This window comes from Aquarana catesbeiana, linkage group LG01, assembly GCF_042186555.1.
Source record: "Aquarana catesbeiana isolate 2022-GZ linkage group LG01, ASM4218655v1, whole genome shotgun sequence".
Lineage (NCBI taxonomy): Eukaryota > Metazoa > Chordata > Amphibia > Anura > Ranidae > Aquarana > Aquarana catesbeiana.
In genome coordinates, this window is record NC_133324.1 from 111,245,165 (window position 1) to 111,389,343 (window position 144,179).

Genomic DNA, 144,179 nt, shown 5'->3' on the forward strand with positions numbered 1-144,179 from the left:
TTTTTAGCCGGCATTTTTTTTTTACATTGAGCGGGAAGCCAGCTGACAGCTGATGACTCCAGCTATTTACAGTGTAAACAAAAGAAGTTTAAAAAAACCCGCAAAACACAAATCGCGCTAAAATCGCAGTAAAAACACGGTACTTGCATTTTGGATGCGGGTCCATTGAATTCTATTACATGCAAAATGCTGCATTTTGTGGGAAAAAAGTCCCTGACCCTTTCCAAAAATGCAGAAGCACAAAAATGCATTGATGTTAACATGTTCCATAGGAACCCATGTTAAAAAATTTCTGCATTTCTGCATCAAAAAACGCATTAGTGTGAATCGAGCCTTACTGTCTCTAAGCCACTAGTGTGAACAAGTGCGAACAAGCCCTATAGCAGTCCATTTAAATAAAAGGGTTAACACACCAGAATGGGCGAGAAAAACTGACATGCAGCATTTTTCTAGATGCAGCGGATCACAGTGCATATTAGTGTGTTATCATACGTTGTAGTGTGCTGCTGTGCATGCATGTACATTGGGGATATGCACTTAGCGGACCTCCAGCTGTTGCAGAACTACAATGAGGCATAGCAAGACTCTGACAGCCACAAGCATGACACCCAGAGGCATGCTGGGACTTGTAGTTTTGCAACAGCTGGAGGTCCACTAATTGCATATCCCTAATGTACATAAAAGAATGTCAGCGCAACGCATGCACAATGCAATCTGTCCCATACTGAACAACGTTTAGTTTGCTGAAGCACTGTCTATCATGAAGAACTTGGGTGGCACTTGCTGTATGCCTTGTAGAACTGGGGTCCTTGGTTTCAAATCTCAGCCAGGATACTATCTAGATGAAGTTTGCATATTTGCATGGGTTCATTTTGGGTATCTCATTCTTCTCCCTCATGATAAAGAAATGCTGGCAGGTTAATTGGCTACTGCCTCATGGCCCAAAATAGTAGGGCCATGCACAATTGCTATCACATTCCGTATGCTGGATTCAAGGTCAAGTGTTTGGTGAGGGTTGAGGAAAGACCTGGAAACCTACCTCATAGAAAATCCCCCCTAAAAAATGTCATGGAAAAGGCTTTCAAGCATGTCAGTCATAGGGCCCAGACAGCTGAGAATCGGATACAACTAAACAGACATATACATACATCAATCAAAAGAATCACCATGTATTAACAAATGCAGCCTTCACCTTTTTTTAATTCATTGTTGTATCCCAGTGCTGCCTTGATTGGCTCCTTTCACACTGAGGCGCTTTGCAGGCGCTAAAGTGCTAAAAATAGCACCTGCAAAGCGCCCCGAAAGAGCCGCTCAATGCACTCCAGTGTGAAACCCCCGAGGGCTTTCACACTGGAGCGGTGCGCTTGCAGGGCAGTCAAAAAAGTCCTGCAAGCCGCATCTTTGGAGCGCTGTATTTACCGCTACTAAAGCACCCCTTCCCATTGAAAACAATGGAGCAGCACTGCAAACCCGCCCGCAAAGCGCCGCTGCAGTGGCACTTTGCGGGCGGTTTTAACCCTTTTTCGGCCGCAAGTGGGGGGTTCTGTTAGGAACTCCATAGAGGCAAGGAAAGGCGAATTTTAATGAGCAACAGTGGCCACTGTTCAGCTGCTAGGCAACTATCGCCAAACAAAAAGCATTTGCAGGACGAAGCAGAGGGAGGGAATTTGTATGTGGCTTGGAGGGTGACATGGCAAAGGCACAAATCAGGTTTAGGTAATGCCTTTGAGTGGAAGATGAAACTAACCCTAACTTTTCTTAAAAATCCTCCCCTACCTATCCTGCATACCCTGTATATAAAAAAAATACCTGTGTACTTACCTATTTTTTAATCTGCTCCGGTCCCGTGATCCAGCAGCCCTGTGTCAGACAGCGGCTGCTGCAGGGAAGAGGAGGAAGTTCTGACAACGGATGGGTCATGGGAGCCTATGGGTGATGTGACAGCTCCAGGAATACACAGCTGCTGGATCACATGACCACAGTGAGAGGCTAGCAGACTCAGCTTAACCACTTAAGGACCGGAAGGATTTACCCCCTTAAGGACCAGGCCATTTTTTGCAATACGACACTGCGTCGCTTTAACTGACAATTGCGCTGTCGTGCAGCATGGTATCCAAACAAAATTTACGTCTTCTTTTAACCCCAACAAATAGAGCTTTCTTTTGGTGTTATTTGATCACCTCTGCGGTTTTCATTTTTTCCACTATAAATGAAAAAAGAGCAACAATTTTGAAATAAAAACAATACTTTACTGCGACCCCTACTAGAGGTCTCTGGTTAAGACTAGTTAATGAATCTCTACCACTGTATAAGCTAACCTTTGATATCCGAAAGAGGAAAAAAACATTTCACAAGATCTGGGACAGATGGCTGTCTAGCCCACTAATCCTCTCACCTACACTGCCATAGTAGTGGGGTATTATTTAGGGTAGTTTGCCTAACACAGTGAATGCCTTTTGCCATGATAGTACTATCCATGTCTGTGATACTCGTCTATACAAACTTTAATGTCGAGTTAGGGCCCTTTCACACTGGGGCGGGGGCGGCGTCGGCGGTAAAGCGACGCTTTCATTTTACCGTCGGTATTCGGCTGCTAGCGGGACGGTTTTACCCCCTGCTAGCAGCCAAGAAAGGGTTAAAAACCACTGCAAAGCGCCTCTGCAGAGGCGCTTTGCCAGGCGGTATAGCTGCGCTGTCCCATTGCTGTCCCATTGATACACTCCGCTCCTTCACTGCTCCGAAGATGCTGCTAGCAGGACTTTTTTCCTGTCCTGCTAGCGCACCGCTCCAGTGTGAAAGCCCCGAGGGCTTTCACACTGGATACAAAGCAGCGGCACTTTCGGGTCGGTTTGCAAGCGCTATTATTAGCGCAATAGCGCCTGCAAACCGCCCCAGTGTGAAAGGGCCCTTAAATGTTATCCATTCTGAATACCATAGTAAATGTATGATGCACAATTTTCTTCTGTTCTAAGATGACATAGGAGCATTCTGTATTTTATGTTTGGATTTAGTTGTTTTTATTTGTACGTCTGTATGTTGAAAAAAATGCAATAAAAATATCTTTAAAAAAAAAACAACAATACTTTATAAGTATTGTTTTTCAAATTTTGAAATAAAAACAATAAATTATTTTTTTTTTTACTACTAATGGCGCTGATCTGCGATTTTTAGCGGGACTGCGACATTGCGGCGGACAGATCGGACACTATTTTGGGACCACTGACATTTATACAGCGATCAGAGCTAAAAATATCCAGTGATCACTTTATAAATGTCACTGGCAGGGAAGGGGTTAACACTAGGGGGCGATCAATGGGTTAAGGCTTAATGTACACGGGACATTTTTACAACCTCTCCTGAACGATTTAACTTGACAGATAAAAACCCACGCTTAATACATCTGTTTTGCCTCGTTTACATGCTGCGTTTAGTGGTGTTTTGCCGCGTTTGCGTTTAGAAGCGTTTGAAACAAATTATTTTTTTAAATAGCCAAAAGATGAAAAATGCCTGCAAACAAAAGGCGGCTAAACGCCGGTGCCACGTTTAGTCGCGCTTAGCGGCATTTGGCATCTGCAACAATGAAAACGTTGGCGTCTGAACTCATTTTTTGCCTTCATAGAAAAGCCTATAAGCGCAACTGCCTAAAAACGACATTAAACGAACCTGTGTACATGTACACATAAGATAACATTGGATGAGTTCAGGGGCAGCTGAAAAAAGCAGCCAACTGCCTCTGAACGTCCGTCTCACTAGCAGCGGTGTACATGAGGCCTAAATGTTCCCTGGGAGGTGTTTCTAACTGTGGGGGGAGGGGACTCACTGGGAGTAGAGAGAGATTGCTGTTCCTGATTACTAGAAACAGCAGATCTCTCTCTACTTCCCTGACAGAACAGGGATCTGTCTGTTTACATTGACCGATGTTTACATTGACTGTCTCAGTGAGGAGCGATCGCGGGTGGCCGGCGGACCTCACGACCGCGGACCACATGCATCGGCTCCGGCACCACGGGCGTGCATGCCCCCTACAGCTCTTAAAGAGGCCGACGTACACCTATGGCGATTCGCTCAGGAGAGCCAACCTGCCGCTGTATAACGACGGCGGCTGGTCGAAAAGGGTTAGTTCACATTTACCAAAAAACTGCCCATACAGATAAGAGGTGATTGGAGATAAAAGAAAACTGTGCAGCTTTGACCAAAGTTGAATAATGTCCTTGCCACAGGTGTAGGTCATTTACGTACCTCATAAAACCTGACTGAAAAACTTCCAAGACGTTGTTATAGATGTTACTTGGTTGTTAAATTAGAACCATAAGCAAAACTTTTTTTTTTTCATTTTGGATAGAGTAAGGGAGGGTTAAAACTCCTGTCAGATTTATATTTGCCCCTTGGGGAGATTTACCTTTACTTTCTGCCCCATGGCCAAACAGGAAGTGAGAAGCAATCCCTGTTAATTTGTAGTAATCTCTTGGGGACTCCAAAGTCACCAGAACTAGTGTCCCCATTGGAAGATTCCCCTCTATTACTTTTCTGGGGAAAACCCAAAATGTGGGATTTTCTTTGCCGACCGGCTCACGCCGATATACGTCGACAGAAGGGCACGTACAGGCATATTAACGTACCTGTACGTTGCCCCTTAAGAATTGGCTTGCGGGCTCGTGCGTGCCTGCCGCAAGCTCCATGAGTGTGATCGCGGGTCCCGTGGACTCGATGTCCGCGGGGATACCCGCGATCGTCTCACGGAGAGGATGAATGAGGAAATGCTGATGTAAACAAGCATTTCCCCGTTCTGCCTAGTGACAGGACACTGATCACTGCTCCCTGTAATCGGGAGCGGTGTTCAGTGTCGTGTCACACATAGCCCATCCCCCCACAGTTAGAATCACTCCCTAGGACACACTTAACCCCTACAGCGCCCCCTAGTGGTTAACCCCTTCACTGCCAGTCACATTTACACAGTAATCAGTCCATTTTTAATCGCACTGATCGATGTATAAATGCGAATGATCCCAAAATAGCGCCAAAAGTGTCTGATCTGTTCGCCATAATGTCGCAGTCATGATAAAAATTGCTGATCGCCGCCGTTACTAGTACAAAAAAAATTATTAATAAAAATGCCAAAAAACTAACCACTAAAAATTTTGTGCAAACCAATCAATAAACGCTTATTGCGATTTTTTTTTAACACAAATATGTAGAAGAATATGTATCGGCCTAAACTGAGGAAAAAAAATGTTCTTTCATATATTTTTTGGGGATATTTATTATAGCAAAAAGTAAAAAATACTGCGTTTTTTTTCAAAATTGTCGCTATTTTTTTGTTTATAGTGCAAAAAAAAAACGCAGAGGTGATCAAATACCACCAAAAGAAAGCTCTATTTGTGGGGAAAAAAGGACAATTTTGTTTGAGAGCCACGTCGAACGATCACGTAATTGTCAGTTAAAGCGACGCAGTGCCGAATAGCAAAAAGTGCTCTGGTCTTTTACCAGCCAAATGGTCTGGGGCTGAAGTGGTTAACTTTCTCTATGGCCCCAATGCATATGGAAATGTAGTTACACTCTCCTGCTCGCAATGCACATGACCTCAACTAACCAAACTGAAGTGATGGGGAAAAGGACACCCCTGGCTGGGTGATATGTGGCAGCATAGTTTGCCGCAACAGAAATAGGAATACCTACACTGTGCTAATTATCCAGTGCAGCTTAAAGGGATATGGTTATGTTGGATATACAGCACATATACTTTTTGCCGTTCTCAAAAAATACACTTTAAAGCTGATCTCCAGGTGTAATTTCACTTTAAATAGTTTGCTTGGACCAAGCTGGTCTAAACAAACTGTTTACTTCACTAACAGTTGCACTAACAGTTCAGCTACGCTGTGTTCCGACAGCGGGACGAGAACTTCCTGTCCATCTCCCGGAACAAAATCAAGTCGGGCTAAGCGCTTCTCAGCTATTTAGGAGAAGGTTTTTCTATGAATAAATACAAAGCTGTTGGTGAGATGGGATTCAATGAACACCCTCCTTCCACCGCCACCCCCCTCATTTATGTCAGTGGAATTTTATATCCCATCTCCACCAGCCGAGTATTGGTTGTCGGTGGGCCTTAAGCCCTGTACATACGGGCAGAATGTCGGAAGACATCGGCCAGTTAAAAAAATAAAAAATGGCCGACATTCGGGCCGTGTATATGTCGGTCTCTCGGACGAGCATATTGGAAAAGTCGACCGACTCCCGACCAATGCTCTCAGCCAATGGCAGAAAACTCTGATAGGAGTGTTCTGGTGGGGGAGATCGCTGTACTCACTTCTCATAGTGAGTACAGCGGCTCCACCTGGAGCTGCCAGTTTTTTTCCATTCAACCCGGCAGGTTGAACTAAAAAAAAAAAACTTGTAGTGTGTACCAGGCTTTATACATGCACAAGGGGTGCAGGCTCTATGTTGTCAGTGTTGGAACTCTGACACTACTGTCGGGCAAGAGATCACTCACCTGATAGTAATTGCCATGAGTCTTGGAATGAGTCCCTTCATGGGTGGGATTTGTCCTAGACAATTTTGTTAAAATCATGGGATAGTTCTGCGGGATCTGGGATCAATTAGGAGGTGTGCATGCAAAAACTTTTAAAAAGACCTTACCGCAGCCATACTGCTGTTAAAAATAAGATATGCCAATATGCTTAGTGCTCAAGAACTGACAGGAAATGTTCCCCCAGACCGAGAAGCACCCTGGTAGTGTCACTGGCTACAACAAAGGAAGGAACCACAACACAGGTAAGGTGGAGAGAGCCCTTTGTAGAGACACTGTCATTGTGCCCTTATGTCCAGGTGACAGTGTCTCTGTAAAGCTTCTATGAGATTATAGTGATTGGGCTTACAGCTACTTTAATGGGTCCATCTTGCTTTATCCGATCGAGGGTTCTGCCATAGGTCAGAAAAGCATCACCATATGTCTGTGTGTGGCCTTCCCAATATAAACACCTATAATCCGTAAATAGTCTAAAGATCTACACATTAGAGGATTGTAAATCTCTTAACTGTTCCTCGTCTTGGCCCATGTTTCCTACTCAGCAGTGGCAGGTGGTGGTTTTTTTTTTTGGGGGGGGCAAACAACCCCCCTCCGGCAGCGCAGCACTAACAACCACCCCACGTGTCTGGTGTCTGCCGGTTGGTCCAGCACTTACCTGGATAGAAAAATACAGATAGATGGGGGGTGTCATCCAGCATGGTGGGGGTGCGGGCAGCGGCTCCAGGCCAGCCGGTGCGGGATATGGGCAGTGGCTCCAGGCTAGTGGGTGCGGGGCCCTGGCAGCGGCTCCAGGCTAGCAGGTGCGGAGTCCGGGCAGCGGCTCCAGGCTAGCGGGCCCGGGGTCCAGGCAGCGGCTCCAGGCTAGCAGGTGCGGGTTCCGGGCAGCAGCTCCAGGGTCGCGGGCTTCCTCTCTGGCTCCAGTGGCACCCCCCCCCCCGTTTTGGCCAATCGGCAAACTGGGCTCACACCTGCTTCCTGATTGGCGGGGAGAAGATTTAGTGTGAAAATAGTGAGAATTCATTCGCTATTGTCACATAAATGGGCAGTGCTCTGCGCCCCGAACTCACCCTTTTTTGAAGCCTATTAGAGCCTCTGGGTCTAATCGTGTGCTTCAAACCCCCCCCCCCCCCAGGAATTAATGCGTCCTGAAAGGGGCCGGGCACATGGATAGGGAGGGCGGCGGCAGTGTTGGGGGGGCGGCACCCGTGTGCCCACAATGTGAATGCACAGGCCACCACTGCTACTCAGTCATCCTTCTTTTTGGTTTTAAGTTTAGACATTTATAAAAAAAAGACTAAAAGTGTACTACTTAATTACAAAAAGTGTTAAAGAAAAGACTGCTACAAAGGTAAGTCTGATCTATTTTAAATATTGGCGCAGAAACATTTTCCCATGTAATTATCAGGGGGACTAACAAGGTCTGGCGCATGGAGATACAGTGCCTTGAAAAAGTATTCACACCCCTTTAACTTTTCCACATTTTGTCATGTTACAACCAAAAACGTAAATGTATTTTATTGGTATTTTATGTGTTAGACCAACACAAAGTGGCACATAATTGTGAAGTGGAAGGAAAATGATAAATGGTTTTCAACATTTTTTACAAATAAATATGTGAAAAGTGTGGCGTGCATTTGTATTCAGCCCCCTTTACTCTGATACCCCTAACTAAAATCTAGTGGAACCAATTGCCTTCAGAAGTCACCTAATTAGTAAATAGAGTCCACCTGTGTGCAATTTAATCTCAGTATAAATACAGCAGTTCTGTGAAGCCCTCAGAGGTTTGTTAGAGAACCTTAGTAAACAAACAGCATCATGAAGCCCAGGGAACACACCAGACAGGTCAGGGATAAAGTTGTGGAGAAGTTTAAAGCATGGTTAGGTTATTAAAAAATATCCTAAGCTTTAAACACCTCACGGAGCACTGTTCAATCCATCATCCGAAAACGGAAAGAGTATGGCACAACTGCAAACCTACCAAGACATGGCCTTCCACCTAAACTGACAGGCTGGGAAAGGAGAGCATTAATCAGAGAAACAGCCAAGAGGCCCATAGTAACTCTGGAGGAGCTGCAGAGATCCACAGCTCAGGTGAGAGAATCTGTCCACAGGACAACTATTAGTCGTGCATTCCACAAATCTGGCCTTTATGAAGGAGTGAAAATGAAGGAGGAGCCATTGTTTAAAAGAAAGCCATAAGAAGTCAGTTTGCAGTTTGTGAGAAGCCATGTGGGGGACACAGCAAACATGTGGAAGAAGGTGCTGGTCAGATTAAGCGGGGGCTTGCCCTTCCTGACATTCAGGCATGGCACGTGTATCTCTTGCCCAGACATGGGAAGGCCTGTAAAAAGAAATTGAATAACTGGGGGGAAAAAAAAAGTTTTTTTTCCATTTTTCTTTTAACCGGTTCCTGACCGGCTCACGCAGATATACTGCGGCAGAATGGTTCCCCTGGGCGAAATCCCGTATGGGCACGTCCATTCCTTTAGCAACCACCAGAGGGCGCGTGCCTGCTACATGGCGTGGGACCTGTTGCGCGTGGCCAGCGGGCACGATCGACAGCGGCCACACACGATCGCATGCACGAGCACCAACACAGGCATTTCTGTGAGTAAACACATAAATCCCTGTGTTGTCAGGGAAGAGGAGCCATATCGTTTATTCCTACTAAGTAGGAAAAACGAAATGTCTCCTCTCCTAGTCAATCCTATCCCCCCAGAGTTACAACACACTGAGGGAACACACAATTAACCACTTGATCGCCCCCTAGTGTTAACCCCTTCCCTGCCAGTGACATTTACACAGTAATCAGTGCATTTTTAAAACACTGATCGCTGTATAAATGCCAATGGTCCCAAAAAAGTGTCAAAAGTCTCCGCAATGTCGCAGTACTGCTAAAAATAGCAGATCACCACCATTACTAGTGAATAAAAAAAAAATGCCATAAAAATGCCATAAATCTTTCCCATAGTTTGTAGACACTATAACTTTTGCGCAAACAAATCAATATATGCTTATTGCGATTTTTTTTAACAAAAATATGTAGAAGAATATATATTGGCCTAAACTGATGAAGAAATGTAAAAAGAGAGAAAGAGGCTGGACTTTGCATGAGGCACACGGGAGCAAATGAGTAAATTGGGTAAAAGATCTCTAATAGATTCAAATGGTCATATATTTACATATTTAATGATAATGCATTTTGCTATATATCAATTTTGTATATTTCATTAGAACCTAATATTGCACAGTATTATACATTCCAGCAAGGAAATATTTACAAATACATAGAACATTTGATACATATAATACACATTAGTACTAAGTGCCTATACAGAGTTGGTGACTCACTGAAGTGTCACTGGATGGGGATAAATAAAAAAAAAAAAAGATCTAGATGGAACATCTATACACAGTAGATAATTGTATATACACGTCAGTAGTTGTAAGCTCTACATGTTTCGGGACCTTATGGCCAGGAACAAAACCGTAATTATTACCTATGAATAGGGAAGACAGCCATATTTTAAATAGTCTAAAGAAACAAGGGGTTAAATGTGAAATATGAAAGACCCACACATATACACATTTGGCCCACAAACTTTTTCTAATGCTCCCCTTTCTGTCTCACACCTAACCTCTCCTCGCTGTTTTACAATTCTTACGGACACATTCTTTAGTTGACTTACACAATTGTTTTTTCATATTTTTCATAGAGGCTCCTCAACCGGGGCTACTCCTTTTGGCTCACATTTGTGACACTTCATATAAATCGACCCACTCGGGGCGTTGTTTGTGGGCAAAATGTGTACATGTGTGGGTCTTTCATATTTCACATTTAACCACTTGTTTCTTTAGACTATTTAAAATATGGTCGTCTTCCCTATTCATAGGTAATCACTATGGTTTTGCTCCTGATGAGTGGCTATAAGGTCCCGAAACACGTAGAGCTTACAACTACTGACGTGTATATACAATTATCTACTGTGTATAGACGTTCCATCTAGATCTTTTTCTTTTTTTATTTATCCCCATCCAGTGACACTTCAGTGGGTCACCAACTCTGTATAGGCACTTAGTACTATATGTGTATTATATGTATATATCATTATCATTAAATATGTAAATATATGACCATTTGAATCTATTAAAGATCTTTTACCCAATTTACTCATTTGCTCCCGTGTGCCTCATGCAAAGTCCAGCCTCTTGCTCTCTTTTTAAATTTCAGATATTGAACCGGGATGGAGGAGGGGACTTGAACGGTCCCTAATACCTCACTTAAAGTCCCAAAAATTCTTTTTCTTTTTCCTGATGAAGAAATTTGTTTTTTCAATTTTTGGGGGATATTTATTATAGCAAAAAGTAAAAAATATTGTTTTTTTTTTCTCAAAATTGTCGCTCTTTTTTTGTTTATAGCGCAAAAAATAAAAACCGCAGAGGTGATCAAATACCATCAAATAAAAGCTCTATTTGTGGGAAGAAAGAACGCAAATTTTGTTTGGGTACACCGTCGAATGACCGTATAATAGTCAGTTAAAGGGACACAGTGCCAAATTGTAAAAAATGCTCTGGTCAGGAAGGGGGTAAAATCTTCCGGGGCTGTAGTGGTTAAAGCTTAATTTGTTTTTTTTCCCTGGAAAAATTAAACAAAAAAAAAAAAAAAGAAGTGTGGAATATGTTCTTTTACAATGATAAATAATATATCTATGACATGGTATTCAAACTATATAACATGAAAACCTTAATGAAAGATTTCTGAGACTTTATGTAAAGTCTTAAACTATTGCAAGTTCTTTTAGCTGAAGACAAGCAAATCCTGGAATACAGTTCAAGTAACACTGTACTTCTCAATGCATTTCTCCAACAAGAGAAATATGCATTTCTGTGACTAGGGGGCACTGCGAGGGAAAGGCTCCAGGTTAGTTTGCTTGTGGGCTCCATCTTGTACCTCTTATAGTTGTGTGATTTTTGGGATACAGTGGATGATAGTTTCTGTCCTCTCGGGCCTTAATTGACAGGTAAGAGGATACATTTGTCTGACTATTAATGTTCTCCACCATCACAACATAATGTGTCCCTATAGTCTGCTCAGTAAATTGTTTTTCTTTTCCTCCTCTCAGTAGAATAGTGAGACCAACTTCTAGAGTTTGGAAACATTTCCACAGTGCAATTTCTGCTGGGAGCAAAGCTGCAGTTTGCAAATATTGTGAGAAGAAATATTCTTTTCCAAATGCTACAAGGGTGACAAAACACATCCTGGCATACCAGAGGTGCCCTACTGACAAAATACTTTATGGAATGAAATGATGAGGACCATAATGAAATCTCCAGAGATTTCATTGCAGAAACACTCCTTCTGCTGCTTCTGAATCATCACAAAGTGTTTCTTCACCAGCAGCATTTTCAAGTAAAGAAGCGTTACAAACCCCGACCTTCCAAAAAATACACAATCCCTTCATTTATAGATAAATGGCAACTGAAAATCAGGAGAACATTCATCAAGCTCTTCATAGAGCAATATATGCTTCTGGGTCAGCATTGTCAAAAACTGAAAATGAATATTGGCAAGAAGCATTGAAATTATTATGAGAGAAAGAGGGATGGTTATTCCATTTATAATAAAAAATAAAAATGTAAAAAGCAAGTTTAATTTATTTATTGAATAAGCTGTACTTTTATTTCAAGCATAATCCTTTTATATACACTGCATTACACCTTTCCAGTGTAACAAAATGACTTTCAATTTGTAAAACTTTTTTTTTGCAATCGTCTCAAAATTTAAATTTTTCCAGAAAAGACAGGGCTTCAAAATTTCCAGAAATTTTACATCTCTACTCCTATTACGCCTATCCCTTGCCTATTTTGTACATAAAGTGAACCTTTACCCTCTCTAAATTCTTCCTGGAATACCCACATCACCTTACCCAGGAGGCCTCTGGGTATTTTACTGCACATACTGTATGCCATGGCATGTCATTGGGGGGGGGGGGGGGGGGTGGCTGTATCCTCTTGGTTTTTGCATCCAGCCCCCTGATGGCAAGCTGCAGCACATGAATGTCATCAGAAGTCTGGCTGAAAGAACCAAGAACCCAGCAGATAAGATACAGCGGGCTCCCAATGACATCAGAGAAGAAGATGGCCGTGAGGGACAGAGTGTAAAGCAGTGGAGTGTCCTAACCGCCACATGGCTGGAGGATTAAGGTGAGTATATTCTGGAGTTTAGTCCCACTTTAACTACTTGCAGACCTCCCACCGTATATTTACTGCGGCAGGGCGGCCACTCTGCAACAGATCACGTACCTAGCACATGATCTGACCAGTGGCGGTGCGCGTCCATAAGGGCGCACGGGTGCCGCCCCCTCTCTCCTGCCACCCCCCTCTATCACCAATAGATAGATTCATGCATTGCATGAATCTATCTATGGCCGCCCCTTTTCGCAGGCCGGGCGCCTGAATTACAGCGGCGGGACATTTTTTTTTGAAGCACCTGATTAGAGCCATAGGTTCTAATAGGTGTCAAAAAAGGTAAACAGCAAGCACCATACTTGGTGCTCACAGTTCACCCAGCTGTGTTAGAAAAGCAAATGAATATTCGCTTTCCTAACACTGAACCGCCTCTCCGCCAATCAGGTGCTTGGGTCTGTTATCAGGTGTCCAATCATAGCAGAGGATGGGAAGAGAGGATGGGAGAAGACATCGAGGAGCATGGAGGACACCGCCGTCACCCGCTGCCCCGAGTCAGGGTGCCGGGCAGATGGCAGGCGGGGGGGCACACTGGCAGCATTTGATGGGCACAGTGGGAGCATTTGATATGGCACAGAGGGAGCATTTGATGGCACAGTGGGAGCATTTGATGGGCACAGTGGGAGCATTTAATGGACACAGTGGGAGCATTTGATGGGGCAAAGTGGGAGCATTTGATGGGGCACAGTGGGAGCATTTGATATGGCACAGTGGCTGTGTTTGATGGGCATAGTGGCTGCATTTGATGGCACAGTGGCTGCGTTTGATGGGCACAGTGAGGCTGTAATTGATGGGGTTTTTTCAGAGTTTTTCAGTTTGTTTGCGCCTCCCCAAAAATTTTGAACACTAGCCGCCACTGGATCTAACACTTCCGGGTCTGAGGGGAGCTCACGCACGAACCCCCGGCAACCCGCTTCTTCTGTGATTATACACAGTGGGAGCACGGCAGTGGGTACCGATGGGGTATCGATTTCCGCTGCACCCCCTGATTATGCAGGGCACAGGCAGAACGACAATCTGCCTATGTAAACAAGGCAGATTGTCATTCTGTCAGAAGGGAAGGCACTGATCCTGTGTTTCTGATAAGCAGGAACACGGAAATTTTGAGACAATTGCAAAAAAAAAAATTCAGTGTGGAGTAGTTTTACAAATTGAAAGTAATTTTGTTACACTGAAATAAAAGAATTTGTTGCGCTAGATACGAATAACAATAAAAACTAACAATAAAAGCTGCTGACACTAAATTGCTGGATACAATTAGAAGAAATGGAAATGAAGGTGTAGCGCTTAAATAAATATAACAACACAAATGTTTATCAAAACTAAAATAAAACTTTCGATCGATCAGCCCAAAGTCCATTCAATGTGTCTTCATATATGGAGGGAAAGTAAGACCATCACCGTCAGTGTATAGGGTATACACTTTTAAATGCACTGCATAGCGGCACCACTAATCCTTCCTGCATAAGCCGATCCACTCCACATATGGTTAAGCTGATCCTCCTCATATAAGACCATTAAAGGTAAGGTTATCCCTCCACTCTCAAAAAGACCTACTGCAGGCAAGCTCCAGCATCCACATAGATGTAAAGATAAAAAGGAACGCTCATTGCGAAATAATCGATACAAAACGATTTATTGAAAATAAAAGAATCCACTCACATTTGGTACAGCTCAAATAAGCATGTAGAAACATCCAGCGTTTCAAACCGGTCTCTTTGAGAGTGGAGGGATATCCTTACCTTTAGTGGTCTTATATGAGGAGGATCAGCTTAATCATTTGTGGAGTGGATCGGCTTATGCAGGAAGGATTGGTGGTGTCGCTATCTAGTGCATTTAAAAGTGTATAGCCTATACACTGATGGTAAGGGTCAGTATTATTGGGTGATGGTGATGGTCTTACTTTCCCTCCATATATGAAGACACCTTGAATGGACTTTAGGCTGATGGATCAAACGTTTTATTTTAGTTTTGATGAACTTTTGTATTGTTATATTTATTTAAGCGCTACACCTTCATTTCCATTTTGATACACTAGAAAGGTGTAATGCAGTGTATATAAAAGGATTTTGCCTTCCCCTAGTCATGAGTACAGTGACAGCCCCGCTATAAGTCGCTGATTGCCACCATTACAAGTAAAAAAAAAAAAAAATTGAAAAAATAAATAAATAAAAATATCCCATAGTTTGTAGATGCTATAACTTTTGCGCAAACCAGTAAATATTATTTATTGAGATTTTTTTTACCAAAAATATGAAATAAGAAATGAAAAAAAAATTTAGAGGCTAATATTAATGCCGTTAAGGCTAAATTAGCACCTTTGGAAGGTTCAGCGGAATTTAAAGAAAAAATGAAACATTTACATGATTTTGTTGGTAAAGTCAACAAAGAAACCCAAAAGAAAAAGATGAAAAAATATGTGAGGGACACTAATGATTACAAAGCTAATAAGGTTTATAAATGGCAGGATGCCATATTAACCGAAGAAGCCACATCTCTGACCCCAGTGGATGATAGAGATATTATCCCTGTAACACCGTATACCTTATCGAATGGGCCAACCCCACAGTCATTTCCACAGGGTAATAGCAATGCTAGATCCCAGGTTGATCCAAATGCCTATGGTTTTCCATATGTAATTGATATGAACCCCTACAACAGGAAGAATATTATGCTTCCGATGGTTACAATCAGCAGGATTATAGTAATAATCGGTGTTGGAACAGCCCAGTTGGGCTCCGCCTCAGTCCAGAGGTGGTCCACCTTCGAGAGCACAGAGAGGACACCCTGGTGCTAATTATAGGGGGGATTTTCAAAAAAGGGGGTATGGTGGCCCCCATGGAGGGGGAGAGGCTAATATCCTCAGGCGAATGGAGGAGGGGAGTGGAAACCTTGGTACCCCATGGCACCCCCAGACAGTATGGGGTAGAACCAGGCATGTTAAGCACAGAGGCTGCAGAGGAGGCAAAAGGAAAAAGAAAGAGAGGACGTAATTTCCGGCATTATTGACGTCACTTCCGATCTTGTGGAACGCACACCGGGAGCGGCGTTTTTTGCATTCTTCCCAGCTCCATGTTTGTGTCTGTTTTTATCTTAACTTTTGTACGTATCCATTCCCATGTGCAATAAAGACTTTTTTAATGGTGCTTCACTATCAGTCCAATCCTTTTTTGTCTGTCCTGTTGTGAACCTTCACAAAGAAGTTTTGATCTGATAACCTGACACCAAATCCGCCATTCCTAGATATTATTATCAAGTCTAAAGTGACCCCTAGACTAAAAAGCTGGGGGTCATCCGGATCTGGTGAGTGGGGACACATGAGGGGGTGTTGTTGTACACCTGAATATCTCTGAAGCATTTTGCCTTTTCTTTACTTTAGATTGGAGCACTTTATTCACCTTATTTGGACTTTTATGTTCATTATATATATATATATATATATATATATATATATATATATATATATATATATATATATATACACATTTGTTTTTTTCACTATATTGTGTCTGCGGGCACTATAATTATATCTTTGCATTTTATCAAGTGATTAGCACTTTGTGTATAGCAGCACGCACTTATTTTCATTCTTGCACACCATTAGCGCAAGTATATATTTAGAATATATTTTCACATTTTTCTCAGATTTGAGCGCACTCAGCAGTTATGGATCTATGCAATTTTGTCACTAGTAGAGTTATTAATACTGATGAATTTTTCTCATGTACTAATGTCAGTTCAGATCTTAACCATGATTTCAAAGATCTAAAAAATGCTTTTGATAAGCAAATTAGAACCTGGTGGGATGTGTTCACTTTAACCAAATATGTTAAGGATAGTATCACCCCCAGGAGACTTAGATGGGATGTAGCACCCAATGACAGTATGATTGGCAAAGCATTAGAGGACGAGTGGTTTTCTTTTTTCAATCATACTGAACGAAAATTATTAGAACTTATGATTTCACGGAAAGATAAGAAATTACAAAATTTAGAGGTTAATATTAATGCTATTAAGGCTAAATTAGCACCTTTGGAAGGTTCAGCAGAATTTAAAGAAAAAATGAAACATTTACATGATTTTGTTGGTAAAGTCGACAAAGAAACCCAAAAGAAAAAGATGAGAAAATATGTGAGGGACACTAATGATTACAAAGCTAATAAGGTTTATAAATGGCAGGATGCCATATTAACTGAAGAAGCCACATCTCTGACCCCAGCGGATGATAGAGACATTATCCCTGTAACACTGTATACCTTATTGAATGGGCCAACCCCACAGTCATTTCCACAGGGTAATAGCAATGTTAGATCCCAGGTTGATCCAAATGCCTATGGTTTTCCCATATATAATTGATATGAACCCCTACAACAGGAAGAATATTATGCTTCCGGTGGTGACAATCAGCAGGATTATGGTAATAACCGGTGTTGGAACAGCCCAAGTTGGGCTCCGCCTCAGTCCAGAGGTGGTCCACCTTCGAGAGCACAGAGAGGACACCCTGGTGCTAATTATAGGGGGGATTTTCAAAAAAGGGGGTATGGTGGCCCCCCATGGAGGGGGAGGGGATCCACATATCCCAGAGGGAGGGGGAGATGCCAATATCCTCAGGCAAATGGAGGAGGGGGAGTGGAAACCTTGGTACCCCATGGCACCCCCCTGACCATACGGGGTAGAACCAGGCATGTTAAACGGAGAGGCTGCAGAGGAGGCAAAAGGAAAAAGAAAGAGAGGACGTAATTTCCGCCATTATTGACGTCACTTCCGGTCTCGTGGAACGCACGCCTGGAGCGGCGTTTTTTTCCATTCCCAGCTCCATGTTTGTGCCTGTTTTTATATTACCTTTTGTACGTATCCATTCCCATGTGCAATAAAGAACTTTTTTTAATGGGGCTTCACTATCAGTCCAATCCTTTTTCATTTTTGGGTACCTGTATATCCGGCTGAGAACCTTCACAAAGTTTTGATCTGATGACCTGACACCAAATACGCCATAAGCGCTACGTAAACTGTTGGCGCTATATAAATATTGTATAATAATAATAATTATTATCAAGTCTAAAGTGACCCCTAGACTGAAAAGCTGGGGGTCGTCTGGATCTGGTGAGTGGGGACACATGAGGGGGTGTTGTTGTACACCTGAATATCTCTGAAGCATTTTGCTTTTTTTGCACTTTGGATTGGAGCACTTTATTCACCTTATTTGGACTTTTACGTTCATTATATATATAAAAAAAAAATATATATATATAAAATATATATATATATACACATTTGTTTTTTTCACTATATTGTGTTTGCGAGCGCTATAATCATATATTTGCATAATTTCCCAGGAGTCACTAGGCAGCGCCGAGGGCTAGAATCCCGGTATTTGATAGGCTTATCATGGTTGCCATCACAACAGGGCGGGCACTTTCGACGACGCCGTCCATTGTGATGGCAACCTGAGAAGTTTCCTGCGCTGCTAAATAAGCTTACTGCACATGCGCGAGAATGGGCGGTGCATGCTGGTTATTCAGCAGCACCAAAACCTGGAAGTTTATGCTTGTGGGCTTCGTCTGCTCACAAGCAAGATGGGAACGCCCGATCATAAGGAATATAAGGTGAGTTTTTTAATTTAAACAGTAACTAAAGCGGCGCTATTTACAACACAAGCCAATGCAAAAACAATATCATATGATAGTAACAGATATATTAAAAAAAGAAAAGAAATATGTGGTTGGAACTCCGCTTTAAGTACCTAGAAAGGGGTTCTAACGCAAGATTAAAAAGCAGTGGGGATAGGGGGCAGCCTTGTCTCATGCCTTTGTGGAGGTGGAATTAATCCGAGAGGAGGCCAGCCATCACCAGTCTGGCCGCGGGGGATGTGTACATAGCGTTTACGAGATGTTTGAAGGGGCCAGTAAACCCCATTTTTGACATGGCCATTAAAAGCCACTCAAAGCTAACGTTATCGAAGGCTTTCTCCAGAGTGATGATGGCGTAGTCCCCCCCACGGGTTGCATTTAGCATGTTCTAGGACCATCATTACTTTTTGGATATTTAACGTGGCTGTTCTCCCTTTCACAAAACCTGACTGAGCAGGGTGTATCAGAGAGGGAATGAAGGTGGCTAGTCTGGTTGCTAAATTTAGAGAGGAATTTAATGTACAGGTTTAAAAGTGATATGGGTCGACAGGAGCTCGGTTCTAGGGGGTCTTTTCCCTTCTTCAAAAGAAATTTGATGATGGTCTGATTCTAGGGTTAAAAATATAAAATATAAAATAATCTTTTCACTGATTCTAGGGTTGCCACCTGTTCGGGATTCACCCGGACAGTTCGGGTTTTGAATCATGCGTCCAGGTTTCAGACGGTCTGAGACCCAGAAACATTATTCAGACTGGACTAAGGGGGGGTCTCCCCCCTTCTCTCTCCTGCCTCTAAGTGAGTACGCTAAGGTAAATCAGGGTTCTCCGCGCACTCATTACATCAGAGCTCCCCCTTACATCAGAGTCCTCTTTGTACACCAGAGCATCCCTTATGTTAGAGTCCCCAGAGTTCTCCCTTACATCAGAGTCTGCAGAGTCCCCCCTTACAGTGAAAGGGAACTCTGCGAGTTCACATGTAAACGGGAAACTCTGTGGACTATGATGTAAAGGGGGAACTCTGTGGACTCTGATGTAAAGGGGGAACTCTGTGGACTCTGATGTAAAGGGGGAATTCTGTGGACTATGATGTAAAGGGGGAACTCTGTGGACTCTGATGTAAAGGGGGAACTCCGTGGACGCTGATGCAAAGGGAGACTCTTGTGATTAACTTCATATGATTAGAAATGTTATTTAATAGCAACATCTATGCATAGTTTATCTATGCATACTATGAAAAAAAAATACTGTGCAATGCTGAAGTGTTCGGGTTTGGCTTGAAGAAAAGGTGGCAACCTTACCTGATTCCCCGTTGGTAAGTATGGGCCATCTGACCATATACCCCGTAAACATTGAGGAGGGTGGGTTCTGCTATTTTTTGTAGGGTTTTATAGAATTCCCCTGTAAACCCATCAGGGCCTGGAGCTTTAGAGGGAGCTAGATTTCGAATGGTTGTAGATATTTTGGATAGGGAAATGGGTGCATTTAGGGCCTCAAGTTGGGAAGGGACCACGGGTAGGGATATTTTGTCAAGGAAAGATTGTGCAACTTTTTTTGTCTATGGGGTCAGTGGCATATAGTGATGAATAGTATTGTAGCATGACTTTATTGATTTCCTGTTGCGAGGATTTAATGGTGCCTAAGGTGTCTCGTAAAGAGGTGATATGTGTAGGGTGGAAAGGGCCTTTGCAAAGCCTTGCCAGCAGTTTGCCTGCTTTGTTGCCAAATTTGTGGAGAGTGGCGTCCATGTGGGCCCTTTTTGTCAGTTCGAGTGTGTCTGCCCAGGTGTCAAAAGCACTTTTTGCTGCCTGCCACTCAGTTCTGTTTTCAGGGGAGTCCAGGGTATATAGAGAGTGTTGTGCCAGTCGGAGTCTGGTACTAGGTGTCCTATAATTTGCTAGGGTGTTTTTTTTGTATGAAGCGACATAGGAAATGATCCGGCCTCTAAGGAAAGCCTTGCCAGCTTCCCAGAAAAGGTTTGGGTTGTCAGTGTGTGATGAGTTGGCTGTTGAAAATTCTTTCCATGCTTTCTCCATGTATTGTTGGAATTCAGAGTTGTTTTGAAGCTAGGATGAAAAGCGCCATATTTTTTTTTTGATATGGCTATGTCATGAATATCTTCTCTGGAGATCATTGGGACAAGGCTCTCAGTACAGAAAAGGTAATCGATTCTGGTGAAGACGTTGTGTGTATTAGAGTAACAAGTGAATTTCCTTGTCCGCTGAGTGTAAGAGTCGCCAGATGTTGGGGAAGTGGAGAGAGTCCATAGTGGATGCGAAGTGCGTTAAACCAGAAGTTTTGGGTAGTTTGCGAGGACGTTTGGGTGTGGATCTGTCATCTGTCGAGTGTAGAATGGTGTTGAAGTCCCCCCAACTATATGGGGGATGTGCGGGTTGTGTAGTAGCCAAGTGGAGATCTCGCCAAAGAATTGTTTACAAGGGCTATTGGAGGCATATATAGTGGATATCACAAGATCTCTGTTTCCTAAGTGAATATGTGCAGAGAGGAAGAAACCCTGACTGTCGGTGTCTACGGACTTGACTTCACAGGGGAGGTTTTTGTGAATTAAGATGAGAACCCCGGCTTTGCGTCCAACTGCACTGGAGCCCAGGACAGTGCCTACCCAGAGTTTTTTCGTGCGATGAATATCGGGGGATGATAGGTGGGTCTCCTGGAGCAGGGCACAGTCAGTTTTAAGTCTCTTAAGATGGCGAAGGATTTTAAATCTCTTGATGGGGGATCTAAGCCCTTTCACGTTCCAAGAGGTGATTTTCATAGGGGGAAAGTTGTTTGGAGGATTTAGGCTGGTATTATGGTTGTAATGGGTTTTGACCTGAAGAGAGGAGCTGTTACTTTAGTGTGGAGCAAAGTGGTATTCATATGGTAGATAGGTGGTGTTTAACTATTAATATAGGGTAGAGGTGAATGAATTGGGGAGGGATTTGGAGGGGTGAAGGCATGAAATAAACATATTACTAAATGTTGAGAGAACTTCTGCATGGATTGTATAGGCCAGCTCCCAGTACTGACCTGAGTGTTGCAGCGGAGGTATGCCCATAACTCGATGATATAATTTGCAGCAAGTTCAGGTTGTGTATGAAGGAGGAAAGTGGCTGTATGCAGTAAGGCCATAGGGGGTGTTTCAGAGCAAAGGAGATAGAGTAAGGTTAAAGACAACAAAAAACAATACATAGTACCAAGGCCTGCCAGTTAGTTGGAGGCTATAACAAAGGAGAACGTTAGTGTAGGTGGAGACCAACCTGAGAAAACTTATAAGGGAGCTTACATGTGCCCGTTGGTGATCAGAACGGGTTTTGCGTTTTGCCGGATCAATGAGTAGAGCGATGGTCGGGTCCAGAGTATCTGAAACGCTTTGGAGAGTTTTTCTGTGGACTTCTTTGGTCCAGAGGGAGATTATTTGAGGTAACCCTGGACAAGGGATTGGAGTGCGAATCAGCGTGTAGTGTACGCAGGAAGGCTTCTGCTTCAGAAGGATCTTGGAAGGAGAGCCGGTCACCGTTGGGGGCCTTAAGGCGGAGAATTGCAGGAAAAGCTAAAGTGAATTTCGCTGGTGGAGGTCCATGCAGATGTGTCGGAAAGCTTTCCTTTTTTTGGAGACTTTGATGGAGTAGTCCGCAAAAATCAGAACTTTGATTCCGTCTGTCTATCTGAAGGGATCTGAACTTTTGCAGGATGATGGCTTTGTCCGAGTAGTTTAAGTATTTAGCGATGATCGGGCGGGGAGTCTTGCGGACGGTGGCAAAAGCTCCCATGCAGTGGGCACGTTCTACTGTGCAGGGGCCTGGAAGGCCTAAGGCTTCTGGGATGCTTCTGGTGCAGAATTTAGAGAGGGCTGATGCTCGTAGGGATTCTGGGATACCCACAAATTGCAGATTGCTCCTTCTGGATCTATTTTCCAAATCTGGTTTGTTTTGTCCTGTGCCTGCTCCGTGGCTTGTGCTTGGTATAGTTCTTCTTCCACATTGGAGAGGCGGTGTTCTACCTCATTTAGTGTAAGAGAACTGTCAGGATGCGCCCAGTACGCACACGTGCGCATGCGCGCATTCACGGGCATTGGCAGATTTCCTTGCGCAGGAACACACATCTGGCCACAATTGGCACCTGACAGCCTATTTAAGGGTTGCTCTGATTTCTGACAGGTGCTGCTTGATCTTCAGCTGTGTCCTGAGATTCTGAAACCCTGTTTGTTTGACTTGACTTCCTGTTGCTGAAACCCTGGCCTTCCTGACCCTGTTTCTGGACTCTGATTACTCTGATTACCGGTTCCTGATCCTGGCTTCCTGTTTGACCTTGCTCCTGTTTATACCTTGGTACCTCGCTGCCCGCCCGTTACAGAACCCGGCTTACCTGATGACCTCGCTCCTGTCACCTGTTTGGCTCCACGCTGTTTCCAAGTACCGGTGCTGGCCGTCCATCCTCTCAGCTTTGCTGGTTCCAGCTCCTCACCAGAGACCCTGCCTGCACTTCCCAGTCTGCATATTATATATATATATCTACTATATTTTTCCCTGTTACCCCGGACCTTCATGTCTGAAAACATCAAGGTGGGGTTTATCATTACGTTACTATTGGATGAACCACTTTCCTGGGCTCATCATCTCCGGGAACAACATGACCCTGTCCTGACAACTACGGATTCTTTCTTCTCAGCCATGGCTCAGCTTTATGCAGACCCCTTCTACCAGCAGACTGCCGAATTCATGCTTGGCAAGGTCCAAGGCCTGCTGAGGAATATGTAACTGACTTCCGTGTATGGAGTGCAGATACCCAATGGAATCATTCAGCACTTCGCCACCAGTTTCGACTAGGACTGTCTGACACCTCAAAGGATGAGCTTGCCAGAGTGGGAGTTCCAGCATCCCTGGAAAACTTGATGGATCTAACCATTCAGATCGATTGCCGATTACGTGAAAGGCAATCCGAAAGGTCCAAAGGAACCTTTTCTGTGGCTTCAAGGTCTGACATTCCTGCATCCTCATCCGTTGCATCCCCCAGAAGGAGGGAACTGCATAAGACTCCTCAAAGAAGTTTTTGAAGACCACCCCTTTCTCCTGATGAACGCCTTCATCGATTACAGGACAATCTATGTCTCTATTGCGGGGAGGCGGGTCACTTTATACAGACTTGCCCGGCAAAGACCCACAGGTCTTTCTCCCGTCAGCCTCACATGATGCATCTCTCAGGGAGGTACCAGTCTCATGTCTCTCTTTCCATTGTGCTCCAGTTTTCTGACAAAGACTGGTCCTGTACTTGCAATCATAGACTCTGGGGCCTGTAGTTGTTTTATGGACTCTGCATTTGCTTCTTTCCACCAGCTGCCTGTATGTGCCAAGAAGCAGGAATTCCATGTTCATCTGGCTGATGGTTCCGGCATTAAATCAGGCCCAGTTACCCGAGAGACTTTACCTATTTCCTGCCGTACTGCTTCCAGCCACCACGAATTCCTCCGTTTGGATATCATAGCTTCTCCCATGTTCCCGGTCATAATTGGCATTCCATGGTTGAAGGCACATAATCCTCACATCAACTGGCTTAGCGGAGACATCTCCTTCTCCTCTGACTACTGCCAAATTCACTGCCTACCTGAAAAGACTTTCAATACCACACCCCTCCTGGGTATCCTCCCTGACCATGAAACCTCTAATCTGGTCCCTGCTGCCTACCAAGAGTATCTGGATGTATTTAACAAGAAAGGAGCGGACACTCTTCCTCCCCATAGAACATATAATTGTCCTATTGAACTTTTACCAGATCCCATTTGGGCGAATTTATCCTCTCTCTGAGCCTGAACTAGAAGCCCTGCGGATTTATATTGATGAAAGCCTTGAAAAACAGTTCATCCGGCCCTCCACTTCACCAGCAGGGGCTGGTATTTACTTTGTGGAAAAGAAAGACCATACCCTTAGGCCCTGTGTGGACTATCGTGACCTTAACAAGGTCACTGTTAAAAACCAGTACCCTCTGCCTCAGATCCCTGAACTTTTTCAAAGGCTTCGTGGGGCACAAGTGTTCTCCAAATTGGATCTGAGAGGTGCTTTTAATCTTGTCAGAATCAGGGAGGGAGATGAATGGAAGATGGCCTTCCGAACACGCTTCGGTCATTTTGAATATCAAGTCATGCCATTCGGACTCTGCAACGCCCCTGCCACATTCCAACATCTGGTTAATGACGTTTTTCGGGACTTCCTTGATTTATTCGTCATCGTGTATATGGATGACATCCTTATATTCTCTGAAACTCTAGAATCCCATAGGACTCATGTAAAGAAAGTACTGGGTCGGCTGAGGGAACACCGCCTTTATGCAAAGGCTGAGAAATGTGACTTTGAAAAACCAACCATACATTTCCTGGGACTTGTCACCTCTGCTGACGGTATCTCCATGGACCCACAGAAAATCACTTCCGTCCTGGAATGGCCTGCCCCTGTCGACAGGAAAGCTGTTCAGAGATTTGTGGGATTCGCCAACTTTTACAGAAAATTTATCAAGAACTTTTCTGGCATCATCACTCCCATCACTCCGTTAACAAAGCAGCATGTTCCTTTCCGATGGACCCCTGAAGCTCAAACAGCTTTTGAACAGTTAAAAACTTTATTCACGTCAGCTCCTATCTTGAAACATCCTGATCCATCCTTAGCCTACGTTTTGGAGGTGGATGCCTCTGAGAGTGCACTTGGCGCAATTTGTCTCAACGCCAAGGTCCCAAATCTTTGCTCCATCCTGTGGCCTTTTTCTCTAAGAAATTAAATCCTTCTGAAAGGAACTATGATGTTGGAGACCGAGAATTGCTGGCTATCAAGGCTGCACTTGAAGAATGGAAGGAGCAGCTCACCCCATCCTCATCTTCACGGACCATAAAAATCTTGAATACTTGAGGACGGCTAGACGATTAAGACCCCGGCAGGCAAGGTGGGCACTTTTCTTCTCTCATTTTATGTTCCATATAACTAACATCCTGGCTCAAAGAATGGTAAACCGGATGCCTTGTCCCGCATGTTCAGCCACCCAGTGGTATCCTCAGAACCTGATACTATTCTACCAGCCAAAAATGTTTTGCTTCTTCAGGCGGATTTGACGTCTCAGATAAAGCAGATGTGATAAACCAACCACCTTCCAAAGATCTGGCTCTTCAATTGAGGGATGGTCTGTACTTTCATAAGGAGCAAATCTTTATCCCTGAGCAATTCAGAGTTGCTGTCATGAGGTGATGTCATGACCACCCATTAGCGGGCCACTTTGGAATTCGCAAAACGGCTGATCTGATCTCTCGTACATTCTGGTGGCCAGACTTGATGCAAGACTGCAAAACATATGTTAACTCTTGTGTGACATGCCTTTGCAATAAGACGGACAGAGCCAAAACTTGGGGCCTACTTGAGCCACTTCCTGTACCTGAGAAACCATGGAGCACGATCTCCATGGATTTCATTGTGGAACTCCCCCCATCCGAACACTTCACCGCCCTGTTTGTTGTGGTGGATCGCCTGACCAAGATGGCCCATTTTGTACCCTTACAAGGAACTCCTTCGGCCACAGAGACCGCCTCAGCTTTCATCAAGGAGATTGTAAGATTACATGGTGTCCCTAATAGCATCATCTCTGATCGTGGGGTGCAGTTTTCATCTAGATTTTGGAGGGCATTATGCCAAGCACTGAACATTGAACTCCGCCTCTCCTCAGCCTACCATCCACAAACTAATGGACAAACTGAAAGAACCAATCAAACCCTCGAGCAGTACTTACGGTGTTTTTCCTCTTTTGCACAAGATGACTGGTTATCACTTCTCCCACTGGCAGAATTTTCATACAATAATTCCATCCACTCTGCAACCAAGCAATCACCCTTTTTTGCCAATTATGGGTACCACCCCTCTTTCTTACCTGAGCTGGCCATTGAATCATCTGTACCTGCTGTACAAAGCAGATTAAACTTCCTCAGTACTAATAACCAATTACTGCAAGATACAATCTCCAAGACTCAAGCAAGCAATAAAAAGTTCTTCGACAAGAAGAAGAGAGGTAATCTGAACCTTAAACCTGGAGACAAGGTCTGGCTTTCCACAACAAACTTGAAACTGAGCTGTCCTTCAAGAAAACTTGGCCCAAAACTTTTGGGACCCTTCCCAGTCAAGAGGAAAATTAATGCAGTAGCATTTGAGTAGGTGTTACCCAAGAATCTAAAGATCCACCCTGTATTCCATGTCTCTTTGTTGAAACCAGCTGTGCCAAATCCATTTCCAGATCGGGTTTCTGAAATTCCTCCTCCGCTGCTCATCGAAGGGAATGAGGAATTTGAGGTGGAAGCCGTGTTGGACTGTAGAAGAAGGCATAACCAAACACAGTTCCTCATTAAATGGAAAGGCTATGGGTTGGAAGAAAATTCCTGGGAACCAGCTTCAGATGTGCATGCTCCCAAACTAGTGCAAGCCTTTTTTCAACGCCACACAGAGAAAAGACACTTGAAGGGCATCCGGAGGCTGCCCTTAAGGAGGGGGCAATGTAAGAAAACTGTCAGGATGCGCCCAGCACGCACACGTGCGCATGCGCGCATTCACAGGTATCGCCAGATTTCCTTGCGCAGGAACACACATCTGGCCACAATTGGCACCTGACAGCCTATTTAAGGGTTGCTTTGATTTCTGACAGGTGCTGCTTGATCTTCAGCTGTGTCCTGAGATTCTTAAACCCTGTTTGTTTGACTTGACTTCCTGTTGCTGAAACCCTGGCCTTCCCGACCCTGTTTCTGGACTCTGATTACTCTGATTACCGGTTCCTGATCCTGGCTTCCTGTTTGACCTTGCTCCTGTTTATACCTTGGTACCTCGCTGCCCGCCCGTTACTGAACCCAGCTTACCTGATGACCTCGCTCCTGTCTCCTGTTTGGCTCCACGCTGTTTCCGAGTACCTGTGCTGGCCGTCCATCCTCTCAGCTTTGCTGGTTCCAGCTCTTCACCAGAAACCCTGCCTGCACTTCCCAGTCTGCAACACTTCCGGCAAGTTCTGCAGCATTCACAGGCATTTGTGTTCCTCCTGATCCTTGACACCATCTGTTCCATCTCCAGTGGGGCTTGGATTGGAGATACAAGAGAGGCTGACCTCGTCATTTCAGACTCCTACCAGGTACGTGACATTTAGCCTGGTTGCGTGTTCCCCCAGTTGTGTCTTAATCTGTTTCATGCCTGCATTCACTGCCTTCTCCACTGAGGCAGCTATCATGGGGGTCAAAAGTGCTGCCACTGCCTGAGCTATGTGCTCTGTGCTGTTGTCCCTTTGGTATGAGGAGGGGGAGGCATGATGTGAGGAGTGAGCTTACCTCCATGTCTGGCGCGTCCGCCACATGATGCGGCAAGGCCGAGACCGGGGCCTCGAAATGCGGCTGGGCCGTCAGGGCCATCCGCATTTGCGGCCCAGTTTTTCCCACAAATCGATCTATGGGTGTGCAGGGGGTCACCCGAGGGGGCTGCGGGCAGCAGTGGAGGGTTGGGCTGTTTTTTTAGGCCGATTTGAGGGTCGTGCAGCGGGAGCTGATGAGGGAGACAGCTACTCCATGCGGCGCGGGAACCGAAGTTTAATTTTATTGAAAGGTCTTTCTTAAGATAATGCACTAAGTCGTTTTTTTTATTTCAGACAGTGTATCCACTAACTTCCCTAGTCATAAAGGAGCATCAAGGCGAGGCATGTCCAGTGAAGCCAGCAGGGAAAAATGTAGGCAACAGTCTGGGGCTCACTTCCAAGCACCGGAGATTGTGGAGTTGATTTACTAAAATTGGAGAGGTTGAAAATTAGCCAAGTATATTAGCCAATAAGCTTCAAAGTTCTTTCAGCTTGTTCAAAGCTTTGACAAAACACGCACCAGTTTTAGTAAATCAATCAGCCTCTGTGTGTTTTCCTATTCCGTTTCATATACCTTTAAAGTGGTTGTAAACCCAATAAAAAAAAAGCTAATTGGGGGGAGATTTACTAAAACTGGAGCACTCAGAATCTGGTGCAGCTGTGCATAGTAACAGAATAAGTGTAGCGCTAATATGACAAAATCAAATAACCATATGTTATGTAGTATGAAGACCATTAGGTTCCTCAAATCAGCACATCCAAAATGTACAGGGGGGGACATAAAAAAGTGTATCAAAAGATAATAAAAGTCCTCAAAGAATGTATCATGCAAAATATTAGGACAATAGTCCTCAATATATGTGTAACTTCATATTTAAAACATGTCAATATGCAGAAAACATCTGGACTGAAAAAACACCACCACCAACAATAGGGAGGTCTACCGAAACGTTTAAACCCAATAAAACCTACGTTCAATTGGGTCAAGCAAGCTTGAGTCATAAACAGCTGATGGAGTTCCGTGGGAGATGGAAGAAGATCCTAGGATGATCTGTGGAATGGTGTAAGCCTCGGGGGTGATGTCCGCAGTGAATGGTGGTTACATTGGACAAGGAGAAACAAAAAAATGCCACATAGTGTAATCTCGTATAAAAAATGTGTACCAAATTTATTTAAAAAGAAGGAAATACACTCACATGAAAATGGATAAAAAAACAGCGCTGTGCAAGTAAAATGGACCCCACTGCCGCCATTTTACTTGCACAGCGCTGTTTTTTATCCATTTCCATGTGAGTGTATTTCCTTCTTATTAAATAAATTTGGTACACATTTTCTATACGGGATTACACTATGTGGCCTTGTTTGACCCAATTGAACGTAGGTTTTATTGGGTTCAAACTTTCCGGTAAGCCTCCCTATTGTTGGTGGTGGTGTTTTTTCAGTCCAGATGTTTTCTGCATATTGACATGTTTTAATATGAAGTTACACATATATTGAGGACTATTATCCTAATATTTTGCATGATACATTCTTTGAGGACTTTTATTATCTTTTGATACACTTTTTTATGTCCCCTCCCTGTACATTTTGGATGTGCTGATTTGAGGAACGTAATGGTCTTCATACTACATAACATATGGTTATTTTATTTTGTCATATTAGCGCTACACTTATTCTGTTATTTGGTTTATGCTTATATCCTACTGGCCGTGTTAGCTGCTTGTTATTTGGGTAGCGCAGAATTACTTGTTATGCTCAGCTGTGCATGGTAGCCAATCAGCTTCTAACTTCAGCTTGTTCAATTAAGCTTTGACAATAAAACCTGGAAACTGATTGGCTACCATGCACACCAGATTTTGCACTCTCCAGTTTTAGTAAATCCCCCCCTTATGTAATACTCACCTGAGATCGACGCCCCCGCTGCAGTGCCCGTACACGGCACCGGCCGGCGACATTTCTCCCTAGAGTTACTTCTGGGTATCGCGGCTCCGGCACTGTGATTGGCCAGAGCCGCGATGACGTCACTCCCGCGCATGCGCACAGGAGCCACCGGTAACGGCACTCTCACTGAAGCAAACGGCATGTACGTGCCATTGCTTCAGTGCGCATGTGCCAATGACGTCGACACGTGCAGATACAGGGGATACCTCCTAAACCATGCAGGTTTAGGAGATATCCATGATAGCTACAGGTAAGCCTTAGTATAGGCTTTCCTGTAGTCAAAAGTGGTCTGTAATGCCCCGTACACACGGTCGGATTTTCCGATGGAAAATGTCCGATCGGAGCGTGTTGTCGGAAATTCCGACCGTGTGTGGGCTCCATCGGACATTTTCCATCGGATTTTCCGACACACAAAGTTGGAGAGCAGGAGATAAAATTTTCCGACAACAAAATCCGTTGTCGGAAATTCCGATCGTGTGTACACAAATCCAACGGACAAAGTGCCACGCATGCTCAGAATAAATAAAGAGATGAAAGCTATTGGCCACTGCCCCGTTTATAGTCCCGACGTACATGTTTTACGTCACTGCATTTAAAACGATCAGATTTTCCGACAACTTTGTGTGACCGTGTGTATGCAAGACAAGTTTGAGCCAACATCCGTCGGAAAAGATCCTAGGATTTTGTTGTCGGAATGTCCGAACAAAGTCCGACCATGTGTACGGGGCATAAGGGTTTACAACCACTTTAATTGCAAAGTTACTGTGCAAAACAAACTGTTATAAAATTAAAGAACAACTAACCATAACAGAATTATGGCAGAAGGCCGTTTTTCTGTTTCACAGTTTTTCTGTAAACATAACAAATGATAATAAAAAAATATATATTTTATTTTCAACTTAAATGAGAACTAATTTCCCTAAGTTCTCTCCCTAAGGTGTCAGTGCACTGCATGTGCGATAAAAACTGTATGTATGTAGCTGTGGCTACATACATAGTCCTACAGTATACTGCACTGTGTTCCGGGTATGGGTGGAGACTTCCCGGAACACAGACTAGTCTACAGTCTGGTCTACAGCAGCAGCCAATCACAGCAAGCAATTTCATTAGACGAATACATTGCTTGCTGTGATTGACTAAGCGCCGCTGTTGTAGACCAGACTGTAAACTAGTCTGTGTTCCTGGAAGTCTCCGTCCATACCCGGAACACAGTGTGGTATACTGTATGTATGTAGCCAGCCACAGATACATACAGTTTTGCACATGCAGTGGGCTGACAGCTTAGGGAGAGACATACAACCCCTGGCAAAAATTATGGAATCACCAGTCCCTGAGGATGTTCCTTCAGTTGTTTATTGTTGTAGAAAAAAAGCAGATCACAGACATGGCCAAAAACTAAAGGCATTTCAAATGGCAACTTTCTGGCTTTAAGAAAAACACTAAAAGAAATCAAGAAAAATAATTGTGGTGGCCAGTAACAGTTAGATTTATAGAACAAGCACAGGGAATAAATTATGGAATCACTCAATTCTGAGGAAAAAATTATGGAATCATGAAAAACAAACAAAATAACACTCCAACACATCACTAGTACTTTGTTGCACCACCTCTGGCTTTTATAACTGCTTGCAGTCTCTGAGGCATTGACTTACAGTTTTTCTCCATTGTTTTGGCTCATTTCTTGAAACAGAAATGACATTCTCAAAACTCTAAGTTCATTTGGCAAAACAGTCTTACAGTTCAGCACAACACTTTAACTCACGTGCAAAAGCTCATATCTCTCCCAAAACTGTTCACTCATGTTTCAAAACCATATTCCTTTCCCATATAAAGAGTCAGTGCTACCAAAATGGCAAAGATTCTTCTCAATTGCTTTGGCTCATTTCTTGAAACAGATCAGACGTTCTCCACTCTCTTGGTGCTTTTGCCAAAATAACCTGGATGGTTCAGCACAACACCATGGTTCACCTTCAAAAGCTCATATCTTTCCCAAAACAGTTCACTCATGTGTCAAAAATAAATTTCTTTCTCATTCAAATAGTCAGTGCCCCCAAAATGCTTCGTCCCTTTGGCATTGTGTAAGCACTGCAAGTCAAAATGTTTAGATGATTTGTCTCTAAGGCTGGGTTCACACTGCTGCGGTGGCAGACATCGTATGTGATTTGCAGTGCACTGCTGTTCACATCACATGCGATGTCTGTGCTGTGCGATATCAGCCATACAGATAGTATGGCTGATATCGCACCGCATTCAGTCCAAACTCGCACAGGACCCTTTTTTTTGTTCGGACCAGAATCGGATCGCATGGGTGTTCACACCTATGCGATCCGATACATGTCCGAATTGTCAGTTCGCAGTGCGATATGCGAGCTGAACTGGGGGTGTCGTTAACATTGTATGACACTCCCCAGCAGTTCGCATATGGCAGTGTAAACTGCCGTGCGAGTTGGTGCGATGCGGGAACCTGCAGTAAATTCGCTGCGTTCCCGCAGTGTGAACCTAGCCTAAGGCAGAGGACCATTGAAATATCCCTCATCCCTCAATATCCCTCAATATTCCTCATGTCCACCTTTCAGTCTTAGCCCAGTCCTTCATTGACAATGATTACAGTTTTTGTCTAGCTAACTGAATACAATTGTGTATAAAACTGAAAAAAAAGAAAAGATTTTAGGCTAAGAGTAGCCTCCAAGGTTTGACATCACAGATTGCACTCATACTGCCAAGGAAAAATCACTTTACAGTATTGTAACCATTATCATTTACACACAAAGTTACAGTAAGTCCATACATTAGAGTAAAAAGAAAATTTATTATACAGTAATATACAAAAATATAAACACACAAACAAAAAACAAGGAAAATTACATTTAGCCTACAATGCTGTAAATAAAGCTGGAGTTTCACAACTACTGTAACATCTCTTCACTGGCCACCGTCCTCACCCTCCTGCCCATCCACACGCTGCTGTCTGTCTGGCCACAGATTCTCGTCAACATCGCAGCGTATATCCTCCCTTGTGATGCAACGAGGGAAGAAATGGCGTGCATGTCGCAACCATCCCCTACACTGATCTCCTGTAATATCCTCACAGGCAGCATCCATTGCATGGAGCAGGGACCTCTGATTTTGAGCCCGATGCTCATACACTCTCCACCTCCAAGCAGAGAAAAACTCCTCAATAGGATTGAGGAAAGGAGAGTAAGGTGGTAGGAACACCATATCCATCCTTGGATGAGCAGTGAACCAGGCCCTGATAAGCGGGCCACGGTGGAAATTCACATTGTCCCATACAATTATATATTGTGGTAGGTGAGGCCCTATGAGACCTCTCTCATTTTCAGGGATCAAATCCAAATGAAGGCGGTCCAAGAAGATGAGGAGCTTCTGTGTATTGTATGGGCCAAGACTGGGGATGTGAGTGGCCACACCATTCTCAGAAATGGCAGCACACATAGTTATATTGCCCCCTCGCTGGCCTGGGACATCCACCGTGGCCCGGTGGCCAATAAAATTACGGCCACGTCTTCGGCCCTTGGCCAGGTTGAAGCCAGCCTCATCCACATATACGAGTATGTGAGAGGTCTCGTTTCCTTCCAATGCCATTATTCTCTACAATAGAGTAAAAAAAGAAAACATCAAATCAGTCATACAGAAGAGTCGTATACTACAGTTACATAGGAATTAGGGTTGTCCCGATACCGATACTAGTACAAGTACTTGTACTCGGGCAAATGCTCCAGATGCTTCCGCCGATACCTGGAAGTCAGCTGTGATCGGCGCCTGGGGGAGTTACAAGATTCTCCCCCAGCGGCTTTCAGCGGCTTTAGTGACATACAGCGGTGATCGGTCACCTCTGACTGTCACTGCATCCTCCTCCATGTCCCCTCCGTTCCTCTGTCCCCCTCCGCTGTCCCCAGGTGCGTTGCTAGGTGGCAAAAAGACCAGGGGCTTCAGCCCGAAGTCCAAAAACCGGGGGGGGGGGGGGGGTGGCGCGGCTTTTTTTTGGGCTGCGTGGTGGGGTTGTGTGACTTACCAGTGCCTATCAATGCTGACCAGTAAACACACCTGCCTGACACTGACCTACATACACTGACCTACATACACTGACCTACATACACTGACCTACATACACTGACCTACATACACTGACCTATATACACTGACCTGCCTGACCTATATACACAGACCTATATACACTGACCTACATACACTGACCTGTATACACTGACCTGTATACACTGACCTGTATACACTGACCTGTATACACTGACCTATATACTCTGACCTACATACACTGACCTGCCTGACCTGTATACACTGACCTATATACACTGACCTGCCTGACCTATATACACTGACCACTATACACACATTGCGTGTCTGACCTACCTCAGCTGTGGTGTGCGGTCACAGCAGGCAGTCAGTCACTTGTCACCGTCAGAGAGGAGCCGAGGAGGAGAGGAAAGCCTCCCGCCCGAGCGGGAATGTAGCGTTCCCGCCTTCTGGAGCCTGCAGGCTAAGATGGACGTCACGTCACACGTCCCGCTCCAGAAGGCGGGAGCTGCGGCACTCTGCCACTTTCGGCCGCACTCGGCCGCTATGGCACTCGGGGACTTACTCGGCTACTTTTGGCCGCTATGGCACTCGGGGACTCGGCTACTTTCGGCCACTTTCGGCCCGCACTCACAATCAGATCGGTCCCGGCGCCGGCGCTCGGGGCTGACAATGGAATGCAGCATTCCATAGACTCTGGCTTTTTCGGGTCTTGTTTGGGGCTTCAGCCCCCCCTAGCCACCCCCTCCATATGCCCCTGGCTGTCCCCCTCCGTTCCGCCGTTCCCCTCTCCTTCTCTGTCCCTCTCCGCCGTCCCCTCCGTTCTGCTGTGCCTCTTCGCTGTCCCCTCCGTTCCCCTCTCCTTCTCTGTCCCCCTCCGTTCCGCCGTCCCCCTCCTCCTTCCTTTGTGAATGGACAGAGTCAGCTGACTCTGTCCATTCACATAGATGAAACATTGTAATCTCCTGTGATTACGATGTGTCAGTTTATGAATGGAGAGGAGCCGCTGTCTTCTCTCCTTTCATTCTCAGTGCAGCTGAGGCTGCAGAGAAAGGGACTGGGGAATCTCTATCCTCGGTCTCTTTCTCTGTCTCAAGGGGGAGATATCAGAGGTCTGTTACGTAAGACCCATGATATCTCACCAAAGCCCCCCAACAGGGCTGATAAAAAAAAAAAAAAAAAAAACACATATTGCAATAAAGAATAAAAAAAAAGTATAGGTATCAGGGAGTACTTGAAAAAAGTATCGGTACTTGTACTCGGTCCTAAAAGAGTGGTATCAGGACAACCCTAATAGGAATGTTCTATGTTCTACACAAGTTCAATATACTACTGGCCAGTATTCCAGTGGTTCCAAACCTGGGGTACATGTACCCTAAGAAGAGGTACTACAGGGGGTATTTAACAGAAAGGGAAGGGTAAAAATTATCAACGAGTAGACTTACTGAAATGTCACAGTAAAACCCACAGTATTAGATAGATTTGCATGGGAGGCACTACTGTAATTGCAGCTCTTTGACCCTTTTTCTTACTGTATTATATGTTATATTCTTCAAAATAAGGATTATAATGATAATTGCATCATACAGTAAGCTGCAGTTTTTAGGCAAAATGTTTATAAATCAGATACGTAAATCAAATACTTTCATACCTGGATTACCTGGATTCAGAAATCAGGTAAAGTGGGTACTGAAACCAATACATTTCGGGAACCACTGCTTACGGTAATTGTAAAAAGGTTATCTTGATGGACAACCAGTGACTGACTTACATGTACATACTGGTACCGCAGCTCTTTCACTCTGTCAGAGTTCCTCTCAAACGGTACCCTGTAAATTTGCTTCATTGTCATCTGATGCTTCTTCAATATGCGGGCTATTGTGGAGATGCTTATAGAGTTGACATTTTGGAATATGGCATTGTCTTGTAGGATTTTAGTGCGGATCTGTCTCAATGTGATGGCATTATTTGCAAGCACCATGTTACAGATCTCTTGTTCATGTTGTTCATTGAGAAGTTTTCTTCGGCCACCCGTGCCAGGTTGTCGTCCAATCCTAGACATAGAATTCAAAGGACAACACTTCATTCGTAATTTATACCTTATGTATTCCATACAGAATGAGTTACCAATGTAATCGTATTGTTGTTTTACTTACAGTAACTTTACCACAATTCTAATGCATCACTGCACAGTGACTGGAATACTACTGTAAACTGTATCATCAATATTGTAGAAAATAAACTATTCCATACTATTCCATAGTTTATTTTCTACAATATTTTTCTTGTCATTGTTAGTATCATACGTAACATCCCGCTAGGTAATATACTGTAATACTGTAGGCCTATCACACACACACACACACACACTAAATGAATACATAAATGAGTAAATAAACATATTTGTTGCTCTATGCACAGTGTCCTGTCCTATACATTATATAATTCCATCATTGACTGACTACATACCTGTTTTCCCTGCGAAAGGTTTGGATGATAGAGGAGACTGTAGAGCGAGGCACATTAGGCTGCACTCGGCGACCTGCCTCCGCCATTGTGAGGCCATGGTTGATGACATGGTCTATAATTGTGGCCCGAATTTCATCAGGGACAGCATGGTGTCTTCGTGCTCCTCGGCCTCTTCCCCCTATTCCACCACCACGCAGCCTTACTCCTCCTCCTCTTCTTCTTCCTCTTCCTCGAGCAGGCAGTTGCCCTTGTTCATCTACTTGGCCAGGTGCCTCCATGTTCAGAAATTGTACTGGTCCTGCATGGTCAAGCTCTATATATACATGTTTGGCAGCATTCGCAATCATGGACAGCACCTGTCAGGTAACTAAACATACTGTCTGATTGGTCACCTGAGACTAACTACAACTCATCCTTCGTTAGTCAAGTTCTAGTTGCACCCGACTGTCAATTGCTGTAATCATTTTATCAAATGTTCCAAGAGATTCATATATGGTATTCATGGTATTATGTTCCTGAATAATTTTGACAATTGAACAGACTATTGTGCATGTGATGACTTAAACAATGAAATGATGCTGACATGTTTTGGAGAGAACAACCATTAGACTGAGAATTGACAATCAGTTTAGATCAACAAGATCTATTCACTTGGAAATTGTGCTAAATGTAGGCTACTTGTACTTAATCATTTGAAAGATGTACTGAGACATTGAGACATGTACTAAGACATTTGCAATTTTGATGAAATGAATGAGAAATTCAATTCAGTTGTGAACAATTGCCAAGTGGTTTGGAGATTTGTCCATGTTGTTTTGAGAATGTCATTTCTGTTTCAAGAAATGAGCCAAAACAATGGAGAAAAACTGTAATGAGTGATAAACAGTACTCTTCATCAATCTGGCTCCAGCCTTCTCTGATTGCTGTTGCCAAATCATCTTTGCAGGTTGGAGCCTTGTCATGGACCATTTTCTTTAACTTCCACCACAGATTTTCAATTGGAATGAGATCCAGACTGTTTGCAGGCCGTGACATTGACCTTATGTGTCTTTCTTCAAGGAATTTTTCACAGTTTTTGCTCTATGGCAAGATGCATTATCATCTTAATAAATGATTTCATCATCCCCAAACATCCTTTCCATAGATGGGATAAGAAAAGTGTCCAAAATTTCAATGTAAACCTGTGCATTTATTGAAGATTTAATGACAGCCATCTCCCCAGTGCCTTTACCTGACATGCAGCCCCATATCATAATTGACTGTGGAAATTTGCTTGTTTTCTTCAGACAGTCGTCTGCATAAATCTCCTTGGAACGACACCAAACAAAAGTTCCAGCATCATCGCCTTGCCCAATGCAGATTTGAGATTCATCACTGAATATGACTTTCATCTAATCATCCACAGTACACGATTGCCTTTCCTTAGCCCAATGTAACCTTGTTTTTTTGTGTTTAGGTGTTAGAGATGGCTTTCTTTTAGCTTTTCTGTATGTAAATCCCATTTCCTTTAGGCGGTTTCTTACAGTTCGTTCACAGATGTTGACTCCAGTTTCCTCCCATTTGTTCCTCATTTGTTTTGTTGTACATTTTCTGTTTTCAAGGCATATTGCTTTAAGTTTTCTGTCTTGACGCTTTGATGTCTTCCTTGGTCTACCAGTATTGCCTGCTTGCCTTTAACCACCTTCCCATGTTGTTTGTATTTGGTCCATGTTTTACACACAGCTGACCGTGAACAACCAACATCTTGTGCAACACTGCCTGATGATTTACCCTCTTTAAAGAGTTTGATAATCCTCTCCTTTTTTTCAATTGACATCTCTGGCGTTGGAGCCATGCTTCATGTCAGTCCACTTGTTGCAACAGCTCTCCAAGGTGTGATCACTCCTTTTTACCTACATACTAACAAGCAGATTTAATCTGATGCAGGTGTTAGTGTTTGTAATGAAAATTTACAGGGTGATTCCATAATTTTTTCCTCAGAATTGAATGATTCCATAATTTATTACCTGTGCTTGTTCTATAAATCTTATGCCGCGTACACACGGTCGGACTTTCCGGCATACTTGGTCCGGCGGACCAGAGTGTGCCGGACAATCCGCCCGTGTGTAGGCGCCGGCGGACTTTTTAAAACTTTCTTCAAATCTAAGATTTAAAACTTTCTTCAAATCTAGGTCCGGCAGGCTTTTGGGAAAAAGTCCGCCGGACCTAGATTTGAAGAAAGTTTTAAATCTTTCCGCCGGACTCAGTTTCGGGCGGAAAGTCCGCTCGTGTGTGTGCTGGTCCGACGGAAAGCCCGCTCGTGTGTATGCTGGTCCGACGGACCAGATACGACACGAGGGCAGGGTATTGCATCTCGCGCTCGCTGCAATAGGAAAAACACATTTTCCTATTGCGGCGAGCGCGGGGCATACCAGGCCCTTAGGTCTGGTATGGATTATAAAGGGAACCCCCTACGCCGAAAAAACGGCGTGGGGTCCCCCCTAAAATCCATACCAGACCCCGATCCGAGCACGCAGCCTGGCCGGTCAGGAAAGGGGGTGGGGACGAGCGAGCGCCCCCCCTCCTGAACCATACCAGGCCGCATGCCCTCAACATGGGGGGTGGGTGCTTTGGGGGAGGGGGGCGCCCTGCGGGGCCCCCCACCCCAAAGCACCTTGTCCCCATGTTGATGAGGACAAGGGCCTCTTCCCGACAACCCTGGCCGTTGGTTGTCGGGGTCTGCGGGCGGGGGCTTATCGGAATCTGGGAGCCCCTTTAATAAGGGGGCCCCCAGATCCCGGCCCCCCACCCTATGTGAATGAGTATGGGGTACATGGTACCCCTACCCATTCACCTAGGGAAAAAGTGTAAGTAATAAAACACACTACACAGGTTTTTAAAATATTTTATTAAACAGCTCCGGGGGGGATCTTCCTCCGGCTTCGGGGGTCCCTCCGCTTCATCTTCTCCCGGCGTCCGGTTGGTTCTTCTCCCGGTGTTCCAGTTCTTCGGCCGGCTCCTCTGCTGTCTTCAGGTAGCTCTCTTGCCAGCAGAGGTCCGGACTCCTGGGCTTCTGGGCTTCTTCTCTTCTCTTCTCTTCTTTAATAAAATATTTTAAAAACCTGTGTAGTGTGTTTTATTACTTACACTTTTTCCCTAGGTGAATGGGTAGGGGTACCATGTACCCCATACTCATTCACATAGGGTGGGGGGCCGGGATCTGGGGGCCCCCTTATTAAAGGGGCTCCCAGATTCCGATAAGCCCCCGCCCGCAGACCCCGACAACCAACGGCCAGGGTTGTCGGGAAGAGGCCCTTGTCCTCATCAACATGGGGACAAGGTGCTTTGGGGTGGGGGGCCCCGCAGGGCGCCCCCCTCCCCCAAAGCACCCACCCCCCATGTTGAGGGCATGCAGCCTGGTACGGTTCAGGAGGGGGGGGCGCTCGCTCGTCCCCACCCCCTTTCCTGACCGGCCAGGCTGCGTGCTCGGATCGGGGTCTGGTATGGATTTTAGGGGGGACCCCACGCCGTTTTTTCGGCGTAGGGGGTTCCCTTTATAATCCATACCAGACCTAAGGGCCTGGTATGCCCCGCGAAGGGGCTCGCAAGGTGTCAATCTCGCCGATAAAAGCGGCAAGATTGACATCCTTTTCTAGTCCCGTCGCACCTGAGTCACGTTCAAAATGAACGGACTTGTCCGTGTGTGGGCAAGTCCGTTCATTCTGAAAGTCCGCCGTAACTCCGGCGAAAGTCCGTCGGAAAGACGGGCGGACTTAGCCCGCCGGAAAGTCCGGTCGTGTGTGGGCAAGTCCGTCCGTTTTAAAGTCCGGCGCACCTGGCGGACAAAGTCCGTCGGAAAGTGTGCCGGACCAAGTAGGATAGAAAGTCCGACCGTGTGTACGCGGCATAACTGTTACCGGCCACCACAATTATTTTTCTTAATTTCTTTTAGTGTTTCTTAAAGCCAGAAAGTTGCCATTTGAAATGCCTTTAGTTTTTGGCCATGTCTGTGATCTGCTTTTTTTCTACAACAATAACCAACTGAAGGAACATCCTCAGGGACTGGTGATTCCATAATTTTTGCCAGGGGTTGTAGTTTGGCCCAACAACAAACTATGTAGTTCAAAAGCTGGAGTTTAAATTGAAAAAAAAAAAAAAAAAACCTGTAGAAGAACTACAATGAACAACCAACAAAATAACAAAGGGCCTGCCCTACCCTTTCTATTCTGTAAGTACTAGTAGTAAACTATAAAACTACTAAACTTATTTCAAGTTTTGAAGTCTCAACTTTACAGTCCATTGTAATTGGTAGGTAATTAGTGCAAAAGTGGCACAACTAGACAATTGGAACATAGTAAATTAATTGGACTGTGATACTGTTTTCTAATATATTTCAGTAAAAGTGGCAGATTTCACTTGAAGAACAAAAGCTGTTCAGCTTTCTCACAGGAGAGACGATTCCTCTTCTCATCAAGAAAATGAGATGCTAGACTGAATAGTCTCTCACTCTCTGTACTGGTGTTTGGGGCAGATAAATATCTGTGTGCAATCTGTGCAAGCAAAGGAAAACGCTATTTGTTGATGCGCCAGTACACTAGGGGATTGCCGCTTCTGGCGATAGGCTGCTCAGCTAAATAAATCTCCAGCTGTTGGGTAGCTGCAGTTGTTGTGACACTGCTATGGACTGGGGTGCATTCATGTAAAATTTCTTCAAACATATTAGATATCGACGGAGTGTGTTCCTCTTCATTTGTATGCGACCATTTCTCTGGTATACTTTCCTCTGTGCTACACTTTGAAACTCCTTTACCAGATACTTCCATCACCTCCATTTGTACCTGTATCATTTCCCGTGCACATTGCTTTTTCTTCACATTAAAATAATGCTGTTTAAATCGAGGATCTAGAACTGTTGCAATGCAGTACAGAGGGTTGGACTCTGTGTCTTGAAACCGGTTGTTAACGGCCTCCAGTAGAGTGGTTTTAGCTGTTTTTACGCCATGGTCTGTTTCTGCCTCTTTTCCTAGCAGACGCTTTAGTGCAGCAATCAAAGGAATAACTTCAGCAATGAAAGCATTAGCTGAGCTTTCTTTCTTTTGTTAACTGTTCAAATTGAGATAGAAGAGACAAACTATTTTCAACTAACATCCACTGATGTGCGCTCAGTGTTGTCAGCAGCTTGTAATCTGCAATGTATGCAGCTAAAACACACTTTTGTTTCAAAAGACTTTGCAGCATATAGTAGGTGCTGTTCCAACGAGTGGCTACATATTGCTGCAGTCTTTTTGGTGGCATTCCAAACTGCATCTGCAAAGCTTGTAATCTGGAATAAGCAAGCGGAGAATGCTTAAAGTGACCCACAATTTTTCTTCCTTTTGATACGATATCAGATATGGTGCGCTGACTCAGCAATCCCTCATTCACAGCCAAATTGTAGCGTGTGTGCCACACACGGTATGCTTTTAAGTTCACTGTCCTCCGTTGCCTTTGCCATGTTCCGCGCATTATCTCAGGCAATCAAATGCACTTTAGACGTCTCAATGTGCCAAGTGTCAAGCATGGTTTTTAAAGCGTCAGATATTGCTGCTGCAGTATGTGATCCAACAAACTCACGTGCGTTAGGTAGGATGTTTTGCAATTGAAATTTGGCATCTATCCACTGCGCTGTCAGGCTAAGCGTGCTCGTTGGAGTGATGTCTGAACTCCAAATTTCGGTAGTAAAACTGATTGCTATGATGTCGGTAGTCATGAGCTCCTGAACGTGTTTTCTAACACTGCTAAACATATCAGGTAGACCAGTATCTGAAAAGTAGCGTCTGCTTGGTAGTGTGTAACGCGGCTCAATATTTTGCATGAGCTGAGCCTACGGAATCCAATCCTCCACAACAGAGAATGGCTGGTCATCTAATGCAAAACATTCCATAATTTTATCTGTAATGCCGCGAGCTTTGGGACTGTCACTTGTAAATTTGTTAAACTTTTTTGAAGACTGTGGCCACGATGGTGTTGAGCCTAAGGCACTTTTTGGAAGTGATACTGTTTTCTTGTATTCTGCATGCTGAACTGGATGGCGTGTTTTCAGGTGGTGTATCAAACCTGTTGTTGAAAAATGCCTTGGCACTGTACCCCCTCTTGAAATGTCTGCTGAGCAAAGACTGCATTTTGCAAATTTGGGGTATTTATCAGAAACTTTAAAATATTTCCACACTGCATACATGGTCCACCTTTGCTGGTAGTGCAGAATAATGGCATAGAATGATCTATAGTAGTGGGAGTGAAATCTGAGGGGGGGGGGGGGGCAATCAATTAAGAAACTAAACCCCAGGCAGCTATAAAAAAATACAATAAATAAAAAATAAACCTGACCAATCTTTTTTTTAACAGTGCAGCTCTCTTGCCATGCAAGGTATTTACAGTATCTCACAAAAGTGAGTACACCCCTCAAATTTTTGTAAATATTTTATTCTATCTTTTTATGTGACGACACTGAAGAAATTACACTTTGCTACAATGTAAAGTAGTGAGTGTACAGCTTGTATAACAGTGTAAATTTGCTGTCCCCTCAAAATAACTCAACACACAGCCATTAATATCTAAATCACTGGCAACAAAAGTGAGCACACCTCTAAGTGAAAATGTCCAAATTGGGCCCAGTTAGCCATTTTCTCGCCCTGGTGTCATGTGACTAGTTAGCGTTACAAGGTCTCAGGTGTGAATGGGGAGCAGGTGTGGTAAACGTGGTGTTATCGCTCTCACTTTCTCATACTGGTCACTGGAAGTTCAACATGGCACCTCATGGCAAAGAACTCTCTGAGGATCTGAAAAAAAGAATTGTTGCTCTACATAAAGATGACCTAGGCTATAAGAAGATTGCCAAGACCCTGAAACTGAGCTGCAGCACGGTGGCCAAGACCATACATGGGTTTAACAGGTCAGGTTCCACTCAGAACCGGCCTCGCCATGGTCGACCAAAGAAGTTGAGTGCACGTGCTCAGCTTCATATACAGAGATTTTCTTTGGGAAATAGACGTATGAGTGCTGCCAGCATTGCTGCAGAGGTTGAAGGGGTAGGAGGTCAGCCTGTCAGTGCTCAGACCATACGCCGCACACTGCATCAAATTGGTCTGCATGGCTGTCGTCTCAGAAGGAAGCCTCTACTAAAGATGATGCACAAGAAAGCCCATAAACAGTTTGCTGAAGACAAGCAGACTAAGGACATGGATTACTGTAACCATGTCCTGTGGTCTGATGAGACCAAGATAAACTTATTTGGTTCAGATGATGTCAAGCGTGTGTGCCGACAACCAGGTGAGGAGTACAAAGACAAGTGTGTCTTACCTACAGTCAAGCATGGTGGTGGGAGTGTCATGGTCTGGGGCTGCATTAACGCTGCCAGCAATGGAGAGCTACAGTTCATTGAGGGAACCATAAATGTCAACATGTACTATGACATACTGAAGCAGAGCATGATCCCCTCCCTTCGAAGACTGGGCTGCAGGGCAGTATTCCAACATGATAACGACCCCAAACACACCTCCAAGATGACCACTGCCTTGCTAAAGAAGCTGAGGATAAAGGTGATGGACTGGCCAAGCATGTCTCCAGACTTAAACCCTATTGAGCATCTGTGGGGCATCTTCAAACAGAAGGTGGAGGAGCACAAGGTCTCTAACATCCACCAGATCTGTGATGTCATCATGGAGGAGTGGACGAGGACTCCAGTGGCAACCTGTGAAGCTCTGGTGAACTCCATGGCCAAGAGGGTTAAGGCAGTGCTGGAAAATAATGGTGGCCACAAAAAATATTGACACTTTGGGCCCAATTTTTACATTTTCACTTAGGGGTGTACTCACTTTTGTTGCCAGCGGTTTAGACATTAATGGCTGCGTGTTGAGTTATTTTGAAGGGACAGCAAATTTACACTGTTACACAAGCTGTACACTCACTACTTTACATTGTAGCAAAGTTCCATTTCTTCAGTGTTGTCACATAAAAAGATAGAATAAAATAGTTACAAAAATGTGAGGTGTGTACTTACTTTTGTGAGATACTGTATGTCTGCACTGCAGTACATCTTGTACCAAAGAATATATTGATTGATTGCATGCTATTAGTTTTAGATATTCAGTAGTATATTCCATACTGTCATGTTTAAAAAATGTATGCACTTATCAGTGTAGTATAACATACTGATATATTATCTCTTTCTTTCTAAATAGCAGTTTAAACATGCATTACCTGGCCTGTTAGTTTAGTAGTAGTAGAATTAGTAGAACTAACTATACACTACATACAACTCAATTTCTCTTTCTAAATAGCATGCAATCAATGTTTTTTATTTATAGTACTAGTTGGATTGTCAGTTGAGGAAAGCGGCAATGCTCACCGGCTAATAGTAGTAATAGTAGCCATCCAGGAGGGACGGTGCCCGCTCTCCAATGCAGCCCTGTATGCTCCCGTCTCTGGAGTCCCAACTGCGTCTCAACCCACGAGGAATGTCCGCGGGGAAAGTCACCCCAACTCCAGCGTCTCAACCGCAGGGAACATGCTCACGAGTCCAGAGTCTTAACCACGAGGAACGTGCACACCGTCCACACGAGTGACGTCACACGTCGGTGCGCCCACCGGCTGCTGCGCATGTGCAATCTTCAGCGCCATTATCTGCAATTTTTTTTCTTTCGGCAATGTGCTGAAAACACAATTTTTGGCAGCCAAAAATTCGGTGCATCCCTACTCTAGACGATTGTAGATTATAAGCTCTCATGAGCAGGGCCCTCCTAAACCACTTGTATTGGAATGTGTGAAAAACTCACACGTTGCGCTTGCAATGCAGACCAAATGCGCTTAGTAAGCACCAGTTTTGTCACGCACCAAAAATGCATGGTGAAAATAACGCACAAAACTCACCAAACTTGGCGCATTTGTTGCTCATTGAATTGAATGGACTGACCTAAGCTGACACGTGTAAAAACAATGGGGGTTATTTACTAAAGGCAAATCCACTTTGCACTGAAAGTGCACTTGAAAGTGCAGTCGCTGTAGATCTGAGGGGGACATGCAAGGAAAATAAAAAACAGCATTTTAGCTTGTACATGATTGGATGATAAAATCAGCAGAGCTTCCACTCATTTCAGATCTTCCCCTCAGATTTACAGTGACTGCACTTCCAAGTGCACTTTTAGTGCAATTTCAAGTGCATTTTGCACTTGTAGTGCAAAGTGGATTTGCCTTTCGTAAATAACCCCCTATGTGTGGTAGCATGACGAGATTTCCTCTCACTTCCTGTTCCTGTCCTTAGGACAGGAAATGGAGGTAAATTTCTCCAAGGGTACAAAACCACTAAAAAGAGACCTGCTAGGGGTTTCCTTATGCCGTGTACACACGAGCGGACTTCCCGTCGGACTGAACTCCGAAGGACTTCTCAATGGAGTTCCGATGGAGTCCTGACGAAACGGACTTGCCTACACATGATCCCACCACAGTCCGATCGTTTCTAACGAAATGACGTACGACCGGACTAGAAAAGGAAGTTCGATAGCTAGTAGCCAATGGCTGCCCTTGCATCATTTTCGGTCCGTTGGACTAGCACACAGACGACCGTTTTTTTCGATAGTAATCGAGTCCGTCGGAAAGATTTGAAACATGTTCTATTTCTAGGCCCGTCAGATTTTTCCTCAGATAAAGGTTCGATGAAGCCCACACACGATTGGAATGTCCGACAGATTCGTTCCGTCGGACCTTTTCTGCCGCAAAGTCCGCTCGTCTGTACACGGCATAACTCTATCCAAAAAGTAAAATAAAGTGTAGACTTTAATGATGTCTAATGTTTATTAGCTATGAAAGGTGTGCTGTATATGTAACCATGGAGGACAGCTGGGCCCATACAGTATAATCCTATGGAATGACCTCTCCCCGGGTCTATATAGTGATCTCATTACCGCCCACAGAAAGCTTCTATAGTAAACCATCAGTATCCATAACAGCACAGCCAGCCCCGCCCCCGTCATGTGATAGGCCGCGTCATCCACGCCATGTTGTTTGGTTTGCGGAACTACATGACGTCACGCCGTGGGAAGTCCCGGTGCCCCCTCATTGACTGGCTCCGAACGCATTTTAACCTCTTCGCCCCCAAATGGCGCCGCCCGATGGCTCCAAGCAGTACGATTTTGCTCGCAGCTCGTGATCGGGTGGCCGCCGCCGGCGCACAATCAGGTGAACTGGACGGGAAGAGCCGGAAGGCTTCGGCTCGGTTGCCTGAAACTCTTTGAGGCCCCGTTAGTCATGTGAAGTCCACTGTGTGGTGCAAACCAAAACAGGCACCTGTAAGGGCAGCTAAAGGTTTGGGTCCTTTGCGTTGAATTCTGTGGGGAAGACCAGGGGGCCTTTACGCCTGGAAAGACCCCGAATTTAGGAGTCCGCAGAGGCGCCTGCAAGGATCTTCTGCATGTGTCTTGTGGTGTTTCGGGTCGTTTGAGCGTCCACCGATGAGGAGAGTGTGTCCCCCTGTGAGCTGGGACTGCAGCCCCCCTTCTCACTAGTCCATAAGCTTCCTAGTTGGAGCAATGTGTGAGTACAACTCACTTTTCCTATCCTCATTGCACACTGAGGGGGGAGACTGGCAGCCACATGTGTCCCCTAGAGGCCCCTGGCTGCTCACTGAGAACCTGGAGATGGGGGCTTACGGTCACATGGGGAGCACCAGCAACATTCTCTTTCCAAAGCTGTCTGATTGGATGTGCAATTTTATAGTAGAACTAAAGGGAAAACTTATTTTTTTCTTTTTGGATAAAGCAAGGCAATGTTTGTCAGGTTTTTTTGGCATGTGCCCCATAGTGGAGATTCTCCTTCACTTCCTGGCTAATAGCCAAACAGGAAGTCTCCCCAATGAGATACAAATAGGGAGATATCCCTTCACTTCCTGCCCCAGAGCCAAAACAGGAAGTAAAAGGAAACTTCCTCAAGGGGACACAGATGGGGCGATTTCCCTTCCTGTCCCAAAGCCAAAACAGGAAGTAGAAGGAAATTTCCTCCAGGGGACACAGATGGGGAGATTTCTTTTCCTGTCCCAAAGCCAAAACAGGAAGTAGAAGGAAATTTCCTCAAGGGGACACAGATGGGGGGGGGGGGGAATCCTTCCAAAGCAAGCAAAGCAATCCTGTTGTGGGGACAACTCAAAATTTGCAGTTTTCTTTCAATTATAATGGAAAACAGGAGAAATAGAGAGGGTGAATCTCCCTAATGGGGACACAGGCGGCAATAAAACCTGGCAGGGGTTCTACTCCCTCTCTACTCTGTCTAAAACTATAAAAAAAGTTTTTGTTTTAGTTCCACCTCACGGGCTGTGCTGAGGGTCTGCCAGACTCCATAGAACACCCATGGAGGGTTTAGCGAGGCCTCACACGATATGGTTCATCTGTATGTAAACACAATAAACTTAGGTTTTGGATAGACTAGAGAAGGATTAGAGCCCCTGTCAGGTGGTGTTCGCTGTCTGTGTCCCTGCTGGGGACATGTCAGGGTAACCGCTCAGACAAAAGGTAATGGGCAGTTGTCACTGGAACAGGAAGTGAGGGGACATCTGCCTGGGGACACCTGTTTTGATTAATAAAACTGTCCATACACGCACAGATTTCTTTTTTTGTTTTTCTGTTATTCTTACAGGTGGCTGTCAAAATACTCAATCAGCGCTTGCATCTGATTGGTTGAAGTCATTGTTCGGCTGACCATTTTACATCTGGCTCCTTCAACAAAAGACAGTTGAGCAATGGACTTTTGTTGAGTTGGATGGTGCCAAAAGGGACTCCCACGGCTCAACTTTCATTCATCCTGCAAACTGATGAAAGAAATCTGTGCATGGCCAGCTTCAGTCATTGAAACAGGTGTCCCCATTGGAAGACTTCCCCCTCACTTCCTGTTCCAGTGACAACTTCCTATCGCTTAATTTCTCATTTGGTCACAGGAGGAATTATCTGGGAGGTATAGACATACTTTATGCTTCCCAGAGGTATTTTTGTGAGATTTCCTTACACTTTCACTTTCAGGTTTGTCTCTGGGACAGGAAGTAAAGGTAAACCAAGAAACAAGGGACAAGAAAAAAAAAAAAAATTCCGATTGGGTCATAACCATTCCATATTCTATCCTCCTGTACTCGTGCACTTCCCTGTTCCCAAGCCTGGGGACTAGTAGTCCTATAGTCAGCCACACACAGTCCAATATTGACCTGTGATGTTGGATTGGATAGATTGTAGGCAGGGGGATTAAAAAAAGTGTAGCACACACAAGTTTGCACCACTCTTCTAAACATAAGAAATAGTGCAGATGCTGCTCCTAATTAACAAAAGGGGTAATGGGTTCTCTGTGGTTGTTTTATCAAAACTGGAGAGTGCAAAATGTGGTGCAGCTCTGTATAGAAACCAATCGGCTTCCAGTTTTTTTTTGTTAAAGCTTTATTGAACAAGCTGAAGTTAGAAGCTGACTACCATTCACAGCTGCACCAGATTCTGCACTTCCCAGTTATAGACTGGCCTTACATTATACAATTTTCTTGTTCAATTTTCTTTAGCTTTACCTTTTTAGAGCCGGTTCACACTGGTGCGTTGCGAGAACCCCTGCAAATCCAGTACAGGTTCCCGAATCGCATGTCACCCGCAGGCGGTTCACACTGCCCTACGCGAACTGCTGCGGGTGTCAATAGAAAGTTAATAACACCCCCAGATCGGGGTGTGAACTGTCAATTCAGACAGGAATTGGATCGCATTGGTGTGGACACCCATGCGATCCGATTCTGGTGCGGACCTAAAAAAGGGTCATGCAGGATTTTGGTCCGAATGCGATGCAAATCCAGCCATACAGACTATATGGTTGAATTTGCATCGTAGGTGATTTTCACAGCAGTGGCGGTACGAATCACATATGATGTCTGACATCGCAGCAGTGTGAACCCGCCCTAAACTATGTAGTAGAAGGGACTGCCCAATTGTATACAAATTGGAAAGTGTTTAGGTTTGACCTCATATATTATATAGTTTTGGTAAATCCAAAGGAAAAAAAAATCTAAAGAAAATTGTATTATGTATGGCCTGGCTTAGTAAGGCTAGGTTTCCACTAGTGTGACTTTTCATGCGATTTGGGACTGAAAAGTCGCATAACAAGTCGTACCCCATGATTTCCAATGAGTACCGTTCATATCTGTGCTAATTCAAGATGCAGTGACTTCAAAGTAGTCCCTGTACTACTTTGGTCCCACTTTGATGCGACTTGAGGTCCATAGACCTCAAGAATACACAGGCATTGCTTCAAGTTGCGTGACTTTGGGGATGCAATAGTGGAAGCCTAGCCTAAATGAACCCTTGTGTTCTACTGTGACTGGCTGCACACGCCAATCTCTCTGCCATCTTTAATATTCTCTTTGATAAGTGAACAGCCTCTACTTTTTTTTTTTTTTTTTTGTAAATTTACCCCACAGTGGTGAGTGTTTTTTCTGCACCGATTGAAAGAGTTTGTTCATACAAATTGTAACACAAAGTGCATTTCAGACATGCATAGAAAAACATTAAAAATCCTTCTACATAAAGATCCCAATGATTATTCTCCATAGAGATGATATAAGGTGCTTGTAGTAAAATAAGGGACCCTGCTGTCTCCTCCCTTAGAAAAATTGGCGGTGGAGGAATAGAATCATTCCTAATGTTCTCCCAACTAGAACTGTAATATATATCACTACTCTGCTAATAAATATTACACTGGGATTTACATTATAGAGTTCATTTTTTTTTTTTTTCAATCTTTTCCTTTTTTCTTAAAAATTTTTTTTTGGCCTTTTTGATTTGAACATCAAACTACACATACCTGTATCTCTTATATGTGAAATAAAATATATATATTTAACAATGCACCAAAATTTCAGCGGCTGATAATGGTGCTGAAAACGCACTCAATTTTGCCACGATTTTACTGTGCTTATGTGGGTTGATTTACTAAAGGCAAATCCACGCTGCACTACAAGTGCACTTGGAAGTGCAATCGCTTTAGATATGAGGGGAAGATCTGAAATGAGGGGAAGCTCTGCTGATTTTATTGTACAAGTACAAGCAAAAATGCTGTTTTTTACTTTCCTTACATGTCCCCCTCGGATCTACAGCGACTGCACTTCCAAGTGTACTTGCAGTGCAAAGTGGATTTTCCTTTAGTAAATAAACCCCATGGTGTGTTTTTCATAGGTCATGAGACTCAAAAACCACAGCAAAAATATAACATGGGTACTTTATTGATGCTTTCTTGCTGCGTTTTCAATGCACTTCAATGTGGTGGGTGCGTTTTTTGTTGTGTTTTTTTTTTTAATGGACCGAAAATGCAGCAAGCAAGATTTTTAACACCACAATGGAAGCGCAACTGGACCAGTGTGAAGACATACATAGAATTTTAAAGAGATTTTGTTGCGCTAAAGGTGACAATAATGGCAGCTAAAAAATATATATTTATTTAAATTCATTATATTAATTAAAAGTTCAATATAATATATATATATATATTTTTATATATAATTGTATTTTTTAAAAATGAAATGCGCCAGTGCTACATCAATGTATATCAAATCCACAATAAAATAATACAGTGAAGTAAGAGTCCAATAATAAAGTGATGATAATACTACTAGTTTCACACATGGCTTCATCTGGAGTCATTCCTCCGGATGAAGCCACGTGTGAGGTGGTGAAACTAGTAGAGGTGGATTCTTATCACAAACGAGTGAGATCTTATGATTTATCATATATGCTTTTAACCTTTTAAATAAATGTGAGTTGTATACTAGCTGGGGTGGAGAGGTTAATTTTATAATCCCTAGTATACTGCACTTTCTTTCTTTCCATGTACTGTTGAAATTATCGATGGCCACTGTGGATCGAATTGGATCTAAGTTGGAACTAGTACAGTGGAAGGAATTTCTATCAGTTCTGCAAAATTATCTGGGTTTTCGACATTCTAAATAGAAATCATCAAGGAGCAGTGGAGTTTTTCCTGAAAGGATTATTGCGCATTGCACATAGTGCAAGGTGTGTTTGACCCTCTCAGGGTCTTGCAAGGAGGTGAGCGACTACTGCATGCTGTGGCGGGAGCACTATACACAATAGAGCTTGTGTGAACTAAAGAAATACTTTGCATCTCTCTGCATGATAACAGAGGAAATCATCATTTTATTATTGGACTCTTATGCTGGCCATACACTATACGAAAAATCGGCCGAACCCATTTTCGAAAAACGAACGTTCGGCCGTGACCGCAAACGATTGTGCCATCATGTAATGACCGATAAATCGTTCAGTGGACATAAATAAATAATTTTTTTGTTCGTTTTTTTTACATATACCTAGTGCAGACAGTTCGGACGGGAAACACATTAACCTTTCAGTTTATCGTTTGTTCGGCATAAAATTTCCAACCTTGTCCTTAGTTTTTTCGGCTCAAAAACGTCCCAGCGATTATCGATTTTGTGCCCATTAACTGGCCGAAAAAACGAACGAACGGTCCAAATGACCGATTTCCAGCCGATTTTTCGTATAGTGTATGGCCAGCATTACTTTAGCACAATACGTTTTGCACAGTATTATTTATTGTGGATTTGATATACATTGATGCAGCGCTGTCGCATTTAGATCTTAATTACTGTTTTTCTATGTGGGAGCACTTTTAGCGACAGCAGCAGCATTTTTGGTTGTGTTTATTTACATTTTCTTGGCACTGCATAATAGCACGCAACTACTTTACTTTTACATTTTTTAAAAACTGTCACCTTCAGCCAAGTGCATCCTGAACAACAAAATTTCCATCCGGTGCACCTCCTTTTTATATTCTCATATATATATATATATATATATATATATATATATATATATATATATATATAATATATATATAATATATATATTTTTTTTTTATATTATTTTACAGCTTATACATTTACATATTTTTTTTCTTGGCCCCCCTGCAGAGTCCCACCAATACCTGTTGATCCTGCCAGTGAAGTCCACCTAATGCAGTCTCCTGTGATTGGGGTGGCAATGATGCTGCACTGCTCCTGAGTTCAGAGCAGACTTGCCATTTTCATCTATGCTGCACCTGCTTGTAATACAGTGGGATGAGGATATGTTGCAGGGGTACATGGCTATCAGCATTGCTACTGCTGATTTAAGGCGTGTAGCTTGTCTGTCATCACCTAGTCCTTATACAACGCTTTCTAGAGTGACAGCACAGCCTCTATTGCTGAGACCCTCCCATTGTTCCCTGCAGTGCCTGAGAAGTGCAGCGAGTGAGACGCAAATGAAGGCAGATCTGGCTCAGTCAGGGGAGGTGAAGGAAGTTTTTTGTTTTTGTTTTTATTACTTCGAGTTTTGTGCATCACATAGTAACTGGATTTGTTTAGACTGTTCTACAGTAAGTAGCCTGTAGTTGTACTTCATCAGCATGCTGCACCTATCTTCTGCCTCTCATTGGGTATAGTGGAAAATACAGGCTTCTCTGTGCCCACATCCAAAGTGTAGGGAAGTATTGTTTTCAACCTGATCTCTTGTATGCTGTGCCCACTTTTATGTGCCCTAGTATTTTATGTGAGTGTATGTATGTACCTGCTTGCCTATCCCTAATATTTCCCCATGTCTTGGGACCTAGAGGCATGTAATGCATACTCCCTATCACATTCTGTCCAATCTGTCTCCATCTAATGGTCTTTTGATCCTCCAATCTAGTGGTTTAGGTCCACTCACTGACTCTTCCAGTATACAGTGATCCTAGCACATTTAGTTTGCCTTCCTTGTCTGATATGGACTTCTCTCTAGCACAAGTCCTTTTGTATTAATGAAAATTGCTCTTTCACATGTAGAAGCTGGGTTCTTTAATGTAAAATAGGAAATATAAGCATGGGGTCATTTTGCGGGCAGAAATGTCTGGCATGGGTGCTCTCTTGGTTGTTCAGCCCTAGATTAGGGCAGCATTGGATGGACACTTTTATACTGAGAATACAGTGCATGCATAAAGTATTCAGACCCCCTTCACTTCTTAAAATTTTGTTTAACCACGTGATGACCAAGAACGTGCTCATACGTTGCCCCACTTCAAGTGGTTATAACGGTATGATGCCTGCAGTCGTCTCTTTTGTAAAAGCAATCTTGGGGGCTAACTAGCTGCTGGATTGCTTTTACAAGCAGCTGGAAGGGACGGCCCCTCTCCCGCCGCTTTCTGTGGCTTTACTGGGACTTCCTGTCCCTTCGGTAGTCCCAATCGACCAGCCGGGACTTCTGACTGCTAATCGGAGAGACAAACAAAGATCGGCTTTGTTTGGCTCTTGGCTATGGTACCCCGGAAGCGATGACCTGACATTGAAACACACCCCAGATCTCTCCATAAAGAGTACCTGTCACATGCCTATTGCTGTCACTGCTGTATTGACAGCAATAAAAATGAACAAAAAACAAAATTGAAGCAACAGTGTAAAAAAATTAAAAAAATGTTAAGTGCTCCTGCGCAAAGGTGGGGTATCGGCGCGAGCGTCAGATCATGATCATGTAAATGTAAAGTGGAAACCTGTAAAGGCTTTTAAAGTATCACCTATGGATAGTAAAATTTACGTAGTTTGTCCCCCGTTGCACGGGCGTGCACAATTTTAAAGCATGACATGTTTGGTATCTATTTACTCGGCGTAACTTTATATTTTACCAAACAATTGGTTTATGTATTGTGTTTTTTTTTTTTTTTTTTTTTTAAATTGCGTTTGAAAAAACGCTGCACAAATACCGTGTGACATAAAAAATGCAAAACCCACCATTTTATTCTCTAGGGCCTTTGCTTTTAAAAAATATATAATGTTTAGGGGTTCTAACTAATTTTCTAGCAATAAATACAGTAAACAAAAGTGTCAAAAAAAGGCTTGGAATTCAAGTTGTTTAAATTCATTTTTTTTCTCAATCTACACTCAGTACACTTAAAAATGCCTGTAAATATATTAAAAATAAAAACTGAAATATCACATTGGCATAAGTATTCAGACCCGTTTGCAACAACACTTGAAATTTATATCGGGTGCCTCCCATTTCTCTTGCTCATTGCTGAGATGTTTTTACACCTTGATTGAAGTCCACCTGTCGTAAATAAATTGATTGGACATGATTTGGAAAGGCAAACACTTTTCTGTAAGGCCTCATGCACACTGTACGTTTTTACAGCAGCTGTTTTTGGCTACAGACGTTTTTTTGTACAGTCATTAAACTCTCCATCATGTTATCCTATGTGTCCATGCACACATAGGCTGTTATCAGCAGTTTTTGGCTGGGACGTTTTTTGGCTTTAAAAAACCCTGAATCTAGAGGGTTCTGAGAGGAGTTTTTCAGATGTTTTCAGCTGTAAAAACGCTCTAACGCCAAATGCTCAAAAACACGGCTCATCAGCGGTTTTTAACGTTTTTGATCCATTGAAAAAAAAAAAAAAAACGCTATTGCAAAAAATGTTGAAACACTAACTGCAAAGCTACTGACGTTTTTATAACGTTATTTTAACGTCCAGTGTGCAAGAGGCCTAAAAGTCCTCACAGCTGACAATGCATGCTGTATCAGAGCAAAAGCCATGAGGTCAAAGGAACTGCCTGCAGAGCTCAGAGACAGAATTATTGCAAGGCACAGATCTAGGGAAGGCTACACTAAGGCCCCTTTCACACGGGCTTTCTAAACTGGTCCGCCTGTCAGTTTTTCAGGCAGACCTGATCGGGAAGCTCCATTCACCTCTATGGAGTGGCGGTGACGTGTCCGCTGACACCTGCTGCTATGCAATCCGATCCTGTCCGTGAAATCCAGATGGGTGGTGACCCTATTTTCCATCTGCCTGTCTGTCCGTTTTCATCTGATCTCCCCATAGAAAAGATCTGGACTCTGACAGGTCCATTTCTGCACAGTGAGCGGAGATGGACCTGTCATCTGTCTGCTCAGTGGGGATCAGTGCAGCGATCCCCCGCTGAGCAAAACAGTCCACCGGGTGGACCTCCCATGTGAATGGACCCTCAAGGTTCCCAAGATCACATGGGCGGCGACCAACCCTTGGAAGAAGTTTGGCTTAATCAGTACTCTTTCATTTGAGAATTATGGGCTGTGCTCTTGGGAACCTTCAAGGCAGTATACATTTTTTTATTTTTTTTTTGTAGCCTTCCCCAGATCTATGCCTTGCAATAATCCTGTCTCTGAGCTCTACAGGCGGTGTAACCTGTTGCGAAAGATTGTTATCCTTTTTAATGAGAAAAAAATGAATTTAAACAACTGTATTATAAGGCTGCAACATAACTTTGAAAAAAGTAAAGGGGGTCTGAATACGGTATGAATGCACTGTATATAGAGGCTGCCATTGCTTACCTCCTGACCTGTTCTGAATGATCAAACTGAAACAAGTGTGCAAACAATGAAAATGTTGGCTTGATGCTTTTGACAGCCTGTGGTCTCCTTTCAGCTTCTTTGGAGTATGTAAAAAAAATGCTTTAAAGTGTTACTAAACCCAGAACCCTACATTCACTATATCTGTTCTCCCACATTACACAGAACATGGAAATGTAATTATTTTATTAAATATAAACGGCTAAATACCTTTTTTCTGCAGTCATCTTCCAGGACAGCTTAATGAGAGAAAGGTTCCTCCCACCTAGCATAGGAAACACAATCCACATTAGTTTAAATACAGGTGCGAGTCCAGAGTCCCTCCAGTATTTTGTGTTTCCTCGGTCAGACAGGATGGGTACAAGATTGCTGATATGCTATGCTGTCTAGTCCTCTGTGCTAGGTGGCATGAAACTCCCGACCCTGGCCACTCTAATGTCTAGCTGGGGGGGGGGGGGTATGCGCCTTAGGCCCGGGAAAATCGGAGCCACTTCTTTTCTGGTCTAGAGTCTTCCGGCGGAAGTCTTCAGTAGCTATCTTGTTTGTGGGCCGCTGGTTTTCAAGGGAAACCCGTCGGGATGGAGGAGAGTGGCAAACGCTGCAGCAAAGGACCAGATCCCCAATCCACAGGGTCCGGTCCGGGGCCTGCAGTTACAGACGGTGGCAGTGCCAACCAGGGGTTCTGGGGCACTTGAGGACGCTGAAAACTGTTTCATTCTCCTCTGACTGTCCTATGAGGCTGCGGGACCCCTGACTCTCTGTCTGGACAGTGCTGATTGGCCCCGTGCTGATCACATGCACTCTCCCAAGAAAAAAAAATTTCTAGCAATACACACCAAACTGAGCATGTGCAGCTTGTCCCTTAGCCTCTGTTCTTCTAGTGACAGTAGAAGGGGGGGATCAGAGAAGACATGATCAAACAGCCTTTTTACACATCGCAGAGGATTAACCCCTTAGGTTCCACAGTGAGTATAACAAGCATGCTTTACTGCATATACAGACTGATTTTACTGTCGTGGGTTTAGTAACACATTAGAATGTAAGTTCACCTTATCAAAAAAGTTGAATGAATACTCTACCCAATCCTTCCCTCCCGGTCCTCTCTATACTTGTGCTTCTCCCCTTTTTTCTGTAGGGCTTCAGAGCTCTGGCACAGAGAATCATTGTGATCCATCCTGGAAGCCCCAGGGTAAGAACAGCGGGGACTGGGGTGCAGAAATGGTGAAGAGTGTTCACTTTTTATTTTTTTTATTATACAAATATACACTTTCAGAAAGGTAGATCTTCGTATGACATTTTTGCACTGGCTGCAGCATGAGTTAAGGCAGATAAGAGTCTTGATAGAATTGGGGGATGGTTGGTATGTAGTAGTGAGGAGGGGGTTAATTCTGTATTGTATTAGCTGATGACAGGTATGGTTTGATTCACTCACTGCCTTTATTTTACAGGGACTTGCAATGAGGTGCTAGAGCCTTGTTTCACTTTAGCCGAGTGACTTGACCTAAATGGCGCAGCATGACTTTGCTCCAGCCTGGCTTAATTTCCCTCCACCGCCAGCCTCCACAAAGGTAAAACTCGTTCTCTTCATGTAACCTGTTGTAAGTTTCCTCTTGTCTTGTATTTTAAAGCAGACATTTGGTAATGTCAGCACACTGTCAGAAGAGGCCTGTACATTGTATGATGCGGTAGAAACCACGAAAACACAAGGTGCACTCACCAGAGGAAAGACCAAGGGTCTCAGTCGGGAAATACTAATCAGCAGTCTATAACCGTTTCTCAACCTTTTTTCAGTCAGGGCGCCCTTTAAAATTCTAAACAATCTCAGAGCACCCCATTCTAATATGTAAGAAATGAAACAAATAGTTTTACATAATGCAGCAGCATCCACACACGTAGGACACCCAACATTAAGGCTGGGTTCACACTAGGGCGATGCCAGACATCGCATGCAATTTCTGTGCAATGCAAATTCAGCTCTACTAACTGGCTGAAATCCCATCACATTCGCACCAAAATGGTGCAGGACCTTTTACGATCCGATTCCTGTAGCATTTCACCGTTTGTATATGTGATCTGCGAACAGATTTGGGGGTGTCATTACATAGTTACATAGTAGGTGAGGTTGAAAAAAGACACAAGTCCAACCTATGTGTGTGTGATTATATGTCAGTATTACATTGTATATCCCTGTATGTTGTGGTCATTCAGGTGCTTATCTAATAGTTTCTTGAAGCTATCGATGCCCCCCGCTGAGACCACCGCCTGTGGAAGGGAATTCCACATCCTTGCCGCTCTTACAGTAAAGAACCCTCTACGTAGTTTAAGGTTAAACCTCTTTTCTTCTAATTTTAATGAGTGGCCACAAGTTTTGTTAAACTCTCTTCTGCGAAAAAGTTTTATTTCTATTGTAGGGTCACCAGTACGGTATTTGTATGTTGAAATCGTATCCCCTCTCAAGCGCCTCTTCTCCAGAGAGAATAAGTTCAGTGCTCGCAACCTTTCCTCATAACTAAGATCCTCCAGACCCTTTATTAGCTTTGTTGCCCTTCTTTGTACTCGCTCCATTTCCAGTACATCCTTCCTGAGGACTGGTGCCCAGAACTGGACAGCATACTCTAGGTGAGGCCAGACCAGAGTCTTGTAGAGCGGGAGAATTATTGTTTTATCTCTGGAGTTGATCCCCTTTTTAATGCATGCCAATATTCTGTCTGCTTTGTTAGCAGCAGCTTGGCATTGCCTGCCATTGCTGAGCCTATCATCTACTAGGACCCCCAGGTCCTTTTCCATCCTAGATTCCCCCAGAGGTTCTCCCTCAATGTATAGATTGCATTCATATTTTTGCCACCCAAATGCATTATTTTACATTTTTCTACATTGATCCTCATTTGCCATGTAGTTGCCCACCCCATTAATTTAAGATCTTTTCTCCCTTCGTCTTTCAGGACAGCACCTGGAGAGCGCAGCTCCACCCACTTTCCCAGGAAACACTGCAGTCAGTTTCTTTAAAGACCGGACACTTCCACCATGGCCTCAGTTGTAGTGTTTCCTCCGCCATGGTGGAAGCGCTGCAGGGAACCAGGGGTGTGCTGCGCTTTCTCCAGGTGGTGAAAGTTAGGGCATACCGGATCGTTTTTCTTCTTTTCCAAGACAGCCCAGCATCCTCCCTGACGTGTGGGGGATTCTCCGGTGCCTCCTCCTCTTCATGCTCGGCGAGAGCCAGGCTGCGAGGGTCCCGCTCCTACAGACCGGTGGCAGGGCTGTGGAGTAGAGCGGCGTCTATTCCACGGGCCGCACGCCTTCCGGGTTCGGATGGCAAGCGCGTCATTTCCGACCAGGGGCGGGGCCTCGAGCGGCGCGACGCGGCTTCCGGTTCCGGCCGCTGGAACGCAGGAGGGGGGGGCGGTCTCCATGGCTGATTTCATTTCCGGCCCTCACAGCGGTGAGCGGCCCGGGAAAATCAAATAAAAGAGCACAAACGCCGCTGTGTGTCCTGTCAATAATGGAGGACGATCAGACGGCGGTGGCAGGAGCAGGAGCCACAACAATCAGCCAGGCTCAGGTAAGCAGGGATACTGGTCTCTGTCTTTACTCTATGGGCATTTATAATGTTTATATATTATCCCTTCCCTAAAAAAAAAAAAAAAAAAAAGTGGGGAGCCTGCAGATCACTTGGTCCTGAGTACTAAAGGAGGGATAAGTGATTAATTATGTTTTAAGGTGGATCTGTGGGGTGATTCACCGGCTGTGGAACAGATCATGGGTGTTAAGGGGTTAACTTCCTTGGTGGTGTTTTTTTCTGTGTTCCTTATACAGCATGTATGCTGTTGTTTGTGAAATATGGTTCAGCTATTGTCTTTTTTCCCTTGGGATATTGCAGAAGGCTAAAGAAAAGACCAAGCATGTCTCCCCTATTGTTAAAAGGAAGTGTCCCTCTTGTAAGGGGTTACTGAGGGATTCCTGGCCCAAAGTATTATGCAAATCTTGCATTACGGACATAGTTAAGGAGGAGACAGCTCCTGCTAGTCCTGCAGCTCAACAAAGCGAATTGCTAAGCTCTTTCAGGAAGGAACTGGCAGACACCTTTGAGTCCTTCAGGTCCTACCTAGATAGGCGTCCAACGGCGCATAGCAGTGTGGTGCCACATTCTCTATCCTCTGTTTCAGCATCCAGAGGGGGCAGCGACTCAGAGGAGGAGGAAAGTAACATTTTACTAAATTCGAAGGAGGAAGCAGAAGAAGTAAATGAAGCTTCTTCTCCTTCTTCTAGGTACAAGTTATCCCTTGAGGAGGTAGATGATTTACTAAGAACAATTCATACTACCCTTAACATCACAGAGGATAAGGCTCAGCTATCCCTACACGATAAGATGTTCCAAGGCCTCGGGGAGGAAAAACATAGGGTTTTTCCTGTACATAAATTCTTATCAGAGACCATTAAGAGGGAGTGGAAGGATCCAGAGAGAGCCCCCTTCTTTTCTAAATCCCTCAAGCGAAGGTTTCCGTTTGATGAGGATAGCTCGCATATTTGGAATAAAAAGCCAAGACTAGACGCAGCCTTTTCCCAGGTATCTAGGAATACTGACCTGGCCTTTGAGGACATGGGTATCCTTAAAGATACCATGGACAAAAAGGCAGACTCCCTATTAAGGAAGGCATGGGATTCTTCTTTAGCAAATTTGAAGCCTGCCATGGCCTCAACTGTGGTAGCCAGAAATCTGGAACACTGGCTGGAGCAGCTGAAAATCCACATTGAGGCAGGGACGCCTCGTAAGGATCTGCTTGATACGCTACCGGTGTTATCAAAAGCGGTAGGGTATATAGCAGATGCCTCAGCGGAGTCAATCAGGATGTCAGCCAGATCCACAGCTCTGATAAACTCAGCTCGCAGGGCGTTATGGGTCAAGACATGGACAGGGGATACTGCTTCAAAGACAAAATTATGCGGTTTACCCTTTGAAGGTGATCTAGTGTTTGGCCCTGGGCTGGAAGCTATTCTTGACAGAACAGCTGACAAAAAGAAGGCTTTCCCTATAAAGAAGAAGGTACTTCCGCAAGGCAACAAAAATTTTCGTGCTTTTCGAAAGACCCCAGATACCAAAGAGGCAGGCTACAAAAGGCCTTGGAAGTCTCAAAGAGGGAGGGGTAAGTCAGGAGTACTTTTTCGCACCCCAACCACAAGCCCAAAAACCCAGTGACGGTCACCCAACTGTGGGAGCAAGGTTACAGACCTTCTTTTTACAGTGGAAGACTATAACAAGCAGCCAGTTTATCCTAAAGACCATCTTGGAGGGTTACAGGCTGGAATTTTCTCAACCTCCTCCTGTGCGTTTTTACATAACACAGGCTCCCCGAGACTCAGAAAAGTCACTAGCAATGACAGCTATCCTGAAGGACTTGATGCTACAAAAGGTGATAGTGAACGTACCCCCTGGGGAATTAGAACAGGGGTGCTATTCACACATATTTCTTGTGAAGAAACCGTCGGGAAAATTCAGGCTCATCCTGAACCTGAAGATTCTAAACAAGACTATCAGGTACAAGAAGTTCAGGATGGATACAATATTCTCAGTGAAGAATCTCCTGACCCCGGGTTGTTTTATGGCTTCCATAGACCTGAGAGATGCATACTTGCATGTACCAGTAGCGTCAACATCTCAGAAACACCTAAGGTTTGCGATAAAACTGGGAGAATCTACCCTTCATCTCCAGTTCAGAGCTCTCCCTTTCGGGCTGTCATCTTCTCCGAGGATTTTTACAAAGGTCCTGGCGGAGGCCTTGGCCCCACTCAGAGTAGAGGGGGTATCAGTCCTGCCCTATCTGGACGATCTACTAATTTTTGCCAAAACAAGGGACCTGTTAGTGAGAGATCTGGAAAAGACAATGAGACACCTGGTAGGTCTAGGATGGATAATCAACGAGGAGAAATCAAACTTGATTCCATCTCAGACCATACTATTCTTGGGTTACACAATAGATTCCATCCAGGAGAAAATTTTTCTCCCCGAAGGGAAGAGGGAGAAGCTTCAGGAGGCAGTGAAGAAGACGCAGACAAATATGCCAATCTCCATAAGAGCAGCTATGTCGGTCTTAGGGCTACTCACTGCGACTATTCCAGCGGTGCAGTGGGCACGTCTACATGGAAGGGAGCTCCAGCAGACAATTTTAACGAGTTGGTCCTATGGAGAGTCCCTAGAAAAATTAATAAGGATACCTGCGCGGGTTCAGAGGAAGCTTTGGTGGTGGAGAAATCACTCAAACCTGAACAGGGGTCTGCTCTGGAGTTTTCCTTTGCAGAAAAGATTAACAACAGACGCAAGTTCCTGGGGTTGGGGCGCCCACCTGGACGAGCAGATGGCTCAGGGGAGTTGGACAGACTGGGAAGCCAGAAAGTCCTCCAATTGGAGAGAGCTGAGGGCTATTCTCTTGGGTCTATGGGCCTTCGAAAGAACAGTCCGGGGCCATCATGTTCAGGTCCTATCGGACAATGCCACAGCGGTGGCCTATATATCAAGGCAGGGAGGAACAAGGAGCAGGGCTCTGCTATCCTTGGCACTCCAGATTCTAGCCTGGGCAGAAGACAGGCTAAACTCCATAACAGCGATACATCTGAAGGGAGATTTAAACCTTATGGCAGACTTTCTGAGCAGAGAAAGAGTACTGGAAGCAGAATGGAGTCTGAATGTAGAGACTTTCCAACAACTAACAGAAAGATGGGGAATGCCCCAAATAGATCTTTTCGCATCCCAAAAGAATGCAAAAGTAGAGGCCTTCTTCTCACTGAACAGGCAGGATCAGGCAGAGGGATTGGATGCATTAGCGCAGCCATGGAAATTCCAGTTGTGCTACGCCTTTCCCCCCTTTCAGATGATCCCCTTGGTCTTAAGAAAGCTACAGAAAGAGAACACGACTATGATTCTGGTGGCTCCTTTCTGGCCCAAACGGGCTTGGTTCGCAACAATACAGGGGATGGCGGTGGAACCTTATTGGGAGCTTCCGCTTCGGAAGGACCTCCTAACGCAGGGCCCCCTTCATCACCCAAATACCCAGCATCTCAGGTTGACAGGTTGGTTACTGAGGAGCAGATGTTAAAAAATAAGGGCCTTTCAGATAAACTGGTCTCTACCCTGCTGAACAGTCGTAAGGAGGTTACCAGGGCCATCTACTTCAAAACGTGGAAACGATTTAATAGCTGGTGTGCGATTAGGATACTTTCGCCACAGGAAATCGCTCCAGTGCTAGAGTTTCTCCATGAGGGAATGGAGATGGGGTTGGCAGCTAGCACCCTAAAAGTGCAGGTAGCTGCATTATCGGTTTTTCTTGAGAGGCAGTTATCAAGGGAGCCGCTTATTATTAGGTTTTTCAAGGCATTGGCCAGAGCTAGGCCAATACCTTTTAAGTTTTTTCCTAGATGGGACCTGTCTGTGGTTCTGCGGGGTCTAATCAAAGGACCTTTTGAACCTCCAGAGGAAGCGTCAATCAGGCTATGGTCGTTAAAAATAGTCCTGTTAGTAGCAGTAACTTCAGCTAGGAGAGTAAGCGAGTTACAAGCTCTTTCCATAAGAGAACCCTTTTGTTATATTTTTCCAGACCGGGTAGTGCTAAAAACTGACCCGGGTTTCTTGCCAAAGGTGGCATCAGCATTTCATAGGGAACAAGAGATAATTCTCCCTACCTTTTGTCCTAACCCGTCCAGTGCTAAGGAGAGGTCTTTCCATTCCCTGGACGTGAGAAGGTGTTTATTACATTATATAGAGATAACGAAAGATTTTAGAAGATCAGATTCGCTCTTTGTTCTCTTCTCTGGTCCACGGAAGGGGTATAGAGCATCCAAAAGCACCATAGGTAGATGGCTCAGAATGGCCATCAGCGAAGCTTATAAAGCTTCAGGAGCAGAGCCCCCTAAGGGGGTAGTAGCCCATTCAACAAGGGCAGTAGCAACGTCCTGGGCAGAGAGGGCAGGGGCTTCCCCGGGTCGGATCTGTAAAGCGGCCACGTGGACAAGTTTCTCCACCTTCACCCGCCACTACAGGTTGGACTTGCTATCAGCAGCGGAACAGTCGTTTGGCAGGAAGGTCCTGCAGGCGGTGGTCCCACCCTAGAGTAAGTACTCTTTTATCATCTCCAGGTGCTGTCCTGAAAGACGAAGGGAGAAAACCCTAGTTAGACTTACCGGTAACGGTATTTCTACGAGTCTTTCAGGACAGCGCCGATGACCCGCCCTAAGTTTTGAGGTTGTAAGATGTGTTATTGCTGTGTTCTGCTTATCTAATTTCAGCATGGCTGGAGGTACTCTATGAACAACTGAGGCCATGGTGGAAGTGTCCGGTCTTTAAAGAAACTGACTGCAGTGTTTCCTGGGAAAGTGGGTGGAGCTGCGCTCTCCAGGTGCTGTCCTGAAAGACTCGTAGAAATACCGTTACCGGTAAGTCTAACTAGGGTTTTTGCAAGGTTTCCACATCCTGCGGAGAAGTTATTGCCCTGCTTAGCTTAGTATCGTCTGAAAATACAGAGATTGAACTGTTTATCCCATCCTCCAGGTCATTTATGAACAAATTGACTGTCTGTAAAAATTAGGAACAACGGTCTGGAAATCACTTGACTGAGTTCCCTAAGTACCCTCGGATGCAAGCCATCTGGTCCCGGTGATTTATTAATGTTAAGTTTCTCAAGTTTAATTTTAATTCTGTCCTCTCTTAACCATGGAGGTGCTTCCTGTGTTGTGTCATGAGGATAAACACTGCAGTTTTGGTTACTGAAGCCCCTCGATTCATTCGTGAAGACTGAGGAGAAGAATAAATTCAATACCTTCGCCATCTCCCCATCCTTTGTAACCAGATGTCCTTCCTGATTCTTTATGGGGCCAATATGGTCTGTCCTCCCTTTTTTACTGTTTACATACTTAAAGAATTTCTTGGGATTTTGTTTGCTCTCCTCCACTATGTGTCTTTCATGTTCTATCTTAACCGTCCTAATTGCACCCTTACATTTCTTGTTGCATTCTTTATAAAGTCTGAATGTTGATGAAGATCCCTCAACCTTGTATTTTTTGAAGGCCTTCCCCTTTGCTTTTATATGCATTTTTACATTGGAGTTAAGCCATCCAGGACTTTTGTTCGCTCTTTTAAATTTATTACCCAATGGGATGCATTGGCTAATGCCCTTATTTAATATGCTCTTAAAGCAAACCCATCTCTCCTCCGTGTTCTTTGTTCCTAATATTTTATCCCAATTTATGCCTTTTAGCAAGGTTTGTAGTTTAGGGAAGTTGGCTCTTTTGAAATTCAGTGTCTTTGTATTCCCTTTATGTTTCCTATTTGTGTGATTTATACTGAAACTAATTGACCTGTGATTGCTGTTTCCTAAATTGCCCCGTATTTCCACATCCGTGATCAGGTCTGTATTGTTGGTATCAGTAGATCCAGTAACGCTTTTTATTTCTAGTTGGTGCGTCTACCATCTGACCCATAAAATTGTCCTGCAAGACATTAAGGAACTGGCGAGCCTTAAATGAATGCGCGATTCCCTCCTTTCAGTCTATGTCTGGATAGTTAAAATCCCCCATTATGATAACACTTCCCATCCTTGCTGCTAATCCAAATTGTGATAGGAGATCTATCTCCACTTCCTCCCTCAGGTTAGGGGGCCTATAGCATACTCCCAGTATTATTTCCCCCCTAGCTTCATCCCTTTGGCACTCTACCCATAAGGATTCTACCTCCTCCCTAGCTCCCTCAGTGATTTAATCTCTCACATTCACTTATACATTATTCTTGGTATATAGGCATACCCCTCCCCCTTTTTTACGCTCTCTATCCTTGCGGTAAGGGGTATACCCTTGAATGTTTGCCAGCCAATCATGAGAGCTATTGAACCAGGTCTCTGAAATTCCCACAAAATCCAAATCCTCCTTGTACAACAGTATCTCTAGTTCACCCATCTTGTCCGCCATGCTCCTGGCATTGGTGAACATGCCACGTAGTTTAGACCGGTCCCACATTATCCTCTTATTGGGTGTTTCGCGATTGCAACTAGGACTTGCTACTATACTTACCTTGTGTTTTTGTGCTTTGCAGGCATTAACTTTACATTGACACCCGCGGTGGTTCGCAGATATCAGTGTGAACCGCCTGCGATTCAGGTGCACAGGGTTTCCCGTATTGCATGAGTGCGAACTGATCCTTTTTTCATCTTTCCATTTATTAAATCTTCTGCCCTTGTTTTATCTTTGGATAGTAACTTTATACAGCCCACTTCCTATTTCTTCTCTGGTCATTAGTCTGGGCTTATGACATTGTGCACAGCGCTCTCTCTCTCTTTTGAGAGTTTGCCAGGAAGGGAGGAGGAATGAGTCATAAGAGGTCCAATGAAAGCTGCAGAGCTAGAGGTGTGTGTCTGTGTAAATCCAGGAAGTGAACAGGCAGTAGCTTCAGCTGCCCACAGTTAAAATAGCTGCAGCCAGACTCAGTGGAAGGAGATTTCTGCAGCATATTTTGGCAAGTACAAAATCACAGAATATATATAAAATAATATGCAAAGTAGTTGGAGGGAAGCTTCAGAATGGCAAAGATGTTTTTATTCCAAATTATGTGAGCAGACTGCAGTTTCTCTTTAACCAGTTGCCGACCAGCCGCTGCAGGTATACTGCGGCAAGTTGGCTTGGCTGCGCGAATCGACGTACTGGTACGTCCATTCGTGCACTGGTTTTTGCGGGCAGGACCCGGATCTGTCAATGTAAACAAACAGATCACTGTTCTGACAGGGGAGGAGAGAGAGATCTGCTGTTCCTAGAGAAGAGAGCGATCTCTCTCTTCTCCCAGGCAGCCCATCCCCCATACAGTTAGAAACACCTCCCAGGGAACATAGTTAACCCCTTGATCACCCCCTAGTGTTAACCCCTTCCCTGTCAGGGCCATTTATACAGTGAACAGTGCATTTTTATAGCACTGGTCCCCAAAAAGTGTCACTTGGAGTCAGATTTGTCCGCCGCAATTTCGCATGTCCTTCTAAAAATCACAGATCGCTGCCACTACCAGTAAAAACAATAAAAAAAAAGTCCCTAAATCTTTCCCATAGTTTGTAGACGCTATAACTTTTGTGCAAACCAATCAATGTGCGCTTATTGCAATATTTTTTTACCAAAAATATGTAGCAGAATACATATCGGCCTAAACTGATGAATAAATTCATTTTTTATATTTTTTTTTTTTTTTGGGGTATGTATTATAGCAGAAAGTAAAAAATATTGTTTATTTTTTTCAAAATTGTCACTTTTTTGTTTATAGCGCAAAAAATGAAAACTGCAGAGGTGATTAAATACCACCAAAAGAAAGCTCTATTTGTAGGAAAAAAAAAAGGACATCAAATTTGTTTGTGTACAACGTTGCGCGACCATGCAATTGTCAGTTGAAGCGACGCAGTGCTATCACAAAAAATGGCCTGGTCAGGAATCCTTCCGAGGCTGAAGTGGTTAAGGTGATTTATTCTTACAAAGCAAATACACCTTTCCACACTGGTACTGACTAGTATTCAAATGTTCCCCTTCTCCCTCCGTTTCTCTCCCTAAGGCTGGGTTCACAATGCTGCAACTTCGAATCTGACATCCTTGTGTGACTTCATTGCGGCTTACATACGACTTCTTTAACAGAAGTCAATGCAAGTTGTATTGAAGTCACAGCAAAAGTCGTGCAGGAACCTTTTTCTAAGAGCGACTTGAGTCGCACTGATTAGAACAGTTCTATGGCCGTTAAAGAGGATGTAAACCCTGATGGGTTTTACTTCCTCTTTTGTTCCCTGCAAAGCCTGCAAATTAAAAGCATAATGGGCTAGTATGCATCACATACTAGCCCATTATGTGACACTTACCTGCAAGCGAATCCATCGATGTCCCCTGTGCAGGCCGCGTCCATCTTCGCCCCTCTTCCTTCTGGGGGAGGCGGACTCCGGCTCTGTGACTGGCCTCAATAACGGCACACGCTGGGGAAGCAACGTCACAGAGGTCCGTTTCTTCACAGCGCATGCGCCGATTACATCATCGGCCCACTACAAGTGAAATATCTCCGAAACGGCGCACGTTTAGGAGATATTTCCACTACCTATAAGTGAGCCTTAATCTAGGCTTACTTATAGTTAAAAGTCAGGAGGGAGGGTTTACAACCACTTTAATGGGGTGCGACTTATCATGCGACTTTGCAATCTTAAATTGTGGCAGTGTGAACCGCGGGGTCACTCAGCTAATGTGACTCCAATGCTGATGGAGAGGAACAAACAAGGATGCTGTGCAGACGCCGTGCTTATCAACCAATGTCATTGGTTGTTAGGGAGCCAGTTTGAAAAAGGCTGGTCTTTTGGGATATGGGGGTTAAAGAAAAGTCACAATTCAAAGTGTCTTGTGCAATTACATGGATCTGCAGTTTAGTACCCCATGAAAATACTCGGCTTTAAAGACTCCGATCCAGATAGTATTCCCTCAAGGTTTAAAAGAAGGGCCTCAAAACAGGTTCTTTGCCTGACACATTGGGGTTGATTTACTAAAACTGGAGAGTGCAAAATCTGCTTCAGCTCTGCATAGAAACCAATCTGATTTCAGTTTTTTTTTGTCAAAGCTACTTTGAAGAAGCTAAAGCTAGAAGCTGATTGGCTACCATGCACAGCTGCACCAGATTTTGCGCACTTCAGTTTTAGTAAATCAACCCCCTGATAAGGATCTCACTTGTGATCCTGGATTATAAAATAATTCCAAGACCCTAGCCAGAGTTGGGTGTTCCTTTCAGGCCTGTGGAGGGGGAGGGGGTGTAGGTGAGCACTACAATATATTCAAAAACAGTGTACAAAGTGCCCTCGCTAGTTGTCAATTCCAGTTTTTATCTTTATTGCCATCTGCAGGTGAATGGTGGTATTGCTGATTCGCCATAAAATATGGAGGTTAACTACATTACACAGAAAAGTGCAAAACAGGAGTATGTTTATTACATCTAAAACAGATCTAAGAAAACATTATAGCTTGAATTATAACACCTCCCCCCACCCCCAGTTAGCACCGCTCCATTTAAAGTATGTCTGACAACTTGTTTAAAGTGACCCTGTCAGGAGGTCAGCAAAGTTACAAAGGTACAAACCTGGGTAGAAATCAGCATTTTGCATACCTGTCTGTTGGCCTGTTTGCTATCATTTCAGGGCTTAGGGGTTAGAACCACTTTCAGATTGTTTTATTGCTCTTTGTGCTCCCGCCGGGAATTTGCCTTCTTTGTCCACTGTCCTTGGTGACCATTGTCCCTGGGAAAAAAAGTGATGAGAAATACAAAATTTTTCGGTTGTCATCAGAACAGGAGGTGAGGTACATTACAAAAGCCGGTTTAAACAGTTTCACACCTTTAGGTTAAGAACAAGGTTTTTGTTGCCTACATTGCAAATCGTCATGAACCCACAATGCCCCTTCAAGGCATCTCTGCAGCGTGTGGTCCTTAACTTAGCTATTTGATCTGCTAACTTGGGATATATGCACTCACTGGCCACTTTAATGGGTACACCTGTTCAGTTACTTGGTAACACAAATTTCTAATCGGCCAATCACGTGGCAATAACTCCATGCATTTAAGAATCTAGACGTGGTGAAGATGACTTACTGAAGTTCCAATCGAGTATCAGAATGTGGAAGAAAGGGGATTTAAGTGACTTTTGAAAGTGGCATGGTTGTTGGTGCCAGATGGGCTGATCTGAGTATTTAAAAAACTGCTGATCTACTGGGATTTTCACCCACAACCATCTCTAGTAAAATGTCCAGTGAGCGGCAGTTGTGTGGAGGAAAATGCCTTGTTGATGTCAGAGGAGAATGGGCAGACTGGTTCCAGATGATAGAAAGGCAACAGCAACTAAAAAAAAAACAACACACGGTATGCAGCATACCATCTCTGAACGCAGAACAGAACATGTCGAACTTTGAAGCAGATGGGCTAAAGAAGCAGAAGACCACACCGGGTAAGCTAAGAACAGGAAACTGAGGCTACAATTCACACAGGCTCACAGTGTACACATCTTCTGATGGCTCCTTCCAGCAGGATAATGCACCATGTCACAAAGCTCAAATCATCTCACCACTGTTTTCTTGAACATGACAAAGAGGTCACTGTACTCCAATGGCCTCCACAGTCACCAGATCTCAGTCCAATAGAGCACCTTTGGGATGTGAGATTCGCATCATGTATATGCAGCTGACAAATCTGCAGCAACTGCGTGATGCTATCATGTCAATATGGACCAAAATCTATGAGGGATGTTTCCTACACCTTGTTGAATCTATGCCACAAAGAATGAAGGCAGTTCTGAAGGCAAAAGGGGGTCCAACCCGGTACTAGCAAGGTGTACCTAATAAAGTGGCCGGTGAGTGTATATAGCAATGCATAATTTGAAAGCTGGTATACCTTGGAGTTGGCCACACACCAGAAGCCCAGACTCAAGACAGGTGAAAGACCCCCAGTCTACCAAATCCAACAAAGCAAAGATGTCAGCTGCTCAGACTAAGTTAAAACTGTCAAAATGAAAGGTGTTCTTCCAAGAGCAATACACAGAATACAAAAAAACCAACATACTCTCCAGCTAGTCAGAAAAAAAGAATTATTTAAACAAAGGGAAATTTTGTTTTGGTGACAACCTGTCTCTTACTTTGGAAATTTCCTTTCACTCTCTATTCCGTGGAATAGGAAGTGAGGGGGATTTTTCCAAATGGGTCATAGATGGGAGAAAATGACAGTGCTTCCCTAATCTATTTTAAATGTAAAAAAACACATTGGCCTTTAGATCAGATCTCAACTTGACACACTCTCGTGTCACTGGATTTAATTGACAGCAGAGGACAGAGACCATGGCTGGAGCTGCTGGGCTCATGCTCGTCGCTGGAACACTACAGGTTCGGGCAAGAAAAAAGGGGGGGGGGGGGCACAGCGCAAGGGCAGCTGCAGCACAGGTATCGCCTAGATCATTTTGGTCAAGATTGACAAGTCATTTCTGGGTAGATGCCAACTGGCTTTCCAGTTAGCTCCTTAAATCTTTTAGTAAGATCACTGACCTGCATTTCAGGTCTAACTATACATCCGTTACATGTAATAATGTGCTAGTTTGCACATTATTATTCCTTAAAACAAAGCCCTCCAGCAGCACATCGTCACCGCTGACAGGGCTTCCATCTTCACCCGGACTTCCTTCCAGGTTTGTGGACTCCGGCCGCCTGATTGGCTGAGCTGCGATGACGGCACTCCTGCACAAGCACACAGGAGAGGAGTCCCTGTTTATGGCACAGACCTCTAAAGGAACGGCACGGTATGCCGTGCCTTCATTGTGCATGCACTGGTGATGTCACTGGCTGCTGCTCCATGGACACAGTGTGGCCCCGATCTTGGTAAAGAGCCGCAGCTCTTTACCCATGTGATCAGCTGTGTCCAATCACAGCTGATCACGTGTAAACCCAGAGATGCCATTTATCGGCTTTCCTCACCTCACACGGAGAGGAGAGCCGATCAGCAGCATCTCCTCACAGGGGAGACCTGTATAGGTAATCGGGGCACTGATCATCAGTGCAGCCCCAACATTGCCCATCAATGATGCCACTCTGTGCCCATCTCTGATGCCAAACTGTACTCATCAGTGACACCAGTCTGTGCCCATCAGTGGGGCCAATCTGTGCCTATCAGTGCCCATCAGCATATTAGTGCCTCCTCATCAATCAGCACACATCAATGAAGGAGAAAAATTACTTCTTTACAACATTTTCTGACAGAAACGAAGAAATTTTTATTTTTTTCAAAATTTTCGGTCTGTTTTTTTCACTCTTTTTAGCAAAAAATAAACCCAGCAGTGATTAAATATCAACAAAAGAAAGCTCTATTTGTGGGAAGAAAATGATAAAAAATTCATTTGGGTACAGCGTTGCATGACTACGCAATTGTCATTCAAAATGTGACAGCACTAAAAGCTGAAAATTGGCCTAGGCAGGAAATGGGTGAAATTGCCCTGTGTTGAGGTGGTTAATAAGTCCATTTACCAGTTATCTTGTTCAGCTGCCCTGTCAGATAAAAGCCACACTCGATCAGCGCTGCAATCAATAGGCTGCAGTGTTGATCTGTGTCAGAATTGCACAGCAGGAAGGATTCCACCGTCCACCTTGAATGTGTGGATGGTGGGAATTGGTTGAGTTTTTTTTTTTTTCATTCAGCCCGCTGGGTGAACAAAAAAAAAACTGAACAATGTATGGGCAGCTTTACAGTTTAGAGATGGCAGCAATATACGTTTAAACTCCTTGGGTATTGCAGAATTGTTTGTTTTTAATTTCACCTGCTTCAGATTTTTTTTTCTTGCCCTTTTCTGCTTGACTAGAGCTGGTAGATCACTGACCTCCCAGTCATAATTACATTTACCTGTCTAGGGATCCAGCACCGCCCTCACCCGGTCTAGTTCTTCATTAATCTCTGGATTCCTGGTGGCAGTATCTTTAGTGTTGGAAGCTGGCTGTTAGAGCTTGCGGCTTCCCTGCCGGCTTCCTACTGCGCATGCGTAGTATGTGCCTTGTAAATGGTCCCATAGCATTCTGCGACATGTGACATGTCTGTTAAACATGTGCCCGTTTAACTGCTTGCCGACCAGCCGCCGCAGTTGTACTACGGCAACATGGCTCGGCTGCGTGAAACGCTGTCATGTTACTTTTTTTGTCCACTAGTGGCGCGCGTGCCCCCTGCTTGCCCACGGAGCCGATACGAGTGCCCGCCGTGCTCCCGGAATCACGCGGGGCTCATGGAGGACCGGGATCTGTGTGTGTCCGCCATAATGTCGCAGTCCCGATAAAAATCGCAGATCACCGCCATTACTATTAAAAAATAAAATTAATAATAAAAATGCCATAAAACTATCTCCTATTTTGTAAACGCTATAACTTTTGCGCAAACCAATCAATATATGCTTATTGCAATTTTTGGTTTTTTTTTTCACAAAAATTTGTAGAATACATATTAGCCTAAACTGAGGAAAAAAGTTTTCTTATATATTATTGGGGGATATTTATTATAGCAAAAAATTGTCGCTCTTTTTTTGTTTATAGCGCAAAAAATGCACAGGTGTTCAAATACCACCAACAGAAAGCTCTATTCGTGGGGGAAAAAAAAGGACGTCAATTTTGTTTGGGTACAAAGTCGCATGACCGCGCAATTGTCAGTTAAAGCGACGCAGTGCTGAATCGCAAAAAGTGCTCTGGTCAGGAAGGGGGTAAAATCCTCCAGGGCTGAAGTGGTTAAAGTAAAACGTCCCTTTTTATTTATTTATTTTTTTTATGGCATTGTCCCTTCTTGTGATTTGAGGGTTAATATTTAGATGTTTTGTTTACTTCCTCTTCATTATATGCCTGACTGGAAGTATTTTATGTTTCTTCACACAGACCTCTTTAAGCAGTGACAAACCTTCTGAGAATGTTGTGCGTCCAGACAGCCGCTACAGTGTAACGCGTAGACGTCACAATTCATCCGATGCATTTGATGCTTCTCTTGGTCGTTCAAATGGAGGTATATTTGATATTCCAGTCTAACTTTCTACAGGAACCTTTTGGGAAAGAAATATGGAAGCCGCTGTTGGGGTCAGAAGTCACCAGAAGTTTGACAGTTTCTGACCTGTCACCTGCCTGTCGTCACTCAGTGTCTCCTGTCTTCAGAGTGCAGTGTGTGAGGACAGGAAGTGACCCCCATCCTCCTGACACTAAAAGTAACGTTCATTTACTACGCTTTGTGCATAATACCTCTTTGGGCTGCATGAGACACATGTGGGCTGCATTTTTGACCTTTCAGTCGAGGAAGAAAAACGTTTTATCCCGGCTGTCATGTCATGTTGGTGTAATTGCTTTTTGAGCCAGTGACTAAGTCAGTGCAAAGATAAAATTCTGACTCATTTTATGCATGGCTTTTATAGGCTTGTAAAGCACTGAAAGCAGACACAGGCAGGCGATTGCCGATTTTCAGGAGACCAGCAGGTGGCACTTCCCATATTTCTTTCATGACAGGTGTACTTAAAGTGTTACTAAACCCACAACACTAAAATGAGTCTGTATATACAGTAAAACATGCTTGCTATACTCACTCTGGAACCTGAGGAGTTAAGCCTCTGCATTGTGTAAAAAGGCTGTTTGAACCTGGCTTCTCCGATCCTCCCCTTCTTCCACAGTCCCCAATCTATCTCCTGATAGAACAGAGCCTTGGGGCAAACTGCACATGCTCAGTTTGGTGTGTATTGCTAATTTTTTCAAGTCGACTGCTAAATATTGCTGATGAGAAAAGGTATTAGTTTATATTTACAAAAAAAATGCATTTCTGTGTTCTGTGTACTCTGGGAGAGCAGATATAGTGAATGCAGGGTCCTGGGTTTAGTAACACTTAAAAAAAAAAAAAAAAAAAAAAAAAAAAGAATAAATAAATTACAAAATGTAAATATATCCATTTCTAGTGGTACAGGAAGTCCCCGAGTTACGAACATCTGACTTGCAAAGGACTCCTACTTACGAACGGGACGGCGGGCACATTTGACGGAACATCATAAAACAACATATCTGCCATTCTGCCCATGCTGTTCCAACTTACGAACATATTCGAATTCACAACAAACCTACAGTCCCTAGCCCGTTCGTAACTCGGGGACTGCCTGTACATGTACATCCAATGATACTTTTTAATAGAATTAATGTTCATGTTAAAGTGATTGTAAAGGTTAGTTTTTTTTTTTTGTTAGTTTGTCATGTTAAAGAAAGGGAAAAAAAAAAACATGTCATACTTGCCTCCTCTGTGCAATGGTTTTGCACAGAGCGGCTCGATCCTTCTCCCCTGGTGGTGCTCCTGGCCCCTCCTCCTATGCATCGAGTGCCCCCACAGAAAGCTGCATTCCATGGGGGCACCCATGCGGGCTCACTCCCGAATCCGGCTGCTGCGTCTATCGACACAGACAGCAGGACTCTGACCCGTGCCCTGGCTCCTGTGTCACTGGATTTGATTAACCACAGCGGGGGCTCTGGGGGGGCAGCTGCACCACAAAAGGTTTTTCACCTTAATGCAAAGAATACATTGAGGTGAAAAACCTCGAGACTTTACAACTCCTTTAATTGCTGTTTCATTTATTTTTGAAAACAAAATCTAAAACTCACTTTTAATTACCTAAATCAGTGGTCATGTAATGCTCCTCGGTCATCTGTCTCTTTTCTTGCATAAGAGAGTTTTTCTCTGTGTGGGTGATGTGGGCTCTACCTATTGGCTGCCCATGGGCTCTTCTGTGGCTAAACAGCATGATCACGGCACCAACAAGTGATTGGCTGACTGCAGTGTTGGCAGTCTAGTGCTTCAGAAGAGTATAACGATGGCAGATCAACCCTAGGAAATGGAGAAAATCACATCTATATAAAAAAAAAAAAAAAAAAAATTATAAATGTTTTTCAGTTGTACCTTCTGATTTTATTCTTTACTAAGAATTATGATGAGAGAAGAGTAAAATGATTAACATTAAAGTGACATTAAAGGATAACCACTTTCATAGGAAAAAAGCAAAAAGCCCTATTGTATTTGAATGTTCTTTTAGATTGTAAGCTCTAACAAGCAAGACCTTCTGATTCCTGTTCTATTAAATTGTATTGTAACTGTACTGTCTGCCCTCATGTTGTAAATCGCTGCGCAAACTGTTGGTGCTATATAAATCCTGTATAATAATAATTAAAAATTTGTTTACCTTTTCAATCTGCAGCGCTGTAATATTCTGTAAAATGCAATATGACAACCTGGAAGTGTTCTATACACAGATGGTGTACAGAAAGCCCCCCAGAAATGTCATTTCCGGTTTGTGTGATTGGCTCACTGATTTTCCCAGAAGTCTGCAGTAAAATTCAAGTCAAATTTTAGGCATCCCCTGCAACAAATGATGTCATTTTTACTCCCAAAGGGAAATCACGGCTAAAGGGTTGCAGTCCCTGCAGCTTTCCTCATTAGAGCCCTGTAAAACCACCCCCATTCACATTCATTTTGCGCATGGACACAGATAAACAGGTATTTCTTCAGAATAAAAAAATTGTAGTAATCTGCAACGTGTTAAAATCCCTATACAAAGCGAGAAGAGTCCTATAAGCTCCCTATGATTAAGCCCTGTGGATGGGGCAAAACACGTTGGGGGTGGCCTGGATGGAGCTCGGGCTGAGGCTGTTTTCACTTTTCACATACAGGGTCCTGTAGTGATGTGCAGTTTAAAGGACTCTTCTTTCTTTGTATTGTTATCCACGGAGCTGGGACAAGCTTTGTCCTTGCCAGCACTCCCAGAGGATCTCTATATAAGAGAACCCATTGGAGCCTCGAGCAGCACCTGTAGTTTGGCATTGGTTAAAATCCCTGCACTGTACATAGATCGCACTGTACATAGATCACCCAGAGGGGAACCTTTTTTTTTTCTCTCAACAAACTTGGAGTTAATCTTTAATGCTAAATAAATATATATATTAGGAATGCCACCTGCTTTATGCACAAAAATGTTGCTTGCATCATCTTCAAGCAGTGCTCCCTGGCACTGTAGGTTCCTTCTTTTCTTCTAGCTGCCCCCGTAGCAAGCCAAGCTGGGTGCTAAGGGGCACCTGTGCTTGCATGCTCTCGTCGGGTCCAGTGCTGAGCTGCGTGCTTCTAGTAACAGGACGGGTTGGGTCAGGTAATGCATTAAAATTATACTAAAGGCTCTGTTTTAAAAAAAAAAAAATGTTAAACTTACCTGCTCTGTAAAAATACTTTTGCACAAAGTAGCCCCGATCCTCCTCTTCTCCGGTCCCCCGCTCCTCCCCCCAAGTTCCTCTTCTATGGGGGCACTTGTGCATGCTCACTCTTGAGCCTCGCTCCCTCCTTACTGGCTGTGATTGACAGCAGCGGGAGCCAATAGCTCCTGCTGCTGTCTATGAGCCAATGAGGAGGCAGAGAGTCAGGATGGCAGCTGCTTTCGTGCACATCGCTGGAACGAAATCAGACTCAGGTAAGTATTGGGGGTAGGGGGCTGAATACTGAAGGATTTTTACCTTTGTGCATAGAATGCATGAAGGTAAAAAAAACCTTTACAACCAATTTAAGGTTAAAAATCATTTAGATTTTAGTACTATTTTATCTGTCTTGAATCAGAATCATCTTTCCACGAACTGTTCCTCACTAACCTGTGAGGCCGCTAGATGTGCGGTATAAACTCTATGTAGCTGAAGCTACATACAGCATACCGCACTGGTTCCTGTCTCATACACAGAAGAGCCACTCAGAGCATGCAATGTATTCTTGTACAAAGAGTTTTATTGAAGATATATATCAACAGAATAGTACAAAACAGTGATGGATACATCTAGAATTAACAGGTATAAGACTGCCGGTATCTGGCAAGTAGAACTGACATTCAAAGCTTTAAGCCAGGTCTCAGGCAGCTCAAGGCCGAGGCCAGGCGATATACTAAGGAGAGTCTTCATCTCGTGTTTACTAGCCTAGCGGTAAACTGCAAACACAGAATATTATGTCTGCAAACACTCTTGAACATTTAAAGTATGCCTAGCGAGATGTTATTGTAATACGTAACATTGCATTAATAATAAAAAAAGAAGAAAAAAAACAAATAATATCAGATTAAATTGATTAACCTCAAGAAAGATAACATATCTTTGTATGGAGTAACTTTTTTTTTTTTTTTTTTTTTCTTTCTCTTGCTTTTCTTTCTTTTCATTACCGTAAAAATATCCAGTCTCTGTAGACTTAAGCCCAAGGACCTGAATAAGAAGAAGGAAAGAGGAATGGAGAGTGGGGGTAGAGGGGGATAGGAAAAAAAAGGGGGGGGGGGACCCTGGAGTGGGGGGGATGGAGGCTCATTATAGGGAAAGAATCTTAGGTCAAATCTTGATGGACGATGGGTCACCCAGGGTTGCCATATCCTGAGGAATTTATCATGCGTGTCCAATAATATGGCTGTAAGCTTCTCGTTTTCCATGATATCATTCAGACAATTTTTAACTGCCTCAAAACTGAGGTTCGGATTTTTCCAGGCCCTTGCTATGGTTAATTTAGTTGCAGTAAAAATATGTGCTGCTAATTGGCGTTCAGGACGAAGAAGTTCTGCAATCTGTTTCCATAAAAGGGCTTCAAAAGGGTCCCCGTTTTATAGTGGTACAGGGGGTCCCCGGGTTACAAACAAGATAGGGACTGTAGGTTTGTTCTTAAGTTGAATCTGTTTGTAAGTCGGAACATGTACATTTTTTAAGTGTAGCTCCAGCCAAAAAAAATATTTTTAAGCTTTTTGGATAGCATAGGGAAGGGTTAACACCCCTGTAATGTTTGTTTTGCTGTGTGTGCCCCTGTTCAGAAGATTTCACCTCACTTTCTGTTCCAATGACAATTGGATTTTGAAAATTTTGGGTTGTTGTGGAAACAAGCCTTGGTGGTAAAGCATCAGTGGAGGTACCTTTTCCCCATAATAACTCTTACAGGAATTAATTTCCCTTCCTAGGGGTAGATTTCCTCTCACTTCCTGTTGTCTCCCTCCGTTTGTAAGTAGGAGTCGTTTGTAAGTCGGATGTTTGTAACTAGGGGACCCCCTGTATTACAAAGATTGCGCAGTAGTGCGTATACCCTGACCCATAATCTGCAAAACCTGGGACAGGTCCACCAGATATGTGCCATCGTGCCCTCCTGTGAGCACCCACGAAAATAGAGGGGGGAATAAGATGGGATGAAGCTTGCTAATCTAGCCGGGGTATAGTACCATCTATAGAAGACTTTGTAAGCGTTCTCCAAAAAGAGAACATTCTTAGAGCATTTGGATAGCATAATAGTCATACCTTGCCAATCTTCCGGGTCTAATTGTTTTCCGAGTTCGGCCTCCCATTGAAGATGATAGGGTCTCAATGGTGGTGTCTTGGAATTAATTATAGCACTATAAATGAGGGAAATCAGACCCGAGGATTGGGGGCGAGATCTACAAAGGCTTTCAAATGGGGTCATGATAAAAAGGGCCGAATGGGATTTTGTAAACTGTTGGAGAAAACGCCTAATTTGCAGGTAACTGTAATGTTCCTTAAGGGGGATATCGTGTGAGGAACGTAAAGCCGCGAAAGGGATGATCTTGGTTGGGGTGAATAGCTAATGGACATCTGTGAAGCCATTATCAGACCACCATTTAAACTGCAATGGATTATCACAACCTGGTTGAAATAAAGGGCAGTGGAGGAGACGAAGTAATGGGAGATGAGGAGAAATTAGGCCTGCTGAGTACTTAACCGCATCCCACAGTTTAAGGGAGTGAGCCAGACAGTGACCTATGGTAGCGGGGCGATGTGCTTTAGGAAGCCAAGGAAGAGAAGCTAGAGGTGTTGGGTGTGCGTCAACTAAATCCATGGTGGCCCATAGTGGCATTTGTTGTTTCTCATGGAGGTGAGATACTGGGGTGATACCCGCAGCCGTATAATATGCTTGCAGATTAGGAACTGATAGGCCACCATTGATTTTGCGCGCGTAAAGTACCTGTCTCTTGATCCTGGGTTTTTTGGGGCCCCATATAAACTGCATAATTTTACTTTGATGTATTCGAATGATATGGAGGGGTACATGGACTGGTAGAACTCTAAAATAATAGAGCAGTTTAGGGAGGTACGTCATGCATACTGTCGCTATTCTGCCGAACCAAGAAATCGGGAGTGTGGACCAAGAGGCAAGCGCAAGCAATGTATTCTGTCAATGAATACAAAGCTTCCTCTGATTGTCAACAGAGGTTATGACATCATCAGCCCACCACTCTGAATTGGCCAATCAGAGGAAGCTTTGTAATCATTGATGGAATACATTGCTTGCTCTGAGAGCTGCTCTGCGGTAGACTCTCCTGTGTTCCGGGTATGAGACAGGAAGTCTTGGCTCCCATCCAGAACACAGTGAGAGGTGCTCTCTTGTTCTGGGACAACGTCATATGACATTGCCCAATCTCACCTCGCTTGCGCGCCCGCGGCTCTTCACCTATGTGATCAGCTGTGTCCAGTCACAGTTGATCACATGTAAACAAGGAAATGATGGTTATTGACTTTCCTCTCCTCACACTGACAAGAGAAGAGCCGATCAGGGGCATTTCCTCACAGGGGAGACCTGTACAGATAATCAGGGCACTGATCAGTGCAGCCCTGACAGTGACCTTCAGTGATGCCAGTCAGTGCCCATTAGTGATGCCAATATATTCAAATCGGTGCCGTTAGGTGCTGCATATTAGTGCCTCCTCATCAGTGCCCATCAGTGCAGCCTCATCAGCACAAATCGGTGAAGGAGAAAAATTACTTATTTACAAAGTTTTCTGACAGAAACTAAGAAACGTTTTTTTATTTTTTGCTAAAAAAAAAAAAAAACAAACAAAAAAAAAACCCAGTGGTGATCAAATACCACCAATAGAAAGCTATTTGTGTGAAAAAAAAAAGATTAAAAATTTAATTTGGGTACGGTGTTGCATGACCGTGCAATTTTCATTCAAAGTGTGACTGCGCTGAAAGCTGAAAATTTGCCCTGGACAGGAAGTGCCTGGTAAAAGTGCCCGGTATTGAAGTGGTTCATTTTAAAGTTTAAAACATTTCATGACTCATCAATCCAATCACTGCTTTGGGTTTGTGGTTGATCCGTCAGAATTTAACCACAAATTGTGCTTGGCCTTGGTGAAGGTTTGCTTGATTTTCCTGGAGGAACAGAAATAATTTTGTAGAACGGCAAACATATTGGCTTTATTATTCTATGAAAATTGTCCTCTTTGTTATTAAAAAACGGATGTCTCAACACAAATTCCCAATGCAATATTCTTTTCTGTTTAAAGGTAATTTTGGAAGAAAAGAAAAGAATGGGTGGCGCTCCCAGAGCAGGAACGGATCGGAAAATGTAAATCTCAGTGGTACATTTAATGGTACGGGCTCCCGCTCTCGAAGTAGCACATTCCATGGAGGTAAAACCCATGGGCATCGTGAAGGCAGCTCTTTAGAGAATGAAACAACACGAAAAGAAGATCGTGAAAAACGCAAGCAGTTTGAAGCTGAAGATTTTGTGAGTAGACAGTGAGGAAACATTAATCTTGGTGTTGACAGTGTCTCGTGTGAACAAAAACGCCACCTGTTGGCAGTATAGAAGAGTGCACACTATTAAGCAATATTTAAGTGATCTGACTAAAACATATTTTTTCTTTCTTCTCCATTGGGAGAAGTGTTTAGCTTATAGGTTATATTGCCACCTATAGAAGGATTAGACACTGGCAAACAAAACTGTAGGCTAGCCCTGGGTAACCCTCCTATTACACAGTTGGGCTGCTGGAGCATTGATGGCCGCTATCTGGCATGGTCAGCCTTGGCCTGTTTTTTTGGGGTTTTTTTTTGCGTCCAGACATGACTGGATGTTGTGGGGATAGCCTGGGGTGTTTTCCAGGTCCAGCATTTGCCCTGTCCCTGAAAAGTCACTTGGCTCCCAATGCTTAGCCCACTCACTATCTAAATTTACATACTGTAGGTTGCTGGGCACTTTTATTACTGTTCCCTGGTTTTTGTTTTTTTTTTTCCATGAAAGGGGTTAATGCTGAGTGCTGATGTCATTTGCTGGGGGGTGTCGTGTGCTCTTTTCTCACCTCACCTTCCAGGACGGCAACACATGAGATGATAGGCTCCTCCCTACAGGAAACACAATTAGTTCACAGCTGTTAAAAGGCCCCACCTTCCCCCTTGTCCCTCAGTATTGATTGTGTTTCTTCTACAACGAAACGTTTATTATTTTTCTCTGACCAGAAGACTAAAAAAAAGTCAGATGGTACCCCTGTGAGCTAGGGGTGCGCATCTTCACTGGTCTCACGATTCGATTACAATTATCTGGTCAACGATTCGATTCGGCGATGCATCACGATTACCGACGAGCTCCCACTTCCACTTGGGCCACCTAGGCAGCCCTTCCACCTTGTAATCTTCTGGGACACATCACAGTTCCCAAAAGATTGCCCGGCTATGCAGGACAGCGCAGTGAGACATGCGCACCCGGCTGTGAAGCTGCAAGCTGTCACAGCCAGATGCCCACAGTAGTATTGCCAGCGCCGTGAACAGGCGGGTGAGAGAAGGGAGGGTTTGGGTTGCCACGTCGCTGGATTGTGGGACAGGTGAGTGTCTTTTTATTAAAAGTCAGAAGATGCACTTTTTTTGTAGCTGCTGACTTTTAATAAACAAAAAATTGACTGGAACTCTGCTTTGAATTAAAAATAACCTCACTCCCTTTAAAAAGTGCACTAATCCGGTGTACTACAGGGTACAGAGATTCACACACACAGGGCTGCTGGGAGGTCAGAAGGGATAGAATCCACAGATGACAAACAGCCCTGTGAAGTTCCCTGTACTGTCTCTGTGCTGACCTGTGGCAGCTGGTGCTCAAAATATTTTTGGGTTGTGCAAACAAACTGAAAAATACTGAACCTCCCCCATCAAATGCAGCCTCTCTGTGCCCATCAAACGCAGCCTTCTGTGCCCATTAAATGCACCCATCACTAACCAACTAACGAATAATTTCAGCACCCCTACTGTGAGCCAGGTTCAGGAATGCTGGTGAGGGCTGCACTAACCTGCCGCTTCAAGCTTCTCACAGGTCGCTCCAGGGTGTGGTGCAGGCAGGCTCGGTGTTTTTAAGGTTCCCCCACCGTTGCACGCCACTCAGCAGCTTGGGTCTCCTCCTATCCTCCGCTGTGTGCAGCGGGTGCCATTTTCATAGAGCCCAGAGGAAGTAAGACACTAGGGGAGTACCTTGTGCACTCCAAGCCTCGCTCTGAAACCGGGATGGCAAGGCAGCATAGGTGGCTGCAGACAAGAGCAAGTCGGGGCCCGGTAAGTGTGTTTTGCTTATTATGCAGAGTAACACCAGCCTTTAGCGGTCCCTGAGAAACCCCTAGGCTCTCACCTCTGGGGAATGGGGCCTGCAGCCATCTCTGAAGGGGGCCAGGCGAGTGTTTCTCCTCTTCTCTTGCAGACTCCCTGGGCGGATCTCGGGAGATCACTGACAAACCACCTACTAGCACTAGTGCCAGTAAAAAGTGCGGTAACTGCGGAGAAAGAATTTCCGTTGTATTAACAAACTGGCTGGAAAACAGGCCTCAGGTCTAATGAAAGATTTTCTGAAATCGGTTCAGAGATGCTGGCCACTATACAATCTTTTCGCACCTCTCCAGGTGGCAGATGCAGAGGAGATTCCCCCCAAAGAGGGTCCCTCCTCTCAGAAGAGCATTCTCTCCAGACCTGGGCCAAGTGCTTTTTTACCAAACTCTCAGGGCCTTCCCCCAGCTCAGGCTAGGGAAGAGGATGAGATAGAAGAAGCAGAAAGCCAGGCAAAATGTGAGCCCAGTTCAGAGGAGGAGACTGATATGGGCCTGGATAGTGACGTGGAAGGCGTCAAACTAAACAGACATCTCTTTGGTCTAGAGGACTTAGAGGGACTCCTTCAAGCGCTTTATGCCACTGAAGAAATCCCTGAACCAACCAAGGAAACCTCGGCATGAGATAAGATGTATAAGGGGGTTGGTTAAAAACCAATCAAAGGTGTTTCCCATACACCAGTCCCTGAAGGATTTAGTGCTTCAGGATGGCAGTCTCCTGGGAGGAGCCTGGTCAAACCTAAAACTTGGAAGAGAAGATTCCCCTTCAAAGAGGAAGAAGCAGAAAAATTCCTAAAGGTCCCAAAATTGGATGCTGCTCTCTCCCAGGTGACAAAAAAGTCTGACCTCTCCTTTGAGGACACAGGGAACATCTGAGATGCTATAGATCACAAATCGGAATCCCTGTTGAAAAAGGCTTGGGAGGCCAATTCCTCCGCTATTACCCCAGCATTAGCAGCCACCTGCGTTGCTAGGAATGCGCGCTTCTGTATAGGGAGGCTTAAAAAGCACCTCTCACAGGGTAATAAGTCCCAATAAGTTCTGGATTCCCTCTCAGTAATAGGGAAGGCCGTAGCCTTCCTGGCAGATGCAGCCGTGGATGCAATAAAAGCGTCAGCCAAGCCAGGCGCTCTTATTAACTCGGCTAGGAGAGCCATTTGATTCCATTGCTTAGACGTAAGGAGATGCCTCCTCTTATCTAGAAAGTGTTAAGGATTTTAGGAGATCCAATCATCTCCTCCTAATCCTTTTTTTCTGGACCAAGGAAGGGATTTCAGGCCTCAAAATCCTCAGTCTCTAGGTGGAAAAGGCAAGCCATTTCTGTAGCATACGGAAACTCAGGTATTCCTGCACCAGCAAAGTTGAAATCACACTCAACTAGAGCCCTGGCAACCTCCTGGGCCGAAAAAGCAAGAGCCCCCACCTGGTCCAGCCAAGACACCTTCCTGAAGCACTACAGAGTGGAGGTCCTATCGCAGCAAGACCTAGCCTTCGGTCGAAAGGTGCTACAGGCAGTGGTCCCACCCTAAGGTAGGCCTGCGGATTACTTGATTATCCTCTCATGTGTTGCTGGAAGGTGAGGTGAGAAAACCGATGGTTACTTACCGATAACGATATTTCTACAAACCTTCCAGGATGGCAGGCCTACTTCCCACCCTGTTATGGGTGGAGTAAAGAGTGTATGCAATAGGTGGTATGTGCCTAAGTGTCTAAAGACCCCTTCTGAAACGGTTGGAAAATTTCTTTACAACAACTGAGGGACAAAAGGGGGAAGGTGGGGCCTTTTAACAGCTGTGAACTGATAGTGTCTCCTGTAGGGAGGAGCCTATCATCTCTCATGTGTTGCCGTCCTGGAAGGTTCGTAGAAATACTGTTATCGGTAAGTAACCATCGTTTTTCTGCCATACAGCATTGAGGAAGCATCTCTTTGCTTCTTCAACTGCTTGCAACGAGCCTCCTGAAACTTCGATCCTTGATTGTTTCCTGGTGGTATCTTCCCACTATGGATCTTGTCCAGGGATGTCAATCTAGTGGCCCCCCAGCTGTTGCGAAGCTACAAGTCCCATCATGCCTTTGCTTTTGGGAGTTATGCTTGTAACTGTCACCCTTGCAATGCCTCATGAGACTTGTAGTTGTGCAATAGCTGGAGGGCCGCCAGTTGGACACCTGTGATCTGGTCGATCCCATCTTAACAAGGTGCATACTTTACTGGTGGAGGATGCATGCACCAGTTTTCTAGGACCCAATCGTTGGTGTTTGTTAACCTCAAAAAAATAAATAAAGATCCTGTTCCTTTAAAGCATTATATACAGCACAGTGCTTGTGCTGTGTAATTTGGCCCCCCATATCACATGATATACCTGACTGATACTGCCAGTTTCTCCCCTCCTCTCTGTACACTGACCATGATATATCAGGGCTGCCGAGCCCTGACACCGTTGTCACCGTACGTGCCTCCGTCAGCCGCAGCCCTGCTCTGTGTCTCCTGTGTCCTCTTCTCCATCCTCTTCCCCCTTCCCCTGTCTGACTGCTCCATGTCCACGCTGCCCCCTTCCGTCCTGTTTCTCAAATTAGGGTTAATGTTATCCTCTTTGTTGATTCATCTAATGTACCCTTGTGACTGTGATTTATTAAAAATGCAGCTATATACCTTGTTTACTGAGGGCAGATCGGCAATCGTGTGACAAGCCGCCTCTTCTGTTGCATAACAGCTGCAGGTGGCCAGGCGGGGCCACCTTGCTCCTTCTCTCCTCCTCCCCTCCTGGCTGATGTCAGCAGGGGATACTCGGCTCCTGTTTTTCCTGTACATGAAGTGACTGCATTTGGATTTTACTTTTTCATATCAATAAAGATGCCTTCTGTGGTGTGCGGCCGTCCAGGATCCTCTTTTTTTTTTTTTTTTTTTTTTTCCTTCCTGCCCGCTGCATCTGTCGGGCCGAAAGGAGAGAGAAGGCGGTATGTAACGTGATCGCCGATCTGCGATCAGTAAACAAGCTATATAGCTGTATTTTTAATAAAGCACAGTCACAGGGAGACATTAGATGAATCAACAAAGAGGATAATGTAAAGTTAACCCTGTGTTGTAGGAAGCCCCTTATAGAGTGCTGTTCTCTCTGGCAGGTCCTGCTTTTCACCCAAATTCTGGCTGTGTCTAGCCACGTCTAGTTGTTCAAAATCTCTTAAGTGATCTAATCACTGCTACAGTTTATCCCTTGCTTATTGACTTGATAGTTATTATGTTAAAAGTCAGTTGTGAAGCTTTGCAGGAAGCATCTCTTCTCATTTCTGTGTTTTAAGTCCGTACATACCTGTAGGGCGATCTGACTAAAGCGCTGGACTGCAGAACCTTTTTAGAAGAAGTGTTTTGAGCCATGTGGCCTTCAAGCAATGTCACTTTAGACAGGCTTTTGATAACGTTAAAGGCGGGTGCAATGCTAGGCTTCTGTCTGTCCGTCTGTGTGCACCTCTGATACGGGCAGGCAGTACTACCCTGTTTCCCCGAAAATAAGACCTAGCGTGATTGTCGGTGATGGCTGCAATATAAGCCCTACCCCCCAAATAAGCCCTACCCTCTTTCCCCGAAAATAAGCCCTACCCTGAAAACAAGACCTACAAGGACTTTAACTAGGGCTTATTTGGGGGGTAGGGCTTATATTGCAGCCATCACCGACAATCACGCTAGGTCTTATTTTCGGGGAAACAGGGTAAAGTCCAGAAAGATCAATGAACTACAAGCTATCTGCCCCAATGGCTGGTGGTAGTTGCAGTTCATAAAATTCACAGAACTCTGTGAATGCAAGACGTGGCCTGGTGGGTGGAGCCCCGCACTACCGCACTGTTTTTGAATTGTGACAGTGGGTACGGGGAGAGGGCCCCCCACCTGCTGTCACAATGGGGGATCGGACTGGTGGCAGGTGATTTAGTAACATGTTACACCTTAAATATGGGCAAAACCTAACATGTTACTAAAGGTGAACTTGTCTTTCCCTTTTCTGACTGTTAAGAAATGTCTCAGCTCCCCCACAAGGTTTGTCCTTTTTAAATCTGACTAAAATCTGTGGCTGAACGGTTTCAGGGCCTTTACTGCAACCTGTTCACTGTTCCCTATTATAAGGGGGGCATCTGTCTTGGATCTCAGAGTTCTGAATGACTTCATTCTGGTCCAGAAACATTCCGAATGACTTTGTATGGTTCAGAAATTCTGTATATGATTCACCAGATCTGTCAAACTTTGAAAATCTCCTGTTGAGGGAACAGTTGGCGCGGGCTTTTTCAGACATGTCTTTAACTGTCCAGATGTTACAGCCCTGGTGTCAAACCTGTGACCCATTGGTATGTGATGTGTGGCCCTCAGCAGTCTGTAATGGGAACATTGATTTGGGTAATTACATTGATTTCTACTAGCATTGTGTAACCTCTTCCCAGTTTGTTATTGTCTTCTATAGCGTATACCCAGCCAAAAATGTAGCATGTTCACACGCTCTGACCCACAATTCCTTTATTAGGTTTGGAATTTCTGATAGTCCTCTCTAGCATTAAATATGTTGAACTTTATGTGCGGCCCTTTGATATCAAGGGCCGCATTTGAGACCTCCTTTTTAGCTCATAAGTTGACAACCACTGTTACAGCAATTCGGATGACTCCTGAATCTTCAGAAATCGTTGCTTGAAATTACTCCCTGCTTGAAGTTTCTGGGTCCAAAAATTAGCGTATGTCAATAGTTGGCTCTTTTACCCCAGTTTTACTCCAGACCTCCTACAATGCAATATTCTGTCATGGTAGAACAAATTGATCTGGTCTCTCAACAGACCGATTCGTCTGTCACCAAGGACCAGGTTGCCCCTGGCTTGGTGACTCAGGAATAAAGCTCTGGAGTTAAAGAAGGCCTTGTCTCTGTGGAATCTGGGTCTTTTATCTTTCTGTACTTCAGAAACAACTGCTTAAACCCATTAAGAGACAATCCTTTCTCTCTGCTCTCAGCCACAAGGTATTTTCCTTTGTGGCCATCACCTTTTTATGAGGCAAGTGTCTGAACTGGCACTTACCTTGAAAGCACTACCGATCGACTTCTGTACAACCGTCCTGTTGGATTTTGGCCACTCGGAAGTCTCTCTGTTGTCAGAATACAATAACTCAGTGGGAGAATTCTCCCGTGGCTTATCGAGTAATTTCTTTAGTTCAATCCATTAGTTAGGCCCTCATTCACATTGATTGCGCCTTTGAAATCATGCAACTTCATCTGAAATCGTATGATTTCAAAGCTGCATGTCAGTGTGACTTAGACATTTGTGTGGCTTCATGCACCGATGTCTATTCAAGTTGCACCCAAAATCGCCAAAAGTAGTGCAGGAACTACTTTTGCAAATTGGTGCAGTGCCGCAAAATCGGCATTGCACCGTTTTGAACAATGCCATCGCCGGGAATAGGCTGCGACTTGTCATGCGATTTGACCTGTCGCATGACAAGTCGCTCCAATGTGAACGAGGCTAAACGAAAAAAATGAATAGTGTATAGACTGCTTTACATTGAGCCTCCTTATGATAGATGAGGCATGTTTGCCTTGACTCTAATTTTGATTGAAACTATCATTTTTCTTATTGTGTAATAGGGCGAAATCGCAGTAAAAGCAGCCTAGAGTGTATTTTATTTCTATCCATTATAAATAACATACATATAAAACCATTATCCATTCTCTAAATACGTACAACTAGTTTACTTTTAGGCCCCATATACACTTGAGCTTAAAAATGCCTGTTTTACGTGTAAACACAGGGTCTGCAGGTGAGTCATCTGTACACAACAATAAGGCAGAGCTGGGCAGCATTAGTAGCAGCACTTCACACTGAGATATTGGGACACAGCACAGGACTAAAACTTCAAGGGAATTTAAACTGGGATAGTTGGCAAGTATGAGGCAGCTGCTTTGGGCCCCACAACAATGACAGGGCCCAGGGCAGCTGCCCCTTTTGCCCTTCCCTTAAAGACGGCCCTATATGTGTCCATGCACACACAGATGTTTAAAGGCTGTTTTTGTGTCAATGGATGCATTAGCAAGGCTCAGGAGCGAGCACGCATGAGTCCCCCCATGGAAAGTGGCTTCCCATGGGGGCACTGGACAGAGAGGAGGGGCCCAGGAGTGCCGACGGGGGACCCGAGAAGAGGTTTGTGGCAGTGCTGTACATTTCCGTAGCAGGTAGGTATTGACATGTTTGATGGTGTTGTTTTTTTGTTTTTTTTTAAACTTTACAATCGCTTTAATGTCTAATATGGATGTGCAGTGTGTTATTTTGATTGATTATATTTTTCCATCAATGTGTGTTTTACAGCCTTCTCTAAATCCTGAGCATGACAAAGAAGTGAACCAAAACAAGTCTCTCTCTGCTGGAGTGTGGGGTGAGTCTGTGCTTACATTTTTGAATGGGACCTGAAATATGTTCATTAGTAGTTTGATGAAAGTTTCCAATGTGGATTGGTTATGATTGTATTTTTGTTCCACGATCTGCTCCTGTCTTGGGACTTGCCTCTTTATCAACACTGAGGCCTGGATCACACTGATGCGATTTCAGATGAGACTTGGGTCACACTGAATCGCATGGCAATGAAAATGACATTGCTTCTATTGGTGCTTGTTCATATCAGTGCAGCAGCTGTGATGCTATTTTGGGAAAGGGTCCTGTGCTACTTTGATGCGATTTCCAGTGCAATTTGGCCCCATGGAATGTGCAAACCACATCCAAAACACAACCAAAGCTGCATCAGTCGCACTACATAATCGTGTCAAAACATCATTGCAGTAGTGTTAACCGAGACCAAAAGGGTTTTTTCTTTTTTGTGGTAAATTTGCTGTTTTATTAAACACAAGTTCCATTTTATGTATGATCAGAAATTGTAGGCGCAAGTTTCATATTTTAGAATGTAAGCCCTGTGGCCACACACAAAAGCAGCTTGCTTTTGATGTCACAAAAAATCCGCTTCCTTCTAAATCATTTCTAAACAAGTAATTGTTCTGAAAGGTTTCTGCTGCCATGTGTATATTGTGGATTCCACTAGCAATCATGTATTTGATGTTTTCAATGTTCTTGACATCAGTAGAACCCATCCTTGCTTTCAGTGCTGTTTGTTCTTTGTGCATCTACAGCACTCTTCCTCAAGCCCTTCAGACACTGATGTAATTTTTCCATTACACATCCATGGAAATGTTCTTGATAGGACAATTATGCATGTAATATTCTCTCTAGTGATGATGCCGCGGCCTAGAAGCCAATTACTAGACCTGAGCAATGTCACATGACCAGGGAAGGGAATGTCAACACTCTTCCAGTTCAGCAGCACCGATTGCAGCGGAACAATGTGCTACGAGGGAACCTATGTAAGGTGAGTTATCGGGAGGTCGGGGTGCACTTTAAAAGGCACAAATGGTCAAGGGAACAGTATCTCTAATTTTACAGAAAGCTTATTCTGATTTAAAAATGTATATGTTATTTCCTTGAATAATTTAGTAGAGCCAAAGGCAAAGCTTTATTTTCTCTGCTTTGGTTATAACACCTGTCAGTTTATTCTTCTTTTATCATTAGTGCTCCATTGGGAAATTTCCCTTTACTTCTTGCCCCATTGCCAAAATAGAAAGGGAGAGGAAATTCCTCTAAAGTGAGGGAATTCCTAGTTATTACCAGGATCACCAGACCTGGCTCCCACACTGGGCAACGATGAGCCACATATAACACATCTGAAGAAGTTTCAAATGTGATCAATTTGCCAATTAAGGGAGGACAGCAGACGCTTGCTAATGTACCATAAGAGCACTATGTGTGATAAGGACGTTCCCTCCCTGTGAGTTTTCCAGTTGTATTTGTACTTGATGCTTACCATATAAGCCACCACTTCACTCTCATTTTCAAGCTGGATACATAAGGACTGATCCTACATAGGATACACTTATGGCGTTCAAAGGGCACTAGCTACACACAGTGGCCCATTGCATCACCCTCAGGTGGGTAGATCTCACTTTGCGGTCCAAACAGTGTTGGCCACACGGGGGCGACATTGTCCACTTGTGGTTTGGATGTTTTTACATATCCAGGAGAAAGTCTTTTGACGGACTTTGTATAACATTTAATTCTAACTAGCTGTGGAATATAATTCACCGTAGAATTCCTCTTTAAGGAATTTTCTGCAACATTCAGCCAGGAGCTATAGATGATCTTATAATCGGAGGAGGCACTCGTACATAACTATTGATTTTGCTGACACACATTTTGTACCCCTCATTGGGGCACATACATTCAAATATATATGTGCTAAAATATTTTTTCTTCTCCCCCTTTTTCTTTTGAGAGAGGAGGTTGTTTATACAACTTCCCTGCTGCTGCTATGGTTGTGTGTATTTTTTAATAATTGCCAATTATGCTTTTATGAGATAGATAGTGGGCTTTGTATTGTCTAGATAGTTGTGTTTTAATAAAGCTGATTTCTATATATGTGTCAGATCGCTGGGTCCTGTTACTTATCTATAGAAACAACATACAGATTGTATAATTGAGGTTGAGCCTGATCAGTCAGGCTTTTATGCTTCCTTTTTTTTCTCAACCAAAGGGGTTAATCCTCCACATTGTGTAAAAAAGCTGTTAGATACGTCTTCTCTGATCCTCCCCTTCTTTTACTCTCCCCAAGCTATCTCCTGATAGAACATAGCCTTGGGGACACTTTGCACATGCTCAGTTTGGTGTGTATTGCTATAGGGTGTTTTTTTTTTTCTTTTTTGGGAGGGTGCATGTGATCAGCACAGTACCAATCGGCACTGTCCAGACAAAGTCAGGGGTCATGCAGCCTCATAGGACAGTCAGAGGAGAATGAAAACTCCTCCTACAAGCTTTAACCAGACACTGATAGTAGTCACAAGACTGCTATATACTGCTGATGAGAAAAGGCATTTAGCAGTTTATATTTACTAAAATAATTGCATTTCCATGTTCTGTAGGAGACCAGATATATTGATTGCAGGTGTCTGGGTTTAGTAACACTTTAGTTTAAGGTAAATGTCAACATGGGGGAAAAAAAAAGATTACTTTTCAATGCATTTTATATCTTTCTGTGTAAACCTTAACACGTTGAGTATTTTTAAACTGTATTTTGGGGCAATTTTATTTCATGCAGAATACCCTTTGAACTCTAAATCTAGAAGTTCTCGAATGCTGGTCATTAGAAAAGGGATGAAAGATGATTTCTCATGGTCTGGGTATCCGATTACAACAAGTAGTAACCGCGTACCACCCGCAAAGAATGGGATGGACATCTCTAAGGATCTAGAACCTAAGGATTCCAGTCCTACAAAGGTAGTGTAAAGAACTGCATTGTTCTGTGAGGGGATAAGGTTTACAGAATTGACTTATATTTGTTAAATGCAAACATAGTTGTACGTGTGGGCAGGGCAACCCCAGGAGTCGGGTATCTTAAAGAAAAAAAAAAAAGAAAAGAAACTTTATACCCCCTCCCCTATATTTATTTTTCACACTGGGCCAGTTTTCTGATTTGAGATACACGCATGTGCAACACAGATGCATAGCTGTGAGAAATATTTTCCTGTGCGTCTTTTCACAGAGGGCATGGGGTTTGCAAAAGCGATGAGGATGTCAGTCAGGGGTATAAAGTAAGCATGTTCCCAACCAATTGAAATCACGCATATGATGAAAAAAACATGAGCAGAGATTACCTTCAGTGAAAACTACTTTTCAGATAACTAGATCGTATAGGCATCTGCCTTTCTATAGGAAAACAAAAAGTGTAGCGCTATAACTGTGATAAAAATCCACATAAGGGGTGTAGAATCCCACTAGTGAAAATGATATCAGAAAATTCACAAGTGTGTAGATCACCTCTTCATTTGTGTACTAAAAATAAAGAGTGAGTATTTTCAGAGATTCACGTATAGATAAATGTCTATAGACAGTGCAAGTGTATCTCATTAGGAAAAACATCCAAAAAAGCAGGAAATAAAAACAACAATAATATATAACCTATAAAAAAGGCTAAACCCAAGTGAATGGGAAATCTGGGATATTATAACAACATATCTATGCAGACATATAGAGGCAAATCCACATGTATAACGTGGATATAAGCACCAGGGATTGTAAACACAGGAATATGATGCAATGGCTAATGGACATATATAAAATAAAGTCTATAAAAGTTGACAGTTCTTGAAGGTGCAAGATGTTCAGAACTTATGTAAATGTCCTCCACAGCCAGGTATACGGCATACCAGCATCCAGGGCCAAATCTTATAAAACACACACTTTCAACTGGAAGAAATGAAATGCCCTTACCAGAAATGTTGGACTCACTGGCCGTTGGCGGTGAGTCGTATAGTCTTGTACCGTCTGAGCGGTAGAGTTAAAGTTGATTCCAATCCTGGAGAGGTGCCGAATAGGCAGGAAGATCCTCACGGCTTCAACACTCCTAGAAGGGATAATGGTGGGCCCGATGCTCCTGTGCTTGTTTTTCATGTTTCTTATCAAGATATGGGCTGGGGTCTTCCACCGGATTCGCTCAGCGGCAACCCCCCACATATAATTCGGAAGAAACAAAGCTTCCACATGGTGTAAATCTGGTAGTACAAGGAAGGATTTGTTGATAAAAAATATTTCGAACAAATGATAAAATGAATGGTAAAAATTTGGTTCAATTGAACTGAATTAGCGCAGTAAAAGGTAGCTATGATAGCGTAAAGCACCCGACGTGTTTCGTCTGCTAAGACTTCAGCTGGGGTATGAAGGTAAGGTAACAAGAAGGTAACAGCTTTTGCTGATTATAATCAAAAGGTGATGTTTAGGACATCATACTGGATTGGACATTTATTGTCAGCTAGAGGGTTTGGCACTTTCATTTTGGTCCCTACTTTCCTCTACAACGCTAGGCTGAGAAGGCCAATGTGGACTGACATTTGCTTGTGTCTAAGCTGCTTCTCTGTCCCTACAAGTCATTGGGAATGCAGAAGCGGCTCAATGCAGGTTGATGCAGCTTAGAAGGAAGTCAAATGCAGATCAGAAGGAGGCAGCATGCACCTATCAGTGACTTGTGAAAGATCTCCGAATCAATTCAAGCTAATCTCAAAGGCAAGCAGAGCATGCCTAAAAGGCAGCTGTTTTTGCTTGTCAACACAGGCCCATAGAAAGGCTTGGGAGGAAGGAAAAGGTGCACACAGCTTGACTTTTGCTGGGAAAGTTAAGAAGTACATTTCAATTCAGTTACCTTTTAACTCCAGACCTAGTTATCCTATTGCGATTTTCACAAACACTACAGCTGTTTGAGCAATTTTTCATTACATGCCCAGTTTGATTGAACAGGTATGAGACTAGCTTACTATGTGTTTTGTTTTTTTTTTTAAATGTTTGTGCATTAGAGATTGGGCTGTGTTGGGAAATTACTTTGCATAATAATATTTCTGTGAGCTGTACTATGGCGAAAATATTTTTTGGAGCAAGGTTGGTCTAAAGTGTTTGTAAAGGAATACATTAAAAAAAAAAGTTTTCTTTCTCGAACATCACGGGACACAGAGCCACAGTAATTACTGATGGGTTATATAGGTATCACTGGTGATTGGACACTGGCACACCCTATCAGGAAGTTCAACCCCCTATATAATCCCTCCCCCTTGCAGGGATACCTCAGTTTTTACGCCAGTGTCTTAGGTGATGGACGTGTAAAGATGTCCTGTGCTGAGCTCCAAAGGGAATATCCTAAGATCCTATACTGGGGCAAGCCAGGCGAACCGGATCCATTCAAAGTGTCTTTTCATGGCCGAATTGAATGGTACCCGGGCCTCGTGTCCGAAGAAACGAGGTTTTACCCGTAATGCTTCTCTTTTTAGAGAGCTGGACCCCGCAGATCAGAAAATGGCTTTAAACTTCCTAATTTCTGGCGAGGTGCTTTACGGTCCCAGAACTGTTGGATCCCCCTACTGATGGGGGCCCCAGTCTCTGACGGTTTTTTTTCAAACGGAGCCCACCGTGAGAGGTGAAGATTGGGTCTGTGTAAACAGCACCCTGCGGCTGGATAAGGTAAGAGGAGATTCCACAGAATTTTTGAGTTCTAGTGGCTTTTCTCCTTTAAGGTAAATGCATGCTATGCCTATTGTGACCACCGGGGGCTGCTAAGAGCACAAACCTACACATGCTGAATGTCAGTCTCAGGTGTTGTAATCGCTGTGTGTGTCCCAGCGTATCAAGCAGGCTGCAAGCAGGTAAGGTGGATGGGGGGATTTCTCATGTTTGAATGTTCCCCCCCAGGCTAGAGAGGGGCCACAGGGGTCTAGAAAGTGGTTATACCACCCGGGCTCTGTGGCCTAATGGCCACCATCTCTGAAGATAGCCGTTCAGGCAAATCTTGTTACCAGTCTCCCTCCTTCCCCCCCCCCCCCATCCCCAGCCTTTTCTCCAGAGCATGACAGGAGAGTCGGCAGTGTGGGAAGCGCTCGTTTTTTTCAAAACTCGAGGGGGGGGGGGCGGTAGAGGAGGGGGCGGGATGTCAGCACAGAGTGTTTAGACTCCCACTCAGGCCAGCTGCAGGCTATTAGAGGCACTCTGTACAGGTGCACTCAGCCTTCTGAGAGACACAGAGCTGACGGTCGCATGTAAGGTGGGACACAGGCATTCTCCTAGGCAGCATTTACTGAAGTAACACCAGACTGAGCATTGGGTAGCAAGGCTTTTAGCCAGACTACATCGCTCAGCGGACAGTGTTCATTTGTATACCTCACACCTTGTTGCTTTGCACTATGGGTAGAAGAGGTTCAAGCACCCCAGGAACCAGAGACACTAGGGGATCTCGTTCAGGTTCTGAGGGCCCCCTGTCGGCAGCATCCTTCCCCCCCTAAAGATGGGCCAGGGACGGCTAGCCAGGGAGAGCCATTGGGGTCAGGGGCTACACCTGCTTCTGGCACTTCAGCCCCTGTATATATTACACAAGAGGTTTTTTCCTCAACCATTAGTGGTCTAGAGGAAAGATTAATGGCCGTGATTACGTCTTCACTCAGTGGAAGAAAACGCACTAGGCTTTCCTCTGTTCCCCAAGACCCTCAGACAGAGGAGCTCTGGGATAAAGGAGATGAATCCCTTTCAGAGGATCGGGATGGGATGGATGATTCCTCTTCGGAGGATTCAGGTGGAGAGGGACCCTCTGCGACTTCCCAAGAGGAGAAAGTCTTAGTGCAGATCCTCACTGGATTGGTCCGCTCCACATTTAAGTTGCCCATACCTGAAACTGCTAAAGAATCCTCTTCTGCTTTGGGGTCACTGAAACCTTTCCAAGCAGCACATGCTTTTCCTGTTCATACTTTACTTGAAAAGCTTATTTATTCTGAGTGGGATCACCCAGACAAACGTTTTTTTCCGCCGAGAAAGTTTTCAACACTTTATCCGATGGAAGAAAAGTTTATTAAAATGTGGGGAATTCCGGCTATTGATGCCGCCATTTCCTCAATAAATAATAGCCTGACTTGTCCTGTAGACAATGCTCAGATGCTCAGGGATCCTGTAGATAAAAGGATGGAATCCCTATTGAAGGATGTTTTCTCCTTAGCAGGATCAGTGGCCCAACCTGCAATAGCAGCGATTGGAGTCTGTCAATACTTAAGAGACCATGTTAAGCAGGTCATCAAAGTATTACCTGAACAGCAGGCCCAGGGGTTTGCTAACCTTCCAGCGGCCTTATGCTTTGTGGTTGACGCCATTAGAGATTCTATCGTGCAAACCTCCCGTCTTTCACTGGGGTTGGTGCATATACGTAGAATCCTATGGTTGAAAGATTGGTCAGCCGAAGCACCATGTAAGAAGCTACTGGCTGGGTTTCCATTTCGTGGTGCAAGGTTGTTTGGAGAGGACTTGGATAACTATATCAAGAGAATCTCTTGTGGGAAAAGCACTCTTACCTGTCAAGAAGAAGAGTAAGCGTCCCTCTTTCAAACGGACTCTTTCCCCAGCACCGGGGGCTTCAGCCTCCAGGCAGTCTCGACGGCCGCCTCCATCGGGGTCCAGAGACAAGAGTCAACCCCAGGGACAAAAGAAGTCCTGGGGAAAGAAGCCTACTAGGCAAAACACTAAGACCTCTGCATGAGGGGGCGCCCCCGCTCACTCGAGTGGGGGGAAGACTGCGACAATTCTCAGAGCTCTGGCAGGAGGACTTCCAGGACAGATGGGTAGTCTCCACGGTAACCTTAGGGTACAAGCTGGAGTTTCAGGAATTCCCTTCTCCTCGGTTCCTCAGATCAAATGTTCCCAGAGACCCAGAGAAGAAGCAGTCGCTCCTTCTAGCGTTAGAGCGACTTTTGTCGCAGGAGGTCATTATGATAGTTCCCGCAAAGGACCAGGGATTGGGCTTCTATTCCAACCTTTTTACGGTCCAAAAGCCAAATGGGGATGTCAGGCCCATTTTGGACTTAAGGGATCTGAACCGATTCCTAAGGATTCAATCCTTCCGCATGGAATCAATTCGAACAGTAGTTCCCACCCTGCAGGGAGGAGAATTTCTGGCATCAATAGACATCAGAGATGCATATCTGCATGTGCCCATTTTTCCTGCTCATCAGAAGTTTCTGCGCTTCGAGGTAGGAGGGCGCCATTTCCAGTTTATGGCTCTGCCCTTTGGGATAGCCACTGCACCTCGAGTGTTCACAAAGATCTTGGCTCCTCCTCTGGCCAGATTAAGGGCTCAGGGTATAGCTGTCATAGCATACCTAGACGACCTGCTCTTGATAGACCGGTCGGTAGCCTCTTTGAATGGAAACTTGAGGACCACGGTCAGGTATCTAGAACACCTGGGTTGGATCCTCAACTTAGAAAAGTCTTTCCTAAAACCAGTAAGAAGACTGGAATATTTAGGTCTGATTATACATACAAGCCAGGAGAAAATATTTCTACCCCAGGCAAAGATCACTGCTTTGAGAGAGCTGATTCTGACAGTAAGGACCAAGAAGGGTCCCTCAGTCCGCCTTTGTATGAGGCTACTAGGGAAGATGGTGTCTTCATTCGAAGCAGTTCCCTATGCTCAGTTTCACTCAAGAATGCTGCAACACAGTATTCTGTCGACCTGGAACAAGAAGGTTCAGGCATTAGACTTTCCGATGCACCTGTCGCATGCGGTGCGTCAGAGCCTCAATTGGTGGCTCATACCCGAAAACCTGCAGAAGGGGAAATCCTTTCTACCGGTTACCTGGACGGTGGTAACAACAGATGCCAGTCTGTCAGGTTGTGGAGCAGTTCTGGAACAGGCTGCGGTCCAAGGGGTATGGTCCAAGACAGAGAGGACCTTACCCATCAACATTCTGGAGATCCGGGCGATGCATCTAGCTCTAAAAGCCTGGACTATCAGGCTACAGGGTTGTCCGGTCAGGATCCAGTCCGACAATGCCACAGCAGTGGCTTATGTCAATCATCAGGGAGGCACCCGGAGCCGAGCTGCTCAAAAAGAGGTGAACCAGATCTTAGTCTGGGCAGAGATGCATGTGCCATGCATATCGGCAGTTTTCATCCCGGGAATAGAGAATTGGCAGGCGGACTATCTAAGTCGCCAGCAGTTACTTCCAGGGGAATGGTCTCTGCATCCCGACGTCTTTTGGGCCATATGCCAAAGATGGGGGGTTCCAGATGTAGATCTCTTTGCATCCCGATTCAACAAAAAGATAGACAGACAGATTTGTGGCAAGGACAAAAGATCCTCTTGCATGCGGGACGGATGCGTTGGTGATTCCGTGGCATTGGTTCTCACTGATTTACGCATTCCCGCCTATTCTGCTACTACCACGACTCCTTCGCAGGATCAGGCAGGAAAGGAAGTCGGTACTTCTGGTGGCCCCCGCTTGGCCCAGAAGGACTTGGTATGCAGAAATAGTAAGGATGACGGTGGGTTCCCCGTGGACCCTACCGGTACGCCCAGACCTGTTATCTCAAGGTCCAGTGTTCCATCCTGCCTTACAAACGATAAATTTGACGGTTTGGCTATTGAGACCCACGTTCTGAAGAGTCGTGGGCTCTCAGGTCCTGTCATATCTACCTTGATTAATGCAAGGAAGCCAGCTTCCAGGATGATTTATCATAGAGTCTGGAAAGCTTATATAACCTGGTGTGAATCCAGAGGTTGGCATCCCAGGAAATATGTCATAGGTAGAATCCTTGATTTTCTACAGATGGGATTAGAGATGAAGCTGGCCTTGAGTACCATCAAGGGCCAGGTCTCTGCTTTATCAGTATTATTTCAGCGGCCACTTGCTTCGCATTCTTTGGTCCGAAACTTTATGCAGGGGGTGATGCGTCTTAATCCTCCGGTTAAAGCGCCCCTAAACCCCTGGGACTTGAATTTGGTCCTGGCTGTGTTACAGAAACGGCCTTTTGAACCAATAAGTCAGATTCCTTTGGTCTTGTTGACAAGGAAATTAATTTTTCTGGTGGCCATCTCTTCTGCTAGAAGAGTATCAGAATTAGCAGCCCTTTCCTGTAAGGAGCCTTATTTGATTATACACAAGGATAGAGTGGTACTACGCCCTCATCCTAGTTTTTTACCGAAGGTGGTTTCTGATTTTCATTTAAACCAAGACATTGTTCTACCTTCCTTTTTTCCAGATCCCTGTTCTCCGGAAGAGAGATCTCTACATTCGTTGGATGTAGTAAGAGCAGTTAAGGCCTATCTAGGGGCAACTACTCAGATCCGCAAGACGGATGTTTTGTTTGTGCTGCCAGAGGGGCCCAATAGAGGACAGGCAGCGTCAAAAGCTACCATTTCTAAATGGATTCGACAGTTGATCATTCAAGCTTACGGTCTGAAACAGAAGATTCCTCCGTTTCAGATCAGGGCACATTCCACAAGGGCTATTGGTGCTTCTTGGGCAGTGCATCACCGGGCCTCTATGGCTCAAATCTGCAAGGCCGCAACCTGGTCTTCAGTTCATACATTCACCAGATTCTATCAGGTGGATGTGAGAAGGCATGAGGATATCGCCTTTGGGCGTAGTGTGCTGCAGGCAGCAGTACAGGGTCCTCAGGTCTGATTGCACCCTACTTGGTCGTGGTTCCCCCCCCTCAGGTAGCATTGCTCTGGGACATCCCATCAGTAATTACTGTGGCTCTGTGTCCCGTGATGTTCGAGAAAGAAAATAGGATTTTTTAAAACAGCTTACCTGTAAAATCCTTTTCTTTCGAAGGACATCACGGGACACAGAGGTCCCACCCCTCTTCTAATACACTATATTGCTTGGCTACAAAACTGAGGTATCCCTGCAAGGGGGAGGGATTATATAGGGGGTTGAACTTCCTGATAGGGTGTGCCAGTGTCCAATCACCAGTGATACCTATATAACCCATCAGTAATTACTGTGGCTCTGTGTCCCGTGATGTCCTTCGAAAGAAAAGGATTTTACAGGTAAGCTGTTTTAAAAAATCCTATTTTACTTACCTGCTCTGTGTAATGGTTTTGCACACAGCAGCCCCGATCCTCCTCTCGTGTCCCCGATGGCGCTCTGGGCCCCACCCCCTTGCCGAGTGCCCCCATAGCATCCCCTTTGCTATGGGGGCACTCATGCGTGCTCACGCCTGAGGTCTGTGTCCATAAGAGACAGAGCGTAGTTCAGCACCCCCCACTCCCACCTCACACAGAGAGCATGGGTCAGCCCCCTGCTCCTGCCTCACTGGCTGTGATTGACAGGAGCTCCTGCTGCTGTCTCTCAGCCAATGAGGAGGGAGAGACCTCTGAGAGTTTCGGCTCTCAAGCATATCGCTGGATCAGGATTAGGCTCAGGTAAGCATTAGGGGTGGCTGAGGGTAAAAAAACCTTCAGCCTTTACAACTACTTTAATGAACTTGGGGCATACAAAGTAATCAGCCATCTGCCAGAGGTATAACATGCCTTTGGACAAACTGGCATGTCTGGCGTACCATACATCATTTTTTTTTTTTGGGCACAGGGCCATCAATTTGCATTTATTTTGTAGATATGGGCATTTGAGGATATCTGCTTTACATCCATACACGTATGATAATAGATGTTTTTGGGGGCTTAATTTTGAGAAGACTGGCTGCACACAGTAGATGGTGAGGTTCTAGTACCAAAAATAGATCATTTCTTTCAGCAGAGACTTGTGCTGGCTGTTTAAACTGATATAACGGTTTTTAGCTTGGCCTCATGTTTGCACACGAGAATTTTAGGTAAAGTTATGTATTGCCTGTATGATACATTTAGAAAGATGACCATACACTGGCAGTTTTTGCTGCCATTATGTCTCATGATTTAGATTAGGCCTTGTATGATGATATAGGCTACATGATTAAAACATCTGAACCATGCATGTGGTCATGTACAGTTCCATATTTATGTTTGACGGTCTTGATTTTTGGGATTGCCAGTTTTAGGCTCAATAGGTCCAAATCAAATTCTCTTGACTAGACATCAGCCTGCATATTTAGACAGAAGAGAACTAATTATCCAACAACATGGGGAGCGCTTTCGGAGGCAGCATTTTATATTTTCTTTTTGTTATTTTCGTTATAGGAGAACAGCAATGCACTATTGGATGAGAACAACATTGAAAGTTCTAGTGAAACCTTCAGGTCAAATAAAATTGTACATAATGACTTGACAGATTCATCTCAGACTTCAATGCAAGAGGTAACAATGTATATAAAGGATTTCGAAAACTGTTGCAGGATTATTTCCTATGCCTATAGTTGGCATTACCATAGGATAGGAATCCTCATCTGGAAGGTGATATCTGGGTAAAATATGACCATATTGTACACAGGTTCTACCTCCTAGAGCTTCCTCGTAAGTTGGTTATAAGTCACAATGACCCAGCTACACCTTAAATGTCTATCCAGGCCATTGTGCTGGAAAAGACCTAATATTTGGAAAAATATACACGTTTATCAATCTCATAGTGCTGAGGTATGTTTCAAACCTAGATCCATTTCAGGTCCCTGTACTCCAGATAAAGAGGAGAAAAAAATTGCTGATTATTTGAAAAAGTATTATAACAATACATTACTCATTAAGAAAACTAAAGCTGCACTTTCTTTCAAATTTCTGTCCATATTTGTGCTGATTGTACAAAATATATATTTTAAGATGGTTTTTCAAATGCTTTCAGTTTGCAAAGTGGTTAAAAACATTAAAGGGATTGTAAAGGTAAAGATATTTATAAAATAAACCTGTTCTACTTACCTTTTTCAATGGTTTTGCACAAACAAGCCTCTTCTCTGGTCCCCTGCTGGTGCTGCTGGCTGCTCCACCCTGCTAAGTGCCCCCATAGCAAGCCGCTTGCTATAGTTGCACTCATTTGGGCTTGCTCCCAAGTCGTGCTCTGTGTGTCCATTGATGCACATAGTGCTGCTCAGCCCCGCCCCTGCTTCCGTCTCACTGGTTGTGATTGACAGCAGCAGGAGCAAATGAGTGCCTTTGCTGCCTCTGAGCCAGTGTGGGGAGAGAGAAAGCAACAATGTTAATCTGAAACACACAGTTGGAACAACATCTGGCTCAGGTTAGCATTAAGGGGGGCTGGGGGAGCTTCACACAGAAGGATTATAAAAACCTTTTGCCTTTTAGAACCACTTTAACATTTGGTCATGTAGGTTTTAATTAACCCTGGACATGAAAGGTTAATAAACTTTTTTTATTTAATTATTTTTGTGAGAGATGCAAAACCGGAACTAAATACTGGATTGAAAATGGCTGATCTGAACTTGAGTCTGTCAAGGCCTTTAAAGTGTATCTAAAGGCAAAATTGTTTTGTTATTAATTTCAGGTAGAGTGTGGAATAATTAGACAGTTTTTTATTGCTGCCTGTGTGTGTTGGGGAGATTCACTTTATTTTTTTTGGTTACTAGGAACCATTGTCACCAGGACCCAAAGTGAGTAAAAATAAAAATTTCAAGTATCGTTGAAACAGGAATAGAAAGGAAATCTTCCAATGGGAACATTTGTATTAGTGACAGCTGTCTGAGAGGGGGTTTCCTCTCACAGCCCAGTGCATATGTAGGAAAGGAAACAAAGGGGAATCTTATCAATAGGACACAGTGCCAAGAAAAAATGTCTGGAAGGGTTTTAACTGTTCCCTTATGTATTTAAAGTGTTTTTAAAGGCAGAAGGTTGTTTACCTCTATGCAGTAAGGTAAAAATCTTCTGCATGCAGCTCCCCCGCACCTAAATAGGAACCTGAGCAGGATCTCGATCGAGAGATGAGCACAAGAACTGAGGCTCTCCCGAGTTTCTTGCTCCTCATTGGCTCAGATACAGCAGTGGGAGCCCTTGTCAGTCAGAGACAGTGACGAGTAGCAGGGGGCAAGGCCAAGCCCCGCTCTGTGTCATATGGAGGAGTCGGCAGGGCTGGCGGGGGGACCCCAGAAGAGGAAGACCGAGGCTGCTCTCTGCAAAACCTTTACACAGAGCAGGTAAGCATATAACATGTTTGTTGTTTTAAGAAAGGGGGGGGGGGGCTTTACAATCCCTTTAAGTTGAAATAATAAATGGCTTTACATGTAAATTAATCTTTGCTTGTGTTCTTACAGGAGGTTGATTCTTCCAGTTTTTCTAATAGAATGAACATTTGTCAGGAACATGACATCAACTTGAATTTTGATCAGAGTGAAATCCCTCAGGGGAATGGAAATTCCTTCATTTCCAGACAAATTACACGGTCTTCTACTTACCCTCAGGAGGTTGTTCTGTCAAGTTCACTGGAGGCAGAGCACAGGTAAGTTGCAGATACGATGAGTGTTGCCTTGTCGCACATCAACTTGTAAAAAAATTTCAGATTGCATCCAGTCCAGCTTGATGGCACCAGTGGATGAGGTCCAGTAGTCTAGTCTCTTACCTGGTTACTGGCTGTGCTTACATTCCTGTGGATTGTAAAACTGATTTGTTTTATTAATCAAGAATGCAGTTCTCAACAAATGTTTGAACCTTAAGGTTTTCTAAATTTTGTATTGCTTCTAAGGAATGGTCTGATCTTTATTTATTGCAAGTTATAAAAAATAAGGAAGGCTTTTTCTTCTTACAAACATACACCCATATTTTTTTTTTTTTTACTGCTGTAACTTTAAAGCCCAAGTCTGGGCAAAACATTTTTTCCCATGCTTGTTTTGTCAAGGGTGAGCAGAAAGCATATACTCGCCCGATCCTTTAATCCTTTGGAAAACAACGCTCCCACACGGTCCGGTGGGGGAATGTTTCTGGCCTATGGAGCCTGCTCTGGGTATGATGCTGCAAAGAAGAGTACACTGCTTAAGACCACTGTAGCGCAGGGGCGCCGGACCAGTCATGTGCTGGGAGGATCAGGTAAGTATATCTCTGCTCTCCCCTCCCCTAAAAAAGGAGTTAAACCGTGCAGTTTTTGCCCAGAGTTGGACTTTAATAAATGTCTTAAAGATGAAATCTAAGTGTATGCGTGTGTGTGTGTGTATGTGTGTATAGATATAGATATATATATATATCTATATATATACACACACATATTCATTCTCTCCAATTTTCGGGCAAGTCACTCCTCTTGTTACCGTGTAGATTCTAGGAGATGTGTCATGGTGGACACCCAATTATCCACCAAATCCCAATAAAAGAAAAAAAAATATTATATATATCCTAATCTCTTTATATCATACATACACTGGAGATCAAAATTAGAGAACCATTTATGAACACTTGTTTTTTCAAAAATAATGTAATCTTCAGTGCTCAACATTGATGGAATTTTTGTTGTGGCTATACCATACTAATAGAACAGTGTTTTTCAAAATAACCAAGGCACTTCAACAAGAAAAAAACTATTTTGTAGAAAACACAATGATGAAAATTAGAGAACAGTGATAACTATAGCAGGGACAAGGGTTACAACTAAAATTTCTGAAGTTTACAAGAATCAACAATTAGTAGGAAGTGTACAGGCCGTTGCTTTGAATGACTTCAGCACATCTGCTTTGCACAGGACATCACTAGTCTCTCACACTGCTCTGGTGTGATTTTGTTCCACAGTTTGGTGACTATAGTGGATTTCATGGCCATAACTTTGTCACCAAGACTTTCAGAGGTTTTTTTATTGGGTTTAGATCAGGACTCTGGGCTGGCCATTTCTTTATTTCATTGTTTTCCGCTTCAAGGAACCGCATGTTGTCGAAGAAGGTTTTGATAAACATTTGCATTCGCTCTGCCATGTAGCTGTATAAAAGGCCCAACTCCTGCTGCAGAAAACACCCCCCAAACCATGATGCTTTTCCCTTCACCTTTCACTGACTTCCTCAGACACTTTGGGTTCAGTCTTTCCCCAGTTTGACAACGAACATAATGTTTCCCATCAGACCCAAATAAATGAAACGTGCTTTCATCACAAAAGTGAACTTTGGAGCAGTTCTCCTCTGTCCACACAACATGCTCCTCAGCAGGGGCATAGCTATAGGGGTCTCAATTGTGACCCGGGCCCATGCGGCTCCCCTGTGCCAAATATCCATAGTACCCAGCACGGTGCGAGGGAGCATCAGAGGGGGTGGGGCAGGAGGTGCAGAGTGAGATATGATGGTGTGGTAGTGCGGGAGAGGAGCAGATAGCAGCCCCCTGTCCTCTCTGGACAGTGACAGCATGGCAGGAGCACGCATGAGCCAGACTGGTGTGTTAATTGTAACCCTGTGCCATGTCCCTGAGCCTGCTTTGCCCTTCTGTCCCTGGGCCATATACTAATCAGTGGGAGGGGGGAGGGGGAAAGAGGACCTGTCATGGGGGAGGGGATTAGAGACTGGTAACCATGCCCCGTTACTCCACCCTCCTGTCCCTGAACCATTCACTGGCCAGAGGGAGGTGTAAAGAGTACCTGTCATTGGAGAAGGGATTAGAGATTGGTAACCCCACCCCCATCACTAAATTGGCCCTGCCTTCCTGTTCTTGAGCCATACACCAGTCAGTGGGAAGGGGTAGAGAACCTTTCATGGGGGAAGGGGATCCAGAGAAGGCTAAACTACAAGTTCCAGAAAAGGGGGGAGGGGCAGAGGAGCCCATGAGGTTCAACAAAGTATTAATTACACCCAACCACCTACTGTTACTGACCTAGGTCCTGCTGCGGCTAGATAAAATTACAAAAATACAAACTACTGGTACCAGTGGTGGAACTGTCAGGGTAGGAAAGGTCACCCTTGCGACTGGGCCCTGGCATTCTTCCACCGTGGGACAGCCCCAAGACAGCAGGAAGGTGGCCCACTGCAGAACATGTGAAAGGGTTCCACAATAAAGGGATCTGGCCCAGAGGGAAGGGCCCCATGGTTTCTTGCACTGAGGCCCTGAAGGTTCTAGTTACGCCTCTGTTCCTCAACAAAAGAGCATGAGAGGTTTGGTCACTGCAGAGTGGGCTTTCAGTCCAAATTCTTTTCAATGGCGAGACGCTGTATGACGAGACCGATCCTTACTCTGTTCAGTGCTGAACTGGCAAGCAGATGCAGCTGCAGTGTTGAACCGATTGCCCATTGAGATTCTCCGCATTATCCTATCCTCTCTTGCATTTGTCTTTTGTGGACGACCTGCCTTCTTGGGGGACTTGCATGAGTTTGATGTAAAGATGCAATATTCTAGAAATCACAGATTTGGAATGACGAACTTCTCTTACTATTAGGCCTTCATCTGGACAACCTGCTGCCGGAGAGTTTCGGTCACTTTAGAACGGCTCACCATCTTGCAAAATCAGTGAAAACTGGAAACTTAGGCTGCCAGTTAAGATCAAATTTTGATCGTGTGTGTATGTATACATACACACACAAATGCAACCCCATTTCCAAAGAAGTTGGGATGCTGTGCAAAATCTACATAAAAACAGAATGCAATCATTTGCAAATCTCATAAACCCATATTTTATTCACAAAAGAAAACATATCATATGTTTAAACTAAAACAATTTAACATTTTAAGGAAAAAAAAGGGAAATCTGAAATTGATGGCAGCAACAGATCTCAAAGAATTTGGGACAGGACAACAAAAAGCTGGCAAAGCACAACCCCCCAATTCAATGATGGGACAAGGCCATGTTTATAATAGTGTAGCATCCCCGCATAACACTCTGTAAATGTCATGAAACTGAGGAGACCAGTTGCTGGAGTTTTGGGATAGGAATGTTGTCCTATTCTTGCCTGAGCATATGCTGCAATAAAACCGGCATATATCTTTCGGCAATGATGGTGCCTTTCCAGGTGTGCAAGTTTCCAATTCCATATGGACTAATGCACTCCCATACCATCAGAGATGCAGCCTTTTGAACTGAGTGCTGACAACAAGCCAAAAGGTCCTTTTCTTTAGTCCAGAGGAAGCAGCTCCAGTGTTTGCCAAACAATATCAAATGATGATTCATCTGACCACAGAAGTTTTCCACTTTGGAACAGACCATTTTAAATTTAGGTTTGGCCCAGAGAAGACAGTGGTGTTTCTGGATCATGTTCAGATATGGCTTCTTCTTTGCATGATAAAGGTTTACCTTGAATTTTTGGAAGGTACGGCAGACTGTGTTCAGACAGTGATATTTGGAAGTATTCCTGAGCCCATGCAGTGAAGATTATCACAGAGTCATGCCTGCCTTCAATGCAGTGCCGTCTGAGGACCTGAAGATCACAGCCATGCAATATTGCATTTCTGCCTTGTCCCTTGCGCACAGAGATTTCTCCAGGTTCTTGAAATATTATGTACTGTATCATTATACAGGATTTATATAGCACCAACAGTTTATGCAGCGCTTTACAGTGTAGAGGGGGGGCAGTACAATTACAATACGGGTAAATACAGAAGGAATGGAAGTGCCCCGCTCATGGAGCTTACAATCTAAAGGGTAGATGATAATCTATTTGAAGTCTTTGCAGTTTTACATTGAGGAACATTTTTAGATGTAGCTTTTAACAGATTGGGGAACCTCTACCCATATTCTCTTCTGAGACACATTGGGGTTTATTTACTAAAGTTGGAGCGTGCAAAATCGGGCTCACTTCTGCATAGAAACCAATCCACTTCTAAGCTCAGCTTGTTCAATTAAGCTTTGCAATAAAACCTGGAAGCTGATTGGTTTCTATGCAGAAGTAAGCCTGATTTTTGCACTCTCCACCTTTAGTATATAAACCCCTCTGACTCTTTAAGATGTTCTTTTTATACCCAGTCGTGCTAGTGACCTGTTGCCAATCAAACTAACTAGTTGAAAGAGGTTCTTCCAGTTCTTCAGTGTTAGTACCACTTACTTTGTCAGCTTTTTGTTGCCCTGTCCCAACTTTTTTGAGATGTGTTACTGCCATTAATTTCAAAATTACCTTATTTCTTTTTTCTAAAATGGTAGAATTGTTTTCTATTTTATATTGTGAATAAAATATGGGTTTATGAAATATGCAAATCATTGCATTCTGTTTTTATATGGATTTTACATAAAGAATCCTGTTTTTACACAGCTTCCCTCTTTGCTTAGTTCACGTCCTGAGCAGTTTGCCTAATGCATGCCGAACACAGGAGGTCAGTTGGTAGCTCAGCATGGGCACCATTCAGCGTTCTCTAATTGGGTGAGGTAGAGACCGTGACTTCATTCCCTCACTTTTCCACCTGGCCCAATATTGGTGTACAGAAAAAAAGAAAAACAGGATTCTTTTGGAAACTTTATTTCAAGTATTTGATTTTGCCCTTTCAAAATTAAAGTGTTTTTTTATCTTATTTTTTCTGCCACTGTTTAATTACAATTATGTTTTGGATGATTATATTGCACAGACTTTTTTAGTTTAAGTGTAATCACATGCCATGAAATTCCTAAAACCGATTCTGGGCTAGCAAAGCAGTCTCACACAGTTATACTTTTCCCACCATGAATCACATTTGGAATGAGCTTTTGAGGTTTGGTATCCAGTGGTTTGTTTCCCATGAACAAAGCTAGTGGTCCATTATGGATACTGCTTAAAACTTGCTGAAGCCTGTAAAAACCTAAATCTAATCTAAATCTAAACTTACAACATGCATGCTGTATAGGATCTGTGTTCAGCAGATAAAGGAAGCTTGTACATTGGGAAGTATGGGCATTGCTCTCCTGCTTCTGAAAATGCCAGTTACTTGCCTGCAATGCTTATTTAATGTTTTAATATTTTCAATCGCTGACCGGGTACAAACCTGTAGCAAGCCATGTCTGTGAAGTCAGAAGCTCCTTCTCTGCAGGCATATTCCAGGTCAGTGATTAATGTATAGATCAGCTGGGAAACTAGCATTTTCTGATGGAAAGGTCAGCAGTGGCGAGATTTCTTGTTTAAGAATATAAAAATGCTTCATAAATTGGATGCCATTTAGATTAGTGTTAACAAACTAAGATATAGAAATGCTTGAAAGAATGAGGTCTAACCTTTCTCTATTTAGAAGATATATTAAAGGATTCTCTGTAGAAGGTATAGAAAAGGTTTGCGTCAATCAGACAACCCAAAGTAACCTTTTGTCACTTTGCGACTTTCAGATTGTTGAAGGAAATGGGCTGGCAGGAAGACAGTGAAAACGATGAGATCTATGCACCACTAACAGAAGATGAGCTGAGGGAGTTCCAGATCATAAGTCAGCAGGTAATGTTTGTGTGTTAAGCCAAACCCCAGTATAAGTAAAATTTCAAACTTGATCCTAGCAGTGGGGCACCCTTCTACCCCCCCCCCCCCCCGCCAGTGTCTTCCTCCTTAACCCTTGTGAACAGCATCTATAAAAGTGGTTCTTAAGGCGAAAAGTTTTTTTTTTACCTTAATGCATTCTATGCAATAAGGTAAAAAACCTTCTGCATGCAGTGCCTCACAGCCACCCCTCCTACTTACCTTGATCCAGCAATGTGTACAAGAGCAGAGGCTCTGTCTGCTCTCTCCCTACTCGGAGACAGCAGCAGGAGCCATTGGAGAGGGGGCAGGGCCAAGTCCCGCTGTCTTAACCTGCGTGAGTGCCCCCATAGCAAGCGACTTGTTATAGGGGTACTCTGCGTGGGGGGGGACCCAAGCAGAGGGGGATCAGGGCTGCTCTGCAAAACTTGTTGCACAGAGTAGGCAAGTATGACATGCTTCTTATTTTAAAGAAAAAAATGTACATTTTAGAAACACTTTAAAGAGACTTTGCCCATTATAGCCTTTATGACAGAGTCTCTTTATGCACTTGCCTACCAGGCACTTTCATCCCCTTCCTGCCCAGGCCAATTTTCAGCACTGTCATGCTTTGAATGACAATTACGTGGTGATGCAATGCTGTACTCAAATTTTATTTATCATTTTTTTTTTCTACAAATAGAGGTTTCTTTTGGTGGTATTTAACCACTTAAAGATCAGCCGCCACATTTGTACTGAAGCAGGTTAGCGCTCCTTGACAAATCGCCGTCATTGTACGTCGGCCGCTTTAAAACCTCTAGGGTGCATGCTGGCCTATGCATGTGGCCGCGATGGCCACCCGCGATTGCTCCTATCAATGTAAATAGACAGATCCCCGTTCTTGGGGGGGAGACAGATCTGCTGTTCCTAGTGATTAGGAACAGCGATCTGTCTCCTCCTACAGTTAGAAACGCCTATATGGAGAGCGATGGATGAAGGGCGCGTGATCAATTGCTCACATCAAAAAGAATAAAATGTATTCATATGAAAATACAAGCAAATAAATAATACCAATACTACGTATCATGCACACAGGTAACAAAATATATAAAACATGGAAATTAAAAATGGGTTAAAAGTAACATAAGCACATGTTGAGGCGAGTGTTTAGAGTCGGCTGACGCGTTTCGAGGATAACCTCTTCATCAGAGCCTTTGAGAACCAGGGCACAGTCTCTATAGGCCAGTAGGCCAACATATGTACATAAACAGAATGACTAGTTGGGAAGTGTGGCCTGAGATGGGAAATACGTTTTTCTGTGTTCCTTACCAGTCCACGTTCAAGCGTTCTGTCCTGTCTCACGGGCTGGATGGAGGAGAGATTATGGCCTGTCTGCGTCCTACTGGGAGAGTGCTGTCCTGTACTATAGGAGGATGGAGGAGGGTGGAGATCTCTTTAGAGGATACTGGAGCCGTGTGTGTCCGCAGCTGTCTCTCTGCCTCAGATATAGGTGGATGCCCCCCTAAAGAACACTTAACCCCTTGTTCGCCCCCTAGTGTTAACCCCTTCCCTGCCAGTGACATTTATACGGTAATCAGTGGCTATTTCTAGCACTGATCGGTGTATGTGTGTCACTGGTCCCAAAAAAGTGTCCGATCTGTAATGTCGCAGTCCCGTTAAAAATCGCTGATCACCGTCATTACTAGTAACATTTTTAAAATAAAAATGCTATAAATCAATCCCCTATTTTGTAGATGCTTTAACTTTTGTGCAAACCAATCAATATATGCTTATTGCAATTTTTTTTTTATTTTTATTTTTTACCAAAAATATGTAGAATACATATTGGCCTAAACTGATGAAGAAATTACATTTTTTTTTTTTTTTTACATTTTTTTGGGGGATATTTATTATTGCCAAAAAGTAAAATATAATATATATAATTTTTTTTTTTTTCAAAATTGTCAGTCTTTTTTTTGTTTTTGTTTTTTTTTGTTTATAGTGCAAAAAAACTGCAGAGGTGATCAAATACCACCAAAAGAAAGCTCTATTTGTGGGGAAAAAAAGTTTGGGTACAACGTCACAATTGTCAGTTAAAGTGACGCAGTGCCGTATCGCAAAAAATGTCCCGGTCATTATGGGGGCAAATCCTTCCAGTCCTTAAGTGGTGAATCACTGCTGGGTTTTTTATTTTTTGCTAAAGTTTTTGTCAGAAAATGTTGTAAATAAGTACTGTAATTTTTCTCCTTCACTGATATGCGCTGATGAGGCTACACTGATGGGCGGCGATGATGGGGCAGTGAAAGGCGGCACAGATTGGGGTCACTACTGGGCACTGTTGGGGCTGCACTGATGATCAGTGCCCTGATTGCCTGTACATGTCTCCCCTGTGACGAAATGCCGATGATCGGCTCTTCGCTCCTCACACTCTGTCAGTGTGAGGTGAGGAGAGTTAATTACCGTCACTTCCATGTTTACATGTGATCGGCTGTGATTGGACACAGCCAATCATATGGGTATAGAGCCGTGTCATCGGCTCTTTACTGAGATCAGGGTTGCACCATGTCCCAGAGACACGGTGCTCCGCCACGGGCGTGCAGTCGCGGTGAGACTGGGCGACGGCATATTATGGCGGCCCAGAACAAGAAAGGATCCCACACGTCGTCAATTGTCTATACATTGGGCGGGAGGCGGTTAAAGCTCACCTTTGACTGGAGTTTGGCCACTAGGCCCAAGCAATGGATTTTGGGAAATAGGTGCCATGCTGCGAATGTTCCTTTTTAGTTTGCTTGGCAAACTACGAAGAATTGTTTTTACAGCATCTCAGATTCTAGAAGGTAATACTGAGCTCCTTTTTTGTCTTTCTACAGCTACAGAAGAATGGGCTGAGGAAGAATAGTCTCCTGAAAAATGGGCTTTCATTCGAATTAAAATTCGACCCCTGGAAACACAGTACTTTCATAACCAACAATGATACGGAGACCAGCAGCAGTGACACATCAGATGATGACTTGTGAGGAACTGGCTGACTAATCTGAACTATTTTTTTCTTTGGAAGATAATTGTGAACACAAAATAAAAATTACTGTCGCTCAGAGCTCATCCTATCGGTGCGCTTCTACTTGGAAGTAGTTTTGCTGGTTCTTTGTGTCTCTCTCGCGCTCTCTCTCTCTGCATATTGGTAATGGACACTGTAGATGTTTGAGGATTTTGATTGGGACAACGTTGATTCCTCTTCTTGGCAGCCTCTCACTAAATGGCAATGTGACAGTTTATTAAAGGGAACCACCTTTAAAAAAGAAAGCCAATTGTATAGTATTTTGCCAAGATTTTTGTTAAATTTGTCTTCAAAACAAAAAAGAAGCACTTTAATGAATAATTTTTTTTTCGTTTTTTTTTTTTTTTTTTCTTCCACTGCAGTCTCATACAAATGATGTAGCATGTTTATTAGATAAAATATTCAGTTATTTTATTTTGAGGCCTTTAAACATTTTTTTTCCTCCAGTTCCACAGTTTAAATGCATAGTTTTCATTGTTTTCACTATCAAGGTTTTATTTGGGTATCTGTAGAGCCTGGCATTGGTGAAGTGACATGGACTAAACTCTGTTCAAAATAAACCTATTTTGATATAAAATGTTCAGGCTTTTGACCTATACCTGAATGTGATAAACAGAAAGTAATCCATCCAAAACTGTTACTACACCATTTAAAATGCGTTGACGGGTTGTAGAGCTGCACGATTAATCGTCAAGAATCGAAATTGCGATCTTTTTCCCTTCCCGAATTTCAAGATCTTTCTAACAAGTCCGGAGAGTTCTCACAGCGGGAAAAAAAAAAATCCAGGCAGCCTGCCAAGTTTTATTACAAGTGAATAAGTAGAAACAAAGTATCTTTTTGTTCTTTTATCAAAGGAAAAAATTCCAGCGTGTAAATGAGGGAAGTTTAACCATTTAAGGACCAAACCTTTTCTGACATTTGTTGCTTATAATTAAAAATCATTATTTTCTGCTAGAAAATTACTTGGAGCACCCAAACATGATTTTTTTTTTTTTAGCAGAAACACTAGAGAATAAAATGGTTGTTACTAGGGTTGTCCCGATACCACTTTTTTAGGACCGAGTACAAGTACCGATACTTTTTTTTCAAGTACTCGCCGATACCGATACTTTTTTTTTTTATGTGACGTGACAGTTTTTTTTTTTTTTTTTTTTTGTTTTTTTTTAACAATGCTTTCTTTTTTTTCGGGGGGGGGGGGGGTGAACGGTGTCTGTTTTTTTTTTTTTTTTTTTTTTTTTTTTTTACAATTTTTATTTTTTACAATAATATTTTTTTTATTCATTTTTGCAATATATTTTTTTTTTTAATCAGCCCTGTTGGGGGGCTGATTAAAAACAGACCCCTGATATCTCCCCCTTGAGGCAGAGAAAGAGACAGAGGATAGAGATTCCCCAGTCCCTTTCTCTGCAGCCTCAGCTGCACTGAGAATGAATGGAGAGAAGACAGCGGCTCCTCTCCATTCATAAACTGACACATTGTAATCACAGGAGATTACAATGTTTCAGTTATGTGAATGGACAGAGTCAGCTGACTCTATCCATTCACAAAGGAAGGAGGAGGGGGAGAGCGGAGAGGCACAGCAGAATGGAGGAAAGGAGGGGGACAGAGAAGGAGAGGGGGACAGAGGAACGGAACGGAGGGGGACAGATAAGGAGAGGGGGACAGAGGAACGGAACGGAGGGGGACAGATAAGGAGAGGGGGACAGAGGAACGGACTGGAGGGGGACAGATAAGGAGAGGGGGACAGAGGAACGGAACGGAGGGGGACAGATAAGGAGAGGGGGACAGAGGAACGGAACGGAGGGGGACAGATAAGGAGAGGGGGACAGAGGAACGGAACGGAGGGGGACAGATAAGGAGAGGGGGACAGAGGAACGCAGTGGGCATGGAGGAGGATGAGGTGACAGTCAGCGGTGATCGCGTGGGGAAGTTACAAGCACCGATCACCACTGAATGTCACTGAAAGCCGCTGAAAGCTGCGGAGGGGAAGCTTGTAACTCCCCCACACGCCGATCACCGCTGACTGTCATAGTATCGGCGGAAGCATCGGGAGCATTTGCCCGAGTACAAGTACTTGGGCAAATGCTCGGTATCGGTACCGATACTAGTATCGGTATCGGGACAACCCTAGTTGTTACAATATTTTATGTCGCACCGTGATCTTTATTCTAAGCAAAAAAATTGTGATTCTCATATTAGCCAGAATCGTGCAGCTCTAACGGGTTGTATCACCCAGAGGCTTCTTTTAACTTATGGAAAATCTAGCACCAAGAAGTCTGAATTGCAGTTCCTTGCTCCATCCCCTGACATAACTATTGTGAGAGGGCTTAGGTTTTGTTGGACTATACTTATTTTAGTGTCAAATATGTTTTTATTAACATTATCAAAGAATATTTATACAGAAATACTGGCAGTCAGTTATCAATAACAAAGACAGTACTGAGTATATCCTATTCCAATGTACAATGTTTGATTAGGTCTTACGTAAGAGGAGACCATCGCCAACCAGCAATATTATATAGTAATGAACTGTCTATGAAAACGTATAAATTAGTCTAGGAGAGACTATAACCACTGACTATGAGGTAGTATTAGAGTACAGAAAAGCGAAGAGAAATAAAAGGAAATCGGGTGGAAGGAAGAAAAGAGGGATAGGATACAAGGGGGGGGGGCGTGGAACAGACCTCAGCACGACAATGTATGCAAGGAGTATTAAAGATGAGTATTTGTGTCTAACCTTAAGTGGTCAAAAAGGTTTTCAGGGCATCTGATGTAGAATATTCAATCCAGATAAGCCAAAGAGTTTTGAATTTATCAAAAGTATCGTTATCCATGGCCAGCCTCTCCTCCATGCGCATAATATCGTTCATTGTCGAAACCCATAGGGTAAGTGGGGGTCTGGTGGAGGTTTTCCAAAATAAGGGTATGATCTGTCTAGCAGCCGATAAGAAAAAGCGTAAAAGGGAGCGTTTCTGTGAGGTGATGGAACCAGGAAGCATGGACAGTAATGCAATTTCTGGGGAGGGTGGTAAGGGTTGATCGTAAAGACTACTGTAAATGGAAAAAACCTGGGACCAAAGTGGTTGAATGGATGAGCAGTCCCACCATATATGTAGGTAACTTCCGTTTTCTGAACCACATCTCCAACAGGAGGATGGGACCGAGGGGAAAATTCTATTAAGGGATTGAGGGTCCCTGTACCATCTGGAAAGAAGCTTAAATTTTTTTTCCTGGGCATAACAGGATATTGAAGATTTATGCGTAAAGTAATATGACTTTTGCCAATCCTCTGAATGAAGTTCCTTTCCCAGCTCCGTGGACCACTTCTTGGTGTATGAAGGGGGTCGGTTATGTAGCAGTATATTCTGTATCGTGTATAAGGTGGAAAGTGAGTGTCTGGGAGTTTCGGTAAGAGAGCACAGTTGTTCGAATTCCGTTAAGGGTCTGTGAATTTGAGAGGTGGAGAACAGGTCGGAGAAAAAGGAGGCTATACGGAGGGCTGTGAGCCAATTACCTTGCGTGTTTGGTAGGATGGGTGCACCCGAGGTAGGGTTTACAAATGATCCCGCTACTGGCCATGTAGAGCGAGAATATGGGCCTATTGTGTTGGAACCTAAATCCTGAGGGAGTGCGGGGTGGTCAAATAGAGAAGTGAGTGGCGAAGGGTCTGAGGATAGAAGAGTCTGTATGCCCTTCTTGTACCAAAAATGTAAAGCTGCAATCGTCAGTGGGGAAGCAGAGGAGAGTAAGTGTAAATGTCGTCCATATCCCCAGAGCAAGGCCCTGAGATCCAATGTGGATAGGTCTTGTTCCACCATGGTGGACGCTTTGGGGAAAGGGCGAGGGAACCATTCTAGGACCCGGGATAACAGTGCAGCTCTATGGTATAGCTCATAGTCAGGTAGGCCCACTCCGCCTTGTATTTTGGGGTATGTGAGTAAGTTGTGACGAATACGGGACATGCCATTTTGCCATATGAACTGTATGGACATCGAGCGAAGAGACATAAAAAATTGTTTAGGGACCATAATAGGAACGGTCTGAAATAAATATAGTAATTTTGGTAGGGTGTCCATTTTCAAGGTATTGATACGCCCAAACCAAGGTAGTGTAGAGGGGTTCCAGGATTCGAATTCCTTCCTAATTCGGGTTAGGAGGGGTATATAATTTAAGGCATATAAATCGGAAAGATTGGCAGGAATCGTAATCCCTAAATAAGAGATGCCCCTGGAACCCCATTGGAAGGGAAAGTTAGTCTGTAGTTGGGTAAGGGTAGTACTAGATAATGATATGTTTAAAGCCTCAGTCTTAGACATGTTCAATTTGAAATTACTAAACTGTCCAAATCTACGAAATTCCTGCATCAGTGAGGGTAGAGTAGTATGAGGTTGTTTGTATGTAGACTAATAAATCATCTGCATAAAGCGAAAGTTTATGTTCAGATGAGGGTATCTGAATTCCCATTATGGATGTATTTTGTCTAATGGCCTGGGCCAGGTGTTCGATCACCAAAACTAAAAGGAGGGGAGACAAGGGGCAGCCCTGTCGTGTGCCGTTTGAAATCTGGATTGAAGCGGAGGAGGAACCGTTGACCAGGACTGACGCCGAGGGACGTGAGTATAGAGCCATGACCCTAGAAACAAAAGTGGAGCCAAGGCCTATCTGTTACAAAGAGAGGCGTAGAAAATCCCAGTTGACCCGGTCAAAGGCCTTCTCGGCATCAAACGAAAGCAGGCAAACTTTTAGATTGTGTTTTCGGATATAGGAAATGAGGTGAATGGTTTTTGTGGTATTGTCCCTAGCCTCTCGGCCCGGGACAAATCCCACCTGGTCTTTATGTATGAGTGAAGGTAAGATAGGAGATAAGCGGTTAGCCAGGACTTTGGCGTAGAGCTTAATATCCAGGTTAAGGAGTGAAATGGGGCGATAACTGCTACATTGAGAGGGGTCTTTGCCAGGTTTGGGTATTACTGAAATATTAGCTGCTAGTAGGTCTCTGGGGGGGAGATGGGTATCGTCTATAAAGTTAAATGCGCTAGTTAACAATGGGGTTAGATGATGAGCAAAGGATTTATAAAGTCTCGGGGAGAACCCGTCGGGGCCTGGGCATTTACCATTTTTTAGGCTTTTGATAGCGGCAGTAAATTCCGCTACTGTAAGAGGGTCGTCCATGGCAGATGTCTGTTCAGGGTTTAGATGTGGTAGGGCTGTGTCAGAGATGTATTCCTGCATGGAGGATAGGTGTGTGTCATTAGCAGGGGTCGTCTCGTTTGGGGTGTGGAGATTTTATAAGTTCGAGTAATATTGTTTAAATGCGTCAGAAATGCCATTAGGGTTATTAATTTTTCGTTGGTCAGATGTACAGATTTGTGGTATAGGTCGGCGTGGGGGATGAGGATGGAGAACTCTCGCGAGGTGTTGTCCACATTTGTTAGCTAGAGTGTAATGTCGGTTACGTCCTCGGTATCTGGCTATAAGAGTTAGCATCGAGTAGACGGAGCAGGTCTCTACGTGCATTAGATAGGTCGGTATATGTTGCAGGGTCTGAGTCTTGCTTATGTGTAGCTTCAAGTGTTTTAATCATGGATAAGAGGCGTGAGATATCGGCCATTCTAGTTTTTTTTAACCGAGAGCCATGCTCAATTAGTGTCCCTCTAAGTACACACTTCAGGGCTTCCCATTTAATGAGGGGGCTAGTATCATCTTGGCGATTATCTGTAATAAAATCACTAATAGTTTTTTCAACCGCTGCAACACATACCGAGTCAGTCAGTAAATTGTCATTAAGTCGCCACGAGGACCGGGTGCGGGATTTCGGTGAATGGGCTAGGCTGAGGTGTGCGGGTGCATGATCCGACCAGAGAATATTTCCTATGGAGGCCTTGAGTGGTATGTCCAGTAATGATTGGGAGATTAAAAAGTAATCGATACGGCTATAGGATTTATGAGCTACGGAGTAACAACTGTAGTCTCTCTCTAGAGGATGTTGTATCCTCCATATGTCTACGAGCTGTGCCGAATTGAAAAGGGATTTTATGTGTGTAAGAGTCGTGTGGGACATGGTTGACTTACCCGAAGAAGTGTCCACGGCTGGAGAAAGAGTTGTGTTGAGATCGCCACCTAAAATGACACAAGGACCCCCAAATGATAGCAATTTGTTTAGAACCTTGGATAGGAAGTTCCCTTGATCCTGGTTTGGTCCATAGACATTAGCCACTGTAAAGACAGAAGAATTAAATTTGAGTTTGAGGAATATATAACGTCCTAGTGGGTCTATCAGGGAATCTAAGACTTCTGGGTGGAACGATTTATGAAATGCTATAGACACCCCTTTGGATTTTGCCTGAGGGTTTGTACTGTGAAACCATTGGGGAAAATGAGGATTTTTAAGGGATGGGATCTCTGAACCCCGAAAATGTGTCTCTTGTAGAAGCAGGATTTTAGTTTTAGCCTTATGAAAGTGGTATAACACCTGGCTTCTTTTTTCAGGGGTATTGAAGCCTCTGCAGTTATAGGACGATAAGATTAGATGCTCAGGTAAAGACATAGTAGGAGTGAGGAGAGGTAGCAATAGATGTTGATAATGTCAGCACCGAGGTCCGTCCAGCCCGAGGTAGGGGGAATGAAATAAGTGGGTAGGTAGGGGGAGAAGAAAAAGCAGGAGAGGAGGGAGAAAAAGAAGGGGAGAAAGTGGGAGAGAGAGAAAAGTAAAAAAAAAAAATAAGCCACTAGGTGGCAGCATGAAGTAATCATTTGAATGTAGAAACATTGTTATAAAGTGCTTATAGACTAATATCAATAAAGTGCACAAACAGGCACTACAAGTCCTAAGGGGGGGATGTGGTGAGCACCTAGAGTGCCTCCCGGTCCCGGGGTCCACGGGGGGAGCAATAACTAGTGGAAACAATATATAACCATCAATTTGTTATCATAAGGTAACCTGGTAAGAACATATGAGTAGTAACTTAACACATATAACGTGTATACCCCCACCCCCTCCCAAACACATCAAAAAAGCACGGAAGCATTTCTATAAGGCTCCCGTACGTTAACTCACAGTTGAGAGCGAGTTTCAATGGGGGGGGGGCAGGCCTTGATTACAGAACCCGTCCACCCCAGCTTTATCCCCAGAGAAAAAAAAAAGCATAGAAAATGTAGACAACAATAGAGAAAAAATAAGAAAGGATCAACCTGAAAAAGACATCCAATTAGAGTAATGGGAGGGGACAAAAAGGCATATGTAGAAATGATGATGTAAAAAAAAAATTTTTTTTTTAAGAAAAAAAGGGGGGTGTTGGATCTGCAACACTGTTAGTGTAGAGGACAGTTAGGTAGTCCAGGGAGATCAATACCACTTAAAAGTGGTTCAAGGGTAGACAGCTTGCACCGTTTTCCTATTCTTTCCTTCTTTGGAAGAAAGGGAAAAGAAACCAAAAAAAAAAAAAACAAAACAGTCACGGTGACAAGGTAAAGATGTGGTGTTTGTAGGGACTAGAGTCCAGTCAGCCGTCTGGAGACTTCTGAGGGGAGCTTCTGGGTCGCTTATTCTTGCTTGCTTTCTGCCATTGTGTGTGGAATGGAAGTCCCGGAGTAGCAGACGGAAGGGGCCAGTCTGGCAGGGAAATCTGGGGTAGCTCCAGAGTTCTCAGAAACCTCGGCAGATCTAGTGTGCGGAAAAGGGCCGTTTTGCCTTCATGATGAACCCGTAGTTGAAAAGGGAACCGCCATTGATATTTAATCTTTCTTTCCTGAAGAGCAGATGTAATCGGTTTAAGTGCACGCCGCATGGCCAGAGTTTGGCGCGACAGGTCAGGTAGTAGCATTACTGCAGTGTCATTCAGCCAAATGGAGTCCTGTGTGCTAGCTGCCTTCATGATCTCCTCCTTGACTTTATAAAAGTGCACCCTGCAGAGCGTGTCCCGAATAAAGGAGGGATCAGAACTTCTCGGACCCGAGGTTCTGTGAACTCTGTCCAACTCAATAGGGGTATCTTTGGGTTGTTGCAGAATTTGGTTGAAAATGGCAGTGACTGCTCCATGTAAATCATTGTGATCTATGGTCTCTGGTATACCACGGATTCTAATATTGTTCCGTCTGCTACGGTTTTCGATGTCATCTTGGTGGTACATGAGCTGTTGTAGTATGTTAGTATGGGTATTAAGGATCTCTTCATGGGACTGTAAAGTATTGCACATACCATCAGTGGTGTTTTCTACATCCTCCATTCTAGTCCCTAGATCCCTCTTGAGCTCAGCAATCTCTTTCCTGTATGACTTTTCCATGCGGGAAACATAATGTTCAAAGTCCGTTTTAGTGGGTAAAGAGCGGAGGTAAGCATGCATGGATCGCATCTGCGACTCCATGTCCCAGCTGTCCCCGGAGCACAGGGAGGCCTGGGAATGGCTTTGGGGGCTGTGTGGGTGATATAGTGGAGGCTCCAGATCTGTGAGGGAGACTGAACGGCCTCTGGGTAGTACCTGTTCGGCGTCTGCATGTGTGGATCGGGCCAGAGACGGAGACGAAGGCGCCGCCGCCATCTTGGAGGCTTTCTGGCTCTGGTAGGCCGCGGAGGATCGGGTCACAAAATTCCCTAAGGCGCCCTGTGTCCTGTCACCGGCGGGCTTCGAATGGTCCCTGGGCTTTCCTTTACCCATCAGGGCGTTCTTATGAGCTGGATGGGCGATAGGAGATAGGGCCCCGTGGAGATCGTCAGGACCGGGAGCTGCCGCGATGTGCATCCTACAGCTCCATGCGCCAAGCCACGCCCCCCCGGACTATACTTATTTTAATATGGCAGAAAAAGTGAAACCTCCACTTGGCAAAATGTCACATCTAGAGTTAATGAGAAATAAAGGAAGGCTGTGTAAGATTCAGCCAGTCCACATAGACCCTTAAGGCTCAGTTCACACTTGTGCGATTTGGCATGCTACTTTGGACATCAAAGTTGCATGACAAATTGCACGCATTCTTTTAAATGTCACATACTCCATTCCGTGTGCCTTAAAAACCATTTGCTGACCGCTCACAATATGTGTGTGTGTGTGTGTGTGTGTGTATATGTATATGTGTATATGTAGATATATAGATATATCAACGTTTTAATACCTTTCCTATGAGTGCAGCTAGCTGCCAAACCCCAGTATCATTTTTTCTGTGGGCGATTCGGCATTTGCTAAAAGTAATTTCCGGCTGCGGATTCGCCGTGGGATCACTTTTAGGGGTGGCGGGAGAGGCATTCCTTTTAAAGGTAAATGAGACCTCTGGGGTCTTTTTGACACAAGATCTCTCAATAAAGAAGACCTGTCATGCTTATTTCTATTACAAGGGATGTTTACATTCCTTGTAATTTGGAATAAAAGTGATCAAAAAATAAAGGGCCAGTGTAAAAATAAAGTAAAATTTAAGACAAATAATAAATTTAAAGCGCCCCATCCCTCTGTGCTCGCTCGCAGAAGCGAGCGCATACGTAAATCTCAAGTGCACATGTAAACGGTGTTCAATCCACATGTGAGGTATCACTGCGATCATTAGAGTGGGAGCAATAATTCTAGCACAAGACCTCATCTGTAACTCAAAACCGTTAACCTGTAAAGGAGTTGAAAGCATCGCCTATGGAGATTTTTAGGTACCGTAGTTTGTCGCCATTCTTCGAGTGTGCGCAAGTTTAAAGCATGACATGTTGGGTATCTGTTTACTCGGCGTATCATCTTTCACATTATACAAAAAAAAATGACCTACCTTGAGTTTTTTTTTTTTATATTCATTAAAGTGTATTTATTCTGAAAACATTGTGTTTGAAAGACCCCTGAGCAAATACAATGTGACATAAAATATTGCAACGATCACCATTTTATTCTCTAGGGTCTTTGCTAAAAAAAAATATATAATGTTTGGGGGTTCTAAGTAATTTTCTAGCAAAAATGACTAATTTAAACTTGTAAACAAAAAGTTCCAGAAAAGGCCTGGTCAGCAAGTGGTTAAAGTAGAACTATAGACAAAACTTTTTTTTTTTTTTCCTTTTGGATAGATTAAGAGAGGGGTTTTAACCTGTCAGATTTTTTTTCACCATCTGTGTGCCATTTCAGAGATTTCCCTTAACTTTCTGTCCTGTAGCCAGACAGGAAGTAAGAGGAAATCCCTAAAAATTAGGGGAATTCCTTGGGACCCCCAGGTCACCAGAACTAGTGTTCCCATTAGAAGAGTTCTCCTCTATTACTTTTCTGGGGCCAACCCAAAATTTGGGACTTTCTTTTACTTTCACTTTCAATGAAAATGGTAAACAGAACAAATAGAGAGGGTGAATCTCCCTAACGGGGGCACAGAACGCAATAAAAACTGACAGGTGCTCTTATCCCTCTCCACTCATTCCAAAACTAAAAAAAAAGCCTTTACTTATACGAAACGCAGCGACTTTGAAAAGGTGCCTGCACTACTTTGGTGTGACTTTTTTGATCCACCAAATAAAAAGTTGGATCTATAGTGCACCAAAATTACCATCAAAGTCACAATCCAAAGTCGCACTGGAAATCGTGCAACTTTGGAAACACACTAATGTGAATAGAGTCTTACTGAATGTTTGAGCGGAATTGCCTTTTAGCACTCCGTTTTGCCTTTTATACATAATGTTTGGATTTCTTTTCAAAATGTAGCTAATTATTGGTCTGTAGTAGACTAGTAACAGAGGAACTCAAGGCAAAACTTCTATTTTTGTAAGGGATGGTTATTAATATTACACAGGATTTATATAGCACCAACAGTTTGCGCAGAGCTTTAACCACTTCAGTCCCGGAAGAATTTACCCCCTTCCTGACCAGAGCACTTTTTCACACTGCGTCGATTTAACTGACAATTGCACGGTCGTGCGACGTGGCTCCCAAACAAAATTGGCATCCTTTTTTTCCCACAAATAGAGCTTTCTTTAGGTGGTATTTGATCACCCCTGCGCTTTTTATTTTTTGCGCTATAAACAAAAAAAGAGCGACAATTTTGAAAAAAAACAAATTTTTTACTTTTTGCTATAATAAATATCCCCCAAAAATATATAAAAAAACAATTTTTTTCCTCAGTTTAGGCCGATACTTATTCTTCTACATTTTTTTGGTAAAAAAAAATCGCAATAAGCGATTATTGATAGGTTTGCGCAAAAGTTATAGCATTTACAAAATAGGGGATAGTTTTATGGCATTTTTATTAATAATTTTTTTTTTTTTTTAAATGGCGGCGATCAGCGATTTATTATTGTGACTGCGACATTATGGCGGACACATCGGATATTTTTGACACATTTTTATGATCATTGTCATTTATACAGCAATCAGTGCTATACAAATGCACTGATTACTGTGTAAATAACACTGGCAGTGAAGGGGTTCACCACTAGGTGGCAGTGTAGGGGTTAAGTGTGTCTTAGGGGCGTGTTTCTAACTGTGAGGGGCATGGCTGTGTGTGACACGTCACTGATCTCTGCTCCGATGACAGGGAGCAGAGATCAGTGACACTGTCACTAGGCAGAACGGGGAGATGCTTGTTTACATTAGACTCTCCCCGTTCTTCCTCCCCGTGAGGCGATCGCGGGTATCCCCGCGGCGATCGAGTCCGCAGGACCTGCGACACGACTCACGGAGCTTGCCGCGCGCCAGCTGGCCGCCTCTTAAAGGGGAATGTACAGGTACGTGATTCTGCCTGTACGAGCCCTTCTGCCACAGTATATCTGCGCGAGGCGGTCGGCAAGCGGTTAAAACATGAGGGCAGACGGTACAATACAATGCAGGTGGAATCAGAGGGCCCTGCTCCTTAGAGCTTAGAATCTAAGAGGGAGGATCAAGAAATACAAAAGGTAATAATTGAGGCGGATGAGCTGGTGGAGAAAATAAAAGTACATTTGTTAGGTGGGGGCAGAATAGGCTTCTCTGAGAGAAGGGTTTTTTAGACATGTGCAGAATGGAAAAATTTGTTTTGGATATATTAAATTTATTGCTAATTTTGTTTCATTGATTAATTTCGTAATTTGCTTAGTTTAATTTTAGTTTCTTTTATTTTGTTTATTAATTTTCTAACAAATTTTTTGAATGATTTGGATTGGTCGAAAAATAATTGACCGATTTTGAATTCTGTGTGAAGAATAGGTGGTTGTTAAGGAGCGGGCTGGGATGCTGACCGCTGCATCCTTAACAACCGATGACTCATTAGCTGTCAGCAGGCTTCCCCTTTGAGAGCTGAAATGTAAACAAAAGAATGCTAGTGTTCTGCCGAGAAAGGTCCCCCATCGGATAGTGTCCACCCTGTGCTGCGCTTGTGCAGTACAGAGGACAAAGGAGGCGCAGAAAGTCTCCGAACATGCTGTTCATCAGCTGTACACGGCGCCTGCGCATTTAACACTACATTGTGCCACATGCTCCCGGTGCTCCTGCAACTCTGCAAGGGGCGGTTCCTTCAGTTGTTTAAACACGCCCCGCAAAGATCCTCCCCTTTGAGAAATACACCCCCATCATATGAGCTCTGGCCATCTTCTTTATCCATCCGCCCCTACACCCGCCCCTTGCAAAGTTGTACGAGCATCGGGAGCGTGTGTCACAATGTAGTGTTAATTGCGCATGCGCCGTGTACAGCTCATGAACAGATGTTCATGTTCAGAGACTTTTGGCGTCTCCTTTGTCCTCCGTACTGCTCAGGGGCTGCGCCTGCGCAGTACAGGGTGGACGCTATCCGATGGGGGACAGTTCTCGACAGGACACTGGCAATAGAAAATTCAGAGAAAAAAAAAAAAAAACAGCGTTGGCCCCCCCATCCATACCAGGCCTTTCGGGAAACATTGTTTTTATGCTTCAGGGAGGAGGAGCTCGCTCCCACCCCCCTTTTTGCATGCTTTTAATTTTACCGTGGGGTACCCTTTAAAATCCATACCAGACCCGAAGGGCCTGGTTTAGAATAGGGTGGACCCCACGCTGTCTTTTTTTTTTTTTTTTTCCTGAATTTTCTATTGCTGATATTCTTTTGTTTAGGTTTCAGCTCTCAGTGGGGAAGCTCACTGACAGCTGATGAATCATCGGTTGTTAAGGACGCAGCAGCCAGCTTCCCAGCCCCCTCCTTAACAATAAGCTATGCTTCACACAGAATCAAACCGGTCAATTGCTTTTTGACTGATCCGAATTTGAATTGTTCCAATTTTCAGAACAACCAAAAATTTGAATTTTACATTTGGACCAAAACGAATTGCACATGTCTAGGGTTTTCAGGGATCTGTCTAAAAGTGGACAGAGTAGGAGATAGTCAGTCAGACGGGGTAGGGAGTTCCATAGGATGGGAGAGGCTTGGGAGAAGTCGTGGAGTAGAGCATGGGGTGAGGAGGAGGTGACGAGGGAGTTAGAGAGCAGGAGAATGATAAGGTTGCTATTTTGAGATTAAGTTAGTGATGTAGCTTGGGGCACAGCTTATAAATCTTGTTGGGTTTTTATCCCCATTTGTGTCCTACTGGGGAGATTTCCATTCATTCCCTGTCTTTTAGCTATAACAGTGTGAGGGAATCATTGGTTGTCGTCAGAATTAGTGTCCCCATGGGAAGATTTCCCTTCTATTACTGTTCTGAGGACAACCCAAAATTTGGGATTTTCTTTCACTTTCGATGATGACAGTAGGCTCCATTCACACCTAGGTGATATGAATCGCAGATGAAATCTCCACGATTCTGCCCGTGATTCCAAATCTCGGAAAAATGCGGAGCACATTTGCGATGCTATTACTTCCTAATGGCACCCCAATTGCGGTGTGATTTTGCCACGATTGTTGTGCAACAAATTCATGGGGCGCGTGTCGCCCAAAAAGTTCTGGCAGAATCGCGCCTATTACGCCTGCGATTCAAATTGCCTAGGTGTGAATTGAGCCTAAAACCTCACCTAATCTCCACTGTATCCAAAGCTAAAAAACATTTTTTTTTCTTTTTAAGCTAAAAAAAACCTTAGCTTTGGATAGACTTCTCTTGTTGAGTGTGCAGGTTGAATGAGAGAAAATCAATAGATTTCTGTATCTGTGCTAAACAGCATGGATGGCGGAATCTGCACTGCTGGCTATTGTACTCAAGCAACTACAGCACCTGTGCCTGTTGGAACACCCAAACATCAATTACATCTGATTGGATGCAGTCACTGTTGGATGGCTCAAATTTTGGCTTGGTTGCCTATGATTATCTTGTCTTTTTTTTGAGTAAAGCTCCACTGTACCTGAATTCTCAACCATTAGACCTAAATCAAAGGGATAAGAAGAACAGGCGGTTGACTATATTGTAGTTAATGGGACCAGGCACTGTTTCCTGGGCTCTCCCGTCCGAACAAGAAACCTGAGCATTGCGCTGGCTGACCATTATCTGAGACCTGAACTCCTCCGATCATCTCTATGGTATAAGAAACCGGAAGCGAGGGAGCATTTCATCACTTCCAGTTTCACAATTGTAAACAAACCCTAATGGGTTTGAAAAAAAAAAAAGCATTGGATCATGTGATCCAAAGCTTTTAAGGGCAGAGGAGACATCTGGGATTTAATAGACCCCATATCTCTCCATAAAGAGTACCTAACACTGCCTATTGCTATCATAGGGGATATTTATATTCTCTACGATAACAATAAAACTGATAAAACATTTTTTTAAAGTGACATTGTAAAAAACAATTACTTTTTTTTTTTTTTTTAAGTGCTCCCATCCCCCTAATGTGCAAAGGTGAGTGCACACGTGCAATCAGCGATCGCCCCACACATGTGAAGTATCATTGCAAACGTCAGATCATGGGCAGTAATTCTAGCGTCAGACCTATGTAAATCTAAAGTGGTAACCTGTAAAGGCTTTTAAAGGGTTGTCTATGGATAGTAAAATTTACATAGTTTGTCGCCATTGCACGGATGTGCGCAATTTTAAAGCTTGACATGTTTGGTATCTACTCAGCGTAACATCATCTTTTATATTTTACCAAACAATTGGGTATTGTATTTTTGTGCATTGAAATTCATAAAAGTGTATTTTTTTTTCCCCAAAAAAATTGCATTTGAAAAACCGCTGCACATAAACAATTGCAACACCCACCATTTTATTCTCTGGGGCCTCTGCTCAAAAACATATACAGTATCTCACAAAAGTGAGTACACCCTTCACATTTTTGTAAATATTTTATTCTATCTTTTCATTTAACAACACTGAAGAAATTACACTTTGCTACAATGTAAAGTAGTGAGTGTACAGCTTGTATAACAGTGTAAGTTTATTGTCCCCTCAAAATAATTCAACACGCAGCCATTAATGTCTACACCGCTAGCAACAAAAGTGAGTACACCCCTAAGTGAAAATGTCCAAATTGGGCCCAAAGTGTCAATAGTTTGTGTGGCCATCATTATTTTCCAGCATGACAACATCACAGAGCTGGTGGATGTGGAAGATCTTGCGATCCTTCACCTTCCATTTGAGGATGCCCCACAGATGCTCAATAGGGTTTAGGTCTGGAGACATGCTTGGCCAGTCCATCACCTTTACCCTCAACTTGAAGGGAGTCTCTGAAGGGAGGGCATCATGCTCCGAGCATCATCTTTAGAAGAGGCTTCCTTCTGGGACGACAGCCATGCAGATCAATTTGATGCAGTGTGTGGCGTATGGTCTGAGCGCTGACCCCCTCACCCCTTCAAACTCTGCACAAATGCTGGCAGCACTCTCATGTCTTTTTCCCAAAGACAACTGGATATGACGCTGAGCATGTGCAAGCAACTTCTTTGGTTGACCATGGCGAGGCCTGTTCTGAGTGGAACCTGTCCTGTTAAACCTCTTTATGGTCTTGACCACTGTGCTTCAGCTCAGTTTCAGGGTCTTGGCAATCTTATAGCCTAGGCCAGTGATGGCGAACCTTGGCACCCCAGATGTTTGGGAACTACATTTCCCATAATGCTCATGCACTCTGCAGTGTAGTTGAGCATCATGGGAAATGTAGTTTCAAAACATCTGGGGTTCCAAGGTTCGTCATCATTATGTAAAGCAATTCTTTTTTTTTTTTTTAGATTCTCAGAGTTCTTTACCATGAGGTGCCATGCTGAACTTCCAGTGACCAGTATCAGAGAGTGAGAGCGATAACACCAAATTTACCACACCTGCTCCCCATTCACACCCGAGACCTTGTAATACTAATGAGTCACATGACACCGGGAGGGAAAATGGCTAATTGGGTCCAATTTGGACATTTTCACTTAGGGGTGTACTCACTTTTGTTGGCAATGGTTTAGACAATAATGGCTGTGTGTTGAGTTATTTTGAGGGGACAGCAAATTGACAGTTATACAAGCTGTACACTCACTACTTGTAGCAGTGTCATTTCTTCAGTGTTGTCACATGAAAAGATATAATAAAACATTTACAAAAATGTGAGGGGTGTACTCACTTTTGTGAGATACTGTATATATAATGTTCGGGGCTTCTAAGTAATTTTCTAGCAAAAAATACAGATTTTTACTTGTAAAAAAGGGACAGAAAAGGCCTGGTCTTAAGAGAAGTATGGTTTTCTGAAAAAAAATGCTGCATCTATCCCCACCCTTCTCTGCAGTGAGAAAAGAGCAATTAAACACTGCTGCTTGCTCAGTTCTCCCCCCTCCACTGTGAGCAGAGAACTTTGAACAGAATTTCTGCTCACCCCTCCAGCGTTCACTGAAGCACTGGGCTGTAGAGGGAGTGGTGGGGCTGGCTCAAGCTCTCGGCGGATTTCTAAGAGGCTGAGCCAGGCACCAATCTAGGCTTCTGAGCAGTGGCAGCTGGTGAAGTTTTAGGATGGGGGGGCGCCAGACCCCGGCCTTCCTTTTTGACCCCTCCCACTTGGTGAAAACGGGTGTGGTTTCAGAGAAATAGTGGGCGTGGCTCTAAAGTGGTGTGGTTAGCATCTGAGATGAATGACGAATGGAGGGTGAGAGGGAGGGACAGCAGGCTCAGATCCTACACAACAATAGAAATATGTGTATTCTAGAAAGTTTACCAATCAGCAGATAAAGATACTCCAAATACCTGGTGTTAGCACCTCAATCATCCCGGCACCATGGTTGTTATGGTGTCAGGATGATTGAAGCGCATTATTTCTGTTATTATATTGTAATATAAAATGAAATCATTCAACTCCCCATAATGCAGAATCAGTGGGAGCCCTGAGCGTGTCACTTGCCACGTCGCCTGCCACCAGATGCCATCAGTTGTCCCCAGCGGAGTCCGCCCTTACACCAGGTGCCCCCAGCGGAGTCCGTCCTTACATCAGGTGCCCCCAGCAGAATCCCTCCTTACATCAGGTGCCCCCAGCGGAGTCTCTCCTTACATCAGGTGCCCCCAGCGGAGTCCCTCTTTACATCAGGTGCCCCCAGCAGAGTCCCCCCTTACATCAAGTGCCCCCAACAGAGACCCTCCTTACATCAAGTGGCCCCAGCAGAGTCCCTCCTTACATCAGGTGCCCCCAGTGGAGTCTCGCCTTACATCTGTCTCACCGTCAGCGGAGCCCCTCCATACATGTGTGTCCCCAGCGGAGCCCCTCCATACATGTGTGTCCCCAGCGGAGCCCCTCCATACATGTGTGTCCCCAGCGGAGCCCCTCCATACATGTGTGTCCCCAGCGGAGTCCCTCCTTACATCTATGTCCCCTACGAAATTCCTCCTTACATTTGTGTCCCCAGCGGAGTCCCACCTTACATATGTGTCCCCAGCGGAGTCCCACCTTACATATGTGTCCCCAGCAGAGCCCCTCCTTACATCTGTGTCCCCAGCGGAGCCCCTCTATACGTCTGTGTCCCCAGCAGAGTCCCTCCTTACACCTGTGTCCCCAGCGGAGCCCCTCCATACATCTGTGTCCCCAGCGGAGCCCCTCCATACATCTGTGTCCCCAGCGGAGCCCCTCCATACATCTGTGTCCCCAGCAGAGCCACTCCTTACATCTGAGTCCCGGGCGCCCCCTATGGACGGGCCGCCACCGCTTCTGAGTGGATCCCAACCATATGATCAGGATCTTTCCAGAGCCTGGACTTGCTGAAAACGAGTCACAGGAGTGCAGAACTAACTGGACTCCTGTAAACCACAGGAGAAGTACTGCATAAAAATACGTATAATATATACTATACTGTGCTTCTCCTTTAAAGTGGTTGAGATAAAATAAGGTAATTTTGAAATAGATGGCAGCAACACGTCTCAAGAAAGTTGGGACAGGGCCATGCTGTCTAAAACCTAGATAATGTCTTTCAGCATTGATGGTGCCCTTCCATACTGCCTATTCCATATGCACCCCATACCATCAGAGATGCAGACTTTTGAACTAAGTGCTGATAATAAGCCGGAAGGTCCCTATCCTCTTTAGCATGGAGGACGCAGCACCCGTAGTTGCCAAAAAGAATGTCAAATTTCATTTTGTCTGACTCTAGAAGAGTTTTCCACTTTGCAACAGACCATTTTATATGAGCTTTGGCCCAGAGAAGATGGTGGCGTTTCTGGATCATGTTCAGATATGTTCAAATATGGCTTCTTCTTTGCAAGATAGAGCTTTACCTGGTATTTCTGAATGGCACGGCGAACTGTGTTCACAGACAGTGATTTTTGGAAGTATTCCTGAGCTCATGCAGTGATGTCCATAACAGACTCATGCCTGTTTTTAATGCAGTGCTGTCTGAAGGTCCAAAGATCATTGGCATCCAATATTTTGTTCCAGCCTTGTCCCCCTCACGCAGAGACTTCTCCAGATTCTCGAAATCTGTTGATGACATTATATACTGTAGATGACGATATATTTAAAGTCTTTGCAATTTTACATTATTCTGATATTGTTTGCCAATTTTTAGCACAGATTGGTGCCGATTAGCACAGATTCCACAGATTGGTGGACTTCTACCCATCTTTACCTCTGAGACACTCTGACTCTCTAAGATGCTCTTTTATTATACCTGATAATGTTACTGACCTCTTGCCAATGAACCTAATTAGTTCCAAAATGTTCTTCCAGCTTTTCCTTGTTAGTACCACTACTTTGCCAACTTTTTTTGAAATATGTTGCTGAAAAAATTACCTTATTTTTTTTTCCTAAAATTGTATATTTTCTCTGCTTAAACATTGGGGATGTTTTCTATTTTCTATTCAAATCATTGCATTTTGTTTTTATGTAGATTTTACACAGCGTCCCAACTTTTTTGAAATTGGGGTTGTACACACAGGCTTTAGCTTGTATGTGTGCACAGCACGGTTTTACAAAGCCTTGTCAACAAACATTCCTACATTTCTTTTAATTTTGTATTACTTCTATTTTTGTCATTACACCTTTGTTTTAAAAAGGTGTTCAACTGAAATCATGAGTATTTGACATATAGGAAGCATCTAGAAATAATAACTGGCTTAATAGGCTTTTAGTGTACTTCAGACAACAGAGGGCGCTAAAACTCCATCCTTCCCTAGCTTCCGAAATCTGGTGCAGCTCTGCATAGAAATCAATCCGCTTCCAGGTTTTTTGTCAAAGAGTGATTGTAAAGTCTTATTTTTTTCCTATAAAAATAACAAACATGTTATACTTTCCTGCTCTGTTGCAGTGGATTTGCACAGAGCAGCTCAGATCCTCCTCTTCTCTGGTCCTGCTTCTGTTCAGTGTGTCCATAGCAAGCAGCTTGCTATGGGGGCACCTGAGCTGAATCACAGCTCCCTGTGTCCATTCAGGCACGGAGCCCCGACCCAGCCCCACCCCCTCTCTCCCCCAATTGGCTAGCTGACTTTGACAGCAGCGGAAGCCAATCGTGCCGCTGTTGTGTCTCAGCCAATCAGAAGGGAGAATCTTGGATGGCTGAGACACTTGTGGACATCGCTGGACAGAGAGGAACCTCAGGTAAGTATTAGGGGGCTGAGGGGGGCTGCTGCACACAGAAGGCTTTTTATCTTAATGCATAGAATGCATTAAGATAAAAAACCTTCTGCCTTTACAACCGCTAAAGGGAAAACTTTTTCTTTTCACGTTTTGGATAGAGTGGAGATGGATTAGAATGCTTGTTAGTTTTTATTACTGTCTGTGCCCTGTTAGGGAAATTCACCCTCCTCTATTTGTCCTGTTTATCATTAACAATGAAAGTAAAAGAAAATCCCAAATTTTGGGTAGTCCTCAGAAAAGTGATAGAGGGGAAATCTTCCAATGGGGACATTAGTTCTGGTTATCTGGGGGCCCCCAAGGGATTTCCTTAATGTGCAGGGATTTCCTTGCACTTCCTGTTTGGCTATGGGACAGGAAGTAAGGGGAAATCCCTGCAACGGGACACAGATGGCAAAAACAAATCTGACAGGGGTTATAACCCTCCCTTACTCTATTCAAAATGAAAAAGAAAAACATTTTCCTATAGTTGTACTTTAATTGAACAAACAAAAGTAAGAAGCTGATTGGCTACCATGCACAACTGCACCAGATTTTGCACTCTCCAGTTTTAGTAAATCAACCCCCTGATGATATTTGCATGATGGTCATAGTGGGCCATGAAAATAATTTATGTTAAACATTATTTTCACTTTCACTTAAAAAAAAAAAAAATGTTTGTTTACCTTACATAATAGGTGTTGACTAAGTGTAAAAGTGCTCCTTTGGTATAACACTCATTTAAAGTGCTTCTATAAGTAGAAGGTTTTGTACCTTAAGGCTGGGTTCACACCTATGCAAATTGGATGCCGGTGTTCTGCCGAGAAAGTTCTGCTCGGCGGCTAAGTTCCCCCCTCTACTACGCAGGCACTGCGCCTGCGCAGTAGGATCCGGCAGAAATAGCCGAAGCGGAATAGCTGAAAATCAGCTGTACACGGCGCCTGTAAGAGGGCCCCTCGCGGGCTTGCTTCACTCGCCAGGCTTCGGGCACGGCCTCGCTTCGCTCGGCTCTTTTATATTCCCCCTCTAGGTCCACTTGGATGGTGGGGAAGGAACCTGGACCTAGGGCGCAGGCGCCGTGTACAGCTGATTGAAGCGTTTGAGCTTCGGCTATCTCCGGCGGCTGACAGTAGTCCGTACTGCGCAGGCGCTACGCCTGCGCAGTACAGGGGGGCAACTTATCCGCCGAGGGAACATTCTCGGCAAGACACCGGTTTCCCTGCATTCAATTCGCATGGTAGGAGATTGTGACCAGCACTATATGGAGCCGGTTCACATATCTTCGCTGTGGCTCTGGTGTGAATTTGTACAGGAGCCCTGTGTGTCTTTTGGTCTGTTTCAGGTCCGAATTCAGCCAAAAATTCGGACTGCAATCAGACCTGAAACGGTGAACGAGGACACACCGGACCCCTGGTGTGAGCCGCATGCAGCAATAGTGTGAACCCAGCTTTAAAAGAGAAGTATGGGTTATGGCTTTTCTGCAGAATCCTACTTACCTAGGTGTATGCTGCATCTGTCCCCCGTCGCATCTAACACTGAGAACCGATGGCTCGGTTCTCACAGCTCCCCAAGCAGAGAGCTGCTGACTGTCAATCAGCAGCTCTCCTCTCTGTTCCTCCAAGCTCAATGGAGCACTGAGCTGTGGAGGGGCAGGGTATCAGTCCAGGCACCTGGCAGATTCTGACTTCCATTGTCGGGATGACGCAGTGCCTGGACTGATTCCTGTGACTTCAGTCCGCTCAGGTCACAGGAGTGCAAAATGAATTGCACTCCTGTGACCCATAGGAGAAGCCCAGCCAAACGAGCTTAGGCTGGACTTCTCCTTTAAGTAGAACTTTAGGCAAAACGTATTTTTCATTTTGGATAGAGCAAGGGAGGGTTATAACCCCTGTCAGATTATTTTTCGCCTACTGTGTCCCATTGCAGAGATTTCCCTTCACTTCCTGTTCCATAGCCATTCAGGAAGTGGGTGAAAATCCCTGCAACTTAAGGGAATTCCTTGGGGACCCCCAGGTCACCAGAACTAGTGTCCCCATTGGAAGATTTCCCATCTATTAGTTTTTTGGGGACAACCCAAAATTTAGGATTTTCTTTTACTTTCAATGATAATGGTAAACAGGACATAGAGAGGGGGCACAGACAGCAATAAAAACTGACAGGTGTTCTAATCCCTTTTCAATCTATCCGAAAGAATAAAAAAAAACATTTTGCCTTTAGTTATACTTGCATTCTTTTCATTTAGTCTAGGTTCACATCTATGCGGCTGCGCTTGATGCGTTTTTGCAGTGCGTTTTTAAACCAACATTTTTTATGTGTTTTTGCATGCTGTTTTCATGCATTTTGCGTTTTTGTTTTTTTTTTCTTTTTAAACGCACTGTAAACACACTGTATATAGCTCACGGATATGCAATTAGCGGACCTCCAGCTGTTGCAAAACTACAAGTCCCATCATGCCTCTGCCACTGGGTGTCATGCTTATGGCTGTCAGAGTTTTGCTATGCCTCATGGGACTTGTAGTTCTGCAACAGCTGGAGGTCCGCTAATTGCATATCCCTGATTTAGCTGGTTGCTAAGGAGGGGGCCGGGAAGCTGGCCGCTGAATCCTTAACAACCGATGAGTCAGCTGTCAGCGGGTTTCCCCAGAATGTAAAACAAAAAAAATGCTGGTAAAAAAATTCACGAAAAAAACGGCATGGGGTCCCCCCAGGTCCATACCAGGCCCTTCAGGTCTAGTATGGATTCGAAGGGGACCCACCCACACCAAAATGTAAAAAAAAAAAAAAAATAGCGTGGAAAGGAAAGGGAGGGGACGAGCGAGTGCCCCCCCATACCAGGCCGCATGCCCTCAACATGGGGGGAGTGGGTTCTTTGCATGTTAATGAGGACAAGGGCCTCTTCCTGACAACCCTGGCTGGTGGTTGTTGGGGTCTGCGGGGGGCCCCCAAATCCTACCCCCTCCTATGTGAATGGGTATCGGGTACATTGTACCCCTACCCATTTACCAAAAAACAGTGAAGTTAACAAACTACAAGAGCCGGTTTTTGACAAGTCCTTTATTAAATAAGAAGTCCGGAGCCATCATCTCCCGGTGTCCTCTTCTTCTTGTGCTGTCTTCTTCCTCGCCGTCGCTGTCTTCTTCCTTGCCGCTGGTTACCCGCTAAAAAAAAAAAAAAAAAAAAAGAAGCCGATATTTTCCTGAAGCTGTCTTTCTCCGTTTTGATTTCCAGCTGCCTACACCACTTATATAGACATGGGGCATGGCCATCCAATGACGTGCAGCCAGGTATGGTCCAGGAGGGGGGGGAGGGCGCTCGCTCATCCCCTTTCTTTCCTGACCTACCGATAGTATGGACCGTTTTTTTGGCGAATTTTTTTGCTGGCTTTTTTTTTTAACATTTAGCTTTCAGCAGGGAAGCCGCAACCAGCTATATACAGTTTTAAAATAAAAACAGCAAAACACATCCAAAAATTGCATCACAAATAACACTTGCGTTTCTGGTGCGGTTCCAGGTTCCATTGAAGTCTATTACCTGCAAATTGCGGTAAAAAAAAGTCCTAGACCCTTTCCAAAAACGCACCAGCCACAAAACGCATAGATGTGAACTTGTACCATAGAAAATCATGTTAAATGGACTGTAGTGCGTTTCTGCACACTGCAAAACGCACAAAAAACGCATAGGTGTGAACCTAGGGTTAAGGTACAAAGCCTACTGTGCATAGCAATCCCAGCACTGTGTCCGAGAGCAGCTGCTCAAAGGGAACTGGCTCCTGCCAATGGCTTCTGCTGCTGTCAATTACAGCCAGTAAGGAGGGAGCAGAGGCGGGGCTGAGCTGCACTCTGTGTGTCAATGGACATAGAGCATGGCTCAGGAGTAAACCTGCATGAGTGCCCCCATAACAAGCAGTTTGCTCTAAGGGGCACTTAGTGGGAAGGTGGGGGGGGGGGGGGGGGTATAGGGGGAGCCAGGAGTGCTAGTGGGGGACCCTAGAGGATGTGGGTTAATCTGCAAAAACATTGTTCAGAGCAGGTAAGTATACAATATTTATTATAGTAAAAAAATCCCTTTACATCACTTTGTTTATATAATGCATATCTCTGCTGTGCCAGCAGAGGGCACTCAGGGTTCATTTCTCTTCCTTGTATGAAAAACAAAAAATAATTGTGCCCACTGCATGCTAGTTCACTGCTGAGAACTTTGGACCAGAAAAATAGACATTCGCCACAGTTAAGGGCCTGTTCAAATAACAATTTTATATTTCTGCAGCCATTCACATTGAAAATAGATTGGATATATAAGGACAAGAAAAAGTGGTTACTTGTTTGCATTCAAACCTTAAATCAGGGTCTGTTTTAGTATCTGAACATATAAATCAGAGTGCACAGTGCTGTGTAAAGAGGAGGAATGATTGCGGAAATAATTAATGATTAACTTAGTGTTAAAGTGTTACTAAACCCACAACAGTACAATCAGTCTGTATATGCAGTAAAACATGCTGGTTATACTTACTGTGGAACCTAAGGGGTTAATCCTCTGCATTGTGTAAAAAGGCTGTTTGATCCTGTCTTCTTTGATCCTCCCCTTCTTTCACTGACTCCAGAACAGGGCTGGATAAGACAAAGCCTTTGGAGTCAGGCTGCACATGCTCAGTTTGATGTGTATTGCTAGAGGGTTTTTTTTTCTTGGGAGGGTACATGTGATCAGCACCGGGCCAGTCAGCACTGTTCAGACAGAGGGTCAGGGGTCCTGCATCCTGATAGGACAGCCAGTGCAGTATGAAAACTGCTCCTACAAGCTTAACCACTAAGGATGAGCTCCGGCATGTTCGCATGCTGCACGTGCCGAGCCCGCCAGGAAGTCAGCACGGCGCAGCGCTAATCACAAGCAGTGAGACATTTCCCGATGTTTGCAGCCGCACATCGGGAAATGTCTCACTCCTTGTGATTAGCGCTGCGCCGTGCCGACTTCCTGGCGGGCTCGGCATGTGCAGCATGCGAACATGCCGGAGCTCATCCTTATTAACCACTTACAGACCGCCCACTGTCATTATACGGCGGCACTTTGAAGAGGAATTTCATTGTTATGGCAGCAGCTAGCTGCCATAACCCCGGTATTCTCTTCTTCAGCGGTTGGTCAGCTTTCAGATAAAAGTGGTCTTAGTGCCACAAAATCACTTTTATCAGGGGCGGGAGAGGCCCCCCCTCCCGCCGCGCTCTGGTGCCCTCTGCCGCTTACAGGAGCCGCCGGCGGAGGCGATGTCCCCTCTGTGGTATGGAGCTGAGTGAGGAGAACCATACCATTGCAGGGCGGAAGCGATGCCAAAACATCACTTCAGCCCTCTTAAAGGGACATTTTTTTTTTTTCAAACGACATTTTTTCTTTTTTTATTGCATTTTAGTGTAAATATAAGATCTGAGGATCTTTTGACCCCAGATCTCATATTTAAGAGGTCCTGTCATGCTTTTTTTCTATTACAAGGGACGTTTACATTCCTTGTAATAGGAATAAAAGTGACACAATTTTTTTTTTTTAAAGAACAGTGTAAAAATAAAAAATAAAGAGTAAAATAAATAATAAAAAATTTTTTTAGCGCGCCCCGTCCTGCCGAGCACAAGTGCAGAAGCGAACGCATACGTGAGTAGCGCCCGCATATGAAAACGGTGTTCAAACCACACATGTGAGATATCGCCGCGATTGTTAGACGGAGAGCAATAATTCTAGCCCAAGACCTCCTCTGTAAGTCAAAACATGCAACCTGTAGAATTTTTTTATATGTCGCAAATGGAGATTTTTAAGGATTCCACAAGCGGGCGTAATTTAGAAGTGTAACATGTTGGGTATCAATTTACTCTGCGTAACATTATCTTTCACAATATAAACAAAAAATTGTGCTAACTTTACTGTTGTCTTATTTTTTAATTCAAAATGTGTATTTTTTCCAAAAAAAGTGTTATTGTAAGACCGCTGCGCAAATACGGTGTGACAGAAAGTATTGCAACGACCGCCATTTTATTCTCTAGGGTGTTAGAAAAAAATATATAATGTTTGGGGGTTCTAAGTAATTTTCTAGAAAAAAAAAAACAAACTGATTTTAACTTGTAAACAACAAGTTTGAATAATAGGCCTGGTCTTAAAGGGGTTGTAAAGGTAAAAATTTTTTCACCTTAATGCATTCTATGCATTAAGGTGAAAAAACTTCTGACAGAACCGCCGCCCCCAGCCCCCCCGTTTTACTTACCTGACGCCTCGAAAGTCAGCTTCGCGTTCCCGACATCTGTTCCTCCGCTCACCCTGGCCGCTGATTGGCTGCAGTGGATGGATTGAAAGCAGCGCAGCCATTGGCTCGCGCTGCTGTCAATCACATCCGATGACGCGGCGCGCCGGGGGGCGGGGCCGAGTGATACAGCGAGCGGCTATAGCCGCCGGCTGTATCACGGGAGCGCGCCCGCAAGCACTCACCACCGTGCGAGGGAGCTCGCATTAAGGTGGTGAATGCTTGCGGGGAGGAGCTGAAACAGCCGCCGAGGGACCCCAGAAGACGAGGTTCGGGGCCACTCTGTGCAGAACGAGCTGCACAGTGAAGGTAAGTATAACATGTTTGTTATTTTAAAAAAAAAAAAAAAACACCTTTACAAACGCTTTAAAGTGGTTAACCAGGAACTCCTAAAAGTCACAAGACTGCAATATACTGCTGATGAGAAAAGGTATTTAGCAGTTTATATTTACAAAAACTATAGCATTTCCCTGTTGTGTACTGTGGGAGACCAGATACAGTGAATGCCGGGTCCTGGGTTTAGTAAAACTTTAAATATCTGAAAAATCAGAATACACAATGCTGTGTTCAAAATAAGAGAAGTGATTGGTATAGCTACAGGTGATATTACTATTATTTGCACAGATGGTGGTTACTTTGTGGGCATCGGAGTGAACAGTGCTGTACAAGGCATAGGAGGGGTGATCGCTAAAACTAAAAATGTTACATCTAAATAGTTATAGTTGTGTGTACACACCAGATGCATTCCCAATGCAATGACAATAAAAATGTGAATGTAGTATAGTTCACACCATTGTGTTGTGGTTACATGCATTCAATAAAAAGTAGAGCAGACTGCATTTTTTTCACAATGTGCACAAAAACACAAAGCATGTGAACACAGTTCATTAAAAAAACCTGCAGGTTCCTTTAAAAAAAAAAAAAAAAAGCAAGCATGAGAAAAAAACACTTGTTGCAACACATGCAAATGCATGGGAACGCAATGGCCTTATCTATTTTTTTTATTGCACTCTGGTGTGAACAGGCCCATACTGTATGTACAAATTCTTGAAAATCATTCTTATTTTAGAAAGTACCCAATATGCATATTTTTCCCTTATATGTTGATGTAGTGACAACTATGGGATTTACTCTCTTTTATCTCATCAGAACAGAAAGAGAGATTGAATATCCCCAGCAGGGACGATAATCTCAATAAAACCTGGCAGAGGGTAACGTTTTGCTTTTACATACTGTATGTAATTAGACCACATTCACACCTAAACGTCACGTTTTCAAACATTTCTTCGTTCATCTTTTTGAAAAAAAGGAAAGATTGGGGTTTTTTTTCGAAATTTTCGGTCTTTTTTTCATTTAAATTGCAAAAAATAAAAAACCCAGAGGTGATCAAGTACCACCAAAAGAAAGCTCTATTTGTGGGGAAAAAAATTATCTACATTTTGTTTGGGTACAGCGTTGCATGACCGCGCAATAGCTAGTTAAAGTAGCGCAGTGCTGAAAAGCAAAAAATGGCCTGGTCATGAAGGGGGTAAAATCGTCCGGAGCTGATGTGGTTAATACTACCTAACTCTCCACAGGCTGACGATGCTGCTGTCCAAGGGGGTCTCCACTGGAGCCACCCTAATGCCCCTTTTACATGGCCGATTTGTTGCGGCTTCCGGATTGCTGCGACAAGGTTCCTGCTGCAGGAATGACCAGGTAATGCGATTAGCATCAGCCGCTCAGCCCATTTAAATTAGTGGTGGGCTGACAGCGACTGCCGCACGTAGCCACACACAGAGCGATTTGCTGCGGTTCCAGGACAGATGTCCAAGCCTGGACTCCGTTGACTACGTGCGATCAGCAGCAGCCACTGTCAGCCCGCCATTAGTTTAAATGGGCTGAGCGGCTGATGCTAATCGCATTACCTGGTCATTTCTGCAGCAAGAATCCGGAAGCTGCGACAAACCGGCTGTATGAAAGGAGCCCAAGACAGGATCACCAGGTGAAAACAGAAGAAAAAAAGGCCTAAAAAAAGACAACTCGATCAAGCATTAAAGATTGCTCAATGGGATGCATGTATCCTAATAAAAGCCTTCTCCAATTGTAAATGGCATTGTAACGGGATTTACTGTGAAACAACTTCACTAACTAAAGCTTGGCAACTTCTGAATTATGAAATCGCTACGTCATCTTGTTGTAAGGCAGAAATGATTACTAGATTCACTCATTTAGAAGTCCTTCCTGACGTCCCATGGGTTTGTTTAAAGTTTGTTATGTTTAATGAGTACTAAAAAAATCACTGGAAGCAAGAATTAAATAAATGCCTTAAAGGGTGAAGATGTACCCACGTCATAAACTCGATTCCGGGAAATTCAGTAAAGCCACATAACTGCATCAACAAGCGCTGGGTAACTTAAACAGTTTATCCTTCACCGCTGGAGCCTGCTGGGGTGTTGATAACTTTCAGAGGATTGTGTAGTAAGGAGATCTTTAAAAAGAAAAACAGGAAATTGGCTGTTAAAAGTACAGCTTCAATAGCTAAAAATAGGTGTTTTGCAGGATGATACATCAAAAATATAACATTATAGAGTAATAAAATATTTAAGATGACTCATATAGTTTTTCAAGTGATTTTTTTTTTTTTTTTTACTTTTTTCATGAGATTCTGATATTTTGCAATGTTCTGTACTTGTACATAATTCAGAGGCAGAGTGCAAGAACATTGTTAGCCCTTTATTCCCAGCAAGGGGTTCCATGGGCAAAACTGTATAAAGAGATCATGCTGACACAAGTTGTCTTCAACTAGTCTGGTCTCATCAAGGTTTAAAACGTTTCCGATTTAAGGAGACCCTGTCAGTTTGCCCACTGAGGTGAAAGTGACATGTTCTCATAAAATCAACCCCCTGATCACTGATCATCACTTTTCCTGTGCTGCCATGTCACACTGTTGCTGTATCGGAGCTGGGAGTCCAAACCTTGTGTAAACTATGTGTTACATGGGAGCAGGTGTAAAATGAATGTATTTATCACCGTATAACACGCACCTTAATTTTAAGAGGGAAGTTTCAGGAAAAAAAATGTAAATTTTAAATAAAGAACTTTGAAGCAAATAAAGGGTCACAGCCAATCAATGCAGCCTTATCAGTGCCCATCTGCAGCCTCACTAGTGTCCATCAATGCAGCCTGATCAGTGCTTATCTGCAGCCTCTCCATTGCCCATCATTGCAGCCTGCTCAGTGCCCATCTGCAGCCTCACCATTGCAGCCTGATCAGTGCCCATCTGCAGCCTCTCCATTGCCCATCAATGCAGCTTGATCAGTGCCCATCTGCAGCCTCTCCCTTGCTCATCAATGCAGCCTGCTCAGTGCCCATCTACAGCCTCTCCATTGCCCATAAATGCAGCCTCGCTAGTGCCAGATTACACAGAATCGCGATCTTCTGTGTACCCGATGCTCGCAGTCAGTGCTTATCTGCAGCCTGCTCAGTGCCCATCTGCAGCCTCACCATTGCCCATTAATGCAGCCTGATCAGTGCCCATCTGCAGTCTCTCCGTTGCCCATCAATGCAGCCTGTTCAGTGCCCATCTGCAGCCTCACCATTGCAGCCTGATCAGTGCCCATCTGCAGCCTCTCCATTGCCCATCAATGCAGCTTGATCAGTGCCCATCTGCAGCCTCTCCATTGCCCATCAATGCAGCTTGATCAGTGCCCATCTGCAGCCTCTCCCTTGCTCATCAATGCAGCCTGCTCAGTGCCCATCTACAGCCTCTCCATTGCCCATAAATGCAGGCTCACTAGTGCCAGATTACACAGAATCACGATCTTCTGTGTACCCGATGCTCAGAGTCACTCACAGTCCCGCCTCCTGGCCCAGGTCATATGATAGACAGAACACTGGTCCGATGCTGGGCCAGGAGGCGGGACTGTGTGTGACTAAGGTATACAGGAGATCCCGGCTCTGTGTAATCCAATGGCACTTGTCCCCTCCTTCCCCTCCAAAGCAGCCAGGAATTAGCGTACACGCACCCATGATTTGCCCCCCCCGATTTTCAGGGGGAGAAAGTGCATGTTATACGCCAATAAATATGGTACTTAACGCAGCTCTGTATTCATTACATGCACATTTTTATAAAAGTAAGTTAAGTATTTGTAGAGTCCTTGTACAGCAGAGCTTAGAGAGGGGGAGGTAGAAGCACAAAAGGAACCTAATAGCAGGGGTCATGCTGATGGGAGGAGAGAGCAGAGTGACAAAGAGATGAACTTATTAATTTGCTGCTTGCTTTTTCTTCTTTACCCTGCCATAGAGTGAGGGTGAGGATGAGACCTGTAAGTAAAAGTGAAACTTCAGCAGAAAAGATCAGGACCTCTTCCCTGCCAGGGGTGGCTCATATTTCAGGACTGGATGGTCAAAAATACAATTTTTTAAGAGAAGAAATTGGGCTAATAAAGAAGTACCTAATAAAGAAGTACCTAACCCATTTGCAAATAGTACCAAAAAACAAGAACCTCATTATGTTGGACTTTATTTGTACCAAGAGAGGAACACCTTTTGTTGTATAAAATAACAATATTACAAAAAAGTATTTAAAAACTTTCATAAAATCATGAACATGTTCTCTCATTGGATGACAGAAACAAAATACCAAAACATACTTGGGGGGCACACCCTAAAATGCTTTACATTCAAGATGGTGCTGCTATAAGACCAAAAACAGTACAAAACAGATTACAGCGCACACATACAAAAATGACATTTATCCTGCAGGGCTAGTTAAAAACACCTGAACATATTCAAAAATATGGGGGTTTGGTCACACTATATGGTCATATAGTGCTAAGCCCACCTACTGAGACAAAGTACCCTGAATTAGTGGGTCCTTGTATGACATTCTCCATATAATAGAACACAAATAATACGTCTTTGCTATATGTTGCAAGGGGTCGACACGTTTCACATCTAATCGCTTCCTCAGGACCTCAGTGTCTTGGCAGCAAAGAGATTTGGCCTGTCCAAGAGAGAGGGTACAATAATCAATACATTTACATATATCATATAAGTCTAGTTAACATACCGTGTCCACTGCAATCATTTACATATCACCCTACAAGCGTTGCACGAAGATGGATAGATATTGTATGGTACAGCAAAATTACGTGTATAGCATATACACATGCGACCTTATATATAGAAACAAGGATAAATAAACAACTAATCAACATTAAACCAGGTGGCTGGACACAGTATGTTGCCTAGACCTTCTGATATATGTAAATGTATTGATTATTGTACCCTCTCTCTTGGATAGACCAAATCTCTTTGCTGCCAAGACATATAGCAAAGACTTAATATTTATGTTCTATTATATGGTGATTGTCGTCCAATGAGAGCACATGTTCATGATTTTATGAATGTTTTTGAATACTTTATTGTAATAAGTATTGTTATTTTACACAACAAAAGATGTGGACATTCCTCTCTTGGTACCAGTAAAGTCCAACATAATAAGCTTCTTGTTTTTAGTTAAAAATACAAATCATTTGACAGGTAAAACAGCTCCAGTATAAGCATTTTATCTGTATATTCAGCTGTGTGCAGTTTTGACATTCTCCTTCCTTCTCCTCTTATGACATTGTGTAATTGACTACTCAGGCCTGAGCACTGCATCATGGTAGAGACAGAGTTTTTCTTTCTCGTGTCAGAATTGCCTTCCTGGTAATGGTGATCTATTACCTGAGAGTTGCAGCACAAGAGGTGGCGGAAGCAGATCCACATAATAAATGAAGTAGAAGCAGAGAAGGGAGATTCTTTCAGTGCAGGTCATCAGGTACAACTTCCTCTCCAGCAAGGAGAACAGTGAGCAGCACAGTAATCACCAAATCTTGCTCCAGATCTTGTAGGACTAGCAGTCA

At 43.9% G+C, this 144,179-nt stretch overlaps 1 protein-coding gene across 3 annotated transcripts; it reads left to right on the plus strand.

Moving 5' to 3' along the window:
• The first annotated feature begins 46,202 nt into the window (after nucleotides 1-46,202).
• On the plus strand, nucleotides 46,203-112,392 carry GPBP1 (GC-rich promoter binding protein 1). Of its 3 annotated transcripts, none has more exons than XM_073623015.1 (10): nucleotides 46,203-46,403; nucleotides 57,046-57,165; nucleotides 73,013-73,136; nucleotides 80,446-80,669; nucleotides 88,846-88,912; nucleotides 91,673-91,851; nucleotides 101,054-101,170; nucleotides 103,066-103,250; nucleotides 108,990-109,092; nucleotides 111,960-112,392. In XM_073623015.1, exons 2-10 carry the CDS (start codon nucleotides 57,103-57,105, stop codon nucleotides 112,104-112,106), a joined length of 1,209 nt encoding a protein of 402 aa, XP_073479116.1. In that variant the 5' UTR covers nucleotides 46,203-46,403; nucleotides 57,046-57,102; the 3' UTR covers nucleotides 112,107-112,392. The 3 variants fall into 3 exon arrangements, with proteins under 3 accessions (XP_073479116.1, XP_073479131.1, XP_073479123.1); XM_073623022.1 differs by lacking the exon at nucleotides 46,203-46,403 and adding an exon at nucleotides 46,431-46,757; XM_073623030.1 differs by lacking the exon at nucleotides 101,054-101,170.
• Nucleotides 112,393-144,179: the final 31,787 nt, after the last annotated feature.

What these genes read in the sequence shown, in the direction of transcription:
- GPBP1 (XM_073623015.1), top strand. Translation starts at nt 57,103, where the DNA reads ATGGCGCAGCATGACTTTGCTCCAGCCTGGCTTAATTTCCCTCCACCG. An exon ending in CTCAGACTTCAATGCAAGAG is followed by an intron (nt 101,171 to 103,065) that starts GTAACAATGTAT and finishes GTGTTCTTACAG; the next exon opens with GAGGTTGATTCTTCCAGTTT. An exon ending in TCACTGGAGGCAGAGCACAG is followed by an intron (nt 103,251 to 108,989) that starts GTAAGTTGCAGA and finishes TGCGACTTTCAG; the next exon opens with ATTGTTGAAGGAAATGGGCT.